We start from the raw sequence: 144,179 nt of genomic DNA on the forward strand, positions 1-144,179 counted from the left end.
CAAAGTCCTGCTGCTCACATACAAATCCATCAATGGGTATGTGCCTCCCTACCTACAGGAACTGATCATACCACAAACCTTCACCTGCACCCTCAGATCTGCCAGCAGCTTGCTCCTCTGTGCCCCCAGTACTAAGCTCTGTACCATGGGGGGTCGAGCCTTCTGCTTGGAATGTTATCAGAGCTACATCTCACCCTCCTTCTTGACATGAGGTAAACAGAATTACCCCCATTATGTTACAGTATTATTTATCAGAATGAGCACTTGCACATATCTGATTGGCCAATGTGACACCTTAGTGGAGAAAAAAGTTGAGCCCGGTTCACTTTTTTTTGTCAGACGACCTGCATTTTTTTTGCAGGTTCTCTGTCTGTGTGAACACAGTGCACAGTGGTCTGATTGAAATAAATGACGAGCCTTCTTTTTTCAAGTAGTGCTAATGTTGTTCTGAACATCAAACGATGCAAATCCATAGCATCTTTTGTTAGACCTTTCCTGTCTGGTAAATGTTCATGTCTTTCAACCTCCACATGAGTTTGTAATGCAGGCTCTTTTTTTTTCTTTTTTTCCAAATTTGTAGTCTACAAGCCCAAACTGAGGTGACATTATCAGGGCTATATCCCTGACTTGACAAAACCTCCACAGGACATATTACTGTGTGTACTACTACTGTTTCACAGGCTGAGTGAGTACTTCCAGTGACTGGTAAATTGACACATGTAAAATTCGTAGAATGCTGCTTTAACCCTCTACAAATTGAAATGAAGTGCTTGGTGGATTATAAGGTGAATTCATCAGTGGCTTTAATGATATATAAGAGATGTTAGAGCCCCTTACACTAGCACTTCACTGAAAGTCTTTGGTGTGTTTAGATATCTTGGCTGCTATTTTAAAATATTTTTTTGATTGTTTGCTTTTATTAATTCATACAGTTTCTTTGTTCTTAGTCACCACTATTTTCTCAGACCATCTCCATCTTGAGAAAGTTTGGCGAACTGTGAAAACATTTTATAACAGAGATAGAAATAATGTGCCAAGTTAAAATAGCAATACAGTCATGTCTATATTATGTAAGGCAGCATAAACACTATCATGTTGTTATGAACAAATCAGACTGGACAGAACTTCATGTCACTGGAAACAGTTTCAGTCTGTTTACTGATCCCAGTATCTGTGTTTATGGGACTTTGGCTCAATTAGAGTGATAGCATGAACTTTCCAACAGATAAGTGTAATTGTCAGTTTAATTAGGGACATGGACCCATTTGGAATCATGGGAATTAAGGAGAGGGAGGTTCTATATCTCAGGATGACAGACTTTCTCAGAATGGTTGATCTGATGTCAGATCACCACCAAATTTATTTCACATGCATGTAACTGATTAACTGGATTTGTTTTCCACAGAAGACTTACTAAGCAGCTATACAAAACAGAATTTCAGAGTCATGTTGTCAAATATCAAATATCCTACTGTTATCCATTAATTAATATGTCACTGAGGGTTATACTGTTAGAAGAGGTTGTTATTATTCTGAAGTGATTTATAATTGTAGTTACATGCATCACAGCACACTTCAGTGAAAGTGTTTAAAGGAAAGACAAACCAGAGGCAGAAAGCCAAGGACATGTAAACTCTCTCACCTACAAATTGTATTCATATGCACATAATTGGTAATAGATTTATTTTTATATGTTTTCATGCAGTGCTGCTGAATAATACAACACATCTCCTGGTGACTTCAAGAAATGAATTTGGCATAATCACTACATCTCATGTTTAGACTTGTTATTTTTATGAACATGAAATTGAAATTAGGTAAATAAGCCATTTCATAAAATTAGATACTAAGACAGTATAATGGACACATTTCCTTCCTCAGCTGATGGAGGTAAATTTTAGTTTGTCTAGAGGTAGATAGATCTCAGTGCTGAACTGAAATTTGACAGGTAAAGTTCTGTTAAACTGTGTTGAGGTTCAAGATATCACTAGCTGATATGTCCAACAGATGGACAACCTACACAGCTCATTTTTAACAAACTCAGCTAGCACGTGCTGATGTGAAACTAGAGGCAGTTGTCCTTAAGCAAATATCATAGATTGGGAAGTGAGCATACAGTATCAGTTTATGTACAAAGGCGCTATTCTATAGACATGAAAGAGCCTTCTGTGTGGGGAACAAAGTTGTCAAATTTTGGTGTGGATGAAAAAAAAACACTGGATCAGCAGTATGTCTTTTCTGGGGACCCATTGTTCATCTGCGGCCCAAAATCCCTTTTGGGATTCCACTGCCATTTGAGGCCCAATGTCCCATGGATGATCCGGTGCCTTCTAGAGCTCAGTGAATTACTATGATTTCTAACAACCAACAAGCTTCCAACACTTACAGCTCATATTGGTCCCACAGTCTGCTGAAATACATCTCTCCTAAAAGGCTACTGAGATACCACTGCCCCCCACCTCTCAAGGTCATGTCAAGTCATGTCTCAAGGCAAGGCAAGTTTATTTGCGTAGCACATTTCAACAACAAGGAAATTCAAAGTGCTTTACATAGGGCATAAAAGCCATCAAGAATAGCATCGGAATATAAAAGCAACATAAGGAAATATTAAAAGACATTTAAATACAATTAAAAAGTATTATATTGGAAATAAAAATAAGCTAAAATAGAATAAGACAGATAAAACAGGAAAGTTACAGTGCAGTATAAGATATTAATCAAAAGCCTCAAATTTGATTTAAAAAAGGCGGCAGCAAACAGAAAAGTCCCCAGCCTTTAAAAGAACTGTAAGTGAAGTGAATAAAAACTGAACACTGCTTCTCCATGTTTAGTTTTGACTCTGGCGACAGAAAGCAGACCTGTCCCTGATCACCTGACAGGTCTGGATGGTTCATAATGTAGCAGAACATCAGAAATGTATTCTGGCCCTAAACCATTCAGCGCTTTATAAACCAATAGTAATATTTTAAATCAATTAGTCTAAAGCATTCTATCTTCATCTGAGTTTCCACTGATGAGGTCCCATTCCCTGCTGGGTTGCCATATGTTTACCTCAGTGATATATCTTTGCAACTAAACATCTTCACAGAAAAATCTGCACATTTTGACCTGTTAAACACAGGTGTCATTTTTACATGCCATACCAGGAAATTGCAGTAATGCCTGGTAGGAATGGGACACTTATGGAGTCATAATATGAATTATTCGTTCTACGGTTATACTTGTGCATTTCCTGTTAGTCGAGAAATCTGCTGTGAAAAGGGCCTATTGCATGCTGACTGAAATGCTGACTGAAATTGTTGACATTGACACTTACAGGGAACAATGCAATAAAATTACATCTATGACCTTTCTGCTGTGTCAAGTCAAAAATGTCTACCATAAAAAAGGAGAAGATTCAGAAAAACCCATATTACTTACACCCAAAATGTCAGGATTGTGTTCAGGATCCCTTGCACTATTATTTTCTGCACATTTTATATTTCACATGTAATACTACCTATTTTTATGTTTTTGTAAATTGTGTAAAGCAAACACAGGTGGCAATGCAGGTGACACAGATGACGGCTTGATTACCAAATTATGTGATTATCCTAAAGAATACCTTGTTATGTCTGGAAATGTATAAAAAGTGGTTTTCAACACAGTATTCCTGTTTGGCTCCTGATGAAGGCGTAAGTCAAAACGTTGGGCTTTAATTCAGCACAGTGCTGTTTAAATAAAAAAGAAGTTGATGAAACGAACAAGTACTGTGTGCGGTCTTCCTCCAACATGTTTTTGGAAATTATTATATTGTTCCTAATTTCTTTTCCTTTGTTTCTTGTAATGATGCCCTTAATTTGATCATTTAAGTGTATCTGATCTCACAAGGTAGGACGAAATATTACAAATGAATGGAATGGAAATACTGGACTGAACTGTCAAGGTAACTGAGGGCACACAATGCATCTCTATTAATCTCTATTTCACACATATACGCTCGCTGGGTCATGACATAAGCACTTTACAACAGTGGCAAACCCAAATCCCAAACCAATACAAGAGTGCTGAAAAGTGTTTGAAAAGGTATGTTTTGCGACAGTAATGGGAAGTGTCGCAAACGTGTAGGAGGCTTTGTGCGCTGTTCGTTACGTAGAGAGGTAACCGCCTACACTGACCTGGATATCTGTGGCTGAGGAGGACTCCACCGACCTCTTTTAATATCATGGATTTAAAGGCAACAATATGTCGGTTTTGTGCTCATCGTCAGTGGATAGGTCCCGGTTGTACGGCGTGTGTGATGTCCCGGTGCTTTGCGATATTGTGACGCGAGGAAGAAGGGCTTGTTTAGCAACTAAAGAGACAGTATCGATAAGTTAGCAATCAAAACCTGGACTGGATAGCTTCTGTATGCAAATTCGGTATTTAATTGTCTCCGTTCGCCCCGCCTGCTTCTGCATTTGCTGACTAGAACTGGATATCTCTCCTGACTGTGTCGTAACATCAACATTACTAAGAGACAACAGTATTTACTCCTCTGAAGCGAGGAAGTGCAGCTGCGTCAAGGTAGCTGAACTGCACGAACATAAGACCGGAGGTTGGATGATTTCCCTTCACAGTGAAGACGCCAAATATATAAGTTTTGATTTGAAATAACCAAGTGTTGGGTCGTATTAGTTAGTAACTCTAAGAAAAGACGACAGCTGAGTTATTACCAGCAACAGCATTCTCAGTCTTTAGCATTACCGTGGAACGCTGCATTATCTATACGGCTCAGTTGGTTTTATTTTGGAATATGTGAACGGAAATAGGGCTTGGCTCTGCTGGTTTTGACACTGGTAGGAAGTGGGATGTGGCCAGGATGTATTTATGCTGCTGTTCAAGATATGAAAATCATTGAATTAGCGCTTGTTCGGGAGCTCTGCTTCACCGCCGGACACAGCGGGCGACACGACAGCGTGGTTGTCCGTCAATGTGCTGGTTGTCGTTGGTGGAAAACAGCGAACACTAGCGAGGCTGCTGTGCTGCTTTCATCTGGGTTGAACCATTTCCATGAAGGCTTCTCAACCTCACGCCCAAACAGTTTGTTGAATTTGTCTGCGGGGCTGCATTCTCTGCTTACGTAATAACAGTATGTGAATCGATACAGTCACATCATTTACTTTATTATTTTATATTTTTCTTGGACAAAGACTTTGTGCGTTTTTTGCCCCCTTTTAATTTAAAAAAAATGTCAACAACTCAGCATCAAGTGATGATGGAGTCCTCTCTAGCTCTCGGCAGACTGGAACTGACCCCCAGCTCTGCCGCTGTTGGGGTCAGCCTGACCTCGCGGCTCTCCGGCGGCCCCCCCGCCAAAGAGAAGAGCGACCAGCGACCTCAGGGGCCACAGGTCCAGGCTCACCTGAACGGCTGCGTCCCGCTGTCACATCAGGTGGCGGGTCACAAGTATGGAGTGGATAAAGTGGGTAAGTAAACTGGACAATACTTTTGTGACAGAAGCTTCTATCAGACCTCCTGTCGCAAAACATGACTTCCTTTGAATCTGGCAACTGAATGTGCGTTTGCTTATCACGCCTACAGATGACTGAACCCACCATTCAGTTTCTTATCTATATAAACACACAACCTTTAGCATACTTTTTGTTCCGTCCACCCATGGTGTGTAATTGGAAAGAGGTTGTGGGAACCTAAAAATGAATTATCAGTAAGCTCTACTGTATGATACATCTTGAACCAAACTGTGGGTGACAACTTATCAATTTAGAAAGTGTTTGTGCTCTACCAGATATGTTTGCTGTCAGCAAGAACACTTTTGGAGATTTTTTAAAAATGAAAATTCAGTATGATGATTTTTTTTTTTCATAAATGAGGGAGCATGCATATGATGTAGGTTTCATGCAGCTGTGAATATGGGCTAGGTTATCTTACTCTGTCACTCTCAGTAACGATAACAATGTCACTACTTAATGTACACCAACTAGCCTACCTCTTCCCGTATTAGTCCGTGCACTACATCTACAGCTCTAATTTGTGCTCATCTGTGGATCAGTGGCTGTTGAATCCCTGCTCCATGCTCTTTCTCCAGTCTTCTCTCACGCACGCTCACGCTCGTGCGCACTGTACACCTGATGTTATCAAAGCCTCCATTCTCTGTTATCAGGTGAGATTTTGAGTTGAATTGATTGTGCATGATAAAGTTACAGTGCAGTCTCAGATGGATGAGTCATTGCTGGTCAGTCAGCTGCCTTGATGACTTCCCTGCAGTCAGTCAGGACAAAACTGTCCCTCCACAGAAATGTTTTGGCCGAGGTCTTCTCTTTTTTTAGCAACCTTTTAGCCTCCTCTGTAGTGTATGCATTGTTTTCTATTGTGTGAGCTAAATTTACTTTCTTTGCATTTGGTTCATCTGTATTTACTGTGTTTAATTACAGGCCTACCAGCACTTTAAATCAAGATTATGTGAACTAAGAAGTAGCTTGTTTATTTGTCTGAATTTTGGTATTTGCCATCCATGAGGTCAGGCTGTGGCTTTTGGAGTGGGAGGGAGTCAGAATATGTCTGTCTTCAGCATGGTGGACAAAGGGAATCAAACTCCAGAGTTCAGGTCCACACATGCTTGGTGTATACAACCATTATATAACTTAGTTATTAAAAACTTATTAACAAATATGATGGTAGTATCCATTGTCATGCTGCATTTTCCGGCTCCACGGTTGGTGATCATGTCTTGTTCAGTGTGGTTCAAACAAAAATCCAGCTGTGTGTGAAAACTGAACTCTGCTGGGTCTCAGGTGGCTTCCAACCAAACTCTGGTGCGGTTCGTTTGTGGTGTGAAAACAAAGTAGACCACAGGATTGTGTGTGATAGTTCTATGTTCTAGCATGAATTCAAAAGATGCACTACCAGTTAATCCATGTACTGATCATGAACTGTTAAAGAAGTGATCTGATTTAGCACTACTGCTACTGTATATATTCATGTAAGATCATATGGTAACCACTGTAGCATAACCGCGTCAGCACATGAGTTTGGGGATTTTCCCCGACACATCAGAAAGTGAAAATCAGCTGAAGTGTAACCCACTTCTCTTGCTCAGTGACATCCCCTGGCCAGATAAAAATGATGATAATAATAATAATAATAATAATAATAATAATAATAATAATAATAATAATAATAATAATAATAATGATGAGAGGAAGACAACTAGTGTGACAACATTTAATCAAGCCAGAAGTCATTTTTAAATCAACCTGTCTGTGTTTAACTTGGATAATTTTCACACTAGTTCAGTAACCGTTCAAAACATGCCTGATCTGAGTGGGCAGATTTCTTATTATTTCTTGAGAAATACATATATATATATATATATATATATATATATATATATATATATATATATCAATCAATTAAAATAAGGATTTGATACATTAAATAGTTTAAATCTAGACAGAAACTTCACCACTAAGACTAAAATGAGGTTGAACTGTATAAGCAGTTCATGGTCTTCCACTGGTTGATTCTGCTGCCAATTAAATTTGTCTGTGCTTCTATTGGCTTTTTTTTACTGCCTGCGTCTCTGTTTTTTCCTCCTGTGTGCGCTCGTTCTTCTCTCTCAGGCAGTTTAATTGAGGGGGATTCATCACAGCCCAGAAGCCCCGCCCTGCTGTGCTGTGAAGGTGTTTGTACCAAAGTCCCCGCTGCACTCAGACACAGAGACGAGCAGCTTGCTGTTCACTTGTTTATTCAAAGTTTATTAAATGTGTCTCGTGTCCAAATAACTTCACACTCGACACCGCGCTTCCTTTGGCCCTCGGCAGTACACCTGCCAATTGTGGAGTTGAGTCTGAGCCTAGAAGCCCCGCCCCACTGTGATGTGACGGTGTTTGTATCGCTGCACTCTGACATGGACTGAGTGGCTTGCTGTTCGCTTATCCATAGCTTATTAATATTAAACATGTCGCATGTTTGAAATTACACCAAAAGAGCATGTGTCTCCACAGTAAACCACCTGTTGAGTGTTTGATGGTTGTTTATTTGTGCTTTAGAACATGACCACTGTGAAACAATCAGAAAATAACGTATTTCTGTCAATCACTAGCTTATATATTTATCATGCCACATGTCCAAATTGTCCCAAATTCAACACAGCACTCCGTTTTCTCCCCAGCGATGCACCTTCCAAGTTTGGAGTCGATGTGATGAACGGTTTAAGAGATGCGAAGGACACACAGACATACAGATAGAGATTCCTTCCTTTAATGGATAGATGAAGACAGTTTTGGTTTCAGCAGCTAACAGCAGCACTGACCTGCTGGAGGAAATCTCTCCGTCTGTGACTGTTCGCTGTGGAGCAGAGCTGCAGAGCTGTGGTCCGCTGCTGCTCATCAGTGGATAAGTTCAGTAACGGTGCACGTGATACAAGCCCACAGAACAGTATCTGCGAGCGGAAAAGCATCCTCACAAGAGAACATTTCTGCTCTGTGTGCACAACTGTGGTCCCATGAGCACAGGGCTGTGACGAGCACAAGCTCAACCCTCCCCATGCGCCTGCAACTTCTCAACGCTCGCTCATCAGGCTGACTTTTGAGACTTTGGAGGTAGGGATAGAATAGACAGTGGCTGTTTGATCAGATTGGCTGTTTGGTTTTATCACTGACACAGTTGAAGACAACTGATAACTGCAGGAAAAGACAGCCGGAGAGTTAAAGAGCTGTGAAAGGTGAAGAGGATTTCTGTTTTTTGTGGCTGCCAGCAGCTCTTCCTTCCACAGACAGTCACAGACAGAGTCTCTCCAGCAGGTAAGTTCTGCTGTTAGCAGCTGTTAGCTGGGAGAGGTGGGCGTACCATTTAGGCTATATAAATTTCATGATGTGGAGAACTCCCAAATGGTCCACTCCACGTCAGCATTGGCCCCGCCTTTTCAGGGCTGATTTAAAACAACAGATGATAGGTTGAGCCATTTTTATAATAGAGCACCTGAAGTACCTCAACTTGGGGTATCTGCTGATACAGAGTACTGATCATGAATGCAACTGATAGCAGAAACACAGAATTTAGTAATGACACTGACAAAGAAACTATATATAATGTGGTTCAGTCATGTCATGGTTGAGACCTGCATCGATACCAATCCTGTGTATTGGATCGGTGCATCTCTAGAGTAAAGATGGGAATCAAGAGTCACTTGAACTTGATTCTAATTGTCTAGTTACTCAGAATTGTTGGACTGCACCACTCTCAGTTCTTCTTCTCATGCCTGCCACTAATGAATTAGTTGATAGACAGAACTTTAATGTAAAATTGGCAAACATGCTCAGGCTTCAGCTTCTCAAATGTGGGTGTTAAACGAATTTCTTCTTAATGACCTTTAATAATGGAGACTGGATCTGAAGTATCAAAGTTTAAGTTGAATTTATTTTCTTGTACAAGAAGGAGCATTTCACAGTGCAACACACAAGTGGGGTTACATAGAAAAAGGCCCATCATAGAGCATTCACAGTTGGTTTATATATCTTACAAATGGGCGTTTCAGCTTTCTCTTGTTGCTTACAGACATATTCCACAGATAACGTCATGACATTTTCTCACTTCTCTAATTTGGTGGCCAGCTGAGGATCCTCAAATTAAGATGACACCCTTCTAACCTGTCTCTAACCTTTATTCCTTTCTGATTTCCTGTCACGTATACAGTACTGGCCTCCAATTGTTAGCTTTACATGACTTTCATTTGGCATACACTTTTTTCAAAGCAACAAGTAAAATGACAGATCACAGCTTGAAATGTCTGTGGACCCCTGCATACGCTGTAATATCCCCTAAATAAAGCAGTTTACTGTAGTCGGCTGTGGCTCAGGAGGTAGGGTGGGTCATCCACTAAATGGAAGATCAGTGGTTTGATCCCCATCTCCTCCAGACTGCATGTCAAAGTGTCCTTGGGCAACATACTGAACCTCAAATTGCTCCCGAAGGCTGTGCCTTTGAGTGTGTGTGTGAATGTCCTGATGATGCCATGGCAACCTCTGCCATCAGTGTATGAATGTGTGTGTGAATGCGTGAATGTTGATATGTAGCCTAAAGTGGTCGGAAGACTAGAAGGGCACTATATAAATGCAGTCCATTTACCATTTTTACCATTTACCATTTTGCTTAACAGAAATTAAGCAATAAAATGTCATTTCCAGTACAATGATTTGTCAGAAAGTTTTTGTTAAAGGAATTGATAAAGAATCAAAATCATAAACCACATCAATAATCTGAATGTGTGCAATACTGGCAAGGTATCTCTATAATCCATGAATATTTCTGTGATGATGTTTTTGTCTGAATGTCTCCTCCCAAATGAAAGTAGAAAGAAGCATTCAGTGAAGCATTGTTACAGTATTTCTGACAGTAATGTTGAATGATCTTATCTTAGTTTCTCTCTGGGCTTGGTAATGACTAATCATTAACACAGGTTGCATCAGTTGAAGCTAACAGGCAGGAAAAAGTAGTATTGACACAGTATTGAGACTCAGCCAGCAGTAACTTTTAATCTCCACAAAGAGTGTGAACATGCTCTGGAATCCTGTTCAGCTTGTATTGCTGCTGCCTGAAAATGATCCTTCTCTCTTCTCCTCCCCCTGCTCTGTTTGAGCGAAGCAGGAAGCTCCAGCTCTGAAAAGTGAAGCCAATGCGAAGTGCCTTAAACCTGCATTCTCTCTAACTGCCAGCAGGGGGCAACTCCACTGGTTGCCAAAAGAAGCGTGATTGTATAGAAGTCTATGAGAAAATGACCCTACTTCTCACTTGATTTATTACTTCAGTAAACATTTTCCCAATAAGTTTATGGTCAATCGCTAGTTTTAAGTCTTCTTCAATACAGCATGATGTTCATTTTATAAATTATGGTCCCATTTAGAGTAAAATAGACGATAAAGCAGCGTATGCTTTAGTGTGTGGCTACCTTGTGATTGACAAGTCGCTGCCACGGCGACAATGTTGGCTACGTTCGTTACATATCATAACCCTTGATAAGGAGTATAGACGTAGCTGTCACTAGTTTAGTGTGTTTTCAGTTGATGAAAGTTAATTGTAAAATTTTACTAGGTTAAAAAAGTCTTGTTCAGTGTTTGGTTGTACTAAAACACCCTCTAAGGACTCAGATGTTTAGTTTTTCTGCTAAGTATATTTTGTCTTAAGCCTGTTTTTGCTAGCCATAATTAACATTAGCATTATCACAGTTAACCATAGGCTGTAAATGCACTGTGCTAACTAAGCTAGCAGCTAACGCTAGCAGCTCCACCCTCTTGTCCAAATATGGTTAATTTCTGGCTCCAAAAATGGCAACGGCCAAAATGCCAAACTCAAGGCTTCAAACCAGTGGGTGACATCACCGTGGATACGTCCATTATTTTTTTTACAGTCTGGTTTACACAGGCCTCCAGAGCAGTTCCACACAGTCTTGCTCTCTTTGAGCTGCCTGGCTTCACTGAGCCTAACGTCAGTGATCCAGTATCATGAAGCTGGTTATCAACTGGTTCTGTTAACTCTGGGTTTTTCCAGTCCAGCTCTGAGCACACTCATGTAAAAGAGGCAGTTCAAAAATACAAGCATTATCATTAGAATCATGAGCGGAGTACACAATACAAGATGAAACTCTGATAACTGTGGATAGGGCTGGGCAATATGGCAAAAAATATGATCACGATCATTTTTTCCATATTGATCATTATCGATATTTATCACAATATATAATTTGATAATGCTGCCAGTTTGAAGAGTATCCTGATAATAAAACCAGAGGGTTCATTAGTTGAACTTTAGAGTAGTAAACATTTAACTTTGCAAACATGCTTTATCTGTATAACCTACAATAACAATACAAATTAGCTTGCCTCGTTAAAACGTTTTTATTCTTTTCCAGAGGACATCCTCTTCATTTACTTTGCGGTAGGAAATGGGCGTGTACTTTGATGTGCAAGCCAAAAACTGCAGACTGACTGGCTGCTGTCGTGTTTGTTTCTGCTGTGTGATAGGCTGTTAGATCTATCCATATCAAGTTAAAAATGTCCTTTATCATTGCAATCAACATTACTTTCACTGTTATCCCATATCGAGATCATTTTATTGCCCTGCTCTACCTGTGGAGAAATTAGGTATTTACAGAGTTAAAATACACACAATCTAATCACACATCTAGATTAGATAAGAGGCTGTAGAAACTGAAATAACATCCAAATATAAAAGTAATCTAAGGTGTGAAAATGGTGTGAAAGTGGTCATATAAATAGATAGGTGTGAAAATGGTCTTATATGTCTTTTTAAATACATGTGGCATTTTCAACATGTTCAAGAGTATTTGGCTTTTTGTGACTCATGGTAAAAAAATCTATTCTGAATATGTGATACACATAAAAAGTTAAAAGTAATGTAAGTCTGTTTCTGCCCCTAAAGTAGAGAGGATATTAGAGAGGAGAAAAGTAGTTAAAGGTCTACCTGACCTAAATATTGCTTTTATAAGTGACTGAGAGCCGTTTTTCTAATATAAGACAACAGTATGCATACATTTTAGTTTCAGTTATCATCACAAGTTGCCACACGTTATGAAATAAGAGTGTAAAGGCATTTACACTGTCAGGAATCCTGTCGGGAATGAAAGAAATGCAGCTATAATCTCCATTCATTATGTGCTTAAGATGTTGCTTTGCCACATTGTGCCCTCTGTCTTGGTCAGTGCTAATAAGCAGGTACACGTGTGGGCCGCTGCAAGCTGTGGTCATGGTCACAGTTTAGGCACAGCATGGCGTTCTCCAGAGTAGTGCTTAAGTGCTACTTTTACTTCCTACAAACATGGTTGGGTAAAATTTGTTCTTGTCTTATTGAGTCTGAAAAGAAAGAAAAACCACCATTATTTCATGATCTAGACTGACAAAAACATCTACTTTATTTTCTTAAAACGAGGCATTTTGTGATATTTCTTAGTGAAAGGTCAGATCAAAAATTATGTTGTCATGTACAATATGTTTTAACTTATTTTTACTGGAGTTAGACACATTGACTGATACTGTTTGGTCATGTTAGATGGACTCTATGCATTAAATTCTATTAGTGCAGTGATTACACTCTGCTCTACTGTACTTTGTGAAGGTTAGCCCACTTTTTGGGTGTTAGCTGTTGGACGTGAAGGACACGTATGGAGGTGTATCATGAAGTGAGTCCAGGTTAGTCTGGCTCTCTTTAGGTTACCTGGCTTCACACAGCCTAACACTGGTGATCCTGGATAACTAACATCACAAAGCTGGTTATTGATTAACTCAGCTAACTTGATTTTCCAGCTCTGAGCCTGTTCACATGAAAGAGGCAGGGTTCTTAACTACAAGCCGATCACATGCACCATGAGTGGAATACTTTAGGTTCTAGCATGCTCCCTGTGGAAATCCATACACCATCTCCCCTGCAGGTGTGTGCACACTGTCATGTGTGTTCTTGTAATCATTTAAGTAATCAAAACTAATCAAATGAATCACATTTAACACCATACTTACTAACTCATGCATGAGCTTGCAAGAGGACTGTAGGACTTGCAAATGTTAGATACTTTTTGACAGTCATTTGTGAAAAGAGATGCACCGTTGGTGATCAGTGTGGAAGCAGTTCTTGCAAATTGCTTGTGTGAGATGGGCCCCTGGCCCCTAGCTGAAGCTCAAGTGTTAGATTTAATTGCTGAGATAATTAATAGTGTGTGCTGACTTCTTCTAATAAAAGGTTACAGTGGCTATACTTATTATTTGCACTGATCTGATTGGTCAATAGTTAACATGTTTTGATCGGGTGTTCTGATTTGAACCTGCTCTGGTGCTGGTTAGCCACAGCATAGGTTACCATGGTGATCTACCCCAGTTAATAGTGAGCCAACTTCATGATACCAGAAAACCCACAGACACCAAGCTACCTATTACAGACCCCTCAGATATATTTTAAATATTACATGTGCATCAGTGTGTGTGTGTGTGTTTATACTCAACTTGAAAAGCTATTTGATCATTTTTAATTGTGGGCCCTTTTAGATAACAAATGTTTTAAGATAAAACTATCACCTTGGGTTTAATAAGTTAGAAAGGGCCCAGTGGTTATGAAACTCAGTCAACACTGACTTGAAAACTGTTTCCATAGGAGCACTGTTCTGCACTGGTCTGCGTGAGCTTGGATCATAATGTAGTTATAGTGTCTGATGCAAGACAGAAAGGCAAAGGTGAAAGTCCGGCTTTGTGCAGACCTAACCTGTCCGCTGCTTCACGTTGATTCTTCATGTTGAAGGCGGGGCATGACTCCAAGAGGTCTACCTGGAAGCTACAATTTTCAAAATAATTGCCAGTCAGTTCTGCATTAGATTCTAAAAGAACCTGCAAAGGATTGTTGGCTGTGGTTTGAATGATATGGGCTGGAAAACCAGTACTAATAACGTTTGATTTTAATAAACACATAACAATTGATAAGGATCCCTTTTAATTTGGTTCTTAAAGAATAATAATGAAGACATATTTTGAGCAGGACGTTTTTACAGCGTTGTATCAGCCTGCTGATTCATCAGTTACACTCTAGTACAGTGTTGTCAGAAGCAGTAGAAAAGATACAAAGATAAAACCCAACCCAAACTATAATTATCCTTTTACTGGTGACCAGTGCTGGTAATAAAATCTGTTAAATCATTTTTTTCTATTTACAATTCAATTTAACTTAACTGTGCCATCATAAAAGTTCCTTATATTATATATCTAGATATGTAGGATAAACACAGACACTCCCATCACTTATTAGATATAGTTATGTACATATAAAATACCAAGTTTTCATTCTGTCTCTTTCATGTCATCAATCAGGACTAGAGTCTCATCAGGTCAGCTGACTGTGTGTATGGTTTGTCACAAGTGACACCCACAGCATGGTTAATTGACAAGCCGGTCAGCTGATGATCTCTCTTGCCCACTGACTGGCTGGAATGAGCAGGAAGTTGAATGACTTAATATTGTCTAATCGGTTGAGTTTATGTTTACTCATAGGCTAACTCATCCTTGAAGGGAAATTACAGTCATTGCTGTATTTACCATAAATGCAGCTCTATAGGTCATGCTAACTCTTATTTATTTATTTAACTTGATTTCATCAGGTAGTCTCTCATTGAGATTGAGACCTGAGAACAAGAAACATCCAACCACACAACCAGCATTCAAAAACAACACAAATAAGGCCATAAAACCAGAATAAACTTTCGTTGTAGAGATTTGGGGAAACAAGGAAAGCAAAATGATCAGGGCTGAGCCTCATGCAGCTTTCCAAATAAACATGATTCATTTTGATAGAATAGTGTTGACGTCAAATTCAGTTTTATATTTGGATATATTTAGACTGGGGCAAACTATCCAACACAAATGTAACTCTTTCTCTCAGCTACCATTGTAATGTGAGATCACAGTGGGTCAAGGAAAACATATAAGCAGATGAAAGTCTTTATTGCTGGTGGGTCACATATATTGCAATTCCTCACATAGCTTAGCATAGCATAGGAGAGCAATGAGCACTGGTTTCCTGAGGTATGTTGTCTTTCAGGACTGTGCTGTTGCCTTTGTGCCTCAGCCTTCATTTGTGATTTCTTCTCATCTGCGTGCTTTGGTTGGAGTAAATATGGCCAGCTCTCAAAGTGAGCGCTGAGTCTATTTTTTTTTCCTCTGAAAGCCATTCACATCACACAAATCTACTTCCCTGTGAACTACATCTACAACAACCTGCTCCACAGTGATACTATTCATATGTTGTACTGTACTGAAAACATGTGTTTTCCATTGAGCAGACTCTGCTGGTATTTCAGGTGAAGACAATTTTTTCCTTTTAGCTAAACAGCTCTGCTCAACTGCTGCTGAAAGATTAGGAAAGCTCACTGACTCACGTAACTACAAAGCAACAGGGTCAGTCAGAAATTCCTTCAATATTGTTTGGCACCTTTTGTCAGTAAATGAAACAGAAAATGAGTTAGTGGAGTGAACATGAGTATACAGTATACTTCTGCAGTGGTGAAAATGATTTTAGTACATTTTCAAGTACAGTTTTGAGGTATTAGTACTTGACTTGCCACTACCACTACTCAACTTGCCAAGTTGAAGTTTATTTTACTATCATCATAATAAAAAAAAAAAAAACAGTTAAAATGAAATATATTTTCTTCAGGACCAGAGTATAAAACATGACAAAATGTCAGACCAAACATAAAAACAACAACATCTTTAATTGTATTTGTACATCAAAACAAGTGCAATAAAAGATCTGAATATATCCAAATAGCCTGTATGTTTCAAATTAGTAGTTCAGTAGTAGTTGTAAATTAGCTCCACCTCAACCTGCAAGAACATGCTTATGTTAATGCATCAATAACAATAATAATAATACTTTTACTTTTTCGCTGCTCCTCCTGTCATTTAAAGAGTGACATCCTTGTATTTTAAAGTGGATCTCTATGTTTTTTTTCCTTCTTCTATTATATTTTACCAGCTCAGTGTTAAATTTGACTTTTGTGTGAAAATGAAGGAAGTCAAAAATGTTTCTCCTGGTCTGAAAGATGGAAACATGCTAAAAAAAAATAAAACCATCAGGAGAGCAAGGCCTCATTGGATTGGATTGATGGTGGATAGTGTAGCGCTTATGCTCCTGTAGAATTATAGTGACACACACAGGTTTGATCTTCCACTGTCTTTAATAATAATAATAATAATAATGCATTATATACTTATACTTATATAGCACTTTATCTTGATACCCAAAGTGCTTCACAGTGAAGGAGGGAAATTCACCTCAACCACCACTCATTTAGAAGCATTGCATCAGTAGCTGTACAGTAAAGGGATGGCACTGCCTCTTCATCGGTCTCAGGATTGCGACTGATGACCGTATAGACACAGGCCAGATGTCTACCCCCAGGCTCACATCACCACCCCACCCCTCCCTTCCTTCCTTTGCGGGCTGGTTATTTTTACGTGTGTGTGTGTGTGTGTGTGTGTGTGTGTGTGTGTGTGTGGAGGTTTTGTATATTGTTAGGCATTTTCATGTGTGTGTTTGTACGTCTGTGTGTTCTTAGAAGAATGTAGAGATCAGCCGAAGAGCAGACTAATCCTTTCCACTGCAGGTTCATTCAGTCTATCTGTAATCAGCGTGTGATGATGTAACAGAAGACTCATCTTTTCCTCGCAGCATCTTTCTTTTTACACTCAAAGAAGCCTTACAAGTAAAGGAAAAGATATGGCTAACTTTAGGTGATCTTCCTGAAAATATCAAAAATTTAAACTCATGCCAAAACGCATTCAATAAAACACAAAACAATGAAAAATGAATGAGTTATTGACCATAAATTACTGTAAATTCTCAAATAATGGACAGTATTTGGGTAATGGCTGAGTCTCCATTAAGAATAATAACATGTGGTGTGGCCTGCACAAAGAAATAATTGCATTGCATTTACATTAAAGTCACATCAGCAGATATGTGATATAAGGACTTTATGAGGCAAATCAGAATCCCTCTCTAGGAATCATGCTTTACCTATAGCAAAAACACTCCTAATTCAGTGGAAAATTTTGACTTGTCTGTGTGAAATGAGACTATTGTCCTGTCCAATCACACCTTTTTACAATGCCTATGATAAATATGTGCAGCTTTTTTCATCTGATGTAGAACTAAATTAATTGTGTATTATTTTGCGCTGGAAGCCTGAATAAATTTGGATTTATTCTGCTAAAATTGTTGGTTGTGACAGACTCAAGTCATCACTGTCGAACGTACTGCTCCTAAAGTAAGAATGTTGAAATGGTTCTACTACTAGTCCCAGTCAGGAGTAATGTCCTACTCTGAGATACGTGAAATACAGGCCCTGATTTACATGTTCATAAATCAGATTGGATTTGCAAACAAAGGCTGATGTTTGTCCAGCAGTGTAAATTTAGCCTGGCTGTTGGGTAATGACCGCAGAGTTGAATTTCTCATTGACTGCTCATGGAGATCTACAATATATCATTGTCCTATCTACATTAAAGGTTAACTCACTCATACGTCATTCAGTTTTAAGCAATAAAAGACTGGACAAATTTGAAGATCATCCTTTCATAAGCACAAATGTACAAAGGTACACATACAGTTACTGTGAAACCACTAAATTTCCAAAAATGAAGCGAAATGACTGTGACTGTCCTTTTGTCAGCTGTTATTGTAGTGTTCTTTTATTATTTTAAGCACCAGAATCCTTGTTTTGATCGTCATCTTTGTGTTTGTTTGCAGGTATTTTGCAGCATCCAGATGGAACAGTCCTGAAGCAGCTTCAGCCTCCACCAAGAGGTCCACGAGAGATGCAGTTTTACAGCATGGTAATACACACACATGAGAACCTGAAGCTGTATAATCTTACACATACACAACATAGATTTACTTCTAGCATTCTTACAGTATTTATATATTTTACCATGAAGGAGAAAAGAGAGACAAAAGAAAGAAAAATGAATAATAATGAATTTCAACAACAAGGCAGTTCAAAGTGCTTTACATAGAGCATAAAATGCATCAAGACAGAATATAAAAGCAACACGAGACAATATAAAAGACAATTAAATACAATTACAAAGTGTTCAATTGGAAATGCAAAGAAAATAGAAGAAGACAGATAAAACAGGAGAGTAAAAGTTACAGTGCATTGTAAGATATTAACCCCCAAATTTGGTTTAAAAGCAGTGGGAAACAGAAATGAAGTGAGAGTTGCAGCAGACCTGCAGTTTTCAGGGACTTTGTTCCAGATATGTGGAGCATAAAAATTGAACACTGCTTCTCCATGTTTAGTTTTGACTCTGGGAACAGAAATAAAATAAAGAGTACAGTCTAGACTCAATGTGAAAAGTGCCCTGAGATAACTTCTGTTGTGATTTGGCGCTCTATAAATAAAATTGAATTGAATTGAAGTGTGTAAGTGACTTGTTTAACAGCACACTCAACATAAAGTATAAGGCACATTCCGACACTCACATGCCTTTACAGAACCTCAGCACGACCACATACAGTACATACCAAACATAGACTGATATTTATCTGCTGATTTTTGACTTGTAGATTATAACTTAATATGAACTCATATAAATGACAGGTCATTCTGGCAGAAAGTAAAAACACATCTTTAAAAAAAGAAACGTGGGATAGGCTCTGGGATGTGGTGTCGTCCTCAGGATAATCATGTGTCAAAGACGAATGGATGGAGAAATTCTTAATAATCAGTATAGATATCAGACATGCCGTGTGGTTCTACGCAGGCACACAGAGCAACATGTGTGTCTGCTGCTTTAGAGCTTCAGTGTTTGCTTTACAGCTTAGCAACGCTGTCAGCCTCAGCAACTCTCAAACAAACAGGAGTGAGTCATGGCATCATGTCCTGTCTCTTGACCAAACCAATAAAACTTAATCCCAACACACATCACACACTGACCTGGCACCCCACACAGGGACAAAAGTCCTACACAAGCAATGTATTTATTTTATGCTATATACATAGTTCAGAATAAGAGGACATATTTAACAAATGAAGCTGCCTGTAATACTTTATTTTATGCTGAATATTTAAATTATGATTGCTCAGTGTTTTTAGAATTGTGTTCTTATCAGCTCATAAAGATAAAAAATTAAATCATACTTAATAGATCCTGTGTTAGTGCTGAAATTATAGGAATTTATTGATGCCTTCAACAATCATCCAACAAACACCCATCTGTTCATATGTTGAGTGCTTCAAATAGATAATCCTTGCAACTGTAATATCTTTTGGACTGTTGGTCTGACCAAACAATACTTAATACATCACCTTGGGCTCTTGGAAGTTGTGATGGAAATGTTCTGTATTTACTTACATTTAATAGACTAAACAATTAATTGTATAATCCAAAAACTAATCAGCAGACTGAAGAATTAATAAAACAATTGTTTAATAATAAAAAACATGTATATATATCTACAGTATCCACCTGTATATACAGTACAGTTTGATGATGATGACTGTGTGTGTATGTGTGTCCTAGGTATATGCAGAGGACTGCTGTGATCCATGTCTTCTCGAGCTCCAGAACCATCTGCCCAAATATTTCGGCACCTGGTCCTCTCCTGACAGTCCCAACGGTGAGAGACTGGACTGTGTGTACAATAAATGTGTGCATATGTAACGGCTATAGTCCTCCCAGCTGTAGAGAAGAGAGAATAAAAAGAGTATGTTGGAGTTAGAAGTATTTCCAAACTGACGTGTTCAAAGACAGGTAGGTTAGTTGTGGTGTATTAGCTCTATGTATGCGGGATAGGTCCAGCCCCTGCAGCTCTCCAGGAAAAATGATTTACAGCCCCGTAGATACACTATAAGGCAAGACGGGGACATACATTCATCTGTAAAAGCCAGACACCATGATGTATTGTTATTTCTCCTAAATCAGAGGTTTTCAAACTGTGAGGCGCGATTTACGTTAAAAATCACACTCCCTTGAGTCATAACTCAGTCAAATCTAAACACACACAGACATGATACATGTTTTTAGATGCAGTGTAACTCCCCTGTGACATCATCAACGCTGATGTGTATTGTGAATAAATATCCATAAATCTGCTTAGAAATCTTAGAAAAAAGATATCAAAACTTGCCTGAGAATCATCAGGTTTTTAAGTTTGGGTTTTATCCAGTGATAGTTGTCTCTACATCCATGGGTACAATGCAAACATGAACTGCTACTAGCTAATTCAGCATACATTTAATGGAAACAAAAGGGAGATATAGCCCTTTTAACATATAGTGCCAAAAGTTTAGGGCTTCAGATGTCAGCATTGAAATCATCATAAATGCCAGTGTGCCAGTTCCATTGGCAGCCATACATGCCTAAGCTGTAACATAAGCAACACCATGTTTGACAGATGAGGTGCTATGCTTTGGGTCATGAGTGGTTCCTTTTTTTCTCCACACTTTCCTCTCTCCTCTTTCATTTTGATAGAGGTTTATTTTTATTCCATCAGTCCATAGAACTTTGTTCCAGAGTTCTACCACTTTCTTTTTCTGTCTTTGAGGCTCACTGGGGGTTTGTCTGGTCATCAAATGTTCTCTTGATCGTTGACAAGGAAACATGTCCGCCAACATCCTGGAGAGCAATCTTGACTTGCTTTGCAGTCATTAAGGGGTTTTTCTTCACCGTGCAAATTATTTTCTGCTCATCCACAAGGCCTGTGCTTCTCAATCTACATTTTTTCTAGTTTTCCTGTGCACACCTGCTTTTTTAGAACCCAAATGTTGGTTTTGGCAAACCAACTACCTTTGATATCTCTGATAGGTTTTTGCTTTTTTCCAGTCTCATTATTATCTTCTTCACTTGCATGGTCACCTCTTTACACCTCATTTTGACAGACAACTGTCAAAAAGGGGTGGCTGTGGCTCAGGAGGTAGAGCGGGTCGTCCACTAATCGGCGGTTTGATTCCCGACTCCTCTAGTCCACATGTCAATGTGTCCTTGTGCAAGATACTTAATTACTTAATACTGAATTGCTGCTGATGGCTGTGCCATCAGTGTGAATGTGTGTGAATGATTAGATTTCCTCTGATGGGCAGGTTGGGACCTTGCATGCTAGCCCCTGTAGCCATTCAGCGTATGAATGTGTGTGAATGTAATTCGTAGTGTAAAAGCACTTTGAGTGGTCTACTAGAAGGGCGCTATACAAGTACAGTCCATATACCATTTACCATATACAACTCCACCTCAATTAAATGTCAACTGTCAACTCTGAGCCACGTGTGAGCTCTTTTGTGCTGAACCAACATTGAAATGACACACAGCTGCCCAACAAACATTTAGTAGCCAAGTGTCAAATTACGTTTGAGGCCCTAAACTTTAGGCACTACATGTTTAAAAAGGCTATATCTCCCACACAGTTCTTCCTATGTTGATGTAAACCCACTGAAATTAAAGCTGTAGTCTCCCATCTTGTTGTTGATAAAAAAGAGAGAGGATACTAATTAAAGAAAGAGAAGACAGAATAAAAAGACTTGTGTGTTGGCACTTTAATGTAGTATCCATTATTTTATTTCAAATTGAATGTACTGAAGCAGAGAACCTAAAGATCAAAAGATGTATACCTGTCCAAATACTAACTGTCTGGACTATATTTGCCCTGTGTTGAAACCAGCGGAAAAATACTCAATTATCACAACTCTGAATTGTGCCGGGGATAAATATTATCCAATATTTTGCCTGTATCACACAGAGTGAGGAGGAATTCACTGCAGGTTTTATAGGCTGTTGAGTAAAATCCTCCCACATCACACTGTAAACATTTCTCTGGTCAGACATCTAATGTTGAAAAAAATCATAATTTTCTGAAATACTGCAGTCAAGAAAGAGAAATATGTTGTGGGCAATTACAATTTTGTCATGAAAAGCCAACATCAGTCTCCTATGATCAAGCTAGTAATAGCGACATACCACTCATCATCAGTGTTGTGTCTTTGCCGCTGATTCAGACCTGTACCTGAAGCTGGAAGATGTGACTCGACGCTTCGTCAAGCCGTGCATCATGGACGTGAAGCTGGGCCAGCGGAGCTACGATCCATTCGCTTCGCAGGAGAAACGAGAACAGCAGATCAGGAAATACCCACTGATGGAGGAGATAGGCTTCCTGGTCCTTGGCATGAGGGTAAGTGGGACCTGTTGTTGTGTTTCTGTGGATCTGGACACTTGTCTGTGGTCTCTTTGTAATGTTTTAGAAGTTTGATTAATGCCTCTTCTTGTACTAATCATTGAAACAGGCCTATATCATAAAGCTCTCTCAGGTGGAGTTGAGCTGTAACCTCAGTAAATATTTTGGAATGTCATTACTTAATTAGCATATATTTCTAAGAAGTATCACATTATAATCTCTTTCTTGAGTTTGATGATTTCAGACCAATTGCAGCACTGAACCACAGCTATTGAGCTGTTCTTCACCTGATAGCACAGATAGTGTGTAATCACACACAGATTACACAAATTTGTGCTGTAATACTGAGTCTCATCTGTATTAACTGAACCATAATCAGCAATATCAATCAATTGTAGAATTTATTTACGTATCAAACAAAACCTGATGACACAACCGTATACTGTTTTTTCAAAAATTGTATAGACAGCATCATGACAGCAATTGGGGGGGAAAAAAAGTCTGATTAAAAGCTACTGAAATAATTAGTCAATAAAAGATCTGTATGTAAAAATGAAAACAAGTAAAAGAACAGAAAACCGTCAGGAAGTTTAAAAAGCTTATCCTAGTTTTCCCTATGCTGTAAAAGTATTTTTTGTTTTATGAAGTTATATATTTCAGGGTATATTCTCCTCATCATGTATGCTGTAGTGTTTCCTCCCAAGTCTCCCACATGGACACAGGTTAGCTAGTTCCATGTCATCATCCATCAAGTCTAACAATCTGCTTGCTTATTGTAACTAACTGAGATAATATATGATAATAATATAATATGATAATTACATCAAAATACCCTAGTAAGACAGGAATGTGAGTGATTAATAACACCTTTCATACACAGAGTGATGAACAAAATGAAATGAGTCGATGTTTAACCCGTGATGTGTTAAATATGTGGTTTACTGAGCATAAAGAACACACACAGGACCGCATCGTCCTGATCTCATTACCATATATGTAGTTTGGGGAGCTAACCTGCCCTGATTGCTCTTAATTATGAAATAAACACACACACACACACACACACTCGACCTCCTCCCATGTAAAGAGTTCTTTTACTTACGAAGCTGTTTGTTGAATCTGTTGTTTTCTCCAGGCTGTGGAGCTGTAAACACACATAATGATAGAGTCTCATTATTGGGTCCACATGGGGGAGACAGAGAGAGGACAGGAAAGAGAAAGAGAACGTCTTATCTGTTAGAAAGGAAGAGAGTCAAATAGCGAAACGTTTATCACTTTGATCAGTTTCCATTGCAACCTGCTGTCAACATCATCATCATTAACTGTCCCGACGTGGGTTTTCCTGCCCGCTGAAATACACAAACATGAAACAACAAACAGGAAAAAAAATTTCATCAGTCTCATTTTGTTTTCTATCTATATTCAGAATGGTTAGAAAGTTATCGGTATGCATAGCAATGTGCAAAGCAGGACTAACTAAAACGACTTTAACAAACTCGCTGGCATTCCACCAGTTGAGAGTCACTGCTCTAGGTTACTGTGGCCGTCAATTTTCATTGTTTTATAGACCAACAGTTGATCAAAAAAAATTATTGACAGCTTAATCACTAATGAAAATAATCTTGAGCTGCAGCTCTAGATAAAATAAATGAATCATCTCCAAGGCCTGTTTGTCAAAGTTATCAGAACAAATTGGTAAGACAATCCAGCCCTGGAGTTCCATACTTCTACATTCATCTGTTTGTTCCTGATGCACAAAGAAAGAAGGTCTGTTGATGTTTGGTACAAACCTAAATTAAGAACATCATGTCTGATGAAAACCAGCTACAGTGTGGAGCTTTATGTGAAGCAGTATTTAACCAAAGGCAAAGATCTCTGTGTGCACAGTGAGGTTCAGGACAGGTACTGTAAATTACCATCAGTTATAGAAACAGGCATGATTCATGTATAATGTCTCCCTGAAGAGAAAAGACTCTGATTGCTATGTGAGGTAGGTGAGACTGAAGACAAAGTCCATTTTATGCTTATGGCTCATTATATGATGATTGAAGAACTACACCGTTTCTTAAAATGTCCTTAATTTCTGATAAACTTTTCTGGATTTATAATTATAATTATATTATATTGATTATTACATGGATTTTTCTGATTCGTTTGAGGAAATGAGTAAAATATTTATAACTGCCAACTGCATGATGAAATAGCCCATTGACTGGTGGGTTGTCTTATCTCATCCTCAGTGTAAATGACAGTCTGTATATGACTGCAGGTCTCCAGCCTTTGCAAACCCATCATAAATGTACCGTCAGCTTGTGGACTTAAGCTAAGTGCTCTGATGTTTGCTCATATGATCTCTATGGAGACCGGTGGAGGATAATGTACAGCAGGTGAACGTAATGTTTGTAGAAGTTACATGTAACTTAGCATATTAAAACCTATATATCTTTCAAAACTTGACTTTAACCTTTGAGGCTAATAACTGATATTGGTATTCTAAAAGTAAAAAAATCTGATCAGCCAGTGTTCATTTCCTAACATAAATGTATTACATAAACATTTTTGAGAAGGAGTCCTTCAATTTCTTAAAGAATTGGAACCAAGATATTATTATTATAACCTTTTATTTAAACAGGGAATCTCACTAAGATCAAGGTATCTTTTATAAGTGAGCACAGCATAAGAAACTAGAACAGAGATAAAACGGACAACAAAACGCTGCCAATCACACACAAGTACATACAGACAACACCAGAAACAACCACAGACATCTATAAAAAGGTACCAAAATTAAATCCATCCAATTATATAAGACTGTCAAGTTTTAAAGTCCTTTGTTTTAGTCCCTTAGAAGAGACAGAGATGCTTCACCAATAGAGTGAACTCTGTAAAGCTGAACTACTTTAATAGAACAGGGGGTCTGGAGATACAGTTTGGTACTGAACTGGGAAAACTCCCATACGTATCTCTGCTATGTGTTTGTTTAGACAGAGAGGAGACTAATTAGTGGTAATGATTTTCTCGATGGAGGAGTGATAGTAGGGGAGGAGAGAGATTAACAGGAAAAGATAAGAAGAAGTGATTGAGGACAGAATCTTCTTGATAAGTGTGAAACTGTGAAGCCCTTAATAGGATCAGTAGTATGCCCGTCATTTTTAGATTCATATTTTAAATGTTACAAAAGTTCCTTGAACACTCAAAAAGGTATAAAGTGTAAGTATTTAACCTGAGCCTTATTTTGGTTTGGTTGGTTTTTGTTCTCATGGAGATCAGCTATGTTAAAATGTTTCTGTACCTCCATTAACAGGAAGTGCAGCAGTTGATCCAAAAAGTGAATGAAACACATCTGTCGTCCTTGTAGCAGTTAAAGGTCTTAATATAGGTGTGATGAACAGTGAGCGTAGGTATCCATCTCAGTCGCCTGTAGTGTTTTGAGTGTATAGTATATATGTCAACTTGTACCATGATATTACTCAGCATGCAGCCAGGCTTCTATTAACCTTTAACCTGCAATAGTCGATATTCTGGCCTATCTATCTCTTTAGCCAGTACAACAGGAGGTCAGTTAGATGTGGTGGAGGCAGGTGTTGGTGTAAAGTAGCTGTGTTGTTTGACCACTAGGTGGAGCCAGTGTTGCGGTTCTTGAGAGAGAACCAGCAGTCATTCATCATCATTCTTGGGTTAACAACTATTTTGCTACCATTTATCTGTTGACCTTTGCATTGTGAGGGTTGCTTTTGCTTCTCTTCATCATTAATTTAACAAATCTTCTTAATGAATTTATAAATGCTATGAGGATGTATCAGAGTTGAGCCGGGCAATAGGAGTGGTTTTGTTTGCTGTTGGTTCACAGCAAAATTTATTTTCACAAATACAGCCCACACAAACTCTAAATGTTATGTATTTTCTTGTATTTTAGGTGTACAAGCTTTGCAGTGACACATTTGACTCGTACGACCAGCACTATGGCAGAGGACTGGTTCAGGACACTATTAAAGATGGTATGTAATTGTATACCTACTGTACAAGTATAAGTCTCAGCAAGGGGTTAATAAATATACTTATAACTGATTTTTAGTTTTTAGTTCCTTACTTCAAATAGGAAAGTGTGTGGCTGCCAGTATTAAAGTTAAATCATTTATTCAAATAAAAATGTTATTTTCCTTTTATGTGTGCATGATGTATATCAAAATATGTTTTGTTTTTCTTCATTTTCATGTATGAAAATGTATGATTACTGCAAAAATGTTAATAACAACTCAACTAATAACTAATTAATAATTTTCACTGTTCTCCCAAGTGTAACACTGACTGAAAGAGAGATGACTTCACTGGATCCTTCCATTGCGGAACATTTTATTTCAAGCTAAAATCAAAGGTTCCCGACTTTAAATGCAAAAGTCCAGTTTGAAGTTTAATTTTAGTTTTCACATGTCAATCCATTTGAAAATGAAAAGTCACACATTAAATTTCATAATCCTCATGTCAATGTTACGCTTAGGAGTATGCGGAAAATGATTATTCAGTGTTTTCTTTTTCATTCAGGCAGTAATTTCCATTTTCAAACATGAAAATAAAAATTTAATTTTGAAATGTTAGTTTAAATTTTTATTTAAATCACTTGAATGAGAAAGTGTGTCTCTACTTTTGACTGGCACTTTATGTCAACATTACATTATTGTTGTGAGGTAACACACCACACTGTGCTGTCAAACTTCACACTGCACAGAAATAAATGGAAACCAATGGGTGCATGGAACCGCTGCAAAAATGTAGCACACACATTCATAACTGGTCAGCAAAAGTGTAAAGTATACTTTATTTAAGTCAAGGGGCTAAAACCTGCACACATAGTGGTATCATCATTTAGGCTTAGACTTAATGGATATCGTATGAAATGCTTTCATAACAGACTTTTTTTAGAAAAATCTCTCCTCTCCTCTCCTCTCCGTCTCCCTCTCCTCTCCCTCTCCTCTCCCTCTCCTCTCCTCTCCTCTCTTCTCCTCTCCTCTCCTCTCCTCTCCTCTCCTCTCCTCTCCTCTCCTCTCCTCTCTTCTCCTCTCCTCCAGGCCTCGCTAAATTCTTCAACAATGGTGTTTGTCTGAGGAAGGATGCAGTGTCAGCCAGCATCCGCAGAGTGCAGCGCATCCTCCACTGGTTTGAGTCCCAGCACCAGCTGGCCTTCTACGCCAGCTCCCTTCTCTTTGTCTATGAGGGCCTGCCCTCCTCTTTCTCCTCATCTTCCTTTTCTTCCCTTCTCACCATCCCAACGATCAGCCCGACTGCAGGTGATGGCGGTCGGGGCGGGGAGGAGAAAGGGAGACAGGAAGGGGCGGACCAGAAAGAGGAAGTGGCTGAGTACAACAACAACAATATTCAGGTGGCGGTGCCCTGGGACTACAGCCTAGCCACCATTTACACCAACCACAGGAAAGGTGGCCTCCACCACTGTGCCAAGAGTCATCTCCATGGCAACAGTGGAGACGGTGACAGTGTGGAGACAACAGTGAGCTCAGTTTCTGGAGATAACATATCAGCGCTGTGTGAGGAAGACAACTCCGCATGGAAACGAACAGGTGAGTCACAGCAACCACCGAACGGAAACGGAAACAAATCACAACTGGAAGGGAAGGATGAGGATGGAGAGAGGGAGGACAGCAGCAGCAGCACAAGGAGAGAAGAGGAGGAAACGAAAGGACGAGGAGGCGATGCAACAGATAGAAGCGGAGGAGACGCTGAGGTGGAGGTCAGAATGATCGACTTTGCCCATGTTTTCCCGAGCGAGAGCCATGATCATGGCTACATCTACGGCCTCAAACACCTGCTAACAGTGCTGGAGCAGATCCTCTGTGATGCCACCTAGATCTTGACTTATCCTGACCCTCTCTTTACCTCCTGACCTGCTTAAAGTGAACCACTGTCTCCTCCCTGTCAACACTCCCTCCTTAAAAGACAGAAACCTTAGAGGAGAGAGGGAAGCATCAAAAAAGTGAATATCATCATCATCATCTCACCCGATTGTGATGGTCCATTAGTCGTGTGTGTGTGTGTGTGTGTGTGTGTGTGTGTGTGTGTGTGTTTGTCTGTCTGAGTGGAGGTAGTAGAGGCTGACAGCTGTGTTTTCCCTGTGAACAGCAGTACTCATGTACTAATCGATCCATGAAGGCATTACGACCCTGTTAGACACATCTGCTTCAGCTGCTTGGTTTACTGATGCTCATACAAGCTCTACAATGTCACCTGACTACCTGTAGTCCATTTGAAATGATATATTTTTATACCATGTTCACTGAAAATAACTGGAAGGTTTGTGTTAAAATTGTATCTCAGTACACCTGAAATCAGGAGTAAGCCAGAGATCTTTCTATATCGTATATGGGTAGTAACTATCCCTTTAATATCTCTGGTTGTATTGGACCGTTTAAGAGAAATGCTGCAAATCAGTGAGCAGAACAGTTTTATGGCAGTATTAGCTTTACAGGAGTGAGGTGTGATCAAAAACTTAATTTTTCAGATGCGATTCACGAGATTAGCTGAAAGAAAAGTTGACTATATCATGATATGATATATATATAAATATATATACAATTAATACTGTGATACAAGATTTTATTGATATTGCCCCCCTCCCCACCTCCAGTTCCAGTGCTTTCAACTTAATCACTTCATCAGTTAATAAAGTATGTTCAGTTGTCAGGGCGATGGATCTGTTGACATGTAAGCTTAGTAGCTGTTACAGTTTCATCCATAGACATCCAGTCATCCCATTAAAACAAAGGACGATTTTGACAAGCATCAGAAATGGATCTGGTGTTATATGGCCAGTACCAATCCAACCAAAACATTCTTGGATCAGGCCCACTCCTGGTCCTGTGGATAGGCTCACTCTCTTCTGCTCGAAAGGTTTTCATCAGCATATGCAGTTTGCTCAGTTGTCAAGGAAACAGATCTGTTGACACGCTCCTTCAGTAGCTGTTATGATTCGGGATTGGGATCATGTTCACAGGTTTTCCCCTGGAGTTTTTTGATGGATGGCGATCCGTTTCCACAGGATCAGGACTTAAGCCGATCTACTGGTTTTATATACTGAAACTCCATTTTTCATTTTCAGTGAATTCAAAATCAGACAGAGTTGGTGCATTTTGGTTAAGATGAGGTGTCATCACATCATCAACTATTTCACCATGCTGTCTGCCTAGAAAACTACCTAAACTTCAGTAACTGTTAGAAATAGCACAATTCAACTTTATTCTGCTACAGCACAAACATTTTTTTTATCTGCTGACAGTCAACCATAGGGATTAACTGGATTGGATTCATTTAGGTTTAACGTACACTGTTAAATTACAAACAAACCAAGACCTGGAAACAAAAGTCCCTTCAGGAGTCCATTGAAAGCAACAAGAGTTAGATAAGGGTTCAGAACGGCCTCTCCAAGCTTAAACTGACACAGATTTGCTGTGAGTTTGTGAGCATCAGGCAAACCAAGACATCTGGAGAATTTAATGTTTAAGGTGGGCCATCATTTTGTGTTTTTGTTTAAACCACTGTCAACAGGTATCTAACTCAGGTAAATTTACTGTAAGAATGAATACTTAATATTACTACTTTTATCCTCTCAGCAAGATGATCCTCATGCTGTCTGGTTGTTAAGTTCAAAAGGATTGTTTTATATAGTCTTACTCAAAGTTTATCTTATCTCATGATTAACCTTATCTCATCAATTTTGACCTTCGAGTCATGTTTTTGACCTCTTAACCTTACAATGACCTTACACACATTGTATTGTCTTTTACCATGGCTGTTTTAATTGCTGTTGTACATGTTTGGCTGCCAAATAACCTCTCCTGTCAGAATCCTGTGCTCTTGCTGTGTTCTGATTATGTGATGTCCCCCTCTGTCTGCCCTGGTTTGAGGAACGGGATTATATCACTGATGTCATACCTTGCACTCCCCATTTAAAAAAAAAACAACCCTTTATTCATATCAAAAGGTAATACTGCTCATGAGTATGTTGGATTTTAATCATGAGTTATTCTATCATTAAGTTATTGTAATGTAATGTTGATTTGTAACTGGGGAACAGTAGGAAAACTCTGGTGAGTTGACTGTTTTGGAGGTTTTTGGGTTGGACAGAAGTGACATGTTATACTATATGACACATGATGTGCTGTGATGGGTTAATATGATATTATCTAATATGATGCGACTTTTATAACAATTTTAAGATTGTAGTAATAAGAAACATGCTGTTTTAGTGAGAGTCGACTGACAGACTCAGCAGAAAGTGACAGAATGATGAAGAGAAAGACAGCGACTGAATGGTTTTATTATTTGTTTTTTTTGGCTCGGTGCAGATGGGCAGAAATGTGAGATTACTGATCGCTAGTAAAACAGAAGTCAGCACATCCGTTGTACACTAAACTAAGCTGGAGACACCCTCAGTAATAGGGTTTTTTTGGTCACATTTGGTAGGGTTTGACTAATATGGGTTTTTAGGCTGATACAGACTGATGCTGGATATAGTCAGTATATATTGCACAATTCTGATATTCTCATACCAGGCATGTCAAAAGTTTAGTGGAACTGTATCATGAATAAAGCTCTCCAGTTAACTGATAATATTCCTGTAGCTTTGATATGATGTATGGAAGCCCAACAGCCCTGGTTGCTACAAATCCACTATCCTGTCTTTGAGATAGTGACTATTCTCCTTTTCTATAGAAAACAAATTAAGCTTAGTTGACCAAAAAAAAAAACAATTTTATCACAATTTTATCAAGGTCCACTTAATGCTTTTTCTGGAACTTTCAGATATATTCATGGCTTTCAGTAACAGATGGAGTTTCATCCACTGTTCAGATTATAATCCAATTTAAATATTGTTTCATGTGCAAATATTTATCAGCATTTGATATCTCATAGCCACAAGTAGGAATGACTCCACAATGAAACACAGCTACACAAACTGTAAAGTATGAAAGCTTAAGATAGAAATAAAGCAGAGTTACCAATGGAGCCCCAAGACAGGTTCACTGTCTGGTTTGTAGTAATTTGATACATTTCAATTCAGTTCACCAACTGTTTTCATCTCAGGCAGGAGAATTTAAAAAGTGCAAATATGTTTGGTAATATGCAGCCCTGAAAGACATATAGACTGAACCCTCAGTAGGTTTTACAGTTAAACAGCACTGAAGATGTTTAGATCCTCAGTCAGTCTGTGAAGTCTATATCCTATAATCCTATATATTGGTCTAACCCTACTTTCCAGTGTGATGATTGCAAATGAAATGTTCTGTCTCTCAGCTTTGTCTTCACACTTAAGACAGCGTGTTTTTGATTATTTGAATACCTAAGAGACTCAACTGTGAGTTTTTAAGATTGTTTGCTGTACTTTTTTTTTTTTTCATTTATCCTCCTGTAATGGTAAGCAGTTCTTTCTCTGCCACTGTCTGCTCTTAAGGTTTCAGTACCAGTTGACTGACTCCACAACCTGCTCTCGACACTAACGTTGGAGCTGCTTTAACATGTGAGTGTCACTGCCCCAGCATACCACAAACCATATGCACAGGCCTCTCCAGTTTATGTAGCGTGTAAAACATGAATATAATGATAAAATAATGTAACTCCATTAGATGTATTATGATTTTAATCGGAATCAAAAGAAACTGCGAACTCTTAAAATATAATATTTTCTCTAACATTCTTACTTTTTAATAAACTTGATCGTTTGTTTGGAATAATCAAGGTGAAAGTCTAGTAGAGTCTTTTAAAGGATGTTTACGGGAGTTTAAGGTTGTTTTTTTTTTTTTTTTTTTTTTATCACTGCCTTATTTTCTGTTGATGACTCCATGTTGTCTCTGTGTTTTGAATATTGACTATTGATCATTCTGGCAGCTTTGTGAATCTCCTCGCTGTGTTTCCAGCTCATTGTATCATGGCAAGCTAACAAAAACCATATCATGCATTTTTATACAGGGCATTGTCGATAGAATTGGTTTCATGATTGACTGTCAGTGATGCCACTTTTGACCATTCAATCAGTGTGAGTCAGATAATCAGGACATGTTACTGAGACGTGGAGTTCAAGTGTAGGCGGGCAACAAAATGTTACATACATATACTGGAAGCGGCTGCTTTTTACACAAAAATACCTGACCAGCATTTAATCCATTCATGTTTAACCCATTTATTACAAATCAGCTCTACTTTCCATTACAGCCATCTATTTTATACAGCAGACCACAGCGTTTTACATTGTTCAAAATGTTATTCCTGCTTTTCAGCCTGCCATTGGTATCCATTCCACACCATGTCTGATTTTTATTGTCATTTATAAATGAAGATTGAATTATCATAAAAAAAATAAATAAATAAAAGCAGACATGATGGTCACTATGGAGTCCTTTACACATTGCTCATATGACATTTCAGTCCTCAAGACTAAAATGTAATATGAGCAATATGTAGAATAATTTTTCCAAAAGATGTAAGGATGATAAATCTCATTATATTAGTGTTGGGCTGATAAACCATCAGAAAAAGACAGATTGATGAAAACACAACATGGACATGCAGTTTCAGTAGAGGTGTAACTGGTTTGGGTGCATCACCTGCTTCTCTGACTTTCCACCACTGATGATCAGAATGCAGAATGTTAGATTGACAATGACAGTGATCAGATGAGATGGTCAAAGTGAGTCTGTGGTAGGTTCGGCTGTACTGTACGTTGCTTTCTATATATACTCTACTAATTTGTTTACATTTCAACTGCTCTCCTCATGGCCAGGAAAGGTCAACTAGAGGCCAGAACATGATTTCTACTCTGTAACTCCAGGACTTTAAGGATTGTTGGGTACTGGGTTAACTTTTTTTCTTTGTTTTTTTTATTGACTATCATGCACTGTAGACTAATGAAATAGCCCATGTATGACATCTGTTGTACACATTTTCTTTCTCCTGAAAACAAAATGCAGGACTAGCTGCTCTTTATTAAAGGACCATAAAGGTGGTTTGACATGTTTTAGACCATTAACTACAAACCATGTGTTCTTTACATTCCCACCAGCCATTTTCAATACATACTGCATCATCTCATAATCAGTTATGTCAAATCCACTGTTTTTATCATCATCTCTATTGTTAAATTGCCAGCATCAGATCTGTTCAAATCATCTAGTTATCACACTCAGAACTATTTGAAGAAAGTTGATGGAGGCTGTTATGTGTCTTTTCATACATGTGTCATGAGAGATCAGGCTGTTTTACTACAGTAATGGCAAAATGAATGCAAATCAAGTCCAATCAGACACTGAATATCCCAAGTAAGTTAAAGTAAATGAACAGAAATTAAAATTACAATGTAAAATAAGTTACTCTAAATCAGATGAAGATAACAACTGATAATTCTAAGTTGGATAATTTTTGACATTAAGTTAAATTGTCAATCTTAGTTCCAGAGTGATATGCTCATTTCTTTTCAGTACACTTCACAGAGATTTGACATTATTGGGATGTAGTCACGCATTTTGAAGTAGAGGCTCTTTTGTTCTCATTTCTAGATCCTCTACCACAGAAAGGTCTCTGGATGTCAAAAAAACAACATTTTTATGTGAAGAAACATCCAAATTCTCATATTTAACACTCCTCTAAGAAGATTCACAAAAAAGAAGAGCAACCACTGTAAATATTGCAGAAAACTTAAAGTAACTGCAATATAATTGTCATAGCAATGAAGTGAAACCCGTGGCTGCCTAATGGGAGGAAAGCCATCTAAAACCTGATGGAATTCTTTTTAAAATGGGCCTCAGTAATGTGAAATCTACAAAGTTAATGGACTAAAACATGCAAAAGTGTAGCTCCTTAATGGGTACCAGTAAGAAAAAGTGAGGAGGGTTAGGAGGACTATTGTGTCTTTCCAGCCAATCAGAATCATTTGCTTTCAGTTATGACGACAGCTTCATCTGAAACCATTTCACATCCCACTTTGCCGTCTGTTTGGTTTCTTAACGCTGCATTCATGGCATGTGGGAGTAATCATTCACTACATTTATCAGAGATCTAAGCTGCATTCACCAGTTCACAGTTGAGATGACTACATTTTCAAAAGATCCATACAGTCTTTGACACAAATGCAGTGTTAAGGAAAGAAAACAGTATCTTGCACACATTTTGCTGAAAAGCAACACAAGTCATATTTGAAAAATCCATCTCTGGTTCTGATTGGATGTGATATCTTTCAACCTTTTTCTTCTGGGTGACAACTTTTGATCCACTTAAGTGTCTTCATGTGATGCCTGATTCAGGTGTAACTGTACAGTCAGGATGGCTGACTGGAATAACATTCATGTGTGTAAAGGCTGAACAGTGTGAATGGTGTCGCTGGGCTGCCATCATAAAAACAAAAACTTTTTGAAGGATAGAAATGTGGCAGGTCCAGTTCAGCTTCTCTACCAGTGCTGGATTTCTGTGAAAGCTCGGCTACCTGCTGACAGAGAGATGTACAACTGAAATCCAGCATATGGAGTTGTGTGAGGAACTGAGCCTGCCCTGCTGAGCCCTGTAATGGAACTGAGCTCTTAAAATTCATTGTGGATTTTGAAGAGTGTTTGAATTTTGATATACTGGATTTAATATGTCTTATAAATGAGCCTAAAGCTGAACAGAAATATAATCAGTGTACATAAGGAGAGGAACTCAAACAGTTAAAGTCCCTCTACAACTACAAACCTGATACTCATTATTTTTCAACAATAAAAATATTAATCAAACTGGTTTTTGTCCTTTTGTATGTTTTTGAATGATTTTGTTTTGCATTTCATTTGAAGGTGCTAGCTTTCATAGATAGAGCCATAGCAAGAATACTTACATTAAATATTAAATAGCACACATCAATAAGTTCCATCTGGATTTATGATAGACACACCAGTCAAAAAACATGGTTAATGTATGACTTAAAACCTGAGAGGGGAGCTATATGAGTGTATTTCATTGCAAAAATAACACTAAACATCATTTTGAGAAATTATAAGTGTATTACTTTTTGTATCTTGGTATGTTGAAGTACCTCACCTTAAATACTCACGCATTATCAATATTCTACCTGGTTGATGTGACATCTTGAAACCTATTTCCCAGTGGAAAGTATGTGCATGTGTGACAAGCATCAATGTAGTCTACTACTGTAGTACTATTGTCACTAATTTAATCACCTTTTTAAGATACTTAACATGTGAGTGAGAAAAGCTATAAACATTTGTGTAAGTTAATATAGAATTAACTGCAGTAGAAGATTCAATAATGTTTTTCAGTAATAAAATGGATTCCCAGTTACTGAGCTGCAATCATTTATTTCTGCTTTTAAAAACAGGCCCATATGATAACTTTGACTGTTAAGTGGATACAGTCTGTAACATCTGAAAGTTCTGCTTCATGCCATCAGTTGATAGAATGCATATGACCAGTTATGTAAAATAAACAGAGGTGGATGGAGCCTCAGTGCAGAATCTTCAGCAAAGAATCACATTTAATTTATTCCAATAAGCATCCAATCATTCCTTTTTAGGAATGGATGATATGGATAAAATCCTTTATAACCATATATGTAATTTCATATTGTGATATATATATATATATATATATATTTTAACAATTATTACTATTTTATTAGAATATTTCATGCAACATGGCCTTTTTTGAGGACATTGGAAAATTCCTCTGAACTTCTGTGAATCTAGAACCAAATGCTTATTTTTTTTATTAGCGCAACATCTTATAACATGAGTGAACAAGACAGAACATAAGACAAAGACATGACAGTAAAGACCACAGCGAATGATGTTAGACTAGAATATTGTCTAGGTTAAAACTGGAGTGACAAGAAATGCTGTATTGACGTGAGTTGGGAGGCAAAATATCCTGTGTGCAGGTATATGGGTGGGTGTGAGTGTGTATACATTGGGGAGGTGTGCATTTGTCAGTAAGGGAATTTTATCAAGGTTCAGTATATTAAATAATTTTATAAGCCTTGGAAAGAAAATAATTACAAATAATTCTTTTATATAATTAGAAAATAACAATTGTTGCCTTGGCTGCATCCAGACCCTTGGGAGGAGGCTGGCCAATGGGAGCACCCCATCTCCCATCCTGAGCAGCCTCCAGGCCCTGCTGGGGGGAGCCAGGGCCCGTATGTATCAAACAGCTAAAAGAAAAAAAAACTTACGTGAATGATAAAAGTAAAAATCATTACTTTTACTCACAAACTTAATAATAAACACTATTCATCAAGCTCCATCAGTATTTGAAAATACTGCAGAAGTGTGTTCAGTTGGTTCAAAGTAGATCCTAGATGACTGCAGTGCAGAAACTCTTGTTTTCTGTCTGATGGGACTAAATATAAATGGTCATGATCAGTAATATGTTATTGAAGCTGTAAGCCAGAAGTTTTGAGGTCCCTTCCTTTACAGAGGTCGGGCATGGTCTGGCCTATGGGCAGCTAACTTTTATTTTCCCTCCGATTGAGTGCCTTGGAAAGAATTGCTTGTGAGTAACAAAATGACATATCTGTCAAATTGTATCTCAACATCACAGCATCTCCCCTGATGATGTGTTACTCATTAGCCCAGATCTGAACAAAAGTTTGCTCTCTTTCTGTTGAGCTTCAGTTCACAGATTGATACCTTGACATTGTCCTATAGAATGTGCTGGTACAACTCAGAACTCATAGCTCGTTCAATGATTGCAAGCCATCCTGGTCCAGAGGCAGCAAAGCAGAACCAAACCATGATAATGCAACCACCATGTTTCACAGATGGGTTAAGGTTCTTATGTTGGAATGCAGTGTTTGCTTAGACCAAAGCTTCTCATTCAAGCCAAAAGGTTCGATTTTGGTCTCATCCATCCACACAACATAGCCTTACAAACCATAGACAGCAGCAATGTTCTTTTTGGAGAGAAGTGGCTTTTTCCTTGCAGCTCTGCCATGCACACCATTGATGTTCAATGTCCTCTTGATGGTGGACTCATGAACATTTACTGTAGCAACTACAAGAGAGGCCTTAAGTTTCCTAGACGTTACCCTGGGGTCCCTTGTGACCTGCCAGAGTATTACCTCTTGGTGTGATCTTTGCTGTTTGACCACTCCTGGGGAGGGTAACAATGGTACTGGACGTCTTCAATTTATACATGATCTGCCTGACAATTGACTGGTGGAGTCCAAACTCTTTAGAAATGGTTTTGTAACCCTTTCCAGCCTAGTGAGTATCAACAACTCTTCTTCTAAGGTCCTCAGAAGTATCCTTTGTTTGAGCCATGACACACTTCCACAAACCGATGTTGTGAAGCTCAGACTTTGATAGTGAAGACCCAGATTTCTCTTCTTTAAATAAGGCAGGGCCTTCCAGACTCACACTTGATTGTCATCTCATTGATTGAAACACCTGACTCTAATTACCCCTTCAAATCAATTGATAATCCTAGAGGTTCACATACTTTTGCCACACACAAATATGTAACATTGGATCATTTTCCTCAATAAATAAACAAACAAGTGTAAGGTTTTTGTCTCATTTGTTTAACTGATGTCTCTTTATCTAGTTTTAGGACATGAATGGAAATCTGATCACGTTTTAGGTCATATTTATGCAGAAATAGAGCAAATTCTCAAGGGTTCACAAACTTTCAAGCAGCACTGTATGTGTCAGCTCTGTAATAGATTGGTGAGCTGTCCAGGGTGTATCTTCTTACTCAAAGCATCCTGGGATAGTCTCCAGCCCATTGCACAGGTTAAGCGGTTTAGAAAATAGATAGATGGATATACTTATCAGATGAATGCAGTGTTAATATCATCACTGAGCACACATACAACAAAGAGGTGGAGAATGAAATGATTGTATTAGTCACATAGCCTTAAGACTTTTATGACATGCCTGAGTTCAAGAATCATACATTTAATTAATCAAAATACAAAAATATCATTTATACAATAAAGAAACTAAATATTGTGCGACATAGAATGTTTGTTGGCACAGTATGAATTTCAGCTGTGCTCATGTAATGACTAACACACTTAAAACATAATCATTATCTTCCCAAAATATTTCAATTGTCCTTGAGTAAAACTACATTTATCAAAAAGGGAAATCTTATCTACATTTTATAGTCATTCAAAACAAAACCAATATGACTCATAAAAATAGACAATATTTAAAGTGATTGCTGTACATGTGAAATGTCTGAGTTTAACACCTATGAATTTTCATATAAAAATAGATTTTTACAGAAAAAAACCCTAAAGGGACAGCAGGAATTACAGTATCTGCAAAGGTCCACCATGAGCCAATATGTCAGTGTAATTACTCAGCACTAAACAAATCAATGTTCAGAAAACTTTTACAGAAACCCATTGGGCCTCATTCACAAACCTGTGCTTAAACCGTACGTACAAACGTTTTAAGCACAAATCTGAGATTCATCAGTATGTTCTGATCTGAATTTGTTCTTACTGTGCAAAGAAATTTAGGACCTCCAAATTTAGACCATGCATACACACAAATCATAAATGTGTAACAGTCTTAAAAAATAATAGTCAATATTTATTCAATTTAAACAATACCTTAGAACCACAATTATTTAAAAAATGATTGGGCCTAAATATACATTTAAAAGTGTAAAATTGCTAATAATACACAATTTATTTACTAATTATAAAATTAACAGCTAAGACATTGTAATCCATAAATCATCATCATAAATGTAAGAAAATTATTAATTATTATATATTAAAATTGTCCTGTTCCCAGTCCTAGATGGCAATGGCTTATATATCAGAATTTCCATACTAGAATGTGACATCGATTCATTTCCCCCATCAGATCTGGTCGTGATATATGCAGCTGGTTAACCAGCAGCCTATTCAGTGTTCCTTACAGCCTGACAGTTTAGTAGCGGCACAGGGAGGGATACTCTGCTTTCAGTACATCACGGTCTGTTATAGACAGAGATGAAACATGATGCACACCTGGTGCAGCTGTAGAGATTTATTTAGATCAATTTCACAGATCTACATATTTACCAACTTTTTATTTTGTTATGGACACACTGCATGGTAGTGGTGCAACAGATATGCGGGCTGTATACAGGCTTCACAATCAGGCTCCAAAAGGTTGTGCCAATGTTTACCAGCCAAATCTGCCTTTTCTGGCCTCTACTTCTGAAACTAGTGTTTGCATTTCACTAGCAGTAAAGTTTTCCTACATTTTTACCATCATGGCCCTCTTTGCAATGAGTGACAGCTCTCTCCATTGCTGCACCACTCCAATAGAGCTTTCCTTATATAGAGAAATGGGGGGCACACACCTTTCCATTTAGAACGATTCTGATTAGCTAACATAAGGGTGGTAGTAGGAACACAATTGGCCGGTGCGCACGTGTCATGAATCCGACGGTAATTTTACGGTAAGATCATTTCTACAGACATATTAGTGAATGAGGTGTGTAACGGTCCAATTTCACTGACCACATGAGCATGAAATTGTAAATTAAGTAGAGAATTGTTATACAAGATCAAAACCATCTCAATTGTTTGGTAACTGTGCTGCTAGCCTAGTTGTTCTGATGCTACTTAGTGCATTGTCTAAAAACATAAAGTATGGTCAGTCACTTTGAAGAGTAAGGCACAATATTCATATTTCAAATGTATCTAATTAATGAATACATGTTCCCAGGTGGCCAAACATTTCAATATCCATTTACTACCTGCAGTTACTGTACAGTGCAGTGCCTGTAATTTAAAGGAAATGTTCAACATTTTGGGAAATGTGCATATTGCCTTTCTTTCTGAGTGAGGAGAGAAGATAGATACTTATCTCCAGAGTCAAGACATGGTTAGCCTAGCTTAGCATAAAGACTGGAAGCAGGGGGAAACAGCCAGCATGGCGATCTCAGTAAAATGGGGTTTTCTGTGCATCTTCCAGCAATGTTCAGCTGGATCAGGGGTTTGGGGATAGCAAACTTCAGAGAGAAAAGACTGGAGAAGAGTCTTCATCAGAGTCAAAAAACTCTCTAATTAACACATTCTATCTTGTGGCCACAAACAGAACTCCAAATGCATACTAATTTAATGTTTCTCTGTCTCTGCTGGATGTGTTTCCCAAATTGTTGAACTAATCCTTCAAGACTAAATCAACATGTTCACAGTCATCTGTGAACTACCAACATGTCTTCATTGCCTTCATACCCTACTTTCCTTCTCCTCATTTATAAAGCATGATTGGATCAGAGTGCATGTTAGGTGTAAATCAATTTTTTCTTACAGTAAGCACAACTTTCCACCACTGATTTTACCACATGTAAAAAAAAAAAACATGATTGTCTTCACTAATGTTTGGGATATCCATGGAAAACTGGAGGTGGAGGAAGACATTCTTCTTGCTGCAACTTGAGTCGGGTTTTTCCAAAATGTAATCTCTGCTCACTATAGTCTCTTCAAGGCCTGTGGGTAGTACTTTAGGAAGATCCTGCGGGCAATCTCATACATGTCTCCCTGAGGCTCGGTAGGGTACTTTCGGCCGTTGTAAATGAATCCCTTTTCTACCTGGAAAACTGCCTGGTTGAAGGAGTCCTGCTTAAATGGCTGTCCACTGTCTAGACACTCCACCAGTGTGTGGACAAACAGGCCCCATCGCTGGGCGTAGTAGTCCTCCATGAGGCCACCCCACTCTTTGCTGGCGTAGTCAATGATCTCACCACTGGGACCCCATAGAGTGAGCTGGTTTCTGGCATTCATCTCATAGAGCTGTGCCTCCTTCTCATCCAGGGCTAAGGATCGTGCCCGCTCAAGCCACGTCCCCAACAGGAAGTTGCGATCGCTACTCAGCAAACGATTGAGCTCCGGCAAGAGGTCATAGATCAGCACCCCACCTGCAGTTAGCAGCTCTGGCAATTTCTGGTTCTGGAAAGCATTTGCAATATCCTGGTAAAATGATGTTGTCAGAACTTGTAAAACCTGCCGAGTTACATCCACAAGATCATACCGGAAGGTCTCCTTGGACATGAGAGATGGAGCTGCCTCAATAATCAGTTTCCAGGCTTTGTACAAGTCAGCTGTGTCATACCAAAGGCCAGAATTCATGTGAAATGAAGGCCGGCGCACCAATGGGCTATGGTTGTGATTTCGGTAATGTGGCACAGTGCAGTTATAAACGCTGGCAAACAGGAGCCTCCATGCGGCGGTTAAGTTCTCTTGTGTGCTGCCATAGCGGCGTACTGCATACAGTGACACCCACTTGGCCAAGTTGACTGGCTCCTTACGCCAAGCCAGTTCGCTCATCAACTCATATATCACAGGATTCTGTTCAATGCCCTCAGGTGTCATGCCGATGCCGACCATGGTGGAATTTGGGAAATGCAAGGCTTTGAAGGGTCCTGAATTGATGCTCTCCACGGTGCCAAAGAAACCACTGTTGCCCCCAAAGTTTTGCAGCATGCACCAGATGAAGGGCTGTCCATAGAAAGACTCAGTGTAGGAGAAAATTGGCTCGGTCTCTGCAAACAAGTCCAGTACGATCATTCGTCCAAGGGGCACTCCATGTAGTAAGGCCTGAATTTGGGCTGGTTTCCAGAATGCTGCATCACTGAAGAACAGCCAGCCTTGCATCAGCCAAATTGCCTGAGGGTCGACTGAGGAGAAAATTAGACATGGATGAGAGATAAGAAGGGGACAGTTCTCAAACATGGCTTAAAAAATTAAAAAAACAGTAGGGAGCTCAAGGGGGGCTGTCTGGGTAAGAGAATTGGACAACAGGTCATCTGTGGGTCATCAAACTGGGGCAATTATTGTACTTGTAACCCAAAATATCAGCATTCAAACAGTTTACAAGCACTGTCGGGTTTAAAACTCAAGAACCTAGAACTTCTCACCTGCAGTCATTGATGCAAAGACAGAGCGACTGACAGCGGACAGGTAGGTGGTGTCAGAGGAAGGTGGAGTCATCTCATTGAATGTGTCAGTGTTGTAGATGTGGTCCGTCCCAAACTGTTTCACCACCTGGGACAGATAGAGGGATCCAATCTGGAGGAAAAGTGGGTCCTGGGGGTCCAAGATGTAGGAGCACGAGAAGCTGCAGTTGAAATGAGCCCAAGGGCCCAATCTTGTTACATTTGCTTCTGGATACAGCCTGAAATTAAGAAACAAATCAGTGAAGCAAAAGTTTTGACTGAAATATTGCCTTCTGCATGGTTAGCTGAAATTAATCAGGGAGCTGAGACACAGACATAAAGCCATTAGAACATGCGGACCCTAGAAGGAGCCTGAGTTGGAGTCCCAACTTTATTTTCTTGGAAATCTCCTTAAAGTTGCAGTATGCCTGAAACATACTAGTAGTAAAGTGTTGTCCAAACATGTCTAAAGGCAATGTGGATAACAGAGCAAACTTTCACACTTCCACACACTTGGGTAATGTGTGCAAACAGACATTCAATTTGTCAAGCACTTTGTTTGAAGCATACTGACACCTTTAGACTCCTTATGGGGCTACAACACAGACAAAAATGAAAAACTTTTTAAATAGATGAAACCTATGGAAGTAAGCGTAAATGATTATACTAAGGAGCGACCTGCAAACATTTCAGAGCCACTTTTCAAGGGTTGAGAATCTCACACTCAAAAGATTCCCTTAAGATGTATTTTTCACATATTCATTATTTCAATATATGCAGTGAAGTGTGGGGATAGCATACTCTATAGGATGTGCTAAAAGACTAATGTGCAATAATAATTAGAATAAATGCAAAAAATAAGAATTTGAAAATAAAATATAAAGATAAAATATGAAAAAATATAAATATATGTAATATAGGTATTAAAATGTCTTAATTATAGTACCATCTAATAAGTACTTTTTGTATAGGGCATAAAAGAAATTGTAATTGCTTCTGAAATGTTGAAACAATGACAATTTTAAGTCACCTGAGGATTCCCTTGGGAATGTTCCCAGAGAAGGCCGGCAGCACTGGAATCATGCCAAAGGATCTCATTCGCTCCAAGATTTTAAACTGTAAAAAGAGAGGAAAGGTTGTGTAGTATCTGAAAGGATTCATTCCCAAGCAGCCTGTGAGCAATTGTAGGACAAAAAAATGTCATCAGTGAATATTTCAAACACACCTATGATTTCATGCACAAAACATACTTTCAGCCGATTCATTCTCAGATAAAACCACTAGGGGGTACCAAAGTCAGAAATGTTCAAATTCTATACATAGTTGCTTTATTGCATTGATAAACATAAACATAACACATTTCAGTACTTGGAGGTAGAGCTGGTTCACATGCCAGGACTGTGGCAGAGGCCCACCAAACTTGAACATGTTTCCCATTCGGTTCCAGGCAAGAAACGCCGGGCCAGAGAAGAACTCTTCAATCTCCGACTGGTTTAACCCAAGAGCACGGTAAACCTAAAGAAAAATAAATAAAAAATTAGAAGTCTATAAATCAATGTTAACATACTGCTGCACATATCAAGCTCTGTATCATGTATCTGCTTCTAAGTTTCTCTTCCTGCTCATCTTAATGACTCCATGTCCTCCCATCTCTCAGAATCTGACTCTATCTTCTGAGAATAAAGCATTTGAAATTAATTAATCTCTCTCACTGAATTTACAACAAAACCTAAGTATATGACTTATCTAATTCAAAATCTAGCATTATAGTGAGAAAGAAATATTTTGTAAAAAAAAATATCATCACTTTCAGCCTAACTGCTGTATACTCTTACCTCTTGCCACAAGGCCTCTTGGCCGGTGAAAGCAAGCGGAAGATTGATTCCATTCAGTGCCATCCAATCAATCTCTCTCTCCCATCTCGGCCAGTCCCACCACACAGAGGAATAGCTAAAAGTGCAGACGTTCTGGTAGTAGCGGAACCTGGACATAAGCACGCAAACATATTGCTTATTGTCAAGATGATAAGACTTAAAATGATATATATATGTCCAAAGGACATAAAATACCAATAAATACCAAAAAACTGAAGCTACAAGACAACAAAGAGAAACTACATGACAAAAAGAAAACATGTCTTTTTAGCATTAGGCTGAAAAATGCAGTCTGTAATTCAAGCAGCTGTGAAAAGTCAAATATACCATTTAAGTGCAAAAAGCTATTCTGCTTTACATGCTGTCAGTTTTGCACCTTGTTTCTGTTTCTGCCACTCATGTATTATCACAAGATTTGAATCAGAGCATCTAAATTTCTGCTGATCTTTCAAAAAAACATGAAAGTTGTTAAAGAACACTTCCTTCTGTTTTAAATGTGTTTCCGAGAATCCTCTAAGACTCTCCTGGATCAAATATTCTTCTGTGTGCTCCATCACTTTTAACCATATTTCACATTTAGTGATTCTATTTCCTAATTCAAATGAATATGTCACATATTTCCCCAACTCTATGGAAGTGCAATACTGAAGCACTAGAGTGCCCTTTAATACTTTTTTTTTTTTTTAATTATTTTACAAGGCAGGTGTATAGCAAAGGTCCCCCTGTTAAACTTACACAAAGTACAGTCTGAAACTATGTGAAAAGTGAAATGTACTGGAAAAATGTAATGGACTGAAATAAAACAATAACTATAAAGTAAGTGCTGACTTTCAGTTTTCCTCAACTTCCTCAAACATGCTTTCAGCTAAAATCTTATAAACCTTACTCACGTCACTGCTGCATTTCAAATCTGGAAGTACAGAGACAAAACTATAGGAAATGTATCATTGTCAAAATATTTACTGACTGCACTGGTTGGCTCCATTTGATAAAAGTCACAAACACTTCTCAGTTCCTTATTACATATTTTAATATATAAATATGTGCTTATTGCTTGAGATTCAACCAAAAAAACTAAAATACCAGGCATTTTGACCAGTAATTTCAATCAAAACTGTTGCAATATGATGTAGCTAAAAAAAAAATGTTAAAATGACATAGGTAGTGCTGTCTTTAAACCAGCGCAATCTAAGTTTAGTTACCTGCGGCTGTTAACAATTGAAGCTTCTAACTGACTAAAACTTGCTCTTTACCACTAAGACATAGTTATGGGAAATCCAAACTGTGCCATACTTGCCATGGCTTTTTCAGTCTAACTACTGTGCACATGACATAACTAGGGTGAGCTGATGCGGGTCTAATGCACAACAGATAATTGAAAGGAAGGGTCCTTTAAAGGGCCTGGCCGCAGCACAAGTGTCCATAGTGCTCACAGTAAACAATGAAAAGTAATGTGTGACAGCGCTCCATTTGTCATGCACCCATGGGTTTGGCTGTGCTGTGTTGGAGTGGGAGGAAGCTGGAGGTTACATGCCCCCCAAATACTGCTCTCATAGAATTCAAACACATAGAGATACCATGGAAATGTCTCTCAAAAAGTTTGATAGTGTTGTCATGAAAACGCTTTGTGTCTCATTTCCTGAAACTCACATTTTCAGACATTCGTTGCTGCTGATAAAATCCAGGAACTATCTATGCCCCTCTATGACTCTTGTGACAACTGGTCATTGGTAGTTGATTTAATAAGGAGTAGCTTCTCTTGCTAGTGAAGCTCCGTGGCAGCCATGGAGAGAGTTGGCACACATCCAATGGATGCCATGGTGAAATGGATATGGTGGGAAAACATGGTTTTCAAAGAAGCTGTTTTGCTGATGTCAGTGAAATTGGACTGTCAGTGAATTCCACTATAAGGAGTTCTATAGGGCATACATACGAGCCACAAAGATGAAGCGCTGCATTTATAAATGCAACAGCCACATCAGTCATCATGTGCCCCACCAGAAGAAGCATACTAACATAGGGGAGATCCCTCAAATGGGACAATTGGCTGGTTTTCCTTAAATTACATTTTAGTAAATTCCATATCTTTGTTGGTCGAACAAAACAATGATGACATCACCTTGGGCTCCAGAAACATTTACACTGGCATTCACAGGCATTTTAAACAGACCAAACAATTAATTGAGAAATTAATCTGCAGATGAATCAATAATGAAAAGTGTTATTAGTTACAACCCTAATGAGTAGCAATACCTTAATGTGAGAATACTCAGCTGACACACTACTCTGTAAGAAACATTTTAACAGAGCTGCAACAATTAATTGGTTATTTGCCAACTATTTTGATAATCAGTTAATCATTTTGAGTCATTTTTTAGGAGGAAAATTTACTAATTCTCTGATTCCAGCTGAAACCATTCTGGTTTCTTTAGTCCTCTATGACAGTGAACTTGAGTATCTTTAGGTTGTAGACTATTGGGAGGGACAAAACAAGACATTTGAGGACATCATCTTTGGCTTTATGAAACAGTGATTGACATTGTTACCATTTTCTGACATTTTATAGACCAATCAACTAGCCTACTTGATTAATCGAGAAAATAATCAACAGATTAATAATATAATGAAAATGATGATTAATTGCAGCCATACATTTACATTTTTTATCTGGTCAAAGTAAGCTATTTTAGAATATTTCTGTACTGTTGGGTAGTTTAATCTATAGAAATACTTAGGAATATTTTTAAAGCTAATCACAGGTTTTGTATGTAAAATCTTGACCTAAAAAATAATTGTAGCCTATTGTACAAAGCACTTCCTCTATGAAATGTGGCGGAGGAGAAGTAGAATAACTACAGTGGAAATACAAGTAAAGTAGAGGCACCTTAATATTGTATTTAATTACAATACTTGAGTGAGTGTACTTACTTTCCACGGAAACTGAGTTGGCAATGTGAAAAGTTGAACATTTTCAACAGAATTTAAATAAAATACACTCTGACTGGTGTACTGGATGTATGCCGTATGAATGCGTGGATGATAATGGATCTTTAAACCGTGGATATGTCTGTCAGTATGCAGACATTGTGAGTCACTGACCTATGCGGTGTGTTGATGCGCAGGACGCCGGTGAGCTTCGGCAGGGGACGCGGCAGATCCAGCTGGTCACCAGACCAGGAAACATGGCAGTTGCAGAAATATTTCAAATAGTTGTAGATACCAGAAGCCACGGCCACTCCGGTGTTGCCTGTGGCGACTATCTTGTTATTTTTGGTTGACCTGAGCTCACACACATCCAGGCTGTCGTTGGACAGGCTGCTGTTGACTGACACTATGAACTCCGTGGATCTGTTGCCGAGCAGGCGTTTCAACAGCTCGACCACTGCCATCCCCTGTGTCTTGCCGCTGGCTTTCGGTTTGATATGGTCCAGAGTGGGAAACTCACAATGTGCAGTTACACAAAGACACAACGCGACGACCAGAACCAGACTGCAGCCGTTTCTGGGTGGCATTTTGAAGGCAGATTTTCCCACCGCAGCACAGGTTTAAAAACAACTTTATTTCTCCATTTGCAGAATACCAGGAAGCGTTGCGTTACGGAAAGACTGGTGGCCAATCAGAAAGAACGCTGCTGCCTCAGTTATAACTCGCAGCCAATCAGAAGATGTAGTTTCTGTAAAAAAAACACAAATTTTACGAGAAACCATTGTCATGTGATCAGTCTGTCATGTGATGATATCTTGCGAAGTGGCCTGATTTCAGGTACAAGCTGATTGTCATATGATCGTGTAATAAAAGGTGAAGTGTTTTTAACTTGGTGAATGATTGAACTCAGTGCTGATATCAGTTCAGCACACAGGGTTCACAAGTTGGTTTGTGGGTCATTACCTTGTGTTCTGGTGACAAAGACAGGTGACTTGACAATGTTTGTAGTGTAAAAATGAGCATTAGGCTCTTCTGTTTACTGGTGAAATTGTTTTTTGTTTGTTTGTTTGTTTTGGCTTATAACTACTCATTACTCAAAGCCCCCTCATATAATGTGGTCAAATATTCCATCATACAGCAGATCTGTAGTGCAATTAATTTCATAAGAGTTTTGCTCAATAAGCACAAAACACTCTTGCATCAAGTGACACCCCTTACATAAAAGCTGATATTACAAGATCTTGTGTCAGAGGTTGCAGACTAACACAGAGATAATGTCCCCCCCCCCCCCCCCCCCCCCCCATGATAGACTGTAAATTAAGTACATTTACTCAAGTAATGCACTTAAGTACAATTTTGAGATACTTGTACTTTTTTCCCACTAGATTTATTCACTAACTAGTCACTAGTTATTTTGCAGATTAAGGTTTTACATGCAAAACATATGATAGCTTATGAAATCTAATGCATTAATTATAACAATAAATATAGCCTACTGATTACACATCAATGCATTAGTACATTGTGATGTCGTAATATTCTGACCCCCATGCAGCAGAGTGAGTACTGTTGCTTTTATACTTTCAAGTCCCTCTCCACTCAAAAATGTGCTTTTCGTCTTCTCGTTCCTTCAGTTTAATGTTGTTCTCTACTCCGTGCAGAATGATGTGTACTGCCTGATCGGTGTGCATCATCTGGACCACCTGCTTAAGTTTTCCTGTCAGCTCATCTCTTTGGTTCTTCCCTTGGACTGCCTTCTTCTGCCTGACTGTAAGCCTATTTATTTGAACATTGATTTAGTAGTCCATCTGTTCTTCCTCAATATCTGCATTTGGGTCTGCATTTGTCAAGTAAATGTAGTGAAATAGAAGTGTTAAGTATTAGAACATGGAAATAATCAAGCAAAGTACAAATACATCAAAATTGTGGGGACCCCTTTTACCCTGATGCCAGCTGTAGAAACCACTGAGACACTGCTGTTATTTAAGTAGCCCTACGACTTACTTACAACCTACTGCCATATTGGCTTTATGTTGACAAAATAGTATATTGCCAATAGCTACTGCTTTACTCTATCCCATTTGGGTTATATTTAATTTAACCAATTTGAAAAATGAAAAAATTAGGAAGACGAGAGACGGTGTTGGTATCTACATTGTTTTTTTCCTGGTCGATATCTGATATCAAATCTGAAGTATGAGAGTTCACCTACCCATCTGTGACTGACCGATGGTCACAGTTTGGCTGTGCTCATGACGTATGTTTGTGGGTTATTATCTGTGTAGATTAAGGTTTTAAGCAAGGAACACGAGAAACTGCTGGAGTGAAGCCTGTAGTTCTTCTCGACAGGAGAAAAGTCCTTGAACCCTTAGTCTTCCGTTCTGGCACTGATACAGCACTGCACCTGGCCCTTGTTTTGAGGCATCAGTGTGTACTACAAAGGGCAGGTCAAAGTCGGGGTATGCTAGTGCAGATGGGTTGGTCAGTGTGTTAATAAGCTGGTAGAGGATACCCTGGTGCTCCACTGATGGATTGAGTCTGATGGATCTCCATTAGCCCCTCACTGATGACTAGCCTCTCCAATGGTGAGCTGTTGAATTTAGATTCAAATAACACCCATGAGTCAGAGGAATGAAGATCGACTGGGACTTAACATTTGACAGGCAATTTCACCAGAATGGATGATGGCCCCTCTCAGACCGACCTTCACCATAACCTATTCTTCCTCAGGTCTCTGGGTCGGCACAAAGCTCACTAGCCTCAGCTTTGATACTGTCCATTTTCATGGCCCCAGCAAAGAGATTTGTGAGGATAGACAGTACTTTGGGTCCACTCTGGTGTCCAATGATGAGCTCTTGAATTACACTGAATCCAATCAATGGCCTGTCTAGGTGTAAACAGCTCACCAGGAACAGCACAGGAATAGACAGGTCTGGATCATTGTTGCCTCGTAGACTTGTGACCATTACCTTGACCCATTGCATCATAGGGTATTTCGTCTCCTATAATGGCCAGAACATCCAATTCTTTGTCAATGAGCTCACTGAGAGATCAGATATCTTGGCAGGGTAAGTATATTTCTTTCCAGGTACGATTAAGGATTCTCACCTTGGCTCCAGTGTCTAATAGAATGGTGACAGCATAGCCAGCCATGCTGCATTTGAGCAGGGATTTAGATCCATTTAGTAGACCTACTTTGTCTGTGATTGGCTGAGTTTTGTTGGACAGCTGGGGAGAAATAACTTTTCATATATACTGCAACCTCACACAAACCCACAATAGCAACTGTGGTTGTTAAAACAACAGGATAGTGTCTGGACTAAGGCAGTTAATAATTCCTCTAAAATTCTATTTATTCTATTTATTTTTTCAAAAAAGTAGTAGTTTTGACAAATGAAAACCTAATTTGAAAGCATACATTATCAGCTCTAGAGTCACCAAAATGCAATTTACATCTTGTATTATCACAGCTAAGTGAGCACCAATGACACTGCAAACTCACTCAACTTCCCTCCAAGCGAAAAAACTACACTGCACCATTGCTCATATTATTTGTTGCTTATCAATATGCTCAAATATCATTTCATTGGAACTAGAATTCATACTAGCCCAAAAGTAAGCCTACTGACTAGTGATGCAACAGAATGTAGTTGATCCGTGATCCAAACGGATCGCCCCCAGGGTTCGGCATGCATGTGAACCGCAGATTAACTGCAAAATTTAATGTCTCATTGGAGACAAAGTAAACGAACTGCTGTAAGTACAAGTCATAGACAGACAGGGTGTTGCCAACAGGGATTTTGAAGAGCAACGACCAAACCAGCATCTAGCAGGTCTGAAGTGACATCTGCAGGTATGTTTACATGCCATTTAACACCTATTCCTAACTGGATGCGATGCGAATGAATGAGCGAGTGTGCGAACATCAGATTGTTTCAATGTTTCCCAAGATGTCTTAACCTGCTCCGTGTGTCAGACTGAGCGACATGTTGCTTGTTTGAAACACTGCTTGCCTTGGCTCTATTTCTGTGAAGTTTCGCACTCTTGTTCCACCTCCAATCTATTGTCATTGGTCAAAATCGACGCTGACGTCCTTGACATTTCTGTTTCCATTTTCGCTTCAGTGAACAATCAAAATGGATGAAGAGAGATTCTCATGAGGTTGAGAAACAGCACATTTTGTACGATCCTAAGCACCCGTTTTTATTGGTCTATCTTAAAAAAAGATGATGTTTGGAAGGAATTCGGGAAGCTGTTGGGAGTTACAAGTAAACTGTCCTCCAACTATATAGAAACAAGGCTGACAAAAGGTAACTTACCATAGCAAGCTAATGCTAATGTTAGCTGCTTGTTAGCAGAACAATACTAGTGCCAACCTAGCTGAGTTTCAGAGGAACACACAACAGTAAAAGGCAATGTTGACAGGCTTTTTCAGGGATTGTATCATTAGTTGACTGAAAAATAGCAGCGTTGGCTAATTAAATAAGCTACATCAACATTTCTGAAACAAAACTATAGTCTCAGAACAGTTTATAACTGTTGGGTCCTAATTTGAAACTTAATAATGTTATGCACAATACCGCACTACACATTGCATTATGTAAGTTAATGTGGCAATTTCATCTTTAAGTTTTGAAAAAGATAACAAAACCATGAAAACAGCTCATGAATATAAGCTTTTATTCTTTAACTGCACAGGCCTATATTTCCTTTGGGGAAAAAAAATGGAAAAAACTAAAACAAAGCAAAACTGATGGCTCAACAGCAGAGAAAAAAGGAACAAAAGAACAGTGAGGCAATGGAACCCAAACCAGCTTCCAGTCATGTCCTGATGGAGCTCCAGCCAGTTTCCAGGCAGATTTCAACTGGACATCAAAACTCTGACACAAGCATCACTTCCTCTGACTACTTCAGTCTGAGCAGGAAGAGACATACATCTACACCAGCCATTAATTCAACAATAAGTGAGCTATTTGCCATCCTAAGGAGTTCAATACCAAAAGATGACGAGGACAAAAGCTTTTTGATGAGCTTGGCACCACAGCTCAAAAACATTGTAACTAATAAAGGACAGCTTAAAATACAGCTGTTAACCCTTATTGTAAACTGGGAGGAACAACAGATGGCGCTCTCTACTGCCTCCTCACAGCGATATGGCCCCAGCAACCAACAACTACCTTACCCTCACCACCATCAACCCCCTATTCTTGGCCAAGTAACCCTGAGTAACCCAAAATTTTTATTCTTTTTATTTCTTTCATTGTTAATATCGTAATTTGGAAAGTATTTGCTTACATTTTACTGATGTTTCAAGAAGTATAACAAGATGATTATACTGTGCCTTTCTGTGTTCTCTCAAAGAGGGCTCTTTGTTTACGTGTTATTGACTGTTTCAAGAAATTACAGTTATTTTAAGTGTTAACCACTGGGTAGCCTAATGAAAAATATATAGCATATACCGGATGGTTTAAGTGTTTAACACGTTGATTTTGAGAGGGGAGTAATGGAGGATGGAAAGGATTTATTAACATTTTACTGATGTTTCAAGAAGTGTTATAAGATGATTATACTGTGCCTTTCTGTGTTCTCAAAAAGAGGGCACATTTTACTGACTGTTTCAAGAAATGGCAACTACTTAATTGTTGACCAGTGGGTGTTCTAATGAAAAAGATATAGCACATGCCAGAGCAACAGCAAGCCGTTGTTTAGGCTTGAAAGGCTCCCTGAATGTTGTTGTCTGTCTTCTTAAATCCTCCCCAACAAAGGATAGCAGTGTCTCCATCTGGCTAGCACTTATGCGGAAGTAGTTTAAGAAAGCTGCCCTGTGAAGGTTGATTTCTTGCACTAGGTTGTGAAATGCTCCGTGTTCCTTCCTTTTCCTGTTGATGGGATGTACCCGTATGCGGTGTCTCCTTTGTTGCAGCTGCAGAAGTAGCCATGCAGCGGCTCTCCTGTACAGAGCATGCTGGTATCTTGCTTCTGTTAATATTAGGACACAAATTAGGACACACTGTTGTGCTTCTAAATGGCACAAAAACAACAGAATAAAAACATTTAATCCTAGAAAGCTGTTATTCCAGGTGGGATCCATGAGTGTTATTATTAGTTAGTGTTATATTCATAAACCGAAAACGTTATCCAAAATGTTACCCAAACACACACAGTAGGGTTAGGGGACAGACAATACTGCCCACTATTCGAGACAATAATAAAAATAAACTTTATTTATAAAGCACTTTTCTTAATGGTACAAAGTCCTTAACAAAAAGGAAATAACACCAGGCAAAGCAGATTAAATGACAATAAGGCCAAATAAGAGGAGCACAAAGAAAGTAAAGCTAATATATGTACAAACGCCCACACTGTATCCAATCCATATTGTATCAAATTTGCATGCCAGGGAAGTTTGTGTCTATCAGGAGAAAGGTAAGTGCTGAAGAGAGTTTCACAAAGCAGGATTGGGTTTCTGAAACCCCAAAAAACTTTTAAATGATTTTTTTTATGTGATATCATGTTTTAGATTTCAATTTGTGAATTTAAACCTGACTAGTAGCAAGGTGTTAGCTAGACGGTAGGATAACCTAAGTTATTCTGACTACTGACAGTTAATCAGTATCACTCTTTATTACAGCCTATGTAATTGTAAGTCTATACAAAATATCACACTGTGGGCCACAAATAAATATTAATCATTCTAGTTGAGGAAATGATTAAAAGTTAAGATGTCTAGTCTCAGTTGGAGAGACTGTACAGCCTTCTGTACTTTGTTTCTTTGTTATCATATAACATTGAGGGAATGTTTTATAAGTAACCCCGTGGGTGAAGGTAATCAAACACACATCCAGTAACTGAGGTACAAGGCTGAGAGAAAGTATTCGAGAAACCATGAAAAAACCTGCATACTTTTATTATGTAAACAATGTTTTGATCCCAAAAGAGATCTTTGTCAAGTCTCAAAGAGATTGTGCACAAAACCACTGCAATACAGTATATAAGATCAGGACACACACCTGATCTGATGGACTGATGGACTGATGATGAGGACACACATCTGATCTGATCTGATCAATGCAATGTTTGTATATATCCAAGGACCTATATTTTATGATAACTTCTGCTCAATTCTGTTTGTTGTAAAGCACTCTGGCATAAACCGTGTTTGTTTTTTAAAGCACTCTGTAAATAAATGGCCTTGTTAACATATTACATTAGAGGAACATTTTATATTGAACATTCTATAATCTGTTACCTCCACAATGTCCCTAAAACATTTTCAGAATGTTGCAGGCAAAACATTCTACTTCTGTTAACATGGATGTTTTATAAAGAAACTTTCTGTCATATCAGTCCCAAATAACATTCTTAAAACATTTTCTGATTGTTGCATTGAGAATGCTCTTCTTTTATTATCACATAACATTGTGGGAATGTTTTATAAAAGAACATTCTATAATCTGTTATCTCAACAACATCCCCAAAACATCCTTGGAATGTTGCAGGTAAAACGGTGTGTCTTCGTGCTTAAGAATATTATTTGAATTGATAAACATCCTTGAAAAGTTTTTTGAACTTTAGATTAAAACGTTTTCTTTAAAATATTATTAGAACTTTTAGATAACGTTAGCCAATGTTGTGGGAATGTTCCCTGCTAGCTGGGTACACACAGGTGATTATGCCTGTACAGATACTTGAGTTCATGATGCTTCTCATACACCAGTTCTTGAAATAGCTCTGTGATGCTTTTTCACCAAGATGAGATGAAGAAACTCCTCAGCCTCCTCCAACTGCGTGGGTGGGCTGTTCTGTGCTGGACAGAGGTATGTAGTGATGTGACTGATTATACATGTAGCCTACTGGTTTGGGTGGGCATTTGCTTGACATTGGAGTGAGGTAAGTAGTAAGGTAGGTTGTGGGCTGAGTGGGCATGAGTTTCCTGGTGCTGGAGTGAGGTAAGTATAGAGGTGAGTGGACTGTGCTTAGTCTACTGGGCTGGTTACAGTCCCTTGGAGTAGGCAGCTGCATGTCTGCAGTGTGGGTGGTAAGTTGGACATTCAACTGGAGGAGTTTGTTGTAAAGCTCCTCATAACTGGAAAGCAACCCCTGCATATCAGGCTCATGGGTATTAGCAGCGGCTGTATCAGCCTGTGTGTGTGTCCCGTGTGTCAGTGTTCACACTAGTCATTTCAGTTAGTATTGATCCAGTATTAATACTAGCAGTAGCTCTGTCAGTGGGCAATGAATGCAGGTGTGTTAATCTCCTCAGTGTTTACCTGTTGAGTCACTGGACTCTCGCTATGATTTTCAATGATCCAATCTATGCTATCTTTCAGGCACAGTAACCATGAAATACCCTCATCTTCTAACATCAACAGGGAATTGCTAGACATATAAGCAGACAAATAATCAAAATAACTCTCCTCGTATTTTCATCCAACTTATCTGATTCAAGCTCGTCAACTGGTCCAATGCCTTGAGTGAGATCTCTTCAGCTGTCAGGTTGTGAAGTCCTCTTTTTATCATCCAAACAAGTCTCCTCCTCTTGTTGTCAGACATGCTGCACATTGTCAACTCCCTGGAAACGTTGAGTTGCACTCTCTTGACTTGGATCCAAAGTTCACGGATCACTGGATTAGTATTTGTCAGACCACCTGGCACTGCCAATCCCAGACGAGCCCCCAAAAATCCGTTACAGTTCTCAGTTTGAAAGAGCCCACAGACAGGTGTGAGTGCCTGAGAAAACAGGAAAAATAATGAGGCAGGCATAGGCATTTTCGCGCTGTTCTTTTAAAGTAAAACAGCACACTTGAAAGTTCAACAAATTATCAAAATCAAAGAAATTAATACTCAAATAAACAAAAAAAATGTGGTCATACATTTTGTGTGAATTACATTTACAATGACAGGATAAAGGAAGGAACTTGAACCATAAATCATTTAATAGTGCTAATATTTTGAGTTATGATGATTTCTTACAAATATATAATATTGATTGTTCAGTTAGACAACATTCTTCAGCTATTAAAGCTTTCCTTTTGCACTGATCAATTGACAGTATTAACTTCTTGGATATTAATTATAATGTAACTATTAAGATTGGCTATCACGAAGGAATATTTTCTTCTTCCAGTTAAAAGAAATACGTCATTTCAAGATCTTACAAGAGGCGACATTGTCAAAATAAGAACCAGGCCTAGATATTATTCATTCCTTTCATTTCCAAAAATGAAAGAAGTTAATTTAAAATGTGTTAGTTTCTGAGAACTAGGTTTAATTTGGAATTTAATGAATGTACATTTTGTGACATGCAAAACAAAGAACTGAAATATTTTATGTAACAATGTTGCAATAGCTAAATTCTATATAGCCTAAATACATGTAGATATTTGAAGGTTACCCCAACAATTTCAGCCTTAGTAAATGATTTGAGATGTTATTTTACATCTCTAAGAAAACAACAATGGAAATATACCTTAAAGGACCAGTGTGAAGGATTTAGTGGCATCTAGTGGTGAGGTTGCAGATTGCAACCAACTGAATACACCTCCCCTTCCCCTTCCAAGCATGTAGGAGAACATATGGTGGCCACAAAACTCGTGAAAAACGCGAATGGCCTCTCTCGAGCTAGTGTTTAGTTAGTCCGTTCTGTGCTACTGTAGAAACATGGCGGTGCAACATGGTGGCCTCCGTGGAAGAGGACCCGCTCCCAACATAGCTATAAAGGGCTCATTCTAAGGTAACAAAAAAACAACAAATCTTATTTTCAGGTAATTATATACAAATTAAAACATAGTTATGAATATTACATTCCATTTCTGCCAAGTCTGTTCCACTATATGCCACTATTCTACACACTGCACCTTTAAGATGAAGCTGCTGCTTTCTTCATGGCAAACTAAGAATAAAAATAAGGCAATCCATCAACTTTTACCAAGACATCATGTCATGTACGTACACCTTCTGCCTTATCATATTGGTCCACATATGTTGGAGATATTTGTTGGGAAAGAGTTTGGCTATTGCTGTTTTTGTTTTTTTTTTGACTATATTTTTGAAAATATTTCACAAGTTTTATCCAACTAATCAGTATTTGCAGAAGCTCAAGAAAGACGATGATGTAAGTTGTACCTTTTGTGGGAAGCTCAGAGAGCAGAGATATGGGTACATTTATTTCGGTCCTGCCCACATTCAAAACAACCGTTGAATAAATTGTCACGATTTATTGCTGATCATATTTACCATCATGACAGGAATCTCTGTTCACAGTTTTAATTGATTAAATTGCTTACTATTTTGACCAAATTGTATATTCTCAAATCCAATTCTCACAAAGCCAAACTTTTCAGACCTGACTGTCCATATTAAACAATACATTTCTTCAATATCCGAATGCACAAACAAAAAAGTTGTTAAAACGCAGCACGTATAACCACTGTAAGCTTTAGATATTATTATTTTTTTGTCGTAGCCTTGAGTCCCCCTGGCGTGTTTGCGATTGCAGACTCAAGCTGTATACACCATAGGCCATGGCTATACACAAAGTACTGTAAACTTGTTGTATACCTCTATCAATAAAGCTGTTTAAAAAAATAGAAGCGGCTGCTTTCTTTGACCTTTTTTTCCCACAATCCACTGGGGGAGGGTGAAGGCGCCTTTTGCAGCTGCTGCATGTCAACAAGGAGAAGAGTCTTTATATACATCTGTGGTTTCAACCAGAAACATCTCATGTGTGATAACAGCGATTCGCTTGATTCGTGGGACAATACGTCTGTCTTTCATTACCCCGCTTAACAGCCTTTTACGTGTATTCACGCTGACATGGCTCCGTTCAGCTTAATGACAGCAAGTGTTAGCCTGCTGGCTAAGTCCTTCAATGTCTTCAGCTGCACAAGCAGTCTTGCAAGGTAGCTAACCCTAAAGCCACCGTACTGTGTTAGCTGAAGTTGTGGCAGAGCTAAGTTAGCCTGCTATTAGCTTGCTCTCTTGGTATTCTGTATGCTGTAAGGTTGCACTTACAAGGACACTTTAATGGAAATGTGTTTTGCAGAGCGTAGCATTAGTTAGCAATTGTGTAGGTCAGCCATAACGTTAAGTAGAAAAGATGAGTGAATTACTGTACTTTTACTGAGTATTATGCCATATTCAAAGTGGATAACGTTACATTACATTGAAAGTAGTGCACATGTGCTTAGAGCTAGAGGTGGAATAAAAGTTTCCAAAGTTGCTGTTTTATTGTAGAGCTTAAGCCTAAAACTGCAACGATTAGTTTGTAGACAGAACATTAATCACCACTATTTTGACAATTAATTAATTAATTAATTAATTATTTTGCATCATTAAAAAAACTGCTAAAAGGTTACAGCTCCTTAAATGTGAATATTTACTGGTTTCTTTAGTCTTTTTCAACTAAATATCTTTGACTGAATATAAACTGAATATCTTTAGGTTGTGGATTGTTGGTTGGGACAAAATGATATATTTTGAATGGCATCTTGGGCTTTGGAAAAAAAGGTGGTCGACATTTTTCACCACCAAGACTAATCAACTATGAAATGGATTATGAAAATAATGGTTAGTTGCAGCCCTACTTGTGCCATAATATACACAAAAGATAATCCAGTAAGCAATACTTTATGTAAACAAAACCGATACATTTCCACAGCGGATTATAGAGTAAGAAGATTTAATGAACAAGAGGAAAACTGATAGAACATTTATAGACACGTGTGTGTGCTATATGCTGAATTCAGACTTTAAAGAAAAGAGATATTCACACTAGTGTGTTGTGTTGCTCTTGTGTGGGCACCACTAAATTGAAGATTTTTGAAAGGAGTATTGTGTGACGTTCTCTCCATGACTGAGAATGGATGCTAGTATTCTCTCTGTATAATATCATGTTTGTGTATATGTGCGTGTCTGTACTAGGTGTACCGGAGTCCTCCCAGCTGTGTTCATCAACTCAGTGAAATGTCTGACCTCTCAGGCTAGCGGCCCTCCAAAAAGGCCTCTCAATGGATACATGAGATATGTTCTCCAGCAGCAGCCAGTCATGACCAGACAAAACCCAGGTAAATCTGCAACACTTGATACTTCTCCAGAATGTAATTCAAGTTACTGATGTCATAAGCTTGCTACATGAACATGGCGATAATAGCTCATAATACTTTACAGTAAGCAGTGTAAAAGAAGGCTATCAAAATCACATTGAAATGTCATTTCTGAGATTTTTTTATCACAAGTAAATGACTAAAATGATACAACTCTGTTCTTAATCATCTTGAAATGGTTTCCTTCAGAAATCAAATCAGTGGATATCATCAGGAAGATCGCCCAGCAGTGGAGAACCTTGAGCCCAGAAGAGAAACGGGTATTTCCATCCTAAACATATAAACCATGTGCTTTCTACCTAAGTTTTAAATAGTGCCTTGAGTGCATACATTGTAGGATATGCCAGTGGCAAATCCTCTCTGGGATAGTGATAAAGTGTAAAACGCATACACAGTGTCCTCTGTTTTCATGCAGTCTTTCCACAGTCTGTTGTTGTGACTATAGCTTTTGTTGGTCTCTGCTCCATAAAGCCATTTGAGGAAGCCTCTCTGCGGGCCAGGGAGCAGTTTAAGGTAGACCTCCAGCGCTACCAGGCCCAGCTGACCCCAGCACAAGTCCAGCAACAAGCCCTGGAGAAGAGGCAGAGGATGGCCAAGAGGAAGGCCATCCGCAAGAAGAGGGTAAGAAAAATAGAAGAAGATAGGAAACAGGTGAAGGCTGGGGTGCTTTTTTGTCATGAGCTTCAAGATACATTTTCATTTCTGTGCTCTTAGAAACTAATCTTAGGCTTGCTATCCAAACTCATCAAATTCCACACACATCAGTGAATCAGATATAAAACATTTTATGACTAACATTACTGCCTGCAACAGATAAGAAAAATATTTAAAGCTGGAGTGTGGGACTTTTGTCTCCCCATTCTGGAAGTGAAAGTAATTACAAAAACACTATCGACACGTGCTTACATCAGAGGCTCTGCCGTGGAATTTGATCCATTCGGTCCGACAATATTTGGAAAGGTGTGTGATTAAATCATTTTATCCCCATTCAAGTTAGCAGAGAACAGAAGTGTCTAGTGTGCATGCTCTGCCCATAGAGCATGTGCAGTATGCATTCATCTAGCCAGCACGGGAATGTCAAACCTGACACCAGACTACAAACTCTGTATGCTGTGAAATGCAGAGAGATTTATCTGGTGGTGTAATCAGCATTGTGTGAACTTGTTTGGCAAGGGCTTGAATGTAACGGACGTAAAAGTTCCGCACTGCAGGCTTAAGACTTTTTATCACCGTCTCATAAGGGAATTGACTTCTATGAACATCTAACTCTGGAACTGTTGAAGCCCCAGTCAGCAATCTGAGTGCTAAACCCCATCCAACCAATTGTCACATTGTTGATGGTGAAATGTGTGAACAATATATATGTGTGTGTGTGTTATCTAGGAGTTAACCATTCTGGGGAAGCCCAAACGTCCTCGCTCTCCGTTCAACATCTTCATGTCGGAGCACTTTGAGGAGGCCAGAGGAACCACCACACAGGTCAGGAATCACAGCACCGTGACATGACATTTAAAGGGACAGTTCAGATTTGTTGACATAAGGTGACATGAGATGCTCTCTGATACATGGAATGGTCTGACCAAAATCAGTCACACATGGTGTCTTAACAAAGCAATTTAAGACCATATGTCTTATGAAGTCTTATTTTTTAATTATGAACGTTTGAATTTTGAGATGATGCCTAGACTTATGAGAAATCACATTACCCCACTAAGATTTAACATTATATCATTGCATATTTCAGTTGTCTCTGGTCTCCACCTAGTGTAGTTTTTTCCCTCATCCCTCCTCCCTCAGCAGATTAGCCCGGTTCCATACAGACTGCCACCTGCTCTCGTGGTTTTCCTGTGGGTAACAAGTAACAGGATTCAGGAAGTAAACAAATAATTTACTGATGATGCTAAGCAAAGCTGAAGACAGCACCAGAGGTCTTCAGGGAATAAGCGAAGACTTATTATATATATATATATATATATATATATTATATTTGTCAAAATCTGGATGTGGATGTTTTAAGATGGTGACCACTTCAGAAGTTGTTTCCTACTAGTTAAAATAGACAAAAGGTTAGTACACATATGGTCACAGCTATAATGATAATACTTTAATACGTTTTTAACAAACAGAGAAAATAAATGTGGAGAACTTGTATTTGGAGACTGAGAGAGACACAGTGAGGGAGAGCTTGTGTAAGATCTGCATTTTACACTCTATAAGGATAACTGGCAGGCAGCATCTTCAGTGCTGCAGTATCATCATTACCAGGGACAAGCCGCTGTCTGTTATAGTATGTCGTTCAGCTTTCTGAGACATTTTAATGTCCCCAACATGCCTTCTAACAGTGTTCACGTTTTATCAATCAATCCTCACACACACACACACACACACAATGAGATGCGCTACCAAGACTGTTGTAAAGTTGGCAATTTGGCTTTCACAACTTGTCCCCCATTGTTTTTACTTTACTTGCTTCCTTTCAGTGGCCTGACTGTCAGGACATGAGAGCTAGCCACTGGAAACTCCCAGCTGGTACTCCCTAGGGGGCTGAGTAAAAAGACTGCACAGGTTTTCCAGTCTGTCAGTGTTTTGACCATTCCGTTCAAAACATGTTGATTTCTATGCAGCTATGATTTGGGTTTAGTACCCAAAATGCTACATGTGATGAACAGTAAAAGACTCAGAGCTTAAGCCCACCCCGGTACCATCTGTGGTTTAATGGATTTGGTACTTGCTAGTGCAGTGCCCGTTCAAAATGTGATTGCTTGGCCTCCAGCTGCTGCTTCAACACAAAGAAATATTAATACTGTTGATGTGAGGTGTGAATGAGTACCACTTCAGCACCCCGCTCTTTCCTTACTCTGCGCTCAGACACAGCTGAGTGGCTCGCTGTTTGTTTGCTTATATTTATTAATATTATTTGCTGTGTACTTTTCTCTTTTTAGAGCAAATCATGTAAAAATACTTTTCTCTGACTCACTATACAGCCCTTCTCTGCTGCAAAGCTGAGCAGCTCACTGATCGCTTGTCATTCAAAGTTTTTTAATATTAATAATGAATGTGTTGCACCGAATTCGACACTGCATGTTCTTGGTTCCCCAGTAATACACATGCCAAGTGTGAAGCAGATCAGATGAACAGTTCTCAAGTTATGCAAAGGACAAACATACATACTATACATACAGACAGAAAGTCCTTGCTCTATAGTTAGATCATTGTGTGCTTGTACTGTATAAAGAGAATTTCAATGTCATTGATATAATGTTGATGCTGATGTTAATGCAGGCAAAGATGAAGTCTCTGTTGGAGGACTGGAAGAATATGTTCAGCCATCAGAAACAGGTTGGCCACACATTCATTCCTTATTCTTTCTTCTTATACTTGTGTACTGTTGTATCAATACTCAGATCTTCTCTTTGTTCCACATCTCAGGTCTACACACAACTGGCTGAGGATGACAAAATTCGCTACAAGAATGAGATGAAGTCGTGGGAGGAGCACATGGTGGAGATTGGACGAGAAGACCTGATCAGAGACCAGACCCTGTCTGCCAAGAAAAAACCTGCTGCTAAAACTCCAGCGGCAAGGAAAGGAACAAAGAAGGCTAAAGCGGTGAAGAAGGCTGGTGCGACAACAAAGTCAAATACAACCAGGAAGACGACAAAAAGTATCTCCACAAAAACTGTCAGAAGTCCAAAAAAGACGTAAGATTACCTACTGAGTTTAGAGGGAAAAAAGTGTGTTCATGACAACTGCAGACCAAAGTTCTGAGGACCCAGGGCTGTGCTCTGCTTGGTTTTTCCCTATGCCTTGGAGTTTTCAGTTGTCATGAATGCTTCTTAGGTTCAACAGGGCAAAAACTATTACAGTATTCAGATCATCTCACAGCATCCCATCAGTGCCTCTGTTCAGTGACAATAACAACAAATCATTGAAAGCAGGCTTTTTACATGGCAAAATATGAGCTTATTCTCACCCTTTCTATAAATACATCCTGGTGTTAATTGGTTGGTTGAATCCCTCACATAATGTCAAGTGGGACTGGATTTCAGAAATGTAGACATTTAAATGAGGTGTTAAAGTGACAATAGGAGGCATGGATACTGTTTATGCTTCAGTCTGCAATGTCTAAAAGGTTTCATAGCCCTGATTGTTACCACAGTAAGGGAATGTAAAGGATACTGTTACTGTTCCAAAGATAAGATTGCTGTTATTCTGTATTTTTCTTGTTGTCAAGAGTTCCCCTGAGAAGACCCACACCAACATGTTTATGTGTCTCTCAATACCTCAATAATTCCCTACACTGTCTCCGTCTCCAAGCCCATTGTTTCCAACTGAAGATGTGAATCTTTAAAAATGGCACAAATATATAGTTTCATTTTTTTTTTAAAAGGCTCAGTAATTTACATATAACAGCTGGCCTCATTACTCAAACATTACTCAAACTAAATCCACATAAATCCATATTTGGTGGAGTATTTCTGGCAGCAGGACTGGACTGTGTGTGAGACTGTCAAAATAAACTACAGTCTGTGTTTGGTAATGAAAGAACATGTCATCCAGTGCAACAGTGTGACTCACTGATGTCTTTTGAATAGTTTTTGGAGCTGTAGCACATGAAGTACCACAGACAGGGTGGCTATTGAAAAACGCTTTAATACATGTTGGTTTTGGTCTTTTTATGGGATTTGTTGACAGTCAGAAAACTAGAATAACTCCAGCCTTGTCCTTTAGAGTATGTGTGTTCCAAAGTGCCGTTTGTTGGCCAGTTTCCAGCAACTTTCTACTCTGAGAAAAGTGGAATTGATCGCAAATTTACAGACGGCACTTACTTTGCGGTACCCATGAACGCAACCTGACTGAATTCTTTGCATCATCGTTTTCGTTATTACTGTATCATAAGCTTGTACAGTTGCAACCTCAAACTGTGAAATACTGTAATATCAACTGACCTTTTGGTTTTTAAATACTAAAAGTCCAAATTATGCATTGCTCCAGTAAAGCTTATTCTGTCTTTTGTTCTGTTAACAGCTGTAAAAACCCTGTTATAACTGATAATAAAATGAGCTTTTTTCCACAGCGTGTTCATCCAAATAATTATGTTTTGATGGCATGTAAGGTCATATCAAATGCCAGCTGAAAAGGACTGCAGTTCACACATGTGGCACAAAAGAACCTACCTTTATGTGTAAGAAATGTCAGTTAATAATCCTAAAATCCAGTTTTCCTGGTCGTCATGTTTGTGAAGTCACAGACCTGTTAGTTATGAAGAACATACTTTTGAGTATTGACAGTTCCTTTTGTTTGTAGAATGTGTAAGTGCTAACATATTTAGACATCATTAACTTCAGTTTGTCTTCTTTGTATTATGTCTTTACTGAATAAACATTTACATACACTTTTCTACAAAGTGACCTATTTATGTTGTCAAAAATCACACACAAAAGCCAAGTTAAGAACACAGAACAAAGTAGCAACACAGTAGGCAAATTCTCAAACCCCTGAATGTTTTCTCGGGCACAGAAGCTAAAAATATTGTTCTGGACTTCGGAGGCTCTTGCTGTACAGATGCATTAAGATGAGTGAGGTCAAATTAGGGTAATATGGTTGAGATCATTTTCATAATCTGGATTTTTTTCTGATAATCAAAATATAGCACAATATTCAAATTAATGACCTGCATTCTGGTGCTTTAGAGGCTGGCAAATTATTTACTCTTTTTGTTATTTTTTAATTACAGTTTGCTCAATTAATGTGGACTACATAATATTGTAGAACAATAACAAGATCATATCTTCATGTTATGATTTCACAGAAATTCCATCAAAGATATCATTGCATTAGGTCAGATACTATGGAATAATGACTTCTTGTAGTTCTACTTGGGAGAGTCATCAAGCACCTCACCAAAGTAAAGTTTACTTTGGTTATCCCAGATAAACCTGAAAGAGTTCATCTGTAATATACCATCAGTACAGCATTTTCACCGAAGAGTTACTGAACGCCAAGCTGAAAAGCCTTGTTTCACTAACCTTTTCTGGGTTTTTCACTCAAACCTAATCTTAAAAAGTGCTTTACACAAACAATAAAGACAAAGATACAGAAATAAAATAAAGAAGGCAGAAACCAGAAGAACAGACAGCGCATAAAACACCAGATATCAAAAGGTATAAAAGTGATTGGTATACCCATCACTAAATTTTAGTGATGGGTATTTTTTTGGACTAAATTTTTTCATTCTAGAGCTGAGGATCTCTGGAGAGTAATATATAACTTTTATACAAAAGTTTCAAATCCTGGTTGGTTGTTAATATAAAAACCTTGACGAATGTGACAACTTTATCTACTGGAGGTCAGCAAAATTTGGATTTTCAGGTGCTGTTAAAATTAAATAATACATATAAAATGTATATAAAGTAATAAAGCAGTAAAAAAAAACACAAAGACATAAAAAAAATCTAATAAAAATACTGAAAACAATACTCTGTATCCAAGTTTGCTAAATACTACAAACATTACAAATTCCAAACTGTCATGTCCATCATCAGTGCAGTAGCAGTACTTGAGCAGTACAGAAATGTAAATTTGTCTTGCATCTTTTGGTCTCCTGAATCCAAAACATTAAACAAATGGGAAGAGAGAGGTCTACAAAATATCTCCATATTAAGTGCCACATTACTTTGCACAATCCAGGTGACTTCCAGTTGATAACCTTTGATTCCTTCCCAGTGGATGCTATGACAGACCAAACCATCAGCTACAAGGTTTCAAGGACCCTGGAACAAGCTCATAATCACGTTGACTGCTGTGCTAGTGTGTATAGTGCTGATGGAGGTGTAATCGGGTGATCAGTGCTCAGGTAACAGTATATGACTGCATCCTTTTGGGTAATTTAGTTGAGTCAGACACCGTGTAAATACCACATCACAATTTGTTTCTTTACAAAAACACATACCCTCTGTCAGCGTCCTCACTGATTCACACAGAGACAAAAACAAAATCTTTCAAATTTTACAAGACTGTTTTTCTATCATTTGAATTTCAAATGTTAACAGCATTTAAATGACTTCACAGCACAAAACAATAACAGTAGCTTACTGAAGGTAACCTACCTAGCTGCCTTATAAACCTCCAACCAGAAGTTTGAAGAATAGACATTAGACTATATAGAGTTTGAGCACATTTCCCCCACAGTGATTCTCTGTGCAGTAACAAAATTTACTTGCGTTATAGTTTGTTACTTTCCCCTCTGTTGGGTTTCTGTGCAGTAGATGAGAGATTATCAGGGGCCTTGTTGCTGCTGTGTTGCAGCTTGTTGCAGTAAAGCCTGGAAGTCAGGAGATAAGACCAGTTTGTGTTGGACGTTTCCTAACACCATCATGTCTCCAGTCCGACTATCAGACAGATGCACAGACACCAGTTGCTGCAAAGGAAGGAGACAAGATCGCTTCCATGTTAATAATGGAAGCATGGCTTTGTTGTTCTAATCATATATGAACTCAGTATTCCACACTTTGATCTGCTGTATGATAATAGTTTGGTGTTGCAGTTTTGTTATCTGTGTTGAGTAGTTTTAGCCTGGAGTCTACACTTGCAAGAATCCTTAACAGCAAATAAAAATGCACTTTAGTCAGTTCACATAAGAGTTGTGCTGAAAGAACTACTCAATGGATTGATTAGTCAACTGATAGAAAATGGACAAAAATGTTTAGAACTGATTAATAATTTTTAATTTGTCAAGCAGAAAAGCCATACCTTCATGGTTTCAGCTTTTCAAATGTGAGGATTTGCTATTTTTCTCTTGCATATTAGTGTGAATTGATTAGATTTTGGTCTGTTGGTTGTACAAAACAAGCAACCTGAAAATGTCACCTCTGGCTTTAGGAAACTGTAATGGGCATTTTTTCAATATATTCTGACATTTTAAAGAAAAAAACAATCAATCAAAAATAGTTGATAATAAGGATAACTGTTAGTTATGGCTCTTTCTATAACTAATTAAAGCCCCAGCCCCCAGTGACTGGTATTAAAGTCACTCTATACAAACAATACAAAAGTTATAGATTGACTCTGAGTCATATCTTGTGTGCAAGAGTTTCCAAAATGGAAATTCTGTGGTTCATGTTGTGGGGAGCATGAAATGTGATCGGTGAATGTCATTACAATCTGCCTGTTAGAACTGTGAATGATTGGAAAGTTTGGCCTCATGGTGACATTAGAGGAAAGGTCAGAGGCTCACCAAAACCATTTAAGATCGTCCTCTGGGGAGCATGAATATCCACTGCAAGTTTTCAAATTGCCTTTCAAGAGGCTCAGATGGATCAACTAGTGTCAGTGCCAAATAATCCCACAAAAGTGAACTTTGTGTTATATAATGTACATGGTACACAATGTTAAGTGGTCAAAACAACAATCTCATGCTCTCCAACATAAAAATACACATAAAACACATGATCATACAACACACCTGAAGGAAGGAGAATGCAGCTCCCTCAGAGACGTCCATGACAATATCACCCAACTTCAGCTCCACCTTTCCTGATTTTCTGATCTGGAGTTTACCAAGAAGTCCATCTGAGAATTCTGACAGTACAGGACAGCCCTCCTTCACCACAGCCTCCTGAGGAGACACAAAGATACACAACACTTTGAGCTGCGTTTCATGTATGAAAGGTACTATACAAATAAAATGCAATATGATCAATATTATAACACAACCTGTTCATAACTGACTCTTTTGAAAGCTAATGGTTTTGGATTGACACTGACAACATCTGATATAGTAATTCAAATTTTAACATGTCATGTAATACCAAAACTATTAAAAAAGTTGCTCTAATTTTTATATTAACAATGGATGGCTAAGGAGGTAGAGCAAGTCATCCACTAATCGCAAGATCGACAGTTTGATTCCTGGCTCCTGCGGTCTGCATGTCGAAGTGTACTTGGGCATGATACCAATGGCTGCGCCAACGGTGTGTGAGTGTGTGAATGTGCATTAGATTGGCACCTTGCATGGCAGCCTCTTCCATCAGCGTATGAATGGGTGAATGTTGACATGTATTGTAAATGACATGTTGACATGTAAAAGCGCTTTGAATGGTCAGATGTCTAGAAAAGTGCTATATAAATGCAGTCCATTTTACAATCAAAAACAACAACAAGACTATGAGTAATGTAAAAGCATTGCTCCATAGTGATGAATCTACAGAATCTACAGCATGTACGCCTGGTGTGAAGAAACACATTCTGTTTTTATAAATACCAGTTTTATGTGTGGGAAATAGCATACACAAGTTTTATGCTTATGCATCATTAACGCATCTGGCCCCTGGACTGTAAACTGCCATTAGCATTAGCATGAAGAGTTAAAAGTAATGCCTGCAGCTGAAGAGTTGATATAGTTAAACAGCTGATGTCACTGTTTCTTCAGCACTTGAACACACAGTTACATTAAGACAACCAAGCACACATGATAAAAATCTCAAATTCCCAAAGGTATTTTTCACAGGATTTGGAAGCAGTTTTAAAAGCATTCACAGGAGATACTTGGATCAGTATTTAACCCTAGTTAGCAGCTCTTTCAGGCAGGATGAGGGAGGTTTCACTGAAGGTTTTACAGACTGAAACATGTTTCTGACAACAAATGTTAGACCAACGTCATTTATACAGCACAAATTATCAAATTTGTCACAGAGGTTTCTACAGTTTAAATCAAGAGTCTACACTTAGACCCTTGACTTGGAAGAGAAAAAAACTCCACAAAACACCTACAAGAGAGAAAAAGGGAAAAGTCTCAAAAGTGCAACAGAGGAGGGATCCTTCTTCCAGGACAGACAGACATGCAATAGGTGTTGCATTTACAAAAAGAATATCTATGTTATCGGTCCTTCTGTTAACTCACTTGTGCTTGCAGATGCACAGGCCTCTTGTCTTCAGACTTGTTGTCCTTCTTGGCAGGTTTCTCTGCTGTAGATCTGAGAGCAGGGTTGGCCTTTTGTCCAGATGCTCTGGCCGGCATACAGTCAGGTAACTGCATGAAAAAGAGCTCCTCTCTGCCAGACAGGCTGAGATCCTGCAGCAGTTCTACCAGGGATGGCTGTCCTTCTTTAGGCAGCTGTGTACTGCTGTGACCTGCTCTACCCTGAGCTCCCCAGGATGGAGGTCTGAACAGAGGAGGGTTCTCTGTACCTGCCAACATGACAATAACAAACACTTCAAAACAACAATGGACCAGCAGCATGAAAGATCATTCTGTGGTGGTTTCCTCACATGTCAGTGTTTGACTCTTCATGAAGCTGCTGGACTGAGACAGAGGCAGCTGGATGGGTTTCAGCTTGGCATCATTCTTCAAACCTGGGTCATCAATAAACTGTAGGTGGAAAGACATACAGTAGTATAAGTTACTGCATTCAAATGAACAAATGATGATGGTGAGGGTGATTCTTATTATTATGGTTATACAAACTCATGCTGTGAAGCCACATATTGTGCAAACCCACAGATGATGACACAAGAATGAGACAAGACAAGAAGAGCTACATTTCACTTCATAAAAATAAATCTCCACCCTCCTCACTTGAGACTGTCTGTGCTCCGGGTCAACCTTTCTTTTAGGTCTAGAAAGAGAGAGCTTGGTGTCAGGTGCACTGCAGTAAATCAGAGTGCAAGGACTTGCAGTGCAGTGAGATCAGTGCGTTATCCAGTTATCTTTGGGCTTAACTTTTTGGCTTTTAAAAACTGGCTACATTTTAAGTGGGGTAGATCACCATGGTAAACTCTTCGTCTGACTACATTTCATTGAAAAAATTGAGTCATCACTCCCACAGGATCCTGGCAGGGACAGTAATTATTACATTTATTAGACAAAATAATAAAAAGCAAGAGAGACATTTTTATCAATGAATAGAATTACTGTGCTTTCCATGATAATTACATATATAGAAGCTTTTTAACACATGTTCATTCTGGGTTTAAAACAGGCTCTCTCACAGAGAGATAACAATGAAAGATGATTAATTAGTTCAGTAAATGTTAAGTATATGCAAATGCAATCTATCTGACTGATTTATTCATTTCTTTACTTAAAGCCTTTTTTTCCCACAGACTGTCTGTATTTTTCCTCTCTGCTTTGCCAGCAGAAACAGCTTTATGTTACTTTTTACTGGTTCGAAGTGTATCAACTATTCATAATACAGTAGTTTGTTCATCATGAGACTGAAAAGCACAAATGTCACTAGGGAAAATGGATTATTATATGTATTATATCTACAGTATACAGTATATAACAAAATTGAGTACAATCACTAAAATGTTTCCATTTAATACAATTTTGCTTGGTTTTAGACAAAACCCAAGAAGAATTCAGCCAATTCACTGGAAAAACAGAATGTTTGACTAATTAAACTATAATGGAAGGTCCATACTTAAGATCAAAAGTCAGCAGAGCCTTCATTAGTGAGATTCTGTTCTTTTAATTTTTAATATTTTGTATATTTTGCCTGCTTTATTTTTTAAGACAGATTGGATCCTCCTGGGCATGGATGATACCAGTCATATACAGTCATATCAGCACACTCCCACCTCCATGTTTCACAGTTGGCACTATGTAGTCACTGTGGTAGTCCTGGCCAGGTCCACTCCAAACATGCTGGACCCCATCTGATCCAAACTAATTTATTTTGGTTTCATCTGACCAAAGGATATGTCGCCAGTATTCATCAGGCTTCTTTTCATGTTCTTTGGCAAAGTATAATCTGGCAATTTTGTGCGCAATGGTTTTCTTCTTGAATGTCATCCATAGAGGCTGACTTCATGCAGTGTCCTTCGCACTGTCTGAGCAGTCACTGGAACACCAGTTTGCACAGATAATCCTTGTGCCAAGTCAGAAGCACTTGCCCGTCTGTTTATCAATGCAAGGTTGCGTAAATAGTGAATTGTGCATGCCGTCATTTTTCAAGGACAGCCACTGTGCCTTGTGTTATTGGTAGTATGTGTCCTCCTGTACCTCCTAACCACTGCTGCAGCTGTGTTTTGGCTTCTGTTCAGTAGCCTACTGATGATTTTGTACCCTCCCCCATCTTTATGAAGTCTCACAATCTGGTTTCTTACATGTGATTCCTTTCCATGTGGAGCCATGTTGCATTAGACACAACCCAGGCCAAAACTGAGAAAGTTGTGGTCTTCACAGGTTCTTCTATAACCTTGTTCGGGCAATTAGTCTGAACTGGAAGTCACAGATTTAATCATTTTTGTTTCAGTGGTCACAGGTGTACTCACTTTTGTTGCACTGAGGTTGTACTTTGACACCTGTATTTTCAATGTAGTCTATCTAACCTGTTTGTTTTTAACTATCAATAAGATCAAATACCCTACACATCACCCTAAAAATACTAAAATTATTGAAAGATGATACAATTTTGAATAATTTAATATTTTAGTGATATTGCACAGGGGTGTACTCTGTTTTTTATATACTGTATATTATTAAAATATCTTAATATTAATCCTTCTGTTTCTATGCCTCTTATTCTCTTCTATATTGTATGTACTGTATTTCACTCTGCCAAACATCACTTCATGCTGCCACAATAATCTTATTTCCCTATGGATACCACAGTTTTATATTAAATACAAAGCTCATGGTTCTGTCGATGTTTCATGTGATTATCTTGTAACGAAGATGTTCGCCTGTTTCACATGAACATGCTTATAGCTGGATTGGAAAACCCAGAGTATCAGCTTTTTGCCAGTTATCCAGGATCACAGGGTTCAGCTTTATGAAGCAAGGGTTAGGGTTAGGTTAAACTGAACTTGCTTTGTGATACAGTGCCCCTATTGGTCACAGCTAGTGTTAACATTGCAGAGTTAGGTACAGCCTGCTAAATATTAAATATGAATGGGTTAGGGTTAGGGTTTTTTTAATAACTCAAAAAAATTAAATTAAATGATAACTCAAAAGACTGGGAACATAAAATAAAAAACTGAACCTGTCATATGTGACAATAATTTCTAAACATGTGGGGGCTTCATGAAATTCTCTCATGGATCAGATTTGATAGTTGGGACTCCTGATCTAGTATGTAACTCACATTATCTCTTTGAAGTTCTCTGAGCATCTCATCTTCATCCTCCTCAGATTCTTTCCTCTCTTTTTTCACAAGTTTACAGACAGGAGAAGCGGTGGAGTCACACAGGTCTGTAGCACCACGCCAACCTGAAGAGAGGAAGAATTGATAAAGAAATTGATTGATTCATTCATTCACAAATGCATGTTTACATTTTACTGAAAAAGGAAGAATATTACAGAAAAAAGGTGTACACCTGTTTTGCGTACAGTGTCAGCAGGACCCTGCTCAAATATGGAGTGAGACTGGATGGTCTGAGGCTTCTCTCTTCTCCTCCCTCTGTTCTCTCTTCTCCTCTCCTCCCTCTCTCTTCTCTCCTTTTTTGGAGCCACATGCATCTCTTCCTTTAACCTGGAAGAATCAGACATGATGTTTACAATCATTAAACACTACATACGACCAGCACACAATATGTAATGCTTAAAACTTTCATTATGAAACAGGACTCTGGAATTATCTTATGGATAGTCACTCACTCATCTTTGCTTTTCCTCACAGCATGGACGTTTGGCTCAAAGATTTTCTTTGGAAAAAAGAGAACAGAGAGAAATATAAACATAGTTGCACTGTTAATAACAACTATATCTTTATTGACATTAAAAAACTAAGTGCTTACAGATACGTGGTATTATACAGTTTATATGCTATAACTATTACATGACCAGAAAACTTGTTGTTACTTGCATGTTAGTGATGATACAGATTTTTATCTTTAACTAGCAGAAGACATTTTTAACTGATATCCTTCATATTAACACCCACATCAAAGCAGTCATCATACCAAATCAAAGTTTCTTACTAAGACCTTGAAGTTGAGCTTGACCTTAAAGGACCAGTGTCCAGATTTAGTGGCATCTAGTGGTGGGGCTGCAGATTCCAACCAAATGAATAGCCCTCCCTTCACCCTCCCCCTCCAAGTGTTTAGGAGAACCTATGGTAGCTGCAAAACTTCCAAAAGGCCCTCTCTAGAGCCAGTGTGGTTTGTCTGTTCTGGGCTACTGTGGAAGAGGACCTGCTGCCTATGTAGATATAAAGGGCTCATTCTAAGGTAACCAAAACACGACCATTCTTACTTGTGCGTGTGTGTATGTTAACAGTTCAAAACGGGCTGTCAATGGATAACTTGGGCACTGTTTCAGCGTGGTCCTTGTGCATGCAGTTTCTCCTGTTTTTAAATATATATAATGTTAGTTTTCAGACTGTAAAATGTGGAGAGGTCTAATACTGCCTTCTGAAAACATGCAGGGGCCATGTCCCCTGTCCCCTAACACCACCCCCACCCACCCCCTGAAAATTCATATTGAGATTTACACCGTGTAGAATCTCATACCTTTGTTTTTTTGAAGGCTCCCCCCAGTGTCAGGTCTCTGGTTCTAAGGGATGTCAGTCTTCCATGAGGAGTGGGGGAGGACAGGCTTCTGACCCGGCTGGGAAGCCCTCTGCCCGCGGGGAAACCCAGCCCGGTCCCACTGAGGCCGGAGGAGCAAGAAGCACTTTCTCTATCCCCCGAGTCAGTCATTTTGTGACATTAGGTCCTCCTTTTAATATTTACCCTTAATCAAAACACAGTTTTTTGTGCACATAATCAGTACAGATGAGGACACGCTCTACGCTTTTATTTTGGAAGTAAACTCACTACACATCCGGTGGCTCTTCTTCTTGTCTCTTGGCTCTTCTTGTCAGAGTGACTCCTCTTACATCAGATACAGTCCTCCAGCGGTATCTCTACCCGTCTCTGTCCTACCTGTCCAACAAAAATATAATGTAAAAAGTTAATTCACCTTGAAAATCGCGGTGAATACACAGTCCAAACTAAATACAGGTCCATACACACCAGACAACTTAACAACAGCTTATTACCCTCCATCTTGTTCGCAGTAGATAATATCAAAATAGACTGCGTCAGAATGCTAAACTATAGACTCCTTGGGACAAAAATATTTCCGTTTTGGCAAAACAGAAAACCATTACCGGTAGTTATATTCGGTCTCTTGCACAGTATCAGTCCTGAAGGCTACTTAAAAAAAACTGGTTCGTCTTTGACAGTTCCTCTTGGTCGTAACCCAGCGGAGTTTCCTTGCGGTGGTTGTAAAAAACAGACAATACTGAGTTTAAATGTTAAAAATGTGCAACCAGTGACGTTATTCCAACAGTTCCGTTTTGCAACCTGTTCTATTTGGCCAGTTTAAATGGATCGTGTTCCCTTCCGTGCTGTGCTGCTGTTGTTGTTCTTAATAAAACGGTAGTACACATAAGGGACCACCAGAGGGCGATGTTTGTCTGGATTTACAGAGCCCTAACGGTAGGCTTTGTGGTGGAAGAAGTATTGGTCTTTCTTAAATATCCCCTCCCAACATGTTTTAAGCTATATACTATAATACTCTGCTTCAACCAATAGTTTGTGTCTAGTATGGGTTTTCTACAAATACATTTCTTATTTCTTCTTTAAAAATGCTTAAAATTGACATCTCCTCCTTCTGCCTCATTAAAAATCCATTATAAAAATAGTTTTCATTTCAAAAGTTTAACTGCTGGAAACAAAGTGTCTCCTACTTCACTGAAATAGCTATCCATTCTCTGTATGTGAACTGGAGGAACACTGGACCACTTTCTCCAAAATTGTTGTGATGTCACAAATAATGCTGGTACAACCTTAAACTCAGATTTTCAGTGAGCACAAAAAACTTTCCTCCTTCATCAAGATGAATATGAAAACACACTTCAAGTGTGCACACACATCATTCTGCACAGTGAAGTGGGAACAATTGTAATGTGGTACTTAAGTTTGTACTACTTAACTAGAGTAGTTTTTATTTTATGCTGTTTTATTCTACTCCACTATATTTCAGGGGCAAATACTATACTTTTTATTACATTTATTTGATATCCTAATTATTACCTACTTTGCAGATTAACATTTAAAACATTTACATTTTGCAGCTGAGTGCAATTTGCCATTGTTTTGCGCCTGTTTGAGTGAGCAGAGCCTTAAATGTGTCCATGTCTTTAATTAGCAGAGGTGTGCACACACAGAGCTCTCCAAAATTACAAACCAACTTTCATGTATTTTGCTTCTTTTTCTTCTCTAGTATTGCGTATCTATAACATAATCCACTGAAATGTCCATTAAAATAGGCTACATCTATTAATGTGACTCAGGCAGGTCTGAAACATGTTAGATTAATGTCTGAATGTTACAATAATGATGTTCAGGTGTCACTGAATGTGTCCGAGATCTCACAGAAACATCAGTACTGATGTTCTGTTTGGTGCCCACAGCTGGCTGTGTGTCACAGCTGGCTGCATCACTCAACAGCTGAAACGATAAGTGCGTCTGTGCGCATTTACGCACGCGGCACAGCAGTGATAATTTCATAAACACCAGATTGGTCAGGATCTGACGGTAATTAGTGTTCTGTGTTTTGCTACACATCTACACAGGGCAACTGTTATACACAGATTCAGATCTATACAGTTGAATTATTTGTAATAAAGCAGCCCTTATGGATGAATCCTGAGCTCCATCAGCTGTCAGGACATTTTTATTTTTTATCACTCTAACTGTTTGTTGCATTTTGCGCTGGTCTTTGTGAATTAGGTGTTTTTTATTTGTTTGTTTGTTTGTTTTTTCAATTTGGCATGCCAAGTAATAAACTATTAAATCCATTAATACTGAAATAGTCACAGGATAAACACTTAGTAGTCAAAGAGCTAAAAAATTTTGAATCACAGTCAAACAGCTCCATAAACTTAGTGGCGCTATACAGACTTGAATCAAAAGGATTGAACATATGATTTGAAACAGTTGGCATCCTATAATCACAATTTATATCAACAACCAAGTCATCATCGTCAGTGTCACATTGAAGGAAATATGGAGACACACTTAGAACAAGTCCAAGAGCTCCATTCATTCATTTCATATTCATTGATAGGTGTGCATCTCAGATGGTAACACTTTTTTACAGCAAGTACAATAAACAGTTGGATTTGAAAGGATGTTGTGACAGTGATGACAAAGAGAGCTGTAGTCCATCATGGGCATGGAAGTGCACATAGGTAGACCAAAATACTGAGATACATACTGGAATTACTAAATATGATACTGTGTGTGTGAATGTATGTGTATGTGAGAGTGAGAGTATAATGTCTAATGATCAGAAGTCAGAGGCGTAGCATTGTTCTGCCTTGGCCTCAGTGCAGGTTTCTTAGATGCTGGGTGTACAATGAGTTTATCATACCGCAGGTAGGCAATCTCCCCCTTCTCTATGGCAGCCCTCATGGCTGGAAGAAGTTCTTTTTGCTTCTGTCGCACAGCTTCAGGAAAATCCTCATTTATGAAAATGTCAGTGCCTTTCAGGGCTTTGGCTTTGCTGAGGACCTCCAGTTTGTCCTTATAACGCAGAAACTTGACAACAATGGGCCTGGGCCTAGTGGAGGATGGAAAAAGCTTTCCAGATCTGTGGGCCTGCTCCAACTCAATTTTGCGGTGGTCTATGTGTAGCGTCTCAGACAGCGGCTTCTTCACTTTGTCCTCAGAATCAGACCATTTTTCATTGACTGATTCATTGATGCCATCAATGATAATATTACTTCGTCTAGACTGACCTTCTATATAATCAGTTTTATCATTGAGTGAGATAAGACTTTTGCAGACTGTTTCCACATCATTCTTGGTCTCTTTGCAGGTATCACCCCATGTCTTGCAGTAGTGAATTCCAGACTTACCCTGAGGTCATGAACTTCTCTCAGCAGCTCCCCAACTCTTTTGTTTGAGGAGTCAACAAGAATTTCAACACAAGATTTGAAGTTTTTCTCCTGTTGTTACAGAAGAGTTTTATAAAAGTCCTTTTGCTGCTCAAGTAATTCCTGCACTTGAGCCATGGAGATAGTCTCTTCTGAGTTGTTGTTGGAACTTCCTTTAGGTGGGATGGCAATATGAAGATCAGGTCCAGTGAACCACTAAGACCAGAATAAGGCCTACAAGGCCAAAGACCTGGATGATCCAGGCCAACATAATTACACATCCAGAGTTGGATTTCTGGCCCAAATTAATGATAAAATTGGTGAAATCTCTGTTTGACTCTATGAGCAAACCAATGACAAATTAAGGGTTCAAGAAATATTAGATAGATAGAGTCCAGTCAATCTCACAGGAGTCACAGTGTTTTGGACTAAATATTTTACTGGATTGGATCGACTGGATCTTTGCAAATCTAACAAGACCCTTTTTGTCGGAGTTGTATCAGACAGTGGAATAATATGAGGCTTCATAGATGAGTAAAGTGAACTTTGTAATTGTTTGTTTGTTGGTGGTCTGACAGAAGCACTGATTGTACCTGCTGTTGTGATTGTATCTTGAAATAGTTTGCATCAATGGAATCACAAGAATCTTAGCTTTCCAAAGATGTGTGGCATGAGTACCCAATTAAAGATAGGAGTTGTGTACACAGTGTAGTTGTGCACTTAACAGTGTGATGGCCCGTGGATGGGTCGCTGGATTATTTACACAATATTATCATATGTGTAGTATAAACATCATTCAAAAGCAGGAAAAAAGTGTACTCTATATATTATATAGTGGATATATATATCCACTATATAATATATTCCACTATATTATTAACATGATATCAATATTTTATTTTTTAAATATCACAGTTATCATCAATACCAGTATATTGTGACACCCCTACTGTGTAGTATTCACTGTAATGTGTAAGCTGATCTTCATGTGTGAAATCAGCGGAGTGCCCCTTTAAAAGTGCAGAGTGCCTTGAGAACATTTTCAAGATACATGGCATCATCTGTTCTACAAAATCCCATAATAAGCAAGATCTCACCTCAGACTTATGAGAATCCATGTCATGATACCAAACCAAAAAAAACCCCAAATCACCCATTAGGGCCACAAATGGTAATTGGAATAAATGAGTCAAAAATAAATCAGACTAACAGTACTCTCAAAGGACCAGCAAGCAAGCAACATCACTCCATCACTGAGGTACATGCTATCAGTAGTATGATTTTCTTTGTCTATCCCTTTCAACCTCCAACCCCTAAATTCTCTCTGGTTCTCTCTTTATACCATTTACCATAACCATTGGTGGGTGAATATGAAAATATCAAAAGTGTAATATAGATATACTATATGTTCACATAACACATATAGAATTCATAAAAAGTATTCAAAGCATTCTATGATTTCCTTGAGAAAGAGAACAGTGACAGAACTGTTAACTGATTTGACTTTGCCATATATATAATATAATATAATATAATATAATATAATATAATATAATATAATATAATATAATATAATATAATATAATATAATATAATATAATATAATATAATATAATATAATATAATATAATATAATATAATATAATAGGATTCATACAAAGCAGGTAAAGGCACAAATCCTTAAAAATGCCTTTTAATGAAACCTATGGATTTTGCTATCTCTCTAAGAATGAGGTGTAGTATAACTGCCAGCCACAGTAGAGAGACACTCACACTCAAAATGTTTGTACTCAAAATACATGATTTTATCCTGTTTCAGCACAACCCAACACTTAATAGCATTTTGAACTTGACTGATGTGGGACTGATGACTGGTATCGATATATATGAAAGCATATAGTTTTTATTGTGATGCTAAAGATGTGATATCAACTGTAGACTATCACGGGGTAGTCAGTGGATTTTGGTCAAATTAACTGTTATACACACACTCCAGTGTATACAATAGACCTACACATCCTCATAGAGCCTTGCTTATTTTTATCATCATCATATACAACTCACCAAGTATTGGTAGAAATCAGTAGAGATGAGTGATGTCCAGCGACTGACCTGCTTATTACATAAGACTCATCAAAAAACATCAGTTCTTAGCCTGGTCCTCTCCAACAGACATAATTTCATAATCAAAAACAACTGTAAATATGCCACAGCCTTTGTCTCCCATGGTACTCCCCAGGGTTATTTGCTTTGTCCCCTCCTCTTCATCCTGTTCATATCACCTCTTGGTCAGATCTTCCATTGGCATGACCTCCATTTTCACCTGTACACTGACAACAGAGCCTCAAAGACCCTCTCTGCCACTGTCTGCTCTACACTCACCATCTGCCGAATCAAAGTCCTTAGTAAACTTCAGACCACATTACTCTTGTTCTCCATGACTGTCAAATTCTGAATCAGCTATAAAATCCTCCTCACTACCTACAATGTATTAACTTAGCTCTTTTCTACCTCTCTAATGTCCTCCAACAGTCTACCCCCTCATGTTGCCTCAAGTCCAATGATGTCAGACTCTTACAAATCCCCAGGATCTCTCTGGAACTCTACCATCCCTCTCAACATTCAAATCCTCAAAATCCTCAACTCACCTGTTCTGACCTGTTTTCTCTACCGAGCTACTAAAGTCTATGAGGCTAAAGGAGCATGTGGAGTTATTTTTTGGACAGAGGAAAAAAAGGTTACCTTACAGCTAAATAAACTCATAAATAGGGTTTCCATCATATTTTTCAAGACTGTACAAAGACATACAAACTTTACAACTATCAACATCTGTAAATCAGTTTAGAAGCATAAATCTTATGTAACATTTTGTACTGTGTTTATTTAAGAGATAGCAGTTATAAAGTATCCACCAACCCTCTATCCACTGTCTCTGTAGTAACATTACTTTGCTCCTCCATTATATCCCAGGCCTCTGTTGCCCTCTGCTGCATATCAACTGTAATAACCACTCAAACACTTCAAGAAAATCTGCTCAGATAGCAGCATGTGCAGTTGATATGGGTATGTGCATTTGCATGCTCACACAGTGGGTGTTCAGTATACGTTCCACATGTCCTGATATTCTAATTACAAGTTGAGTGAGAGGAAAAACAAGAGAGATAACCAAGTGACATCCTTCTGTGTGCCCACCATCTGTAACCCCTGCAAGCCTTTAGTGGTGTAATGTCTCACTGTTTTACTACTGACACATTTGCTGCTAGCACTTCTCCTGCTTTGTAAGCCATGAGCAGTTTAATTACCTGCAATTAAGATCCAGCTCGTTAGATGAGGAGGAGGAGGAGGAGGAGGAGGAGGAGGAAGAGAATGCCAAGCAGATAGGGAAAGAGGAGAGAAATGAAGAAAGACTTGCCAGCTGCTGATGGTTCTGCAGTTACACTGTTATTGCTGAGATATACATGTGTTTATTTGTGGGTATTAAGTGCATAAATCTATCATTTACAGTTTTTCATAGAGGCAGCTTCAGTATTAGTATCCATATTTCTATATTTGCCCTTGTGCATGTACATACAAGGGTGGGTTTAGGTATGCATTGCAGAGTAGTGTGTTTGCATGTCTGTAAACATGGGATTGAGTTTGTTGGGTGAGGATGGAAGAGAGATAGAAGATGTGCGTATGTGTGTGTATGTGTGTGTAGGGGGGCTGGTGGTGGCGTAAATCATGTTGTGGGGACGTAAATCTCTTTACACAGTCATGTTGTGGGGTCTCGCCTCCCTTGTGGGGACAAGAAGGAAACCCCTTAACCTAAATCATTAATTTTAGGGTGAAGACTTGGTTTAAAGTTAATGTAAGTTTAGGGTTAGGTTAAGGTTAGGGTAAGGGTTAGGGTTAGGCAAGTAGTTGTTATAGGTATGGTTGGGATAAGTCTCCAGTAAATGAATGTAAGTCAATGTAATGTCCTCTGAAGTGATGGAAAACATGACTCTGTGTGTGTGTGTGTGTGTGTGTGTGTGTGTGTGTGTGTGTGTGTGTGTGTGTGTGTGTGTGTCCGTCGTAGTCTGGGCTGTGGTGACAGTGATGTATGGGTAATTTAAAAAGTCGTTCTTTTCCACAGAGCAGTTTGCAGTCAGGCCAGCCAACCGCAGCCCATTCCCCTACAGCACTGAGAAAACTCATCTACATCCACCCCAACACACACACACAAACACACAGACATGCATGCACGTACGCACACACACACACACACACACACACACACACACACACACACACACACACACACACACTCAAACACACACACACACACACACACACACACACACACACACACACACACACACACACACACCATACACACACATACACACACACACACACAGACACTACAGGGTATAAACAAATACACATTCCCACATTTCTCTTACAAACCACTTTTGATTAATTTAAATTTGTTGTCAGATTTTTTTTCTCATGTGTTGGCTGGATATACTGTATATTGGTCTGTCTACCAACTAACTGTTCTTTAAATGTGCCATGTGATCTTAGTGCCTCCAACATGGACAGCAAGTGCCAGAGGTCAGCAGCGTTGTCCTGGAAACCACTTTTCTCTTTGCTCTGTACTTCAGCTTCTGGCACTCCAGCCCATTACTGAGGAAGAGGAAGTTTGTGTGTGTGTGAGTGTGCGTGTAGATGGCGCCATATGATTCTAAGGGACTGGCTTAGACATACAGACCAGACTCTCTCACACACACATAGATATCCATTCACCCCATGTACTGACTCATTGTCATTCTGCTTTTTGAAACCCTCACATTTGAGTGAGCAAACATTCATTTTCTGTTGCAGCAAAAACACAATTACAATATTTGATCACAAAAATTAAGTCTTTAAATCATTTGTCAGAATTGTGTGGAAGCTTTGGAGTCCCTAAAGTTCTGAATTATACTAATATTGATGTTAGAGGATAAGGTCACATTTTACAACATAACACACATGTCCATATGAACAGGAACATGGAAGAATTATTGGCCATGATGGTCAAAATCCACAGTCCTTTTTTGTGTAAAAATACATTCTATTGAAGCTAATCTGAGTAGTTAGACAAATCAGGTTTGTATCCCCCAATATTACAACCATTTTAGTGTAAATTTCGCGCTTTTTGTTTCCCCAGACAGTGTTTCTTTGCTGCGATGCAGGGTAATCACAGTTTCTGCACAGACTGACTGTGGATTGGAATAGTGTTAAGAGGGGACCGTTTTCACAGCCAGTATGGACAGGAGAAACAATTACAGAGACCAGAAACTGTTTCAATGTTCATATGGGCACATGAGGATTGTTTTAAGATAGTCTTGAAAAATGTTCACCTATCCATTACTATGTTGGCACATTCATGAAGTGAGTGAGTATACAAATTGGATCTTCAACTTACATGAATCACTTTTACAGGCTTATGCAATATTTTCCTACGTTCAAAATGCTGGCAGGCAAAAACAGGCTATTGCTGACAGGCTACTGGTCAGGATCACTTCTTACTGGATCACAAATTCTTACTGTGGCTTGAAATAGCAAATTAAACACAACTGATGTCGGAAAGTACCAAATGCAATATATCATGAAGGAGTTTGTGTTTTCATTACATTTTTTTAAAAATATTTTGCTCTGTGTTACTACAAATAAGGCCAGAGATGGTGTAAACCAAGTCATTTTTTTGGCACATTTGGGTAACACAGACATTGTTAAGTCTACTTTTGGTCTGGATCTGTTTTTCCTGGTGCAAACTAGGTCCTTAACGTCTGTGAGCCAGGCCTTATTGCCCACCATCAGTGTTGGACTTCAGTGATGCTTGTGTGGCTTAATGGGAGCAAATCCCTGCAGCCAGTTCCACACTCCGGTGGAAAGCCTGAGACCAAAGGGGAGGCTGTTAAAGCAGCAGATGAATACCCATGGGTTTGGAGTGACATGTTCATCTATCACATGTTGCTGGAATGTGCCAATGTACTCATGCTTTGTTCTGAAACACTTGAAATTAATGTTATGCACTCAAAAATTGTAGGGGCACCACCTCCATTGTCTTATATCTGAAAGTCATGAACTCTGAATATAGTGACCTCCATCTCTGTTATAAAAGAATAGACAAATACGACTTGGCTATAAATCTAGAATAGGAAGCTATATATATATATATACATAGAGAGAGAGAGAGAGAGAGAGAGAGAGAAAGAGAGATAGAGTGAGAGCGAGAGTCAATGGCAGAGTAAACTGTTTGGTGTTGGCAGAGAGGATTTGGCAAATTTTTCATGGGTGCAACCCACATACTCAGCTCTGCTGCTCATCCCACAAATGCATGTTCCTTACAAATGTGGCACCATTTAAGAGGGAAATAAACAGGCTTTCCAATGGTATAAGATTTATTACCAAGAAGCATTGTTACAACAAAGAAATAATCTACCAAACACAAATTTCCTTACTTTTTGTGCAAAGTTTATTTCCTTGGTGATGAAGGGCTGATGATGAGGAACTTCCCGTAAAGTACCAAGTAAGCAGCCTCAGTGATCCGAGGGTCGCCAGAGTAACAGCCAGATAAGAACTGTTGCAGTAGGTTCAGTGAAACAGCTTTGGTTCACTGCCTCTCAGGAGACTGAATCCAGTCTCAGACTAGCTGAGGTCATGTATTGGACATACACACACAATAAAAGCTGGTTGAATTCTCTAAATGCTAAGGAAAGGTGCTTCAGTGCTTCCTTTCTTATCTGCTTTAGCATAGGGTACACTTGAACATCCTTTAAGAAAGGAAAGGAGATAATTCCATCCCACAATTCCTTGCAGCAGCAATATTTAAAACAACCAAGTGATGCATCATTCACAAACTCAAACAAAATGATACGTACAGTAATAGATTTGTGGGACTAACATTTTATGCCTATCTTGCATACATTTAACACTTATTTTCATACAGTTATTGGAATCCAGGAGAGTAAGCGTGAGCAAGCATTCTCAATGTGACAATTTCATTTCAGTTTTGTGACTGGTAGCTTATATTCCTTTTTAAATTCAATTCTGACCTTGGTAATGAAGTAATATTTTTCACCACAAGCACATAATAACCGCGGGGGATGGGAGTTCACGTATCCCCCCACCTCCCCCAAAATATGACACATGGAGTTTTGACCCCCTCCTAATATTTATAAATGACACAACATCAGATTCCCCCCAAAGCTGAAAGAAAGCTAATTTGTTTCCCTCAATATTCAGTGTTAAACAGACTCCAAAACACACTGGATGTGTATAATTTACAGAAAACCTCATGAGTCTCGTTTGTTTTCATTCTAGCAACAGTGAACACAACAGCGACTCATGAGTGCAAGTGCCATAGTTTTGGGTCTGTTCTCTATTCTTCATGCGCCATGCACAGATCTCTGATCTACACAGGTTCACTCACATGTCTACACAAGTGGCAAAATCTGATATTTAAATGTGGGAGAGCGGAACTTTAGTCTACTTGAAGCCTCAGAGGGAGAGGGAGAAATATATTGCACAGCACATAATAGAGGCACACAGATCATGGATGTATTAAGGATGTAGGCAGCAAAGTAGTAATGGGTGGACCGATTCTTTTTACAGTATCGGTTCCTTCGAGTTGATACATGTAAATGTACATGTATTGAGTTTTGATACTTTTTTCAAAATATGCCGTCAGTTTCTCTGTGACACTCAGCTATAGTACATGCACATTTGACAGCTAGTGCTGCCTGCCCCACAAAATTTCTCTTCAATGCAATAAAGATAAAATATGAATTTAAATGCATGGATTCAGTATCCCACTTGTATGTAGGTAGGCTATAGAAGCTCAATACAATGTTACAGAAATGTGATGTGACACTGACTAACAATCTGTCAGTCTTTTTGAGGGGCAGGTAGCAGACCTCCTAGTTCAAGAGAGCAGCAGTTCGTTCAGTCTCGTTCAATTTAACCTGCCGTCTGTCTCGACTCGAGTCCGATTAAATCGCTTCTCGTTCACTCATATGTCGTAGATCAAGAGAACGGCTCATTCGGTCTCGTTCAGTGAGTAGCTGCCAGTCTGTCTCAACTCAAGTCACTAATTGACGTTCTTGTTCGAGAAAGTGATTCCCACTCATTCATTGGTGCTCATTCATGTTTTGAGCGACTGCACCACCGTAGCAGGCAGGCAGGCAGCGTGAGCAGTACCCTACGATAACAGTGAGTGGGTATGGGTGGTATGAGTGGTAAAAGTCATGAGCACACGGTATGTTCGACAGGCTAACTCGGTACATACTGGACAGTAAAAAGATTTGTTCAAAAAGATTTGTTAACTCATTTTTGCCCATCACTACAGCAAAGTTATTTTTACAGCAGCAGTTTCTGTGGCTGTCTCCAGTATTTCAGGATTTTCTTCACATTTCAGCACAGAGATTTTTCCGTAATAAAAAATGCATAGAGCACATATATTAAACTGACAAAGTTCATTAAGGAGCCAAAGTATTGACATTGAGGCAAAAATCCCAGAAACCGAAATCTCCAAACCTGGACAAATAAAATGGAGGTAAGAGAGGGAAAAAAGGGTGAACTGACCCTTTAAATGGACTAGTATGAAAGCGTAGGTCAGGTGTATCTGAGGAATTAAAAAGTTCACCTCTGTGAAGAACCTACCATTAAGTCCCCGAACACAGTAACACTGAAACTCCTGTCTATGGATAATAGGCTTATCTGTCCAATCAGGCAACAACTAACAACAAAATGTTATTCCTTTAATGGTTTACTTTAAATTAAGTTATTATAACTAAAGTTCAGGAACAAAACCATGCCCCGCTCTCTCTCACAAATTCAAACACCTGTACCTCATTAATCCAAATCACATGTGCCTCTATAAGCCATTCACCTGTGTACAACTATATATGTGTTTCTAAACATTTCCTCTCCCACTCGTATCAGTTCTGTCGACCGTTTGTTGGCACTTTGACAGACACGTTATCTCAAGTTAAGTTACGATTGCTTACCTATCATGGACCATCTTCCGTCCCCCTCTAGCCATATGACTCTCCCCCATTTCACCTTCCCTCAGACAGCAGATATTGTCAGGTAATTATGTTGACCTCGCTCAGCTTCTCCAGCTATCCACTTTCACTACCGCTAGTCCGAGGGTGCTCTCAACACCCCACGGTGCAGCCCAGCTCAGGCGTCCCTCACCATCACGTACCATGGAACTCATAGCAATTGAATTTGCCTTTGCTTTTTCTCTGTAGCGCAACACCATCTGCTCAGTCTTCCCCGACTGCAGGGCCAAGCCTGATGACTACCTGTCTACCATCTTGGATTTGGCTCTGGGGTTTGGTGGCATCCTTCTGCCCCATCCACATGTGCTCCTTTCATCTTTTCAAGACTTGGTCCCGCCGCATCTCCACTCCCCATCACTACCAACCCCCTACCAGCTACCATGCCACCGTCAGGCTATGGTCCGACTCCTCATGGGGCTGACAAGAGGGGAAGGCCTGTCCTTTATCAAGGTGGCAGAATGGTCTGCAATAATTTTAATGACCTGGGTCACAACATTTCAAGTTGCCGCTTTCTCCATACCTGCTCTTTCTGTGGTGGTGCCCACACCAGGTCTAGGTGCCCCCAGACACCCACCAAGCATGCCTTATGACAACACTGATACCTTGAAACACCTATAAACATTCATGCTCTGGAGTCCGCCCTGAGGGACCACCCTGATCACCAGTTCATCCATTTTCTCATTCACAGTTTCACCTTCAGTTTCCACCCCACCCAGGCATCGAGGTCTTCCCCAAATCATCATTCACTTGCCATAACCTCCACTCCGCCCTTGCTGAGCCCAAAACAGTGGACAAGCTCCTGGCCAAAGAAGTCACTAACAGTTTTATGATAGGTCCATTTACTAGCCCACCTTTCCCAATCTACCGCATCAGCCCTATCGGCATTACTACCAGAAAATACTCTAGCAAAAAGAGACTTATCATCGATCTCTCTTCTACCAATGGCACCACTACCCCTAGCATCAACAGCCTCATCCCCAGTCCTGATTTTTCCATGCATTACGCACCCATAACACACACCACTAACCTCATCTGTCTTGCTGGCCACGGCTAAAGCTGACATCACCAGTGCCTTAAAAGTTTTGCCCAATCGCCCAGATTTCTGGAGGTTCTTTGGAGTTTATTGGAAAGGTCATTACTATTTCGCTGTCCGTCTCACTTTTGGGTGCAAGAGCAGCCCCAAGATATTTGATTCTCTTTCTGAAGAACTCTGCTGGATCCTGCTCAATAACCACAAACTCCTATACGTCTTCCACCTCCTGGACGACATCCTCACTGTCACTCTGCCATCCTCACCCCCAATGTATGGTCTCTTCACCTTCAAGTCTGCCTTTCACCAGCTCAGCATTCCCCTTTCCCAGGAGAAAACAGTAGGACCAAATACTTGCCTCAGATTCTCACCTTTCAGGCCTCCATCATGAAGTTCATACACAGACTGACCCTAATCTCAGCCCAGCACCAATTCATCGTCCGTGCCGCCCATGTTCCAGGTTACAAAAATACCATACGGACTCCTTTGCCCGTTTTTCATTTCAGAAATTCAAAGTCTTGGTAGCAGATTTGGATCATCATCCAACAATAGTCCCTCCATATTCAGACACAATCTTCACCTAAACCCTCAGCTTCTCTACCTGGTCACCACATCGTAATAAGCAATCATAAATAGTCTCGCCACCAAAACTCTTTCATCATACTATTCAGGATGGAGCTGTTTCAAAACCTTCCATATAGTCCTTTTCCATCTATTGACATTGTAACATTAACCAGCTTCATCACTTAAGCCCACTCGGTTCACAAAGTCAGAACATCCACTATCCAAGTGTACCTGAATGGTATAAACTTCTTCATTAAACTGCTTTCCAGAGCTCCAGCCCCTTCCATTTCTCATGTCAACATGTTAATCAAAGGCTTAAGAAAGGCGGAACCTCAGCTTACACCAAAACATTTACCCCTGACTGCAGACCTCCTCATCCGATGTATCCAAACCGCGTGGGTTACTTATCCCCATTCACTGACTCAACCCTTGAAGCCATGTTCCTCCTTGTATTTTTTGTTTTTTTAAGATGCTCTGAATTCATGGCACGCTAGTCTCCCCAACATTTCTATCCACTCACCAGACATCCTCAGATTTAACCTCAAACGAAGCAAAACCGACCAACTTGGTCTCTCTCATCCCATTTTTCTTTTCCATTTAAACTCATACCTGAGCCCTTTAGAACCCAATCAAACTTATATTAACCAGAGATTAGCCCACCATGCTTCTCCCCAAGGCCCACTCTTCACCACCAAATCCAGCAGAGTGGCCACATGCTTCTGGTTCAACCACCATCTCTGCCAAGTTCTGTCCAATCAGGAATTTCACCCGAACTATACTCTGGTCACTCCTTCTGCATAGGAGTCACTTCAACCATTTCCAACAAGGAATCCCAGACCACACAATTAAAATCCTCAGCTACTGGTCTTCCCAATCCTACCATAGTTATATCCATAACCACCTCAGTAGTATCCAAAGAGCCCATTCTCACCTCGTCCAGTGAAGTAACTTGATTAGCTCATCGAGACGTGCCCTCACCCTGGGTCTCCACCCTCAGGTTCCTAGATGCTCCAGCCTTGACTAGACTCCAACCGGCCCTTATTTATCCCCCCCATCCCACCGACCCACTTTCATCTCTCCCCTTGTCCCCTATCATCCCACTGCATATGGCCTCGACCAACTTCCCCGGTGACCGAACCTCTTTGCCCCTCTCCTGAACCCCAAACATCCCACCACAATTGACCCTCATCCTATTTTCCCAAATCTTCTTGCCAATCCCAGTAAACTATTCTGTAAAATACTGCACAAATGGCGTGGTCTTTGTTGGTGAATGATTAGAGAGGGTGCATTCAGTATATGGAAATGCTTCCATGCATGCAGTAATGTCACTACATTTTATTTCTACTTTTATTTCTAAAATTTTAGAGAAAGTTGTTGCCAAACAGCTCACTTCTGTTTGCTTTTCATATGCTTCCCTTAGGTCAGGTTATCAGCAAATTTAGTGATATTTCCTATCACCGTTACACTGATAATATTCAGCTCTATGTCTCTTTGAAGCCTGATAACCCTAACAAACTGTGCTGCACAACTGTCTGACCACCATTAAGGACTGGATGACAAATAACTTCTAACAGCTTAATACTGACAAGACAGAGGTTCTTATCATTGCCTCTGATAGTATTGCTCCCAAGTTTGCCAAGAGTATTTGGTCCCTTTCCTCAGCTGTTTGGTCTAACTTAAGAAATCTTTGTGTTATATTTGACCAGGCTATGCATTTCGATCCACATATTAAATCACTGATGACTGTTTATCCCATCTAAGAAATATTGCAAAACTCAAGTCTGTCGTATCACAACCAGAGCTAGAAATGGACTATTGTAATGCCATTTTCACCTGTCTCAGCAAGTCATCTCTGAACCATCTGCAAATGGTCCAGAATGCTGCTGCAAGGCTGTTAACCAGGTCCAGCGGGATGACTCACATTACACCTATTTTAAGCTCTTTACATTGGCCTCCCATCCAGTTAATGATTCATTTTAAGGTTCTTGTTGCCATGTACAGCACCCTGCATGGACAGGCACCTGAGTACATCAGTGATCTTCTCCATCCCTATATCGCCAGTAGGTCACTTAGGTCTTCTGACGAGAACTTACTGACTGTCCCTTGCTCTCGACTGAAAACTAAAGGTGATCGTGCCTTTGCAATTGTGGATTCAACACTATGGAACTCTCTTCCTTTAGACATATGGTCTGCATTGTCCATAGATGCTTTTATAAAACAATTGAAGACCCATCTTTTTAAATTAGCTTTTGTGTCACCTTGAGTTGTGTGTGTGATGTGAAGTGATCGTTTGTTTTCTTCTTGGGGTCCTCTGTTGCCTGTGTTTTGTTTTTATGTTAACTTAAACCTGTGGCATATGTTCTAATTAGTGACAGTCTCAGCACTGCATTTCTCTCATTATTAGACTCAATTGGCTTCTCTCAGTGTGTAAATAATCCCACTCACCGTCTTAACCACACCCTAGACCTTGTTCTAATTTATGGGATTGAAATTGAACATTTAATAATTTTTCCACAAAATCCTATTTTATCAGATCATTTTTTAATAACTTTTGAATTCCTATTACTGGATTACACACCATTAGATAAAAATGTCCTCACTAGATGTCTATCTGATAGTGTTGTAGATAAATTTAAGGAAGCAATTCCGTCAATACTGAATTCACTGCCATGTCTCAATACTACAGAGGACTCTTATGTTAACTTTAGTCCCTCCCAAATTGATAATCTTATTGATAGTGCTGCAGGCTCACTAAGACAAACACTCGACTCCATCGCCCCCTTAAAAAAGAAGATAATAAAACGTAAGAGGTTAGCTCCATGGTATAACTCCCAAACCCGCAAATTAAAGCAAACATCGCGAAAATTGGAAAGGATTTGGCGTTCCACCAAAGTAGAAGATTCTCGCTTAGTCTGGCAAGATAGTCTTAAAACATATAGGAAGGCCCTCTGTAATGCCAGAGCCGCCTATTACTCAGCATTAATAGAAGAGAATAAAAACTGCCCTAGGTTCCTTTTCAGCACTTTGGCCAGGCTGACAAAGAGTCATAACTCTACTGATCCATGTATTCCTATAGCTCTCAGTAGTAACGACTTTATGAGCTTCTTTAATGATAAAATTCTAACTATTAGAGACAAAATTAACCATCTCCTGCCCCCAACAGGCACCGTTCTCTCCCCAAACACAGGAACCTTGGTAACGGCAGTAAATCCTGACATAAATCCTGACATATATTTGGACTGTTTTTCTCCAGTAGACTTGTCTGAACTAACTTCAATGATTTGTTCAGCTAAACCATCAACCTGTCTCTTAGATCCCATCCCAACTAGGCTGCTTAAGGAAGCCTTACCCTTAGTGAGCACTTCTTTACTAGATGTGATCAATTTGTCTTTAGTAACAGGCTATGTACCACAGTCCTTTAAAGTAGCTGTAATTAAACCTCTTCTTAAGAAGCCTACTCTTGATTCAGGTGTTTTAGCCAATTATAGACCTATATCTAACCTTCCATTTCTATCCAAGATCCTTGAGAAAGCAGTCTCTAATCAGTTATGTGACTTTCTACATAACAATAGTTTATTTGAGGATTTTCAGTCAGGATTTAGAGCGCATCATAGCACAGAAACAGCACTAGTGAAAGTCACAAATGACCTCCTAACTGCATCAGACAAAGGATTTGTCTCTATACTTGTCCTGTTAGATCTTAGTGCTGCATTTGACACAATTGACCATCAAATCCTTTTGCAGAGATTGGAACATTTAATTGGCATTAAAGGAACTGCATTAACCTGGTTTAAGTCCTATTTATCAGACCGATTTCAGTTTGTACATGTGAATGATGAATCCTCCGTGAAGGCAAAAGTTAGACACGGAGTTCCACAAGGTTCTGTACTTGGACCAATTCTATTCACCTTATATATGCTTCCTTTAGGTAATATTATTAGGAAACACTCCATAAATTTTCATTGTTACGCAGATGATACCCAATTATATTTATCAGTGAAGCCAGATGAACCCAATCAGTTAAACAAACTCCAAACATGCCTTAACGACATAAAGACCTGGATGACCTGCAATTTTCTACTACTAAATTCAGATAAAACTGAAGTTATTGTGCTTGGCCCTAAACACCTTAGAAACACATTATCTAATGATAAAGCTACTCTGGATGGCATTACCCTGGCCTCCAGCACCACCGTAAGGAATCTGGGAGTTATCTTTGATCAGGATATGTCCTTTAACTCCCACATAAATCAAATTTCAAGGACTGCCTTTTTTCACTTACGTAATATCACAAAAATCAGGCACATCCTGTCCCTAAAAGATGCAGAAAAACTAGTTCACGCATTTGTTACTTCAAGGCTGGATTATTGCAATTCCTTATTATCAGGCTGCCCTAACAAGTCTCTAAAGACTCTCCAGCTGGTCCAGAACGCAGCTGCACGTGTATTGACTAAAACTAGAAAAAGAGATCACATTTCTCCCATTTTAGCTTCACTACATTGGCTTCCTGTAAAATCTAGAATAGAATTTAAAATCCTTCTCCTAACTTACAAAGCCCTTAATGGTCAGGCACCATCATATCTTGAAGAGCTCATAATACCGTATTATCCCACTAGAACACTGCGCTCCCAGTATGCAAGCTTACTGGTGGTCCCTACAGTCTTTAAAAGTAGAATGGGAGGCAGAGCCTTCAGCTATCAGGCTCCTCTTCTATGGAATCATCTACCAGATTCGGTCCGGGGTGCAGACACCCTCTCTATGTTTAAGAGTAGGCTTAAAACTTTCCTTTTTGATAAAGCTTATAGTTAGGGCCGACCAGGCTCGCCTTGGATCAGCCCTTAGTTATGCTGCTATAGGCCTAGACTACTGGGGGACTTCCCATGATGCACTGAGCTCCTCTCTCCTCCTCCTCCTCTCCATCTGTATGCATTCATGTAACATCAATGCATGTCACTAACTTTGCTTCTTCCCCGGAGTTTTTTGTGCTTTCTCATCTCACAGAAAAACCTAACTCCCGGGCCGAACCTTCGCGGTCCTTCACAGTCCTGATGGCATCCTTCCCTGGCTGCTGCTGCTTGTGCTTGTTGTTGTTTGTTGTTGTGATTGTTTTTCTTCTGTCCCCCCTCCCCCTTTCCCTCTCTCTTTCTCTCTCTCAACCCAACCGGTCAAAGCAGATGGCCGCCCACCAAGAGCCGGGGTCTGCTTGAGGTTTCTACCCGTTAAAGGGGAGTTTTTCCTTACCGCTGTCGCCAAGTGCTTGCTCATGGGGGAATTGTTGGGTCTCTGTAAATTAAAGAGTACGGTCTTGACCTGCTCTATGTGAAAAGTGCCTTGAGATGACTTCTGTTGTGATATGGCGCTATATAAATAAAGATTGATTGATTGATTGATTGATTGATAATTGTTTGTATATTTCTATGGTCTTAATTTTTACTTTTATTCGTGTGAAGCATTTTATGAATTTTATTCTGTAAAAGGCGCTATACTAGATAAACTTATTATTACTACAGACATTGCGGTTAAACAGCAAAACTGAAAACTGTAATTACTTGACAGGTTAGAGGAAACCCTACAGAGGAAACCGTGCAGAGGAGAAAGAGTTTGGACTTTTAGCTATTTAAAATAAAAATGCCCCAACAGCTGTGATGGACATGAGAAGGGCGATTTTATTACAAACTGTTTCACTGTATAAACCTGGGCATTCATGCCACATGTAAATCTACAAAAAAGTATAAGTATTATCCTCCTGAGACCCAAGCTTTTGTTTGGTATGCATTTTTAATTTCTCTTAGCTATTTGGGATTAGTGGGACCTGACCACTGAAAACTAAGCATTTTATTTGACCAGGAAGTAGTTTTTGAGAAAAATAATGTCCTCATATGGGGACCATGGGTTTATTTTACTGTATAACACAATAAAGTCACCAGGGTGTAACCAAGTATAAAACTGTTTATTTCAATGCCTGAACATTGCTGTACAAACACAAAATTGCAAACAATGCAACATTTGTGCAACATTTTGTAACTCTGTATGAATTTTCCTTGCTTCACACTCTCTCATACTCTAAACTGTCTATAGGAACAGTCTATCCAACCTCTTGGCCTGCATTCAGTTTCCAAGCATGGGAATGGTGTGTAACAAAGTATAAAACTGTTAATTGTTCATTGTCACTGTTCAAGTTTAAAACTGTTCAAAACTGTTCATTTCAATGCCAGATCATGGCTATGCAAAAACAAAACTGCAAACAATGCAACCTTTGTAAAAACCTTGTGATTTGTTCTTTTGTACCTTTGTATGAATTTTCCTTGCTTCCTACTCCAAACTAGGAATTTCCTTTTTGTCTATAGGAGCAGTCTGTCCAACCTATTGGCCTGTATGAAATTCTGCAAAACAGTTGCATTCAGTTTGCAAGCATAGGAATGGTGTGTAACAAAGTATAAAACTGTTCAAAAACCTCTCATTTCAATGCCCGAACATGGCTGTGCAAAAACAAAAATGCAAACAATGCAACCTATGTAAAAGCTTTGTGACTTTTGTAACTTGTAATTTTCCTTGCTCCATACTCCAAACTAGGAATGTCCTTTTTTCAGTAGGAACAGTCTATCACACCTATTGGCCTGTGTGAAATGCTGCATAACAGTTGCGTTCAGTTTGCAAGCACAGGAACATACTACATGTAACACACAAGATTTCCCAGAGCAGCCGTTTTCTCTGCGACGCATTGGGTTTTTCAGATTGACCATGTCTGGAAGATGTGCAGCAGAAGTTGACATGGGGTACTGGAGTGACCTCACGTCTCTTGCCTTGTTGCGAAAGGTGTGCATTTTTTTCCTGTACATGTTCGACATCAGTGTCACACTTGGTCAAGTATGCCTGAGCCACTGTCATGCGAAACTCAAGGAAGTGCATTATGCCCTTTCTTGGTGTACTACATCCAGTGTTGTCTTTGCAATACAATAGCCAGCTGTTGGCTAAAGCGAGATCAGTGAAGTGCATTAGCATCCGAATAGTCCACTTCTTGGTTCGGACGCTCATTCGGTAGTAACTCATCATCCTGTCTACCAAGTCAACCCCACTCATCCTGGAGTTGTACTCGCAGACAATAGTTGGTCATGGGACAGTCACATATTGTTTGTCTTTCTTGGATCATCGCTGGCAGGTGTCTTCTGGCTGTTCAGCATGAACAGCAGAAAGCATCAAAATGGGTTTGTTGTCATACCACTTCACAACACATACCTTCCCATCTCCCTTGGTAACTGATGCTGAGGCACCTCTTCCTTGCTGTTTCATGGTTTGGTCACTTGGTAGCTTCTGCAGTGCTTTATTGATACGGTTCTTCATTACTGTACCAGTCAGGTACACCTGCTTCCACAGCATTTGATCCACAGCTTTCATGGTTGTGAAGAACCGATCACAGTATACTTTTGTACCAGGATGCAGAGTTTTAGCCAGATGTTCGATGACCAAGCTCCCAAAGCCAGTCCCTCCGCTTCCTGAACCTGTGAACTCAGGGCGTTTGCACCTTGATACACTTCAAATTCCACCACAATGCCATCTGCTGAAGCCAGCACAAAGTTCTTCATGCCAACTGGATTGGGCTTTAGTGGCACATTCTGTTGAAATGGACAGGCTCCTGTTACTGGGATTATCTGCTCATCAATTGACACACATTCTGGTCGAGCCTGAAGCAAGCAGCCTTTGAGAATGCGATCCATAAAAGGCCTTGTCTTCCAGACTCTGTCAGCTTTCCTCATGTCTTCTGGAATGTCATCATCAATGACTACTTTTAGATGTTTCCTCAGATTGAAAAATCTGTCATGCCTGATTTTGTCGCTTATGGTAGGGATTCATAAGGCATTAGACCAGAACATTTGTGGGTAAGGCACGCAAGACATCAAAATCATTGCTCCAAAAAAAGATAAATCAGTAACACTTCATTTTACGGGTCCGCAAATTTCATGGTAATTAGGTGGTAATTAGCAAGTAACTTCTTTGAAATTTCTTTGAAATTACCCCAAAATTTACCTCAAATTTCATGGTAATTAGGTGATAATTAGCTAGTAACTTCTTTGAAATTACACCAAAATTACCTCAAAATTTGTCTCAACTTTCATGGTAAGTAGATATAATAAATATATATATAATAAATAAGTAAGTTACTTGAAATTTTGTTGAAATTACCACAAAATTACCCCAGCATTCACCTCAAGTTTCATGGTAAATGAGTGAGTTGTTGCAGCTTAATTTCCAACTAGTTTCTGTCTAATTTCTATTGAACTGACCCCTAAATTGAAGTGAATTGATGCTGCCTAATTTCCAAGTAATTTCTGCTTAACTTCTGTGGATCATACCAGCTTTATTTCCAACTAGTTTCTGTCTAATTTCTACTGAGTGGAGCCCTACATTGAAGTGAGTTGTTCCTGCCTAATTTCCAAGTAATTTCTGCCTAGCGTCTGTGGATCATACCAGCTTAACTTCCAACTAGTTTATGTCTAATTTCTACTGAGTGGACCCCTAAATTGAAATGAGTTGTTGCTGCCTAATTTCCAAGTAATTTCTGCTTAACTTCTGGACCCCTAAAGAGATGCTTTGCATGTATAAAAAGAAGCTATCAAGAAAATGAAAAAGGACAGAATGCCTTTATAAATATATTTTCAATTATTTTTCCTAAGTCAGCGGTTGTGTGTGTTTTGTGTGGCCTGGAGGTCTTTTCTCCTTTTAGAGATATTATATTTTTCTCTTTTGAATTAGCCTGTTACTCTATACTATTTTTGAATTTCATGTCGAAATTGGTTTAGCTTCAGTTTAATTTTCAGTAGTTTGTTTTTATTAGTTTTGTTTTTATCACAGATTGTTGGAGAGCTTTTCAAAGACTGTCATAAGATGGTTCCATCCATTATCATGCCAACCATAGGCGACACTTTGTGTATCTACAGACAGGTCTCATACACAACATATTGAGAGAGCCTGGTGTTCTTGTAAAGAGAACATCTACCGCTTCAGGGGGAAGTGAACGGCCACAGCTCTTAAGATGAACCTCAGATTCATCGAGTGGAACCACCAGTTGGCCAAAAAATATGATGGAGTGGTTGGACGCCTTTTTAAAGACATTAGAGTGTTTTTTTAATGTGTAAAAGTAGCACAATACAAATGCTGTGTTTTCATGTCAGAAACTGTGTATTAATTTAATATCTTTGTAAATGTACTGTCTCAAAATATAAAAGTGACATTCGTTGAGTGCCACCATCAGCCACCATTGCATAATTACATAGCCCAGTGTAAGTGCAGTTAGATTCTCTTAGCACTGCCCTTGCCTTTTCCTAAGTCCTTACGAATTCTCCTTCACATCTTTCCTTGACCTTGTGATGTTTTCCATGTCAGCAAGTTTTCTAAGGAAAAGTGGTTAGGAAAAGACGATAGGACGTACTTTTTACTTTTCAACCGCAGTCTCAGTCTCAGTGCATTTAGTGGCAGGCTGCAGAGTTGGATGCATGGAGCTCTAAACTAATCAGAAGAGTCCTTGGAAGAGTCTTTAAAAAGTTTAACTACACAATGAAAATAAGAGATTACAATATAATAGACATGTCAAATGGCATGGCTCGGCTTGTGGCTTAGGCATCTTTGCACTCTTTTGCTTCTTAGTTGAGTCTCTTTCTGGAGCCCTCAGCTTTCTGCCATAGAAAAAACACCCACAATGCCAGGCCATCCCGGCTGCAGGGCCAAGAGGAACACAGAAGAAGCAGCAAGAAAAAAACAAAAACAGAAGAGGAGCAACAGCCAAAAAGGTCATGAGTGAAGAAGAGGCAGACAAAGAGTTGTAGAACTTCTTATAGTTAGGAGGCATGATTTTGGAGAAAGAGGATCCTTTGGCACCCTTTTGAGGGACTGCATTGATTACTAATTAATTACTTTTTGTGGAGAGAAAACTTCCCTCCCTAGAAAAACTTAATAATTGTAATATTGATTAACCACATAGTACAAGTACAGAATAAAATCAATAAACCTTAATTTTCTAAACTGTAATTAAATCTATTAAGGAAGCATTATCCTAGCAATCAAACCATAGATAAATAATACACGTACACTGGTTAATATCAAATAAATCAAATGCAATAATATGTGTGACTTTTAATTAACAAATTTTGAAGCAGAGTTTGAATTTCCATAATATCAATCTAATTAATAGTTCTAAAACAGAAAGTGAACATTGGTCAAGTCTATACATATTGATACATATGTTTTTAGTGGTATCTGACCAATTCAGACACTTACCATAAATAAAAGAAAACAGAGGAGGAGAGCAACTCAAAGGAATGGAGCTTCTCCCAAAATTTATGACTTAAGAGATAGGAGCTAGCAGAAGAAGGGAGGGTGGCCCATCCAAGTTTGGATGGTCTGTTTGTATCTGAAAAGAAAAACAAAGTTGCTAATTTCCAAAACTGTCCATTTTCCTCCCATAGCTGGAGGTGAGAAGGCTGGGTTTTTAGTTCTGTCCAGTGTCCTTGACATCCATATGCCTTTAATACAGAGGTCATTGGGTCCGTGTGTGTGTGCTTCTGCACCTACACAGACAGATTGTTAGGCCAAATGAAGCAAAATGTTTTCAAAAGAATTAAACTTTTCCTCTTATATTTATGGGTTCATTATCCTTCATGTATATAGGCTAGCTGACCCTGATGCCTGACACCTGGAGTGGGATGCTCCTCAGTGCAGGAAGGTGTCTGTTCAGGCACACTGTTCAGCATGTGTGGATTCAGCAATAACCATGCAAGTGATGCACTGGTGACAGTCTGCCAAGGTTTCCTCTCTGGGCCTGTCACTACACTGCTTCCACTTTACATTATTAGGCAAAGCAAGGCAAATTCATTTAGATAACACCTTTTAAAGAACAAGACAATTCAAAGTGCTTTACAGAAGACACAAAAAGGCATTAGCCCAATATGTAGCTTTTCCACATAAAAATGTCAGCCACCAGTAGCAGTGGAGTGGACGATAAGACTGCAGGGCTTCCCTCCTGTTGGGTCTGTGATGGATGAGGGTTGTGTGTGATCACTCCACGATGACACACAACTAATCCTCTCCTCTCTTGTACTCTCCTTCACTACTTCCCCTCTGTTTTCCCCTCCTCTCCTCCATTCCTGTTTCTTTCTTTTCCTTTCTTATCCCTTCTCCTTTCTACCTTTTGTCTACATTTTTCCCAACTCCCTTTATCTAAGCCTGTCTTTAACCCTCTTTTCTGTCCTCCTCTCCTTCTTTCTCTCTCCTTTCCTGTCCTTGCCTTTCCTTCATACTTCTTTTTATTTCAGCACCTCTTCCCCCTGTTTTTTCTTTACACTTCTCCCTGTTTACATCCTTCTTCTTCCTCTCGTCCGCTGGTCTGCTGTCCAGAGGAGTGATAGGGGGTAAGTCTGTGGGTTAATGCTGTGTGCTCTGTGGTGTCAGCATCAGCAGTGACAGATCTTGACAACTGTATTCATGGGAAATGCAGTATGTGTATGCTAATCTCTCCCTGCATCCTAACAACATGTCTGGGAGGTAGAGCTGTCACTGCGCCTGATGAGACACACACACACACACACACACACACACACACACACACACACACACACACACACACACACACACACACACACACGTTATTCCAAGTCCTCGGACAATCTTTAAGTGTCTGCATATAGAATGAATCCTGAGTATTCTGCCTTTCCCTATCAGGTGTTATCCTGTTCTATCAGATGCATTCCCATCAAGATGATAGCGTTTGAAGAGTTGGTGCACAGACAAGTCAGCTCTTAACCCAGGTGATTAATGAGCTTGTTTTTTTCCATACCATATGCAAACACTGTATAAGAGAGTCAGAATAACAGGGGTCATACTATGATTATCAGAAACCTGCTGAGATGCCAGTCCTTATTTACTTATTAGAGTGTACTAAAAGGAGCTCACATCAGTTTGTCAGAAGAACTGAATCAAAATTGAGTTGAGGGGCTTCTGCCACCACAGGTCCGCAGATGAGTTCTGTTAATGCTGTAGAGGGTGGACCGACATTGCCTAAGATTGGTGCACCACATATGGGCTGGTGATGATGTTTCACAGACAGTTGTGCAATTCTCCACAGCTTGTGACAAAACCTTACTTGCTCAGCATCAGTCTTATATTACCACCTCAAAAAACTGCCGCAGTGATCCATCTGGGTCCCCACGCATGGACCTTATTTATTAATCTGTGGTTGAAGAATGCAAAACTAGAATTAAAATAGTTTTCTTTCTACATCAAATTGGACTTGTTCTAAACATTTAAATGATTGGTTGTAACCATAGACTGTAAAAAAATATGGATATAGTCACTTTAATGTCACCCATTGGTTTGTGAACTGCTGTTTTGAAGCTATGAGTGTAGCGATTTGACCATTGCCATCTTGGATTTGACCATCACCATGTTTGATTTTTGGAGCCAGAAGTGACCATATTTTCTTTCTGCAAGAAAACACCTTTCTGTCTCTTCCTGGGTTCAAACCCTCTCTGTAGCAACATGCTTTCAACACCCTTTATGAAAACACTGGACTGGCAAATAGGAGACTTCCAGGCTTTCATACAGTATGTGAATTGAAGCACCACAGTATCTCCATGGGTCTAGAACAGTGACAGTTAAATTTTGGCATTGAAAATAAAATTTGTTGAAAACAAACCTGAGCTGCAAAAGGAAACTGCAAAAAGTTCCACTGAAAAATAAAACACAGGCATTAAAAAAAATTACAATCTCATTATCTTATTTTATTTAGATATTTTTTGTATTATGGTGTGTTTTTCAATGTCAATCTTCAGATTTTTGTCATGTCTGTCTGTCTTTCAGTGACAGTTTTTTTTTTTTTTTTACAGTGTCAGTTTTTTTCAGTGTCACTGTGTTGTTTTCGGTTTCACCTTTCTGTCACTGTTTTGGCATACAGAGGAGGGCCCTTGCTGGGCCTACATTACCCGGTATGCCTTGGGGTCTGACAAAGATAGCTCTGAGTCAATTCAGGGAACACATCCTTTGAAGGACATGATCTACAAAGGTGTGTCCTTTGTAGACTGCAAAGGCCGAACCGAGCGTTGCTAAATAAGACGATCTGGTCTACGGAGAATTTCCTATTTGTGTCTCCAGCTGTTCCCGCCCTTACTATTGTGCTGCAAAGTGCTGCTCCTGTCACCTAGCAGTCTTGACAGTTGCAGTTGGTAATCGGGACACAGCCAGGAGACATGGTGCCAGAAATTTTAATTGTGTTACTTTGGCAGCCCATCCAGGTCCAGCAGCACCACCAGGGACTCCCTGCTCATCTGAACCAAAAATGTACATAAACACATATTCTAAGGCCTAATATTTATAAAATTGAATTTAAGACTTTTTAAGAACCTGCAGACACCCTGTTATTCCACTTCTTATGTACTTTATTTAAGTAGTACAGACCACTGTAAATGAAATAAACAATGTATTTAACAATTACTTTATTTTAATTAATTCATTCAATATTTATTATTTTTCAATTAATCTGTCCAGTAGAGAGAAGAGCCTGTCCATTCTCTATATGCTCTCCTTTCCTCTGCCTCCCTGTGCAGCAGCATACTTGCTGACAGCAGCAGCTCAGCTTCAACACAGACTGTAGTGTGACAAAATAATCTCAACTCAAAGCTCTACTGACACTTTTTTTCACAAAAAAAAACGTCATTGACAGAGATGCAGTAAATTGTTATTAAGTCTGTAATGTAGCTATAATAAAAATCCATACTGTTATATAGCTTAATAAAATAAAATAAAATTTAATATAGACTTATCTGTTCATCTTAATACATTTATATTTATTGAAATGTGGTGATATCTGTACATATAGAGCCTCAGAGGCAGCGCTGTTGTTCTGTCTAGTAAAAACATGAAGCTTCACTTTACATTCAGATAAAGTAATGTGGCAGCTACAGTTGTTAGAGTTCATCTTTGAGACCAACATTTATCTCCCAAAAGGAGTTATATCATATTTCAAAATGCTACTGAGACATTAGAGCCAGCAGTAAATTACCAAAGAGCTGCACACATCAGTTCATGGATGATGACAGATGTTTACCGGCCAATCATCGCAGGAGTCGGGCTGCTAGCAGCTGAGATGACACTGATCTCCCATGGCCAGCAGCTTCCCACATGTCTAAAAATGTCCGATCAGATTTACAAAGACGTTATTTGGATAAACTGACCACATTTTGGGAATCTACATCTTACTTTCTCGCCTGAAAACATATAAAATCTTAATAAAGTGACATATTAACAGTCCTGGAGCGAAAATTACAACAGTCTGACTCAGAATCTCTGCCATGACGCCATCGCCCTTGGACATCTTCATTGGACTGCAAAGCATACTGGGTAATGTAGGCCTAGCAAAGGCCTTCCTCTCTATGCTAAAACAGTGACAGAAACTTGAAACTGAAAAACAGTAATTTGCGACCCCTGTTCCTGTGGCAATACTTGTTTCAGTACCAATACAACTTTTTCCAATAGTGTTTCAATGCCAATGTTTCTTTCTTCAGTTCAGGTTTTGTTTTTAATGCGAAATTTTATTTTTGATGTCAAAATTTAACTGTCACTGTTCTAGCCCCATATATCTCCTGTGTGCAAAATACTCTATGACAAACGTGCTATGAGCAAGTATTAAAGGGAAGATTCACCGCTGTGAATACAATGATTTCTTAAAACTAGGTCATGTCAAGTCAGTTTTATTTGTATAGCACCAAATCACAACAAAAGTTATCTCAGGGCACTTTTCACATAGAGTAGGTCTAGACCGTACTTTTTAATTTACTGAGACCCAACATTACCCCATGTGCAGGCACTTGGCGACAGCGGCAAGGAAAATCTCCCCTTTAACAGTAAGAAACCTCAAGCAGAACCGGGCTCCTGGTGGGCAGCCATCTGCCTTGACAGGTTGGGTTGAGAGAGAAAGAGGGAGGGCGAAAGGATAGAGAGAGACACAGAGAAGCACAGCAACAACAATAATAACAATAACAACAAGAACAATAATAATAATAGAAATATGACTAATAATGATAGCGGTAGCAGTGGGTAATAATGACTAATAATAATAGCAGCAGAGGTGGGCGTCAGCTGGACAGCAGTCAGGCTGCAGCCACAGGTCTCCTGCGAGATAAAGCACAAAACTATGGAGAAGATGTCAAGTTAGTAACAAGTATTAATGGTACATGAATGTGAAGAGATGGAGAGGGGTAGGAGGAACAAGGAGCTCAGTGCATCATGGAAAGTCCTCCAGCAGTCTAGGCCTATAGCAGCATAACTAGGGGCTGGTCCAAGACAAGCCTAGGTCGGTGCTAACTATAAGCTTTATCTAAAAGGAAAGTTTTAAACCTACTCTTAAAGTTAGAGAGGGTGTCTGCCTCCCAGACTGAAACTGGAAGATGGTTCCCCAGGAGATGAGCCTGATAGTTGAAGGCTCTGCCTCCCATTATACTTTTGGAGATTCTAGGAACCACCTGTAAGCCTGCAGTCCGGGAGCACAGGGTTCTAATGGGGTAATAGGGTACTCTGAGCTCTTTAAGATGGTGCCTGACCATTAAGGGCTTTGTAGGTGAGGAGAAGAATTTTAAACTCTATTCTGGATTTTACGGGAAGTGTAGTTTTTGTCAGTTCAGGTGCAGCTGCATTCCGGTCCAGCTAGAAAGTCTTTAGAGACTTGCCTGATAATAAGGAACTGCAATAATCCAGCATAGAAGTAACAACTGTATGGACTAGTTTTTCTGCATCTTTTTGAGACAGGATGTGTCTGATTTTTGCAATGCACTTAAATGAAAAAAAAGTGAAAAAAGGCAATCCTTGAAATTTGTTTTATGTGGGAGTTAAAGGATACATCCTGATCAAAGACAATCAATCAATCAATCAATCAATCAATCAATCAATTTTATTTAAAGTGTAGAATCACCATGCAGCACAGTCCCAATACACTTTACAGTAAAAAAGAATACATAGAACAAAACATACAGCAATTAATTTACAATAATAAAAATTAAAAATGCGCTTTGTTCTGTAATTAGACATTTTGTATTTTAGATTAGAAAGACTGGTTGAGCCTCATTCCTGGAGACAGGTTTGCTTGCTTATCAGTGCTGCTGCAACACTTTTGAACTGAGCATTCTTTGGGTATGCTGTGTTGCTATACATGCTCTCTGCCAATCTTTCAAGGATCTCATGTTTTAGCTCTTTTGATACTTTCAGGTGTGTTCCTTCACTCAGATACAGCAAATCTGCTCACCTAAATCTATACTCTACATCAACAGAAAAAATTAGGATTTCAAATAGTTCTGGCCACTGTTTCCGTCGCTCCTGAGATGTTGTTGAGAAGATCTCTGTATCTGCTGCACTGGATGTGTCACTCAAGATTTCATCAGATGCTGAGACAGGTACCAGCTCAAGTATGGGGATGACTTTGACTGTTGGTTTTTCTGGAAGATCTTCAATACCTGTCAGATTGCATAGTTTGTAATTGAATCCAGGATCTTTGTATTGGAGACTGAAGTTGTAATGAAGTCCCAGTGATTCTTTAAGCTTGCTCATCAAATCCTCAACTGTAGCAGGCCTCGTATTCAGGAACATTTTTATATCCACCTCTGTGAGAATGACCCTCAAAGTCTTCTTCTGGTGTGCCATCATATCCTGGGAATAAAAATAATTATTAGCTGTTAGAAATATGCATGTCCTCAAGAACAGTTGGTTGCTGAGCCATTGCTAGAGGGTTGCTAGTGTCACTAGGTAGTAATAGGCTTGTTGCTTAATTTCATTCCGCTTTTTTCTCTTGGGAAGAAGTATGAGAGGAAAGTTACAATACATAAATGTTTACGTGACAGGTGCTGTGCATCAAGAAACAGTTTACAATATCTATGAAAAATTGGATTGATTGCAGCAATCACAATATGACTTTTTAACGCAGAATATAACGCCTAAGTGTCACTATTAAATTGTCTCCAAATCTGTATGCTGCGAGAGGGAAAACATCATTCAGCTCTTTCAGTTGCACAACACACACAGAGGGGTTAGTGCTGTCACAGAGTTCCAAAGATCTGGAATGCTCATGGTACCATGCAGTCATCGCATTGCAGACAAACAGGATCTCTGTGTTAATTGGCAAATCCTGTTTGATCTGCTCAAATTTAGGGAGGCCTGAGAATGAACCAACAGAGAGTATCATATCAGGACAAAATCTACTTCCATCTACAAAGACTGATGATGCAACAAGAACTGTTGCAAGCTGAGGAACTCTAGCAGAAAACATGTTGGACATTCTCATGTGACTGATGCTGTAGTAACCCTTGTCAGTTTCAACTGTTGGCTTGAAAAATGAACTTGTGTCTAAATAGTAAGCCATCATAGTCTGATGCTTTACAGCCAGTGTAAGAGCTACATTTTTGAAGTTGTGAGCATTATGAATGCCTTGTTTGAAGAATTTGTGTTTTCCCTCAAAGCACATTGTCCAGATGTCTGAAAGTGGACCAAATGCCTTAATAGCTGGGGATAATGCTAACCGAAGTGGTGTTTTGTACATAATCTGTAATCAAGGAATGTAGTTTGCAACAGTTCTCTGTGTTCTGACACTTTGCAATCAAGGAAATGTATTGACTCAGTGTGCCTTGTTGCTACAGTCAACTCAACAGTGTCTTTGAGGAGCATCAGAATGTTCCATGCATTGTCTCCTTCAGGTACTTTATGGCCAATGAGAAGTGGGAGCAGTCTGATTATGGCCCAGTTCTCATGACCATTTCCACCTATGGTCCATTTGGCAGAGAAGCCATGTGCATTAGGCTGAGGCTGGTCAGTTTTGTCATTAAAGACCAGTGCAATAACTCAACAGGAACAATGCCTTCCAAAAGGTCATGCAGGATGTCAGGAGGGTAATCACGAACAACATGAAGGTGCTGACCTATATTTTGAAGGCACATTAGCTATCACTTAATACACTACACTCATTTTGTGTTTCTTTTTAGATGTCCTAAAGGATTGGACACTTCAAACTCATCTGTGTAAAGTCCAACAGCAATTTTGAACTCCCCTCCTTTAAGGAGGTCATTCTCTTTACAGTATGAACCATCTCTGTATGTACTGTACTCATGTGGCACATGCTTTTGTACTGGAAGAGATTTGTTCAAAATGTTTGCCCTGTTCGACATTTTCTGTAGCGCTGCATGTAGAGGAACATATACAGCACTAGATTTTTTTTTTCTCTATCAATAATATACTCCACTGGTAACCAATGAAAAGATTTTGCTCAAATATGCTGCTCTCCTTTCAGTGGTTGATAAGGAATCATCCTTGCCACAAAATCTTGTTATGACATTGCTCTCTGAGGCAGCCCTGACTAACGCCTGGGACACACAGCCTGCTTGAACCTCAGCAGTGTGTGTGCGACGCTGAACTGCTGCATCTCGCATGCTTCCAGCGTCCACACAGACAGTGTTGCTGCTGCGGCGCTTCTGCTGCCAGCTCTTTCTTTCTACATAGCTTTGGCTTTGATAATGGTCATCAATAATAGCATGTTTCATATCATTCAATTATAATAATTATAATATAATATTAATATAATATTTAGTTTAGTCAGAAAACGATTAAGAAACATGTGCTCAATTGTTAAAAATAAATAAACAATATGTGGCTGTGCTGCTGCTCTAATCTGTTAACATGGGCGCTGAAATGAAAAGCAAGAGGTTCTACGTCGCACACGCCCTGCTCACGCAGGCTGTGTCCCAGGTGTAACTGTCTCAAAACTGAATCATCTACATCTCTGTGTTGACATCCTTGACTGAATTATGCAGCAGTGCCTGGGACAGTTCACATATCTGTAAAAGCTGTAGCATTTCTTCTTGTATAGAACTTTCTGGAATATGAAAGATGGTTTGCATCTTAAAAAAAAGAGCTGCTAGGTTGTGCTCCAACTGTTCCCCAAATAATGAAGCTCTTCATTGCTGGAATCCTCACTGACCTCTGACTCAGGGGTGCTGCACTACCAGAGGCTTCTGGCTTGAACATCCTCCAATTGTTTGTTCTGTGGTGTTTACTTCTATGTTCATTAAATGTGGAGTACACATTAGTATGAAAGTTATATCCTTTATGTGGGCAGGGTGCAGAAAAATCACATAACTGACAGTGAAAGGTTTCACACAGTGCATCCTGGGCATCCTGGTGAATCTTGGATAAGTGGACCTTAAATGTATTAATGGAGCAAAAACATTCTTGATGTAAGCAAGGAAAAAGTACAGGTCTACTGTAGGTCCCACGTTTTAACCTGTAATGTTTTAATATCTATATATGATTATATGTTTCTCACATATAAACTCACAATACTTACACTTCCACTGCATTTTGACAAGAACTTGTAAAACAGGACATAAGAAAACTTTTAGCTCAACAGCTCAGTTGCTGTAACATTAACTCCACTGTAAAACGTTAACCAACCTCTGCTAATGACCAACTATGACCTCGTTCTTTGAAAAGTTTGCTAAGTTAATGTTATAAAAGCAACAAATCACTTGTTCAACCTTAACAAACACCATTTTGAAGCGGAACATTACCATGTGGAACAGACGTTAGCTAGCATTAGCCAAGAGCACCTGCAAACACATGCAAACATTATAAACTGTTAACGGATAGAACAGAAACTAATGTCAGCAAGTTAACACTTATCTAACTTCACTTAACCAGGGGGTGCCAAAAGAAAGATCTCTCTCCATAACCTTCATGGTAGGACGAAATGGCTGCAGCATATCTTTTACCCGTAAGTAGAGCCACACTTTCTATCTACTAATAGCTGGAGGAAAATTAACACATGAGATAGAGGGCACGATGTGTGCCCCTCTCCACACACCAGCACTGAAAAACGGGCCATTTCATGCTTAAGAGCCCATAGTAGATGGAGAAAGTGTGGGATCAAGCCTTCTTGTAGTTTCATTGCAAAAGGCCAAGTGCCAGTTCACAAGCGGAGTACATCACTGAGAGTCCACCTCTACCTGAGACCAATTTATCTCGTTATAACAATAGTGTCACGTTATAATTTGAACAGTAGGCTACTGCATCTTGCCCCTCTCTATAGCCCTTTTCACATATGAACTCCACATAATGTCTGGAGAATTGGGTCCGGACATTTTCTGGAGTTGCACTTTCACACATGTATCACACATTTTCTTGCCTACTGGAAACACTACATTTGTTTAGGCAAGGGGTGGCGCCTGGGTAGAGCATGCAGGAGGCAGGACATTATGCAAAAAGTATGCTGTGGTTGTAATTCAGGATTTTTAAGCTTTTCACCAGAAATAAAATGGCTTTTATTTTATGAGAAATCACAGGAAGTCCTTTCTCTCATTAGCACTAGCTTCATAGTAAAGGGGCTTGTGACAGCAGGCTTCCAGTTGGTAGAAGAAATATAGAATATATAGAAATATAGAATTACTATAAACATCTTTGCCTTCAGATGTGGTTGGATGACATGTTGTAGGAAGTAGATCGTTTCAAACATTCCTCTGCCTTATATCTTTAGTGGTTCTGAAGTCACTCAATGAACCACTTTTATCAGTCAGTCAGTGTTGAACCTGTTTGTAGATTGTACTTTTTACAGCTAAATGGACCCAGTCACAAGATGTTAATTGTGGGAAAGGTCAAATTGCTGTTAACAATATTTTTTACATTGGAATCAGTCAAAACTGATTAATTACCGTATTCTGTCATAGAGTTTAAAGGTGCGAGTTAGTTAAAAGAGTCACTGTTCCATCACTATACTGTGGCAGGAAAACATCCCACTCCTTTCACTTTGCTGTCTGTCTCCACACTCTCAGGCTCACACAGAGTTATGGATAATTTTTGAAAAAGGCATAAATACCTGTAACAGTGCATTTGTCAGAAGTCTGGTGCAAGATGGTGCAGATCATAATTATAATTTTCATGTGAGTTGTATGCAATCTGCTACAGCTCATTAGCATGAATGGGAATGATATATTTATTGGTTTATTTATAGAAACAGCTATCACAGGGGATCAAAGGTAAATGTAAACAGCTAGAACTGAGGAAGACCAACACCGGTGGCCATTAGTAGACTTACGTTGACATATAAATCTAACCAGCAACTTAAAATTATATCTGCTCCTAGTGTGCAGAAATAATGACTGCTAATGTCAGGTAGGTGCTGCAGGTAGCTGGTAACTTCCCATATATACAGAGCTATGCTGTAAAATGGAGGGTAGCTATTTACATGACATTGTGTGTGAAAAGGGGATTTGAGTGTGTGAATGTGTGTGTGTGTGTGTGTGATTGATAGTCCTCAGTCATAGTGTGTGGCAGCTGTGGAGGGCCTGTAAAGGTGTCTTTCTATGAATTAGGGGTGAGCAGCCAGGCCAGCCCAGCCAGATTGATGAGGGGCCAACGCATGGTTAAGTCTCATTTCATTTACAAGGACTGGCTAACCCATACACTGCAGGGGGGGGGGGGGTACACGGCTGACAGCTGTGTGTGTATGTGAGTCAGAGAGAGAGCGAGAGAGGGTCAAGTACCCCCCTACTGGTCTGCTGGTTTAATAGAATAGTAAAATCCCCTTGGCCATAGGTGCTTTAATGAATAATAGGCTGGTTGACATGGATTGATTGCTGTCCATTGGCAGGCTTGATCAGCAGAGCTTAAAAAGCTTCCTCAGAACACTGTTTCCCAGAAGGCTGTGGGAAAATCCACAGCTGGAAAGAGCCAGAAGGATTTGACAGTATGCTCACGTCCTAACAGAGTCGAGGATCAACACATATACCAAGGAGTTTTTTCAACATTTCACTCAATCCTTTTCAGCGACAGTGGCCTTCAAGGTACCAAGAGGACCAACTAGAATGAAAAATGGGCTAAAGACCACACAGAGTAAAGACTTAAAATCTTCCTACACTACACAAGATGTTAGGGCCCAGGACAATACAGTCCATTAAGTGTGTAGGCTGACTTTATAGCCTGTTACTTGGCATTCAGACCAAAATTAGCAGCAATATAAATTGTGATCCCACTGACAATGACGAAACCCGGAGAATTTTGAACTCAAGATGAACAGAGAAGCTAAATCTACAATGTATTTGAGAAAAACTAGCTTTACAATTTAATGTTGGCAATCAGAGATGTGGTGCTATGAGGCTGAATATTGTGCTGTAAATCCGACACAACAGAGTATGGAAGAGGAAGTGACAGCCAGAGCTACATTACAGTGGTTCTGGCCGGTGGCTTTGCAGTATTCACCAGTGACCGGTGAGGATCGTCAGAAAGAATGCACCAAAATTTGCGGTGCTTTGGTAAACCTGACTTTGTTCTCTCACAGAATATTATATCGGACTTAATTTATCCGGCTACATCCAACTTAAGCATAATTAGGTCCCGGTTCTTTGTCGTGCATAGCGATAAAAGAAGCAGTGTTTGGTTGCAGTTTTTCACTGTCTAACATTGTTTCCCAAACCAAGCTGAAATGGAGATGGCAGACAAGGAGGTTTTTGACTATCTACCGATGTGCTCTGACAGCATTCTGGCTTGTGTACTGCTCTGGATAAGTTGGCAATGATCCACATAATTAATTCCAGCAAGCCATTTGTTTTTATGATCCTTGCACACCGGTATGATATAACCAAAAAACGTTTTGTAAATGAAAATAATCCTTGGTAAAGAGATATAATGCTGCTCAATGCTAACTTGTCTCTGCTAATTGGCCACTCTTACGCACTAACTCACACTTATTAAATGATTATAGTGTTTGATGTCTGAAAGGCCAGAAAGTCCAGCATGAGCAACAGATACATGAGTTTGTCTTATCAGACACCAAAACACTTCACAGTGGTTTCTAACTTCTATTATAATTAAGGATTTTACTGCTCTGGAAAGTCACAGAAAGTCACAGGGACCATCCTTTTATCTTTCATTGTGGTGATCGCTCAAAAAAACGAATCTACTAGGAATGTGGGCTAGCATGTATTTGGTTGGCTAATGCAGTGTCTTGCCGAATGATGTAGCATTGTGTTCTGGCTAAAGTTGAGCCAGATTCAACTTTTTGTCAGACAATCCTGCATTGGCACCCCACCAGCTATTTCCATGCAGGCCTAAGTTCAGGGTCCACTGTGTCGATGTTTGATTGCTGCTTCCTCAACAGTTCACACAGTCCCACATTACTGCATGGCAGACTGTGTTGCTGTGGTCTCCTTCTCAGCCACATGCCTTAGAAGCCCCTTTCACACATGCAGTCCTGAAAAGTTTAAGAACATTTCCTGTACGGGGTCGTGTGAGCAGAGATCGATATTCAGGGAAATCTATACCACCAATTTCCTACCTCAAGACCTCGTAACATTTCAGGGTGGTACGGTTGTGTTGTGAATGAAAGCAGTAACATTGCAGGGACAAGCATGTAAAGGGTTATGTCAGTCAATGAACCAATCACAAGACTCTACTGATGACATATTTGAATGCATGACTTGTTTATGGTTGCCTTTACAATGTTTTTGTTGCAAATGGTGCTTTGTCTTGCAAACTTGTTGAATATTAAATACATTACAAGAACATTGGCACCGGACAAAAACAGCTGGGCAAAACCTGGTCTGCCATGTTCCTGAAAATAATAAGAGACGTCTTCCGCCACGTACACGTATATCCAACCTTGCCGTCTCTTCTTCGTCTGTTGAGTTTATGGCAGTTGGCATCCATAAGTGTTGCATTACCGCCATCTGCTGGACTCTCCCTTGCCCCATCTGTTCATTGCCATGGCATGTGTGAAAAGGCACAAGATGGAAATGTTCCTCAATGTAGCTGCATGTGTGAATAATGAAAATCACTAGCGGTGCCTGAAAGATTATCCCAGTAATTTACTGGGAACTATATGTGAAAGAGGCTTTAGTCACCTGCAAGGCCCTCATAAAGCCTAACTCTGCTGTCAGATGGTTTAAATCAACCCTTTAAGTTGCTGAATAGACCAGGGTTGCCAGGTCTGTGACAAAACCAGCACAATGGCCAATCAAAACCAGCCTATTGGCCAATAAAACCAGCTCAAAAACCAGCACAGTACCAGAACAAAATATGCCTCTTCCAAATCATATACACTGCTTTTAAAGTCCAACAGCATTGCTATAATTGCCAAATGTATTATTAAATCTACAAAGTAACACCATAAATGTTTAGTGTGCCAGCATTAAAAGCACTTTTCCCTAAACAGCTCTTTCACCTAGGTCCTAAAATGGCCTTGTGTAATTAGATACAGTATATTATCATAAATAAAATATAGCTCTGTGCTATAGACCAATTCACTAACACACAAACTAACCTGTTACTTTGTCTATTCGCTCTCTCTCTCCTTCTCCCTCTTCCTCGCTGCCTGGACAACATAAATGTATTGTTTTTACTTCATATCCATTTACTGTAGTTAATGCTATACCTTATTTCAACTGAAACACCTTATCATGTTGATTTAATATATTTTAATCATATACTTATAGCAGATACATGTTTAAATAGGCTATGCATTTACTCTTAGCATTTTTGTTTATCTTATTGCTACTGATACACTTTATCCTGTTAATTCACAACATTTTAATATTATACACACAATACATATATGTGTAAATAGGCTATGTATTTATGGCATTAAAATCATTTCAGCTTACCTGTCTGACTTGTAGAAGGCTGACTGCTTTACAGTAAAAAAAAGAAAAATGAAAACTCCTTGAAATGGAACCAATGGTGTCAGATGCTTTAAGATCCCTTGCCCTCTTGGTCCTTGTCATACATGTCTGTATTGTCTTTCATTTGATTGCACAATTTGGTCTCGATCATATGCATCTCCAAGAATGTGCGTTCCACAGCTGCGTTGCTAAATGGCAATGCCAGAGGTGATAGAGCAAATGATACAAGCCCAGCAAAGTCCTTGTCATGGGCAGCGTCCTTGTGATTTTCCGCTTCAATCCAGAAGTGTTCGGTTTTGCAGTCTTCTGTATTCTGCCATTGGAGTGTGGCCAGTACTCTCTACTGCTGATCAAGCTTGCTGAGGTCTCCTGTGTACAGTTGGAGTACTGATAGATGTAAACTTTTTTCTGAGCACTGAGCATGTAGATGGACTCAAGGCCCTGAGAGACTGGAGTTGCTGCATGTTGGTAGGCAGATATTGTTTCATTTGGTTCGCAAATTCAAGCGGGTATTCTTTGCAACGTTGTTTAACATCCTCTGCTGCTGGTGTGGGAAGATGTGCGTTCTCCAGCTCCATCAGGAACTGAATTGGTATTCAATGGCCCTGTCAAAGTCTATGATCTCTCACCACCTGGAGTTGTCCATGACCACAGTGTTGATTTTTGTGAGTTTGTAGCAGGCTCAGATAAAACCTGATGAGTTTGTGGAAAAGCCTGCATGGATTTGTGTTTTCCAGATGAAACATCTTGTTCACTCAGTTTACCTCTTGAATGATGGGATGACCAAACCATCCTTCTGTCACAGCCTTATATGGCACAGTCACTGTTTTGCTTTCCTTACTGATGAAGAAAAATGCAAGGCTATTTTTGTTCTTCAAAGACTGAGGTACTTTCATTCTAATATAAAACTGACATTTTTTAGTTACAGTTGTTCAGATATTATTCTAACAGGGACCTGAGGTAGGGGTTTACAAACCTGAGTTAAGACCTTCTAAAATCACTGTTTAACAGGTTTCTGTCTTGCTCTGCTTCTCTCTCACACACACACATACACACAAACTCACATAGCCGCTTGGTCTAGTCTTAGTATTGAGTGGAGATGTGAGCCTCACGGCTCCCCTGCAATCTACTGACATTGATCTGAGAAAATGATCAAACTCTGGCCAGACACTCACAGGAATCCTGCTTTTCATTAACTGTGTAAATGTGTGTGCACATGGTGGTTGAAGCATGCACATGCCTGTGATGTGCATGTTGGAATTTTCAAGCATATGTAAATATTTTACAATCCACCCCGAGTGAGTATGAGTGCAAATCTGCTTTTGGTAATATTTCTGTGGGGCGCGTGTGCATCAGTGTGTGACAGAAACTCTCTCTTTCCTTGTGTGAAGGGGTGTGTCACTGTGTCACAGTGTGTGCGTGTGTGTGTATATGTGAGTATGGGTCTGTGCAAGTTGTTCCTGAGTGGCACCACCAAACCTGATAGTGGATTGGACTGGAGAGACGGGCAGGCAATCAGACTCCATCCAGACGACCCAAAGCCGCCAGCATCTCCTTGTTTTATCAGTTAAAGGACAGGTGGACAGCTCAGGCACTGGCTCATATACAGCAGGATGGCCAGTGCTTTACATCACAGAGACAGCTTTGAGATGCCAGGATTTTTTCATTTTGTTATTTTGTGTATTAGGACATAGCAAAAGGCATTTCCTGCAATTGGCTAGGCTAAAAACAAGGCTTACCTAGTCTGTTGCAGGCAACATTTTGGCCTTTGTCGTGGCTCAAAAACTGACATCCATAGAAAGTTTTGGTCTCATCTTGAACCGGAGCATCTGGATATTAATTCCATACCCAAAATGTTATGATCCACTAAAGTTAGGCACAATACAAGATGAATAAATCACCCTTTTTGTTATCTTTGCCACCATATTGACTATAAGGGAGTCAGGATGGACAACTGAATGAGATTCAACTCTCTCTTTGTTTGGGAGGGGAGAGGGAGCTAGGGAAGGATTTCAGTTAGGCGAATCCAGGACACTCAGTTACAATACCATTACACTATTCTATGAATCTTAAAGAAAACTGAGACTGTACTATACAAAAACACTTTATTAAAAACTTTGCATACATCTATTGAAATCTATTTAAAATATACACACCTTACACCTTACCTTACACACCTGGTGAACATCTGCACTCTACTGAGTGCACTCCTCAGTATTTTATATTTTTTGGTTTAATTATGGCGCCCACTAGCTTTGCATTAATTTGATGGAATACTGTTACACAAGTGGAGTCCTTATTTTGATACAGCAAATCAAACTTTGCATAAAGTAGAAAGGTGGCGTCCTATCATAGACAGAGCAGACGGTCATACTGAGCCTGATAGCATCCTGCTACACAACACATGAGCCATAGACTGAAGTACAACCCACATCAGCTTTCTTTCTTACAAACATGACCACACGTCTTGTCCTGAAACTTAGCTTGTTGAAGGAGCCACCAAACAAACATCCACTGGGGAAAATGTTAACATCAGCTAGCAGGCTAGATAGGTAATTAGCTGCTCTGCTGCAGCACATTAAACAGCATGTTAACATACCTGCAAATGTCACTTTGGACTCGTTAGATGCAAGTGTGGTTCTTACTCTTCAATGCCACTGCAAGCAACACCTATGACTTGTAGCTAGCAGCAGTCTTTTTCAACGAGTTCTCTAAATTAAATGACCAAATACATTGTTTGACCATATCACTCCAGAATGACACTTAGTAGCCTTTCTAATCTTGTGCCCCTATTGGCAGTCATTGGCAGGACAACATCATTTGTCTGCCCTCTCCAAAACCATTACAAATCACTGTTAAAAAATAATGATGTTTTATGATGTGACAATGCTGTGCTCAAAGTCTGGTTAGGTTTAGGCACAAAAACCCCTTGGTTAGGTTCAGGAAAAGGTCATGGTTTAGGTTCAAATCACTTTGTTAAGGTTGGAGAACGGTGTAGATTAAAGTTACTACTACCTTAAAGTTAGGCCACCTTTGCAGTTACGCTTTTGTGTCGACTGTCTTGACTCGTGGTTGGAAACAGGAAATGAACAGTAGTCTCCTGGGGCAAAGTCCAGTGTTTGGTTAATGCCTCCATCCATCCTTCCTCCTCTAAATGAGGAAATATGTCGACATATACATCATCTGAACTGCACCATTACTCCAGGTCATAATTACTAGACGGCATCTGTCACTCAAACATAAATATAGGTGATTTTTGGGTGACTGACATTATGGCCTATCGTGTCATTTTTCTTGGAAGGACAGTCTCAACACACCACACCACTCCAAAGAAGGTTCCCCAGGGGACACCTACCAGACCCTGAGTATTTAAAACAGCAAATGTGCAAACTTTCATTAATAGACTAAATTGGACCAATCAGTAATGGAGTGGTAAAACTCAAATTGCCACAGACCTACTGTACTTAAAGAAGCATGTGGGTGAATGCAAGAGGAAATAGCTGAACGAGATAGTACTTGTTATGCTTGAAAAGAAAAGGATATACAGTAGGATGCTCCTTTCAGCCTGCATTCTCATTCTTTTCTTTGGTTGTCCCCCCAGACACACTTTTTCTGTCTCCATGACTTACAGATGAGAGACAAGATGATTTTCAAGGTGGTAGAGGGAGAAAGAGAAAGCGAGACTTTAAGCTCAGCCTTCTGTCTAACTCTTTCATATCAGAGAAAAAATGAAGCGATCGATTTTCTGTCTGTTTCTCTCTCTGCTGGGAATATTAAAACAGACAGTGAGGTTTCTCATGTTCCCTCACCCTACCCATCGCCCTTCCTCTTCTCCTCCTCCTCTCCCTCTCCTGATCTCCTTCCTTGTGTGGATCCTCTGTGTCACTGATTTCTATGTTTGATCCATTGCCTTTCCTTCCCACTATTCCATAACTCTGTCCATGTCATCTGTGCACTTCCTTAGTCTTCTTTATTTTGATGTCCTCCTGTCCTCCCACACCATCCCACTGTCTCTTCATCCTCGACCAAAGGATCTTCCAGAAGGTCCCTGTGCAAATCGACCGCAGGCCTCCTTCTCCTGGGGTATAAGGTAGAGGGCGGGCTTTGATAGAGAGATGGAAGATAAAGAGGTACATAGATGAAAATTTGAGGAAAGGAGGGAGGGGGGAGGAGGCTGCCGACTTGCTCATAGCCTCAGGCAGTGGCTTGTCAAGTGTGGTGCTCCAAAGCATCGTTTCAGCTTCCCCTCCCAGCATTTGGCTTCACATTCATGCTGATCTGAAGAGCTGGGAAGGAGGGGTAGAGGTCTGGGGAAATGAAAAGGTCTGTGTGTGTACAGGCTTGTGTGTGTGTGTGTGTTTGTGTGTGTTTCAGTCCTTTGAGAATCAGTTTAAAGGCCCAAGGCTTAAGAATTTAATTCACACTTGTGGAAAAAATCTGCATTCATTTGTTACCTTCCACATTTTTTAGTGAATTATATTATGACAACTATATGTAGCTGTTTTACATCAGCAATTTCCATTCACTGAGGTTGATGTGACATATTGTATGTGAAAAGTACGGGCGTGGACATCGGAGTGTTGTCAGTGCTGGCATTCTTATCTTTGAGACCACATTTTCCCCTAACCAAGCATAATTTCTACATAATACCATTTTCGGTAAGGTTTAATATGAACCTTTGTGATACAGAATGTTATTCCCCACATTACATTTCTCCAAAACACATATTACCAATGCAAAATAGCTGTATATGAACTTAAATCCATAATTGAATTTTGCAACATGCAGGATACATATATGTGACCTGTGACTGAGCTGCATTTGTGAACAGTTGATGACATTAGTTTATTAGTTCATATGCAGTATGTGGGGGGTCAGATGAGAGATTGTGGAATTGACATCATTAGAATGTAGAGTTATAATAGAAGACAAGACGATGTTTGTCCATACAAGGTATGTCTACTTAAAACATGGTTTCACATCAGATTTTCAAGGTGAACAAAGTGTTTCACTCTTACAAGGTATTTTCAATTAAAAAATATCACACAAAAATACAAATACTGGCCTAAGAAAGGGATCACCTGCATTTCAAGCAACCCCATGTGGGCTCCATAAAGAGCTGATGAAGATTCTCAGATTTATGTGAAAGAATAAGAGTGTGAATCTTTTTACATGAGAGTCTTCACAGGTTGAGTATATGCAAGAACATCACATAGTCAGTGATATTAATCATGAATGCTTGAAAACACTGATAACACACAGTGTTTGCAATGTAAACACATAAAACACACTAAGCATGTGTGTCCTTCAGGGGGTTATATAGCAAGAGACTTGTCAAACAGGGATGTCATGACAGTTGTGGAAGAGCAAACAAAATCACAAAGCAGAAAACTTCTTTTGTTGCCTGCTGAAGTGCCTCTTACTGAGAACCTGTAGGCCACACTTTTAAGAATTTCAGGTGACAAAACATGTGACACTGAGTTTGCATGTTAACATATTTAGCCAGGATATATGTTGGCAATCCGTTCTCATTGCCAGGGCGTCAAATACAGACACTTTGTTACACCCCTCGGCATCTAATTCCAACGCACAATGCACCCATTAGTGTCTGTATGAGACACACTGGGATTCCAGCTAACTTCAATGTAAACCCATCCGCATCATTATTAGACACTCAGAGCAACTGCTCCGGCCATCCATTCACTCCAATATTTTAATGATATCTTTAATATTTCTCATCTCATCTCATTTCTCGTTAATGTTATGGCCATCAGTTTTAATTAATCCTCCTTTGATTCTGAGAAATAAAGGGTTTTTTTTGGTCAGTATTGGATAGTAGGAGGCTCTACACTACCCATAATGCTCAGCCACTGTTGCTATGGAGATGAAGATAAAGCGTTTTGCATTTAGATGGATCTATGATGATGGGAAGCAGAGTCTCTGCTCCAGATCCGCCAGTAGCTTCCAGTCCTGTGCTGCTCCAAGCTCCCTGGTCTCTGGTTTTGAAGTACAGGCCATGGGTTGCTTTGCACCTTCACGGACAAACTCTCTTGCAGATGCAGGATGGAATGACAGGTTCTCAGCTCTCTTTCTCAGGTTCTCAGCTCTCTTCAGTGCTGTTAGCCGGTTCTTGATTTCTGCCTGCAGCAGACCTACTCCCTCCTTCTCCTCCTCAGAGGCTTCCTCCACTGCTTCTTCAGTTGCCCTCTCTCCTTGACCAGTCACTCTATTTCCTGCTGCCTCTTGGACTTAGTTGGATGATGTATTCTTCTTTTCTGCAGCTCCAAAGCATTCAGCTCCATAGTTGTAGATTAGCTCTCCCATTCTTTCCAGTTTCTTCACTGCAGTTCCCCCCATTTGGCTCAAGATTTTGCTGAGGTCTTTGTTTCCCACTCCTTTTTCTCACAGGACTTTGGCCACTTGATTAGCAGCTTATACCTCTAGATCTTAATCTCGGTTGCAAATTGTAGTAGGCTAGGCTTGTGGTGCTCTGCTGTGCTTGATTCCTCCTTTTCAGGAGGAATCAATCCCCCTTGACAGGGGGATTGATGTCCTGCAGACTTTGGTTTTTGTCCTGCTGCTGAACTTCACTCAACTGACTCGACTTGTGGTAGGTGTGAGGTCCCTGTTTCACCACCTTCAAGCACTTTTTCCTGCCTTAATGTATTCTCAGGCCTGCAGTGGATGTTACCTTTGCCCAGCCACACATGCAACTCTGGAGCTTGTTTCCTGGTGCAGGTGTTGTAGTCTCAGGTATTTTGCTGATCATCATACTCGATGTCTGTTTCATTGCTGGGTCAGTTGTCATGTTGCCTGTCAGTGGTCATCTTCCACCCTCACTCTTGCTGACTCTGGGGGTATTTTCTTCATTGAAGTTTTCGTAGCCAGGAATGGGTGCCAGCTGTCTTTCCAGACTGTCATAAGGTCTTTCCCTAGTTGCCAGCTGCTCTTTCACAGCAGTCACTGGTTGAATCCAGATGATTAGTTCTATTTAGGACTAGATGATACAATCCCTTTTTTGCTTCACATACCCTGAGACCTTGCTGTTGTAAGTGGGAATGAAAATAACATCTCAGGATTTTCAAGTGGGCGTGATATGTCATTTTAAGACAAAATAACATATCATTAAAAGGAAATACTAACACAGTGACAGTGAGGAAAATATTTCTAGGCAATGGGTGCTCAGGTCCTCCCACTGACTGATGCTCACTGCGTCTTATGGTGCCATGGTCGCGTTAATATTGGAGTGAAAGGATGGCCGGAGCAGTTGCTCTGAGACTTCACCAATGGTTTTCTGTGTGTGCTTGTCTAGACAAGATTTATTACTCTGGAAACTGTTACAGAATAATTCCCAGTTGTGCAGTGAAATGCTTTTCCAAGTAGGATCTTATGGATTTGTGTTTTTCTAAAGGTGGATGGTTCACCCCTCTTGATAAATCCAAGTCAAGAAAAGCTCTCACCACTTGTGGCAGCATGATTTAAATTTGAACTCTCAACTTTCTCAACCCTGGTATTAATTTCAGCCTAAATTACCATCATATTGTGGCACTCCAGTGGTCTGATAACTTTATTTGGGTCCAGAGACACTGCTGTGTGTCAACTCATTTGGAAATGATTCAGGCCTTAGAGTCCTTTCTTGATTACCAATGAGTCTCGCAATTTTGTTTTTGTTCTGTTAAAAAAAAGAGAAGGATGTTAGGAGGTTTTGACGAATACATGATACAAACATATGTCTATACTATACTGAGGTGTTAGGCAAGGCCAGATGTTAGAGTGCTTCACAAATGTAGGTGTTAGACCTATATCTTGATCAAAGACAAATATATCATAATCACAAATATAGTATGTATATTTATAATCTGCAGTGAAAGAACTGCTTGCCTCTGTACGATATTGAACAGGGTTAGCCTTACAATGTTTGCATACCAGATCTGACTCTGTAACTGCTTTCACCCTCTACATCAAACATGTGGGTGCCAGCTAACATGTCATTAGCATAGTGGGGATAACCATCAGGGAACCCTAAAGGGCCAAGGACATCACATCAATTGCCTCTCTTGGACCCTCAAATCTTCCAGCCAGGTCAAAAAGGTGCAGCTGTACTGTAGCTGAAGCAATCTCTGCTGTACCCGCAGATATTGACCAGTTTCTTTGACACCAATCAGGATATTCTCATCAACGGCATCAAAGTGTGGCGGGAGTTCTGCTTGTGATAAGAACACTCTGGAACCAAAAAAACCTATCAATGTCATCACCATTCCCAAGCTCCTTACCATTGAGGATTCCTGGGGCAAGTGGTGACTGCAAAGAACACAAAATATTGTCGTGGACCCCACCTAATATCTGCACATGGCAACTACAGCATGGTTAACAGATAGAGTCACAATTTTACAAGTGTGTCTTAAAACAACAGTCAGGTGCCCATGTGAACAGTGAAAGAAGTTTTCCTCGCTGTAATCATCCCTCTTGTTCATACTGACTATTAAAAGATCCCCTTCAAATGTGCTTTCAATGTAAGTGACGGGGCCAAAATCCACAGTGTGTCCACCCAGTCATTTTGTGTAAAAATGAATGTAAAAGTTGATCGGAAGCTTATATTAGGCTTCAGAAGTCTGAGCTAGTCATATCAGGTGGATAGCTGCCACATTTACAGTCTTTTTAGCATCAAAGTCCCTCTTTGCCTGTTGAGCTGTGGTGGAAGTATAGTAACAAAAAGAGGGACTTTGGCACTAAAAAGACTGTAACGTTGAAAGATCTATTTGATATAACTCATTTGGATGGCTGAAGCTTTATATTACCTTCAGATAAACCTTTGAGTACATTTTTGCACAGAAGGAGGACTATGGATTTTGGCCCCATCACTCACTTTGTAAGTGCATTACGAAGAGATCTTCTAATGAACAGGAGGACTGATTACAGCAAGAAGAACCTGTTTCAATGTTCATTTGGGCCCCTGACTATTGTTTTAAGACAGATTTAAAAAATGTGAACCCTTCCTTTAAAGTTTGGGAGGATAGTGGTTATAGCAAATAAAATGTGGTTAAGGCATGGTTAGGCAACTAAAACACTAAACATGCAATAACTACTTTTCCCACACAAATGAGGTGCTAGTCAAACATCCAGCATCCTGACCTCCACCATCCTACTTTTTGCTGCACTTTTGCTACACTGACATACGGGATCCCATAAAATATGATCAGGTTCACCTCTTGCTGGCAGGCGATGGGGTGCTGACATTTGTAATTCTCCATACCCTGATCTCTCCCTCAGGACCTGGCCCGGAAAGAATTAGACCTCCACCTCAGCACATATTTTAGCATTTGACTGACCTGCAGTTCCACAGCCTGGGATATACAGTCAAATTAAGCGCTTTAATTCATAAACACACAGAGGGCTGAAATAGAAAATTAATAATGTGGGGCTGAATGTTGATTGATCAGGATCACAGGCTGATGAAAATTGGGGTAGAAATATCTATTTTGGTCCAGTGGTACTTTGTAGTTCAAGGGAAATGTGACTAATGATGCTCCAGGGTGCTGATGATAATTTGATCATCCCTATAGAGGCAGCAGCATCATCAGTACTGCTGGAATAGTTCTGATAGAATATCACACATACTGTCATATTGTTTGGATGTACAGTATGTATTTGACTGCAGTAACGAAATGTATGGGTGTGAATTGATGTCTAAGTACCTGTGTGCATGCAGATCTGTGTGTTTGTTCTCATTCTGTGTGTACACTCTCTGTTTCCCAATACTGCGTTGTATTTTTGTGTGTACGCCTGTCCAGAGTGTGTGCCTCTGTATTTCTCTGTATATCTATGCTCTTGTCACTCTGTTGTGACGGGCCCGACAATGGAACAAAACTCCAATCAGCCACAGCCGAGATTGCGAGGGGAAGGCAAGAGTGAAGGTCAAGAGTGGGAAGAAAACTGGGAGGTACAAAACAGCAATCTGGAGTGACTTTAGTGCCTTTAGTACCTTTACCACCTGACTTTTAGGCATGCAAAAGTGTGTCCATAAGGGATGTTCATGTCACATTAGCATCTGTAATAATACATTACAGATGTCAGCTGGATGTGTAGATATGTAAGTTTGCTTTTTAGTAATGACCAAATATGTATTACAAACCTATTGATAATGTTCAGCAAGTTCTATGGGGCTCAGATTTTGTGAATTTGTACAGAAATCTCTAAATGTGCCTACAATTTGTACAGAATCTGAAAATATGTACACAGAAACACTGAATGTAAATTGTCCTTTATAATGAGTGAAAAATAAAAAAGATTATCCTCAAGAGCTGGAAAAATGTAGAATTCTTACTTTTACAAGCTTTACTGTTTCAGTATATTTTAAGCTTAAGTGATGTATTCATCTAAATAAAATTGTGCTCAATCAAGTTACCACAATCTAATAACTGATAACTAACTAATACAAACTCAATACACAAAGAGTGTGAAAAACAGGGGGTCAGTGGGAGCTCACAGCTCATTTTTGCCTCAGGATCCCCTAGTCAACCCTAGAAATTACTCCTAGAAATATACAACTAAATTGTTTTCCCAATTACGTTGTGTTGTCAAACGTAATTGCGCGACTGGATTATGTTCACAGGAAAAGCTTTTTTCAAACGTATGAAGCACTACATGAGTATATCATTCTGAAGACAGTGGGAGTTGGTCAGGGTGGATGGCAGGTGTACAGGACGTAGATGTGGGACTCTTCACACCAGAGACCAAAGATCACATCTTGTGTGTAGTTAGCTTTCATCAAAAAAAGCACTTTGATTAAAGTTAGTGAGAGATCATTTTTTGGTTTAAATGTTAATAAACATGTTGCAGACTTTTTTTTAATATTAAATCAAGACCACAAGCTTTCCCTAACCTTAACCAAGTGCTACCAGAGTCTAAACATAACCATAAAAGTTTAATGATGCTGTAGTGTCTACTAGCAAATATTGTACTGCAAGATCAGATATTTTGGTGGGGGAAAAAAAGAATGACATTGTCACTAAATATTTCACTCATATGTTTAGTATCAACCTTTTCTAGCAACTTGCCAAATATATTAATTAACAACATTTTGTCATTATGTTGAGAGAAAATGTAATTCATCCAGTATTACATTTTTAACAAAACGTATTGTATATATAATTTCTAGGAGACAGTCCCCTAGTAGGCTGATTTGGCTCTGCATGTGACTTTTGCTCCACTCCTGTGCCTTAGATCTGCAAATGTGTGTGTCGATCTGTCTGTAGCAGGTGAATGTCCTCCTTGATCTTTCTCCATGTGAGAACAATTTGTTATTACCTCTTTTTTTATTGCTTACGTAGGAGGGTGTGTGAATCTGTGCAAAGTACACCTGTAATCAATACCAATTATTGGAACACTCATGTGGGGTTCACATTGGGAGAGGGTTTTGCTTTTCCCTTTTTGCATATGTGAAAGTTTACGAACTTTCTAAGCCTTCACACACTTCTGTCAATGTCAGCCACAAGGGCCTCGATATTCAGTATTCGTCTGAATAAACCAGAAAGCGCATTCTTATTCTCAACCTGCCAGTCCCACACTTCAGAACTCCAACTAGCCTTAGCCACTCTGCTCAAGGTTGTCCTGAGTCCTTCCTGACAGAAATACAACACTCAGTACCTATTTCAAATTATATCAGGTCCCTGCCAACACTTGAACAACTTTTCTCCTCTCTTCTATGTTGTCTTTTATTCCCCCATCTCTCTTATGTTCTTTGGGACCATAAATTGTTTTTCGCTGGGGCCACGGCTTCTCCTTGAGCTTGTCATTGGTTTTCACATTAAAGGCGACTTATGATAAAGTTTGGTTTGTGGAGAGGTTGGCCAGCTCAAGTCTGCTAGTTTGTCTGTCTGTGACTGTGACTGTGTGTGTATGTGTGTGTGTGTGTATGTGTGTGTGTATGTGTGTGTGCCTAGAAGGGTCTCAATGAGTGGGACAGCATGGTTTATCTCCATTACATCTTTTTGGGGAGTTTTGTTGACAGTGTAAAATGAATGTGCTTCTGTCTAAATTACATTGTTGACAAAGCTTGACTTGGAATGATGAACTTGAATGATGCCTTAACATGAGTGTTAGTGTTATATCCCAGTTACACCTTGCATTAACATGGGATCTGTGTCTGAATGTCTCATCTGGATGAGGAAAAATGCATGTTACTGCAGGTGTAAAGGCAGAAAAAAGTCACAGATCAGATCTCACAGATTGGATTTCAATCTTATCATTGTTTAATTTATTTTCATTTACTGTATTAGGATCTCCATTAGTTTTATCATAACATCTATCATAATTAGCTTCATCACAATATACAAACTAAACAGACTGAAAGTCTGAAAAATAATAAAATAAGGTAAAATTAAATAAGTAAACAATACAATACATAGCTCCAATAATAGATCACTTTACAGGTGAGTAGAATAATATTGCTAAATACATCATTAAGGGTTTTTCAGTGCAATTATTGAAAGTTTTGGCAATACAACTTTACCTCTACTTGCTTTCCTAGTATGGTAATCATCGTCAAATATAACTATATAAGTAATGTGAGTGCAAACCTGTCTGTTACTTTGAGCCAAGACAAACATTTATGCATGTCACCAACATGTCTTCTATAAGAACAACAAAGAGCTCAATGTGTAGCTTTGTTCTGAGCTATTTGCAGTTTCTTAATCTGAGTGTTGGATGCATTATACCAAACCACAGAACAACAGTCAAGATGTGATAAGATATGACCATCTATTTAATGTTAAGATGTCAGCCAGGTGTAAATGAAATCCACCCAGTGTGACCACACTCCATCATTCACCCTGCAAGGTAAAACATCAACTACACCTTCACCCTGATAAGTAATGATTTCAAAATGAATGACAGCCATCCATAGCATGGCTTCCCTTGACCTGGAACGTGTTTGTTGATGAGTTTGCCAGCCTAGTCTGCCTAACTAATTTGCAAATTGTGATCTCATCTCAATGCAGTCAGAATTGAGATAATGAGATCACCTATTAATACTAGGTGTAAATGCAAAGGTCCGTGGAACAGATGGCATTATCCAGATACAGACTGCATATTAATGGCAGGTATAAATACAGCCTTAGTATAACCACCAGAGAATATGCATGTTAATGTAAAGGAATCCACATAGAAAGTGTTTTTAGAAATGTTTTTGACGACTGCCACTCGTGCGCCTATGGAACAGATACGCTTACATCTTATCAACTGTAATTGAATTTTCTTAACATCTTTTTGTAGATATTTTCCATTATACAAAATTTAGTCATCTTGACATGGGGACACATATACTATTAGTCTAGACTAGTCTATTATCATCATCATCATCATCTTCTGACATTCCTCAGAGCAGACAGCCAATCGATTAATCAGCATCAATAACGAAAACAATCACCAGCTTCAGCCATACATTGTATTCCAGTTCCAGTTCAGGTTGACCAGTATATTTTTACAGCAGTTGCGACTTATCCATTTAAATGAAATGAAAGACCCTGAACATAACTAATAAACGGAGACCAGGTTTTATCAAATTTTTTGTATGATCCATGTACACCATACTTAATCTTCCAGTCACACAAAATAAGTTGGCGGGCCAGCAAAGAGGCAAATGCAGTTGCACTCCTATGCTGACCTGAAAGGCCCTCCCCTATTTGGACTATCCCAAAGGTGGCAGTAAGGGAATTAGTTTTTAGTATTTTGTTATATATTGATGAGAGACATTCAAAAATCGAGGACCAAAAGTCGGTCAGTGATTGGCAGGACCAGAACATGTGACCTAAAGAGACTGGAATATGGTGGCAACGAGGACACTCTGGATGAACAGATTGGTAAATTTTAGCCAATTTATCATGGAATAAGATAATTAGAGTAATGTAGTGGAATATTTAAAATTGTATCAGGTTGTGTCTCACACAGAAGGATGAAGAATGGATTAGTGAGATAGTGGTGTCCTGTAGTTCATGTGAGAATTTCTTGCCTATGTCCAATTCCCAAGCAACCCTGGTGTTGCTCCATGTCGGGGAGCATATGTTCTGTATTATAGCCTGAAAGCTTGGTTGGATCTGAAATATAGAGAAGCAGGTCATCTGCATACAGCAATAGTTTGTAGGTAGCTCCATCCCCATCAGTCCCCCGAATCCCCTGATTAGATCTGATAGAAATAGCTGAGGGTTCAATTGCAATAATAAATACACATGGGGACAGGCAACATCCCTGATGGGTACCTCTATGAAGGATAAAATAATCAGAAGTAATACCATTGAAATGCACAGAGGCCATAGGGCTTGAATAAATGATCTTGATCCAATTAAGGAAGGCAGCCAAAACCCAAATTTCACCATGGTTATTAGCAGATATCCCCACTCAGTCCTTTCAAATACTTTTTTCTGTATCAAAGAATAATTTCAGGTTGAAGCTCAGAGTTATAAGAATACATAACATTCAATAACCATCTAAGTTGAAAGTTAAAAAAAGTTGAAAAAAGATTGTCAACCAGAAATTAAACTGTGTGGTCTTGGTTGATAATAGTGGGCATTATTTTTTTCCAAACGGTGTGAGAGGGCCTTGGTAAGTATTTTATAATTGCAGCAGAGAACACTGATTGACCTATATGTAACTCAACAGGAAACCCACCGGCACCAGGAGCTTTTCCACTTTGCATGGATTTAATTGCATATATGATATTGTTTGCTGATATTGGACTATCGAGGTGGGAATGTTGAAAGAGTTGAGAAATGAAATTATTTGGGATGAGTCTGCATCTCTGTTTGAAAGATATAGGTTGGAGTAGAACTGCATAAACTTATTGTTTATGACCTGTGAATTGGAGGATGTTGAGTATAGGATATAGTATAGTATAGTATATCCTGTTTGACTACTTCTCGCTTTAACTAATGTGCTAATAATTTGCCTGCTTTTTCTCCTGGCTCATAGACTGCTTAGATTTTAGCAGAAACCTCTCCACCTGTGCAGTAGAGAGATTGCTGAATTCAGTCTAGAGCAAGACCTTTTCTTTGAATAGGGCTGGAGTGGGGTAGAGGGCATATCTGTTATCAATTTTCAGAAGGCACAGGGATATATCTGCAATCCATTTGGAGTACTGTTTGTTCTTGTAAGCATGTATGAAATTATCTGCCCATTAATATGGGCTTTTAGAGCCTCCCAGACCATGCACTGTGACATTTCTGAGGTGTTATTAATTCCAAGAAAGACATCAATTTGTTTGTTAAGAAACATTTTGAATTTGTGGCATGTAAGCAGGACAGGATCTAAACGCCAACTACGCTATGGCTCTCTATTATCTGGAAAGCATATATCAATTTGTACTGGACTATGATCCAAAATGACAGTGCTGTGGTATGGGCTGTTGCAGACAAATGGTAGCAGTCTGTTGTCTATCAGGTATTAATCTATTCTTGAGTAGCTATGGTGGACTGGGGAGAAAAATGAGTATTGTTTGGTTGTGGGATTTCTTCTCCTCCAAGTGTAAGATAAATTGTATGAGTGTAGAAAGGAGCTGATTATGGATGCGGATTTGTACATGCTGGCGTTTCGTTTTGACCTTGATCAATCTAACTGGGTGTGGAGGATGCAATTAACGTCCCCTCCCAATATTAATTGGTGGGTGTTGAGGTCAGGAATAACTGCAATGAATCTTGATAAAAAGTGTAGGTCATCCCAATTGGGACCGTATAACTTGGGCTGGATAATAGGAATGCCAAAAAATGTACAGGTTACAATAACATAATGACCTATGATTGGTGACATAATGACATAATGATTGGTATCCATGATAACATTGATGGCCTCAAATGCGATTCCTTTCCTAATAATGATGGTAGTTCCTCTTGCTTTATAATTGAAGTTAGAATGGAAAAACATGGCCAATCCAATTAGTTTTAAGTCTTGTTTGGCTACTCACCTTAAGATGGGTTTCCTGCAGGTATATTATACCTGGATTAAGAGACTTTAACTGTGTAAATATTTTACTGGGCTTGACCATGTTGTTTATCCCTTTAATGTTCCAACTAGTACAGGACATACTACCAGATATTTTGCATGTCGTCTCAGTCATATCTTAATCATATAGAACAGTAACATATGGGCTGGTTGTTGAGTTCAAATGTAGCAGACCGCATTTCACGTTATACAGATGTGTTTGTTGAGTTGTATATAGAAAAAACATATTAAACAAAAGGCACAGAAACAGACAGGGCTAGCCCTAGGACTTTGGTGGCCCTAAACAAGATTTTGTTTGTGGCCCCAAAACACTCCCAGCGCAACACCCAAATCACACACTGCTTATAACTGAATGAACACAAACACACACACACACACACTAAAGATGGACTAATGAATTAACAACAAATCTCTTACTTTATTTGAAAACAATGTCTATTAAAAATATATCAGAATTTGAGAAGAAAACAATTACTAAGTATTCAAAATAATAAATAATAAAGTCAACATATTTAAACTGCAACAAACTTGCACATAACAAGGTCTATAAGTAAAGACAATGACAAATGAACACCAATAAAACCAAAAATATTTTGACAAATAAATAGAAATGAAAAAGTGCAAAATATTCAAAATTAAAGTGAATACTACAAAATTGTTAACTATTATACAAAACAACAGCTATTGGCTACTGTTGAAACTATAGCTATTCATCCTTTCACCAACATCAGTTAGAAAGTCCTCAAAATCTTTGCCTCCTTGATTTTCTTAAAGCATCAATCATCAATGACATCATCGTATGATACCTGCCTGCCAACCTCATGGTTTATATTAATAATGGCAAGTCCAGTGAGGCGTTCTTGTGCCATAGATGATCACAGGTATGTCTTTATCAGCTTAAGCTTTGAAAAGCTTCTTTCAGCTGATGCCACTGTCACTAGTAGGGTACAGGCAATCCTCAGGGATATCCAAGGATTTGGATATAACTCTGTCAGTTCGTTCCTGTGGACAAAGTCCAGCAGTTAAAATGTAGTCATCTTGTCTGTGGGTAACTGAGGAAGGTTTCTAATTTCCATGGCTAGCTCTCTCCCATCAATGTCAGCTTCCTCTCCACTCCTCAGTGTGTTCTTAGGTTCTTTACATTGATTTTCCAGTGCTTCATCCTCCAAGGTTGGGAAGTTTCGCAGTACCCCAAACTTGCATTTAACTTGTCCAAGTGTTTCAAACCGGTCATCCAAAGATGCAATGGCAGAGTCAACAACCATATTGAAAAATGTGGTCTCTAGCCTCTTCAGGGCATCCCTGACTGGCTCATCTGGTGCTTCATAGGCAAAGCGTGTCTTTGTGCTTCGCAGTCTCTTCTTCTTGAGTACGGTCTCCACGTGCATTTCCTCACATGCATCTTTTGCAGAAGCTTGTGCAGCATCAAACCCATTGCTTCTGTAGCTTAACAGATGGCTCTTAGTGCTCTCCAGGTGGTTGACTGCCACATCCAACTACATTGTGGAAGACTGCAGTAGCTTGCTGACTGTGTTGATCTTTGTGAGGACGTCATGCCACACAACTGTGCAAATCTGGAATCTGAATGACCCAACCTCTTCTGCCAAAGATTGAGCCTCGATTGTTGTGATGGCATCTGTTGCCTTTTCCCTAACTTCTAACAATGCATCCCTTATGCCAGATGCCTGGTAGCACAAAGGGATGATGCTGTTGAAACCGCTCTCCCACCTCATCTCACTCCAGGATTTTACAGTAATGGTGACATGGGCAGCTGTGGCTCAGGAGGTAGAGCTGGTTGTCCACTAATCGGAAGACTGGCGGTTTGATTCCTGGCTCCTCCAGTCCGCATGTCGATGTGTCCTTGGGCAAAATACTTCACCCCAAATTGCTCCTGATGGCCTCCTGATGGCTCCTGTGCCATCAGTGTGTGAATGTGTGTGAATATATAGATTTCCTCTGATGGGCAGGTTGGGACCTTGCATGGTAGACCCTGTACCCATTCAGCGGGTGAATGTGATGCGTAGTGTAAAAGTGCTTTGAGTGGTCGGAAGACTAGAAAGGTATACAATTACAGTCCATTTACCATTTACATGCTGTTTCAAAATGGCCCATATCAGGGGAGCAGCTGAGAATAAAGTGTAGATCTTCTGAACATTGCCAAACTGGTAGCATCTATAGAGTTCTTGGCAGCATCAGCCACAACAAGATTCAATGTATGAGCCCAACAGGGGACACACATGGCACGAGAGTTCTTCTCCAAAAGTCTTGCCTGCACTCCTTTGTTTTTTCCCTTCATGTTGGCACCATTGTCGTATGATTGCCCTCTGCAATCACTGAAGGGAATATTCAGCTCTTTCAGCCTGCTCAAAATAAGATCAGACAATCCAAGACCTGTCAATTTGGGTGCAACCTGGAAGCCCAAAAAGTGCTCCTTGATCTCAGGTGTTTCTTCCAGCTTGACTGTTCTGATCGCAACAGACATTTGCTCCAGGTGGCTGAGATCTGGGGTACAATCCAAAATTATGGAATAATATTCGGACAGTTTAATTTCAGCCACCATTCTCTCCATGATTTTGTCACTGATGCATGTAATCACTTCATTTTGAATTGTTTTGTCTAAGTAGGTGACTTGTCTGACGTGTTGCGTCATTACTGGGTCAAACTTGGCTAAAAGTTCCACCTCTGTCAGTTGCTATTATTCTGACTGTACAAAGTGTCAACAGTTCCCCTGAAATATTGTGGCTATGTTCAGTTTCATTCAAAATCAAACACAACTTTAATTTTGCAAAAAAACATGGGCAGGTTGCTGACGAGCAAAGCTAGTCATACAAGGGGGTTATTTGATGCTTAGAATCCTACTTGGTTCATGTAGCAAGCAGTGAAAAAAGCAAGCATGTTCTGATGAAAAACATTTCAGAATCAGCATCTAAATATTATAATGCATTTATTATTTCTAGCCAGCTTGCCAGGTCAAAATTAACTGTGGCTATTTTCTGTTTAATTTGTTCTAAAAACATGACTTTAATGTTGCAAGAAAAACGACATCAGATTCATTCAATCAGATTCAATAAACAATAACATGTCCTGTGTTCTTTTTTCCATCTCCAATTTTCTCTTCTTTCTCCCCTCAGCGGCACTCCTAAATTTTCTTTTAGGAACCATTTCTGTAACATTATTCGGTTAATCTAAATAAGTTGCGAATGGTGATTTACTACCATGGTAAACGCACAATATGTAATTTCAGCTGCTATGGGGTCTCTCAATCAAAACAATAACAAAAGACAGAGTGTGATGATGGTGTGAATTATCAAGGGATCATGGGAGTTGTTGTCTTCATTGTTAAACAACCAGCCGCACCGGGATAGGATTACTCCATCGTTCAAGATGTTTTTACCGGGAGCCAAATTACCCACAGAGGTCTTCTCCTCTCCAAAACAAACGGACCCAGTGATTACAGGTAAAAACACTGAATAAAGCAGTGTCACCTAAAAAAATCAGTGTTTCTCTGATGATGTTCGGCAAGCACCGGACGTCGGTGGCGTTTGGCAAGGGCTTAAATGTAACAGACGGTCATTTATATGTAAAAATCTTGCACTGCAGTAACAGGAGCAAGCAACATAGAAAGTCACACTGATCATGTGGCTCCCCCTAGCAGTTGTGGCCCTAAACAACCGCATAGAGTGTTTATGCCAGGGGCTGGCATATGAAAAACAAAACCCCCAAACCCAGGATCATTGAACTGGTCTTCCCCCAGACGGAGACCTAACACTAACATGAAATTCGTCAGAACCTCCCTCTTTGTCACTAACTCGTCAAAGAACTCCACATAGATTATATATAGGTTTACAAACTAGACAAACAAACAAACCTCCCCCCCACATATAATGTCCAGACTAACCCAACTGTATGGGGAAGGCAGATGAGCTCTACTCATTGGTGAGCCATTGTCCAAAAAAATGGTCCAGTGTATAAAAGTTTACTGCTCCAGGTAAAGATAGGGTAAACAGTCCAGGGTGCGCCATAAACTTAGATGTCCACATAAATGGTAGAAATAAAAATAGAGTTCAGATGGCAGCCCAAAAGAAAAAAAAAACAGGTAAACAGTCCAGGCTCCAACATTAACTTAGATGTGTCTGTAAAAGGTAGAAACACAAATTGAGTTCAGATGGATGTGTAGCGCGTAGTTGGCTAACTGGGTATTGTGTTTGGCCCAGCCAGAGCACCAGCGGCCTGAATGATGACAGGTTCTCCCTCGCTGCCAAGTGGCTAATGTTAGCAGGTTAAGTTATCATGGCTAGCTGTAATATTTGCATGTAGTTAAAAACAATAGCTTGACTGGTGCTCTAGTCAGTAAAGACCTAAGCTGTGTCTCAAATCACATACTTCTGCTATTATACTTTCATATAGTACACTGTGTACACTATGTACTTACTGGCGTAGTGCGCAAATTTTGACAGGGTAGTGTTGTCTCAAATCAAACACAGCCGTTGTGCACTTACTGGAAATGACAATCGCAAATTAGCATTAGCTTGGTAGCTTGGAGGTAGTAGAACTTGACCACAACGGGTCTGAGCAGATTATCATCCTTCAGTTTGGGCTGCAGGCTTCTATGAGCACAGTCTAGTGTTGGAGTGTCATCGAGGCCCAGCGAGTCCTGTGAGCATCTTAGCAATAGCATGCTCTGGCCATATATCACTGAAGCCTTCCTTCACGCCAATAATCCTGCAGTTGTTTCCCCGCTGCCTCGTTTACTTAGGAGGTGAGTAATTTGACTTTATTTTTGTTATTTGTGTTACTTCATCCTCCTTGGTAGCTATGCAGATTTGGCATGAGCTCAGTGCACTCATCTTGTCAGAATTGGGTTTTAATTGTGTGCCAGTACCAGGTTTATTAGTTGTTATGGAAACAGCAGCCAAGTCTTAAGTGGGCAGTTTCTTCCTGTTTCAGTTTTTTCCTCTCTTTTTCGCTTTCATCTTCTCACTTTGTGTCCACTTTTTGTCATCCAATCCCTGCCTTTTCCCGTGAAGTCTGTCAGTCTGTCACACACACACACACACACACACACACACACACACACACACAAACACAAACACAAACACATACACAGACACACAAGCACACACACACACATGCACATACAGAGGTCATTTTGTGAGGTGGGACTCCTCTCTTATCCAGCCAACTCCTGGGTTATTGATAAACACTTATTGCGCAGCTGGGCATTGTGAATTGTGTTTAAGTCCTGGCGGAACCTTCTGGTGGCAACATCGTTATTCTTGATGACAGCTCACATAGATGCTGTCCTGTTCTCTGCTTTTCCCTTCCCTTCTTTCTTTTTTTTTAAGCTCCTACCCTTCAAGGAGCAAGCCAGAATCTAAGAAGTGGTTGCCATTTCTGTTTTTTTTGTACTCTCAATTGCCTTGCCTTTTCATTAATTAGCATTAGTGAAATCTGTGATTAGTTCTGAATGAAGGGAGATAAATTGTTGTGTCTAATTTCTGCATCAGATACCACGGAGACCAGGCTTCTCACACTGTGAACCGCAAGCACTGCTAGGATCTCAATCTACCATTGTGAAAAGGGTCATATTTGAGCACAGACTTAATTTTCTGACTCAGTGCTCCAGGTTCCAATGGTAAAGATGGGGTAGGGGTAGTGGGGGGGCACAGACAAGGATCCTGATGAGTGGTGGAACACAGAAAATATATATATATGGTGGATCACAGTTTGAGATGCTCGAGCAAATGGATACAGCCACATCTGTGCAGCACCCGCTGTGGAGAACATAACCCACTGAAGTATTGTGCTGTGGATTTGCTGAAATTTGATTTTTTTATTCCAATACATGTATCAAATCCCATGTCTTGGGATAGAAATCTACTTCTGCTACGCCCCATAATGTCATCAGAGTTGAAGTCACCAAATTACTTTTCAACCTGAATAAAAATCTTTGCAAAACCTGCAAACTTACGCATTGTAATGTGACATTCAACCCCTTAACATCCAGTTTCCTTTAATATGTCATTCAAGTTGATTTAAGGTTTTTAAAATCATCTCATTCCACATCATCTGACAATATCATATAGCTTTAAAAAAAAGAAAGAAAAAAAAGGTGTTCACACTTACTAAAATATTCAACCCCCAAACTTAATGTTTTTATTGCTGCTTTCCATCAAATTAAATATCCGACATGTCTTCTGCATAATAACACATTTCTCAAAAATTTCTCAAAATTTAGCTGGGCAACATGATAATTTAGACTGGAAAAGGTTACAATGCAATGATCCATAAATGCTTTCAAAAGTGGCAACTAACCCTTTAAAATACTTCTAGGTACACAATAATCAACACACATTTCTATTTATCATCAGTGGCAATCACTCAGGGTTGAGTTTGATTGTCCTGGGGGATTCTTTTTGTGGGTCTTGACATGCCTGAAGAGGCCAGAACATAAACTGTATCACAGAAATGCTGTTCCTGGCACCAGATCAGTTTCCCCCACAATTAACGTGGACTTTTCAAAGTATGTTACCGTAGAAACCGCTCTGAGATCAGTTCTAATTGCAGGAAAGTTAGCTGTTAATTTACTGCAATTGGTAAGTATTAAAGAGGAAGTTTAATACATGCATGATGTGGCTGAAACAAACATTTTGTATCCATAACAAACAAGCTCATTTAACACAGTTTGAAGTGTTGCATGACTCCCGCCAACACTGAACACCACCCCAAAACCCCCTATCTAGAATACTAGCTAAAATATCTGGAATAAACCAACATCTTTACTTTTTCTAAATATTACTTCTGTCTTTCTCCCAACACACTGACTCAGTGTACAAGAAAACCCAACAACGTCTGTTCCTGCTGAGGAAACTCAGAGGCTTCAACGTCAACGTATTTTAACAGCTGTGTACAAATCACTCACTGAATCTGTACATCACATCCTGGTTCAACTCCATCTCTGTCAAAAATAAATCATAGCTCTACCTGATCATTAACCAAGCAAGTAAAATAACCTGCACAATCCAAACTCAATTGTCAGTACTTTATACCGGAGCAGTTGAAAGAAAAGCCAACCTCATTACAAAGGATCCCACTCACCCCCTGCACAAGTCTTTCCAACTACTATCATCAGGCCACTGCTATAAAGTCCCTCAGGCCAAAAAAACCCCCACTTCCTTCATTCCCACTGCCATAAGCATTTCAAACAAACAAAATAAGAAAGAACTCTTACACAATGCACAAGTACCACGCATTTTATTCTAAGGATGTATTTTATTCTGTCTAAGTTAAGCTGTGGCTCAGTAGGTAGAGTGGGTCGTCCACTAATTGGAAGATCGGCGGTTCGATTCCCGGCTCCTCCAGTCCGCATGTCAATGTGTCCTTGGGCAAGATACTTAACCCCAAATTGCTCCAGTGTGTGAATGTGTGTGAGTGATTAGATTTCCTCTGATGGGCAGGTTGGGACCTTGCATGGTAGCCCCTGTACCCATTCAGCGTATAAATGTGTGTGAATGGGTGAATGTGATTCGTAGTGTGAAAAGCTCTTTGAGAAGACTAGAAAGGCGCCATACAAGTACAGTCCATTTACCATTTAAGTTATTTGTGCTGTGTATTTTATTTTGTTTTAGGAATAGGTACCATATGTCTTAGTCTGAGTTTTGTACAGTACACTGTAAGCTGAGCCACGTCAAGACGATTTTCTGTTACAACAGACAATAAAGTTTTCTGAATCTGAATCCTACACATAGTATTTACAGAAAATGTGAGAATTTATGTGAAACCTGGTAATGGTATTTATTCAATATTACTATGATAAGTAACTATCTAACAATCAGTAGATAGTTATGGATCAGTAGATAGTTATTGGAGCAATGTATTTCAGTATCTAACAAGATACTGAAATACATTGCTCCAAGTTACAGTTTCAAGGATGTAAACCGCCCTTTGCTTTGTAGCAACTTTAGATGATCCTATATATATAAATATAAATATATATATATATATATTAGTTTGTTGAATCAATGAACTATGGACTATATTTGTTTATGAATCAATCAATCAAAATTGCTGTATTGACAAAGTTATCACCATGTGCTACGTTGACAGAATAAATCAATACATTCAGGATATATATAGGATATACATTGATATCCTATAATTATTATATAATTATTGCATCTATACTGTATGTATCATTATATTGGTAGAGTCAATCAATTTACATGGTATATAGCTACATTTAAAGAATCCGTAGGATACTATAACGTTACTGTGTTGACAGAATTACTTAATATATATCACTGACAAAGTCATGTTAAACAACATGTATTTGCTGTGACAGCTACTTAGACAGTTCTGTGTTCTTTTTTCCTGACAGCAGAGGTATTATCTGGTGCATTTTGTTTTATTTTGGTGGCATTTCCTGTCCTGACAGAGGAGCCGTCCCAAGAGTGGAGCCTGCACTAGTAATGGGTGAACCGATTCATTTCACAGTATCCGTTCCTTTGAGTTGATACATGTAAATGTATTGAACCTTTCAAGTTTTGATACTTTTTGCAAAATATGCCATCAGTTTCTGTCAGACACTCATTATAGTACATGCACATTTGACAGCTAGTGCTGCCTGCCCCACAAAATTTCTCTTCAGTGCATTACCAGTCATCATGTATAAGTTTACATTAATAAAGATAAAATATTAATTTAAATGCATTGATTCAGCAGCAAGCCCAACACGATGTTAAGTAATGTGATTTGACTGCATCGATTTGTCCTTCATCCTGGGCAAGTAGCAGACTTCCCAGTTCGAGAGAACAATTCATTTGATCTCCTTCACTGAGTAGCTGCCAGGCTGTCTCGACTCGGGTCACTCGCTGACGTTCTTGTTCGAGACAATGATTCCTGCTCATTCATTGGTACTCATTCATTGGTACTCATTCATGTTTTGAGCGACTGCACCACCGTAGCGTGCAGGCAGGCAGTGTGAGCAGTACCCTATGATAACAGTGAGTAGGTGTGGGCAGTATGAGTGGGAAAAGTCTGGGATTCATGAGCACTTGGTATGCTCAACAGGCTGACCCGGTACATACCGGACACTAAAAGTTTTTGCCCATCACTAGCCTGCACCGGAAGCGTTCCCACCTTCCTTTGCTTATCATATTAATTGCTCATCAACAATTAGTGCAGTCGGCCCAGTCCGTCCTGGCTAGTCTGCTCTGGTCCTGGTCTGGATCTGCCTACGACTGAGAGGAGACATGCCCATCAGCTGGTTGTCAGCTGCAGGGGCTCTTGGACTGGAGAGGGGAGCAAGATGGCATCCATCTGTGGCTTGAGCAGAGTCGGGGAACATCCCAAATCCCTTATTTGATCGTTCCTTGCTCCTCGATTCTCGCTTGACCCAGAAGTTGTTCTGGTCTGTCATCATAAAGGCTGTCTCAAAGCACTTATTCCTGCTCTGAGGAGCGAGGACCAAGGAAGGATCTCTGAGTAGCCATGAATGAGGATACACGAGAGCAGCCTTCATGGAAATCTTTTACCAGCCGACATGCCCCCTTATTGGAAAGCAGTTACTGATGCAGCTGATCGGACTGATCTGATACATCACAACATCACTGTGACAGACAGATTACAGATTAATGTCAAGTGTATCACTCCTAAATTTTATGTTTTATTTGTTTTCTGATTCACCATTTAGTTAAAAATAGCACATCTGTGTTAATTGCAGGTCTGATCAACAAAAGAACCATAAACAACTTCCTTCACTTATTGGACAGTTTTTCTTTTCATGATCTGTTATTTCCCCCGTTAACTTTTATTATGGATCAAATTAAAGTTGGGGAGAGTCTCTCTGTCAGCAGTGTAAATGTGTTTAAATGCATTTAAACACATTTATATTTTACATCATTTATCATCATTTCCATTCAGTCACATGTGAGGCTGAAAATTCCCTAGTGTCGGGTTTGATATGAGTTACATAATTTCAATTAATCAATCAATCAATTTTTATTTATATAGTGCCAAATCACAACAAAATCTCAGGGCACTTTTCAGATAGAGCAGGTCAAGACCGTACTCTTTAATTTACAGAGACCAAACAATTCCCCCATGAGCAAGCACTTGGCGACAGCGGTAAGGAAAAACACCCCTTTAATGGGTAGAAACCTCAAGCAGAACCCGGCTCTTGGTAGGCAGCCATCTGCCTTGACCGGTCTTTCAATTTCAATTTTCCCTGAAACATTTAACCTAAGAAATAATTTCCAGTGTTCAAAAGACACCCTGATCATATTCTGAGTTATTAAATAATTAATTCACAATCAGAATATCAATAAATACAGACGCAATAATTATTAAATAACATGAACACATTCTGCCAATAGAAATGGTTCATGTGCATCTGGGCAAGACACAGTACACAGTATAAACATAGAATACAGGTTTTTATTCATGTACAGGCTGCAGAGAGAAAACACTGCTGCTCTGGCAGTGATAACTGTGTACCTTTATTATTAGTATTAGCACAGTGCACATTTGTGCAGATACAAACTCCATTAAAAGCTGCTACAGCTGTTAAAGCCCTCCAAGCTTCTCTAAAAACATATTTCCTCATTTCTGCTCTCCTCACATCTTTTCCTTGCTTCTTTAGTGGAAGGAACTAAGATGCAAGGAAAATACACAAGTTAGGGAAAAGCAGAAAAGTAGATGCAATTTAAGGGAATTGGGATGTACCCACGTACTGAAAGCACATTCTTCCAAAGGGCCGCCCAGACGGTGTTTATAGGTTGGTGAATCATGTCCCTGCAGCAATCAGTGGGGAGGCAGCACAATGATGTGCAGGTGTGTCGAGTCACAGCATGCAATCCAATGTTCACTCTACATGCATCATGCAGTAATAAAAATTGTCCATGACAACACAATATGTTGAAAGCAAACATTTGATAAAAACAAAAAAGCACAATATATACACACCATTAAATAAAAACACCGAAACAAAATGTGAACAGATTCCATGCACAATATGCTGCTGTCACTCAGTGATATCCACACACATTTGCAAATATTATTGCTACAAAATTAGCCCTATACTAAGAATTGTATATTATGAGCAATATTTTTTGAGGATTAGAAATTAAGTTGTTATGGGATGTAACACAGCATGAGATGGGAGTAGGATGTTATTGATTTTTATAAAGCTGCCCAAAGACAACTGAAAACATCCTGAATATGATCCTGTAGTTAAAACAACAGAAGGTTTAACACTGCTATTGCTATTAAGCAGCAGTCAGCCCTGGCCCCTCCTTGGACACTCCATGAATCATATTAGCCAGGACCCCTCCTTCAGGGGAGCACCGGCCCTGAGCAGGGCACAGGGGACACATTTAACGGTGACACACAGCTCATTAGATCACAGAGGTCAGGCACTTTGCGCTTGTTACCGGCCACTTCATCCCTGTAATGGACACTGGAGCATTTGTAGGGTGGTGGGTGGGGCTTGGGGACAGAGATGTGTGTGGCCCTGCAGCGTCTCGTCAATTTGCTCAGGCACGTTCCAATGGGAGTGCTGGAGCTGTCTGAGATGTGATTGGAGGATGACCTTGAGGGTGTTGTTGGCATTTTGGGGAGGAAAGTGAGATTAATACAGAGCTGTTAATGTTTGTCCCTTCCATAGATCTCTTTCTCTGCCTCCCTTTCATCTCTCCATGTTTGCCTCGCTCTCTCTTTTCTCTCTATTTTCCCTGATTGATGGCAGAACCTGGATATCCAGTCTGTTCAAAAACACTTCACCTCACCTGTAAACTTCCAGCCAACTCTCTCGCAGCCAAAAACTTGCAAACACAAAGCAGACACGGCTCAGTTAGTAGTGTTGAGCGCCTCAGAGTTTTCTCATGAGCAAGTTGAGCAAGTTAACTAACTCACCTAATGAACCTGCAGAGTAGCTTTGGCTGGCCGAGGCCTGGTGCTGTGATTTATGATTGGCTAGGGAAGGGATCTCGCAGTGATCCATCATGGTTGAAGTTGAGGATCATTGAGATGAATGGATCTACTCCGGATTCACTCATTATCTCAGTGCCAGGATTTATGCCCGACCCTTCATCTTCAATTACACCAGCACTTCCACACCATCAACATTTGCATGGGCTGTGATGAATAATCATCAGTGGAGGGATTTCTGATTGCTCTTCTCAGAGTTTATTGAAGATTGTTGATTAGAGGAAGTTTTCATGGGGGCATACTGACATCAAATTGTTCTTTGGAGCCTATGTTTTTATAATTATTCTTTATGAATATGCGTGCACTTTTGGTTTTAGATTTATAGGCAGTTGTCAAGCTCAAATTTTCAGGATGCATTCTCCAAAATATATTTATTAACCAGATAAGTCAGTCTGTGGGCCTAATTGGTGTAGTCACAGCTGAAGCTGTAAAATACCCAGTAAATGCACATCAGTGATGGGATAACTGTTAAGTACTAATGTGCAATGGGAAAATCACTACCCATACTGCTACTTAAGATGCTAATTACATATTGCAACAGCACTTCTACTCCTGTACCATCAAAACCACATTTCAAACAAATGTTAAAAAATCCCCCCAATCCATAAATTACTTGACTGTTGAAACAGAAGGTGTTCTACACTTCTGCTTGTTGGCAGAAAAATGAAATTACTGATTTCTGGTCAGCTTCCAACGTTGTTTTCTTACATGGTGCCTGACAAATACCGTCTAGCTATTCTAGAATCAGAGAAAGTAATTTTTTTTTTGTGGCCTACCATTTAATTAATATATGTTTTATGGTAGTTCATGCAATATTGTAGAATAGAATGTGGACAGAGAGGAAGCATTTATGGTTTATTTACCATCTTTCTAAGGAGACACAAGAGATCTTTTGCATGCACTACTAATCTATTTCATGATGACAACATCAAAAAAATAAATGCATTTTCATTCTACAGTTACTCTCTTTTCTGCTGCTTTGGGAAGAGAGTTTGATTTCAAAGCATTGGTGTTTAGATGTCTTCTTTTATCAATTATATACATATAAATGGTTGTCCTCTTTCCTCAGCAATTTCATTAGTCAATTCCCAATGTGCACATTGGTACATATGAACAAAACCATTTGAGATCTGAAGCCATATTCACAAAACATCAAAAGGTTTAGAGAAGCACCTACCTGGCTGATTATCACCAGTAATGAGAGAAGACCCAAGTGTGGGGACTCCAGCCTCAAGAGGATCTTAATGCTTATTTATTCAGTAAAGGCAGGGTTAATAAACAGGGGACAATAAACAACTAAAGGGGTACTGAAGCAATACAAACTACAGCAGAGACAAACTACAAATTAAACTCCAGAGTTTGGCTGCTGTAGTGATGACAGATGCTGTTTTCTTAATGGACAGTGAGTCCATGATTGCACATACAGAAGTTGACTGTTTACAATGTAAAGGGGAACAGTTTGATTGGTTTGCGAAAAGCACATCAAAGCAGGACCAAAAGTTATTGGACAAGTTCCTATAAACCTACATAAAATTATCACATTTTGTACTTGGTTACAGATTCTTTGAATTTGATGGCCTTCTGAAAGTTGCTACATATAGACATATTGCTCCACTAGCCTCTCTATCACTCCGCTGGCCTGGTCACTGCTCCACCAACTGGTCCATCCCTCCACTAGCCTGGTCAACTGGCTCCAACTGCTGCTCTATTGCTCATTTTTCTGATAAGTTTGTTTTTAATTATTTATTTGACAATATAGATAGGGGGTCTGATGTCATGATTGACTGCTGTGACAGCCACTCTCAAACCTCTGTTCTGCGGGCGGTCATCCCGCTGCCCGATTCCACTGCGCAGACTCTGGCTCCAAATGACATCACACAAGCAAGATGGCAGCTCCTGGAAAGGAAATATTTTGGCTTCACTGGAGACACATCGTCTATATTTATATACAGTCTATGATTTAGACACACCACATGTGGACAAACTAAATCAGTAAAGGGAGGTAAATATTGGAGTGGCCTACCACTTGCAATAAGGGAGTGCCCCACATATTCCACCTTTAAGTCTCATGTCAAACAATGGCTCAAGGCAAACCAGAACTGTGATAATTTTTAACCAGACATGTACAATGTATTTCATCCTTTAATGCTGTGTATTTGTATATTTGTATTTGTGTGTTGTTATTTAAACTGAAATGATGGCAGTGTCAGGTTTCACAAATGATTGTTGCCCACAAATTGCAGATAACCTTGCCAGTCCTACAGGGTTTTTGCATGCTCATGCATGGGTTGCGAGTATGGTATTTGGTTGGATAACTGAAACTTGTCAAAATGAGAAGAAATAATCTCATGTTGCAAATTGTAGCTTGGATGTTCATTTGCAGTGGAGATGTCTGCTAGATGTGTAACACTGAGAAAAAGCAGATTGCTGAGTCTTTCTTCTACTTGCTTCATGTTGTCTTCACTATCCAAAGTCTCAGACGTAATCAGAAACTTGTAGGAGAAAACAAAAGCAGCCCAAGATGACTAAACTCAGTTCTTGTGGTCTCCATATTGTTTCTGCATATCTACCTTAACCCCAAAGAGTACTTTGCTGCTACATTTTTTCTGCTATAGTGTTGCAATACACTATAACCCCTTAGCTCACAACTATAAATCCACTTACAGCCCCCAGAATTCAGTAAACATGACATTTTTAAGAACAAGGTTGTTTTGTTTTCTAGAGGATCTTTCTGCTTGGTAGAAACTCTTGATAGAGTGTGTTTGCTTTTCTGATTCAACAGTTGATTAAATGTAACAGTCTTCTTTAGCTGGAGTTCTAGAGCTTATAGCACCAAGCTAGACAACAATGTGTGTGTGTGTGTGTGTAGCTCTCAGTAGCTTCTGTTTGCACCTGTAGCACCAGCCAGGCAAATAATCACCAGATGAATAGTGTCTCACTGGCAGAGTGCAAAGAACACAGAGGTTTACAGAATCTCTGTCAGATTCTTCCTGTTGCAGAGCAGGCTCCAGTATCATCAGGACATGATCTTTCTCTGGCTTCCCACCACAAATACTGCCAGTCAGGTACATTGGAGTGCCTGGCCAAGCTGGAGGCAGGGCTGCTACATTAGTAGGTGAGTGTTTTTACCGCAACACAACCTGCTCATCTGGCTGTCTTCTTATTGATTTTCACAGTTTTATCCAAGGACACAGCATGTGTAAAACAGAGGACCTTGACGAGTCCTGCCTTGCTCCAGATTACATTGAATCCATAGGTGATGGCCTGTGCTCTGTGTGTCTGTCTGTTAACCGGTTTGTGTGTGTGTGTGTGTGTGTATGTGGAGGCTTTCAGTTTCAGTGATTGCTTGTACATGTCTGCTTAGTAATCTCTAAATATTTCTTCACAATTTTGTATTAGTATATCTGTATTTGTGCATCTGTGCATCTGTCTACTCTGTTTATG

At 39.4% G+C, this 144,179-nt stretch overlaps 4 protein-coding genes, 1 long non-coding RNA gene and 1 pseudogene across 8 annotated transcripts; 2 read left to right on the forward strand and 4 right to left on the reverse strand.

Moving 5' to 3' along the window:
- The first annotated feature begins 4,088 nt into the window (after positions 1 to 4,088).
- Positions 4,089 to 35,468, forward strand: ipmkb (inositol polyphosphate multikinase b). Of its 2 annotated transcripts, XR_010924813.1 has the most exons (7): positions 4,089 to 5,447; positions 18,283 to 18,368; positions 20,058 to 20,154; positions 22,526 to 22,698; positions 26,618 to 26,699; positions 27,768 to 31,673; positions 31,795 to 35,468. XR_010924813.1 is itself a non-coding variant. In XM_067575817.1 (6 exons), the coding sequence occupies exons 1-6, from the start codon at positions 5,210 to 5,212 to the stop codon at positions 28,559 to 28,561; spliced, it is 1,470 nt and encodes a 489-aa protein (XP_067431918.1). In that variant the 5' UTR covers positions 4,089 to 5,209; the 3' UTR covers positions 28,562 to 35,468. The 2 variants fall into 2 exon arrangements, 1 of the variants encoding a protein (XP_067431918.1); XM_067575817.1 differs by having other exon boundaries at positions 27,768 to 35,468.
- Positions 35,469 to 38,570: 3,102 nt separating this feature from the next.
- Positions 38,571 to 48,486, reverse strand: naglu (N-acetylglucosaminidase, alpha). Its single transcript, XM_067576186.1, has 6 exons — positions 47,607 to 48,486; positions 44,469 to 44,616; positions 44,002 to 44,148; positions 43,664 to 43,749; positions 42,616 to 42,872; positions 38,571 to 42,375 (listed from the first exon to the last, which is right to left on the reverse strand). The coding sequence occupies exons 1-6, from the start codon at positions 48,017 to 48,019 to the stop codon at positions 41,171 to 41,173; spliced, it is 2,256 nt and encodes a 751-aa protein (XP_067432287.1). The 5' UTR covers positions 48,020 to 48,486; the 3' UTR covers positions 38,571 to 41,170.
- Positions 48,487 to 55,853: 7,367 nt separating this feature from the next.
- On the reverse strand, positions 55,854 to 57,925 carry LOC137172758 (uncharacterized). Its single transcript, XR_010925048.1, has 2 exons — positions 57,558 to 57,925; positions 55,854 to 56,162 (listed from the first exon to the last, which is right to left on the reverse strand). It is a non-coding gene; the product is annotated as an uncharacterized lncRNA (long non-coding RNA).
- Positions 57,926 to 58,071: 146 nt separating this feature from the next.
- On the forward strand, positions 58,072 to 64,610 carry tfam (transcription factor A, mitochondrial). Its single transcript, XM_067577362.1, has 7 exons — positions 58,072 to 58,333; positions 59,355 to 59,497; positions 59,726 to 59,796; positions 60,008 to 60,157; positions 60,920 to 61,015; positions 62,819 to 62,875; positions 62,966 to 64,610. The coding sequence occupies exons 1-7, from the start codon at positions 58,248 to 58,250 to the stop codon at positions 63,239 to 63,241; spliced, it is 879 nt and encodes a 292-aa protein (XP_067433463.1). The 5' UTR covers positions 58,072 to 58,247; the 3' UTR covers positions 63,242 to 64,610.
- A 269-nt stretch (positions 64,611 to 64,879) lies between these two features.
- Positions 64,880 to 74,934, reverse strand: zgc:171971 (uncharacterized protein LOC569690 homolog). 3 transcript variants are annotated; one of them, XM_067577359.1, is made up of 11 exons: positions 74,828 to 74,934; positions 74,632 to 74,736; positions 74,297 to 74,404; positions 73,991 to 74,213; positions 73,137 to 73,183; positions 72,857 to 73,011; positions 72,625 to 72,749; positions 69,806 to 69,905; positions 69,438 to 69,724; positions 68,001 to 68,153; positions 64,880 to 66,956 (listed from the first exon to the last, which is right to left on the reverse strand). In XM_067577359.1, exons 4-11 carry the CDS (start codon positions 74,177 to 74,179, stop codon positions 66,816 to 66,818), a joined length of 1,197 nt encoding a protein of 398 aa, XP_067433460.1. In that variant the 5' UTR covers positions 74,180 to 74,213; positions 74,297 to 74,404; positions 74,632 to 74,736; positions 74,828 to 74,934; the 3' UTR covers positions 64,880 to 66,815. The 3 variants fall into 3 exon arrangements, with proteins under 3 accessions (XP_067433460.1, XP_067433461.1, XP_067433459.1); XM_067577360.1 differs by having other exon boundaries at positions 73,991 to 74,198; positions 74,632 to 74,912; XM_067577358.1 differs by having other exon boundaries at positions 74,632 to 74,912.
- A 19,746-nt stretch (positions 74,935 to 94,680) lies between these two features.
- LOC137172634 (piggyBac transposable element-derived protein 3-like) lies at positions 94,681 to 130,138 on the reverse strand (annotated as a pseudogene).
- Between the last annotated feature and the right edge of the window lie 14,041 nt (positions 130,139 to 144,179).

This window comes from Thunnus thynnus, chromosome 20, assembly GCF_963924715.1.
Source record: "Thunnus thynnus chromosome 20, fThuThy2.1, whole genome shotgun sequence".
Taxonomy (NCBI): domain Eukaryota; kingdom Metazoa; phylum Chordata; class Actinopteri; order Scombriformes; family Scombridae; genus Thunnus; species Thunnus thynnus.

Coding starts and splice junctions, on each gene's coding strand:
- ipmkb (XM_067575817.1), top strand. CDS start 5,210: ATGTCAACAACTCAGCATCAAGTGATGATGGAGTCCTCTCTAGCTCTC. Junction 5,448..18,282: donor GTATGGAGTGGATAAAGTGG/GTAAGTAAACTG, acceptor GTTTGTTTGCAG/GTATTTTGCAGCATCCAGAT. Junction 22,699..26,617: donor TCCTGGTCCTTGGCATGAGG/GTAAGTGGGACC, acceptor CTTGTATTTTAG/GTGTACAAGCTTTGCAGTGA.
- naglu (XM_067576186.1), bottom strand. CDS start 48,019: ATGCCACCCAGAAACGGCTGCAGTCTGGTTCTGGTCGTCGCGTTGTGT. Junction 42,873..43,663: donor ATTCCCAAGGGAATCCTCAG/GTGACTTAAAAT, acceptor TCTTAATTTCAG/GCTGTATCCAGAAGCAAATG. Junction 42,376..42,615: donor CTTTGCATCAATGACTGCAG/GTGAGAAGTTCT, acceptor TTTTCTCCTCAG/TCGACCCTCAGGCAATTTGG.
- tfam (XM_067577362.1), top strand. CDS start 58,248: ATGGCTCCGTTCAGCTTAATGACAGCAAGTGTTAGCCTGCTGGCTAAG. Junction 61,016..62,818: donor CCAGAGGAACCACCACACAG/GTCAGGAATCAC, acceptor ATGTTAATGCAG/GCAAAGATGAAGTCTCTGTT. Junction 62,876..62,965: donor TGTTCAGCCATCAGAAACAG/GTTGGCCACACA, acceptor TCCACATCTCAG/GTCTACACACAACTGGCTGA.
- zgc:171971 (XM_067577359.1), bottom strand. CDS start 74,179: ATGACTGACTCGGGGGATAGAGAAAGTGCTTCTTGCTCCTCCGGCCTC. Junction 73,184..73,990: donor GAGCCTTCAAAAAAACAAAG/GTATGAGATTCT, acceptor TTTTTTCCAAAG/AAAATCTTTGAGCCAAACGT. Junction 66,957..68,000: donor CTGCATTCTCCTTCCTTCAG/GTGTGTTGTATG, acceptor CTTCCTTTGCAG/CAACTGGTGTCTGTGCATCT.